This window comes from Malaclemys terrapin, chromosome 1, assembly GCF_027887155.1.
Source record: "Malaclemys terrapin pileata isolate rMalTer1 chromosome 1, rMalTer1.hap1, whole genome shotgun sequence".
Classification (NCBI taxonomy): Eukaryota; Metazoa; Chordata; order Testudines; family Emydidae; genus Malaclemys; species Malaclemys terrapin.
The window spans coordinates 312,305,223-312,449,401 of record NC_071505.1 but is presented as its reverse complement, the minus strand read 5'-3'; the positions used below and the strand labels follow the sequence as shown (position 1 = coordinate 312,449,401).

Sequence of the window (144,179 nt, the reverse complement as noted above, 5' to 3'; positions counted from 1 at the left end):
CACTAGAGAACGCTCCTCTCCAGAGGTTGGTATTGAAGCTATGGATCCTGACTGCAACTGTGTGTGTCATTCCACGCTGGTCTATAGGGGAATAATCACTTACTATTGCTTGAACCCTCAAGCTTTGTGCTGCCGATCCATAGGTCCCAAATCTGGTGATGATCCATCTGGGGGCCAATATGGTTCCACACGATGGAATTTCTAGTTTTCCAGTTTGCTTTTTAAAAAAATTCAGGAAGATCCATATAGAAAAATTAAAAGAACATTTAATCTGCAAAGTCAAGTCCTCAAAAGGCCTATGCAACCTTAATTTGCCCCCCTATGTGCATATGTATTATGATACAGTCTTTAATTACATTATCATATCCTATTTTCTTCCATAAGACCTCTGCCTCATTCAGTGCATAGGTGTGCTGTGCCCTGGGAATGAATATGTTGAGATAGTGAGGCAGTTATCTGTAGTACATCATTTGTTTTGGAAAGGGCAAGGTGTGTAGTAAATGAAACAGGACAGTGTAAGAAGAGACAGGATGGACTCATGGTTAAGGCTGTTGAATGCTGCCCTTGAGAATTGGATTCTATCCCTGGCATAGAATTCCTATGTGATTCTGGGCAAGTCACTTAAACCAAACTTTTCACACATGGTCACTAGATGAGTTTCTGCTTTTTCTGGGCTCCTGACTGGAGGCACCTGGGGTCCAGATTTACATAAGTGCTGAGCACTCACAATGCATGTGAAGGCCGTAGTAGCTGTGCTTTGAATATATAAAGTGCTATAAAATGTGAATGACTTTAGAAATTAGTCCTACAGTGAGCCCTGTAATTTAGTGGACACTTTTGACAGTTTGGGCCTTAATCTCTCTGTGCCTCAGTTCCTCAACTGTAAAATGGAAACAATACCACTGCCCCTCATAGGGGTATTAGCGAAACACTCAGATACTGCAATGAGTGCACCACAGAAAGAGCCTATGAGGAAATTAATAATTTTATATTTAGTGCAATGTTTGCATGGTGTGTGGTAAATAAGGACAGAAGATACATGTTAAATAAGAATATAAAAAAAATATCAAATAGCTGGTCATTCACCAAGCAGTGTCCTCCTGTGCAACACAAGCATAATGCATACACAGAAAGGGTGGGAATTCAGGTTGCCTGGACAATCTTGACACTGGCACTTCTAACATTTGAATGCTTGACTTTGCAAACTTAATATTTATAAAAATATATAATTCTGATATTATGTTCACTGAGGGTACACTCCCTGCCTGATGCATAAGTGTACAGAAGGAACTGCCTGTACACACAGAGCTAGCAGTAGGTTATAGAGAGGCCAGGCTCTCAAAAAGAGAGCTTCCCCAAAGAGTATACCCAAAGCAACGCTCAGGTCTAGTCTACACTCAAAAAGGTTTGCCTATGTGGTTGTACCAGTATTCCCCCCCCCCCCCCCCCCCCCCCCGTGGAGACAGCTTCTACCACCAAAAATGTGCTTTTGCTGCCTATGACACAGAGGCCACTTGGTGCCAGCTGCAAAGGGTTCACTGTTCTTTACAAACAATTTCTGCCTCAGACCTGACAAGCTCACTATACCTAATAAAGCCCTGTCATGGTATTTATCTATAAAGGGTAGCATCTCTACTGAGAGCTTGCAATTTATCAGTACTCACTGTAAGATGTGTGTACAGGTAATATTTAAGGAATGACACAACTATATTAAAATATGTCCTTATGGTTTTGGAGTGAAAGTGAGTTGCCAGGGAATCATATGTCTTGGTGGTGGCCCATTGAAAGCAGGAGGGAGTTGTCACCCCTTACTAGTTAGCCAATTACGTAAGATATTGCTCAATTGTCCACAGCTGCACCAACTCAGAAAAGTCAATGCAAAACCACCAAACACCAACAATAACCACCTGGCAGTGAAAAGGAATAATATGACAGTGAAGGGCTCACCCTGTCTGTGGAGAGCCACAAAAAACTGATTCAGTATATCACAGGGTAGGAAAGACACTTTGGATCCATTCACTGAGGAAGTACCTTGACGAGCAGGAGTTTCATGAAAGACTGGGTCCTAGCTCCTTGGGGCTAGCAACCGCTGCAAAAAATTGAACTTTGGGGGTTGGAATCTACTTTATTAGCTAGGAAATGTAACTATTAATAAGTGTAGGCCCTAGTTTGTGTTTTGTGAATTTGTTTTATCTGTAACCATTTGTTTTAACCATTCCAACTTGTCTGGATTTGAATCTTTGTTCTTTCTTAGATCAATTTTCTTTTGTTCTAGGACAGGGGTTGGCAACCTCTGGCACGCAGCTCGCCAGGGTAAGCACCCTGGTGGGCCGGGCCAGTTTGTTTACCTGCCGCATCTGCAGGTTTGGCCGATCGCGGCTCCCACTGGCCGCAGTTTGCCGCTCCAGGCCAATGGGGGCGGCGGGAAGCGGCAGCCAGCACATCCCCTGGCGAGCCGCGAGCCGCGTGCCAGAGGTTGCTGACCCCCGTTCTAGGATAATTTAAGGTACAGGCTGTATGTAATACAGGAACAGGGGGCTAAGGTAAAATGGGCAAAGTGGGGTACACAGTTCCTTTGGGAATGGAGGACCTGGAATTTCTGTGAGTATCCAGTGGTCAGGCTGGATACCACAGGGGGACAACAGGAAGGGACTTGGGGGCTGAGGTCCATCTATTGTCAACCCGCAGAGCAAAGGCAGGACTGACTTAGCCAAGAGGAGAGTGCTTGGGGGCCTGCCAGACTGGTGATGTTAGGGAGCTAACACCCAGCTGGCACAGAAAAACTCCCTGGTGCTGGCAGCAGGTGGCAACAAGATGATGCACAGCCCTGGGTGGCCTGAGAAGCATCACACCAGGATAGCTTATACCATTTCCCCAAACTACATAAGCAGTACTGGCAAAAGCCCACTTTTTGCTATAACTGCATCTACAGTGGAGCTTTTGCTAGTACAAAAATGTCATAAAAAACCCACACTCCTAATCAATACTCTTATACCAGCAAAAGTTTCTAGCATAGACCTGGCCTCGGTCCCCTAGTCATTGTTCTCCATACAACTCCCTTCCTCCTCCCCAGTTACCTCATACATAGGCTAGGTTGAACTCGGTCACCAGATCATCATTTTTGATGCTACTGCCGCCACCTAGGCCAGAGTTTGCTTCTTTCTTCTTCTTCTGAGGTTCATATTCCCTGCTCTGGGCTCCTCATTTGAAGAGAGAGGAAGACCTGAGAGCAGAGTAGCAATCTGATTGGCTGGTAAGGGTGATCCATTGGCCCAGCCCATTGATAGCGACCTGGGAAAGAGAGGAAGTGAGAACAGAGCAAAAAGCTGGTGGGCTCAGCTTTCATAGCTTTCTCAGGAGCAGCACTTGTCCTTCTAAACTCTGCAGGTGGATTGCTACAGATGAGTGAGTGTGTGCCTGTAGGCCATGCTCCATTTACATATGGGCGTTCCCGTTATAAGACTCTGCAAAACAAGCTCTCAGGACAGGGATTCTAAATATACATTGCTTGAAAATAGTACATGTGGCCCTTCGATGGGCCTGATTCTCTACTACTTTGTGTCTTGTGTGGTCATTTACACCTCTGTAAAGTGAACATAAAGCAATCCTAAATCAGAATGGTAGCATTTGGGCTAACTTTGCACAGGTCTAAATGACAACACAAGGATAAAGGCAGAAGAGAATCCAGTTTATATCATCATTTATATACTTCTGGTGTGTTTATATTTTGAGGAAACCGACGAAAGAATTTTGTTTGTGTCTCAGTGAAGGTTGTATTGAGGAAATATGCATTTCTTTGGACTCGATGAGGGTCATGTGTTTGTTTATTACATGGGGCAGTGCAAGATTTACAATGTCCTTTACTTTTCCGTTAACTTGCTTTTAAGTGTAAATGTTTTGTAAAGGTTGCAAGAGGTAATTACAATGTTGTCATTGCTTCTCCTTCCTACTGAGTTTTTAATTGAAGTTTATTGATTTGGGGATTGGGTTAGGGGCAAACAGCAACTTCTCATCAGCATGCCTTGAAATTGTATGCACTCTATTCTCCCTTCATAGGCCAGTAATCTGCTCCTGCTATCTGATCATTTATGCTTACAGTTCCATTGATATAGAAAAGAAAAACAATGACAAAACTAATTACAATGACTTTGTTAAAAAGAGAGGCATGCATACCAAATATGCTATTAGGACTGTCAATTAATCGCAGTTAACTTTCGTGATTAACTCAAAAAAATTAATTGTGATTAATCGCAGTTTCAATCGCACTGTTAAACAACAGAATACCCATTGAAATTTATTAAATATTTATGGATATTTTCCTACATTTTCAAATACACCTCTACCCTGATATAACGCTGTCCTCGGGAGCCAAAAAATCTTACCGCGTTATAGGTGAAACCATGTTATATCGAACTTGCTTTGATCCGCTAGAGCGCGCAGCCCCTCCGCCCCGAGCGCTGTTTACCGCGTTATATCCAAATTCGTGTTATATCGGGTGGCGTTATATCAGGATAGAAGTGTATATTGATTTCAGTTACAACACAAAATACAAAGTTTACAGTGCTCACTTTATATTATTTTTATTACAAATATATGCACTGTAAAAATGATAAACAAAAGAAATCGTATTTTTCAATTCACCTCATACAAGTACAGTAGTGCAATCTCTTTATTGTGAAAGTGCTACTTTTAAATGTAGATTTTTTTGTTACATAACTGCACTCAAAAACAAAACAATGTAAAACTTTTAGAGCCTACAAGTCCACGCAGTCCTACTTCTTGTTCAGCCAATCGTTAAGACAAAACAAGTTTGTTTACATTTACGGGAGATAATGCTGCCTGCTTCTTATTTACAATGTCACCTGAAAGTGAGAACAGGCGTTCGCATGGCACTTTTGTACTGGCATTGCAAGGTATTTACATGCCCGATATGCTAAATATTCGTATGCCCTTTCATGCTTCGGGCACCATTCCAGAGGACATGCTTCCATGCTGATGACGCTCGTTAAAAAACATAATGTGTTAATTAAATTTTGACTGAACTCCTTGGGAGAGAATTGTATGTTTTCTGCTCTGTTTTACTCGCATTCTGCCATGTATTTCATATTATATCAGTCTCAGATGATGACCCAGCATGTTGTTCGTTTTAAGAACACTTTCACTGCAGATCTGACAAAACACAAAGAAGGAACCAATATGAGATTTCTAAAAATAACTACAGCACTCGACCCAAGGTTTAAGAATCTGAAGAGGGATGAGGTGTTGTGGAACATGCTTGAAGTCTTAAAAGAACAACACTCCAACGTGGAAACTACAGAACCCGAACCACCAAAAAAGAAAATCAACCTTCTGCTGGTGGCATCTGATTCAGATAATGAAAGTGAACATGCGTCGGTCTGCACTGCTTTGGATCGTTATTGAGCAGAACCCGTCATCAGCATGGATGCATGTAGTCTGGAATGGTGGTTGAAGATGAAGGGACATATGAATTTTCAGCACATCTGGCACGTAAATATCTTGTGATGCCGGCTACAATAGTGCCATGCGAACGTTATTTTTTGTACATAATTCTACATGTGTAAGTTCAACTTTCATGATAAAGAGGTTGCACTACAGTACTTGTATGAGGTGAATTGAAAAATACTATTTCTTTTGTTTTTTACAGCACAAATATTTGTAATAAAAAATAAATATAAAGTAAGCACTGTACACTTTGTAGTCTGTGTTGTAATTGAAATCAATATATTTGAAAATGTAGAAAACATCCAAAAATATTTAAATAAATGATATTCTATTATTGTTTAACAGTACGATTAATTGCATGATTAATCACGCTTAATTATTTTCATTGTACGATTAATCGTGATTAATTTTTTTAATCGCTTGACAGCCCTATTTACTATACAATTATGGTTATAATTTTAAAGACCATTGAAACTGGCATGGTGCTCTGTCCTTGGTCTCTCCCTGCCATTGGCACAAATATCAGTTTAAACCAAAGTGTGGTTTTACTAAAAGAATTAAAACTTTATTTTGGATCCAGAACATGTAAAGCATTTTGTTTTTAAAACCAAACTGCTGATATTCCATCATGAATCTACACAAAAGGTTTTCTTTCTAGTCAGTGTCATAATTGTGACTCATAACAATGCCCAACATAAAGTAATAAGGCTTTCACACACACAAGTGCTGGTAAGAAAACAGAACTTTAACTCCTAGCGAGGGCTGTCAAGTGATTAAAAAAATTAATCGCGATTAATCGTGCTGTTAAATAATAATAGAATACCATTTATTTAAATATTTTCAAATGTGGAACTCCTGTGATTGATTAGTTGGTTGCTACATCCATTGCCATCAAGCTTCTCCATTCCTGCTCCCAGATCCCAGTGCACAGACACATTCATCTGTGATTGGGGTACAGAGCTGGGTTTTTGTTTTCCCCACTTCATTCAGAAAGTTAGAGTGAGAGCAGGGTGAAGGTGCTATTGCTGGCACCCTGATGACCCTCCTACCCTTGATTCTCAGGGGGCCTTCCTTTGAGTATATAAGCCAAGTTCTCTTAACATGCCTTTTAAAAAAGTTTGATTGTAAAGTGATCAGTGAATTTATCTCAGTGAGCCTATTATTTTATCATCATTCTATCCCAGTTCTTTCCTTCCTCAGGATGAGACACTGTTTTGTCTTATTCCCATGCAGGCGAAACAGATGTTCTCTGTCTCACAAGCTGCCGTGAGACCAGGGCAGCTTTTATGACTTGCATAACAGATGGAATAAAGAACACTTGTGTCTGATTGGGCTAGCCATCTTAGGCCTTGTCTAATCTACAGAGTTTTGTCAACAAAGTCAGCTTTCATCAACAAAAGAGTGGAGGTGTACACACTATAGTGCTCCTCCCACTGAAAAAGCTCTCCTGCTTTGCTAACAAAGTAAAGCCACCTTGACTAGAAGTGTAGAGGTTTTTGCGGCAAAGTTAGATTGAAGAAGTGTCAGTGTAGACACTGCGCATGGTTATGTCACTGTAAATGGTCTCCAGGAGGTGACCCACAATGCCTATCCTGACCGCTGTAGTCCGGGTGGGCAGCTCACATTGCATCCTCCCAGCTGACATGGCAGCTCCATGCAACGAATACTCTCCGCTTGGAGCACACCACAGTTCCTGGATCTGCTCGGTCTGTGGGGAGAGGAGACTGTGCAGTCCCAGCCCTGCTCCAGCTGTAGGAACTTCGATACCTATGGTCAGATTTCTTGTGTCATGTTGGATAAGGGTTACGAATGGAACACACATCAGTGCTGTGCAAAGATAAGGGAGCTGAGGCTGGTATACCAGAAGGCATGGGTATCAAACTGTCATTCTGGTGTTGCGCCAAAGACCTGCCACTTCTATAAGGAGCTGGACGCCATCCTTGATGGCGACCCCCCGCCTCCACTGCCAAGAGCCCTATGGATACTTAGTGGGGACTGGAGACAGCAGCCAGTGGACTCAACCCCGAGGACAAAGTGGTGGATGAGAAGTGGAGTTGGAGGATGAGGTGGAACAGGCAACAAGGTCATCAGTACTGTGGCAAGCCAGGACCTCTTCTCGGGGAGCGGGTAGGCTCTCTGTCCGAGCGAGTTGGCGCCGAGGGGCACGGCGAGGGGGAGTGCCTTGACATCAGAGCCAGCTTCCCCTTTGACTACACCGGAGGATGGGGCGGGTCCACCAGTGTTAAAGGTTCCTCCCTCCTGGCGGGCAAGAACAGCACCGTAAGATGCAGGAGGTCCCGAGCAGCTTCGGGAGCTGTAGCTGCTGTGTAGGCACAGGCAACCAAGGCGGGGCCGGACTCGACTGCCTCATATGGGCAGGAGTCGACACGGCCCTGGCAGGGGATCCAGAAGTATCCCCCGCCTGGGGTCTCACGTCTCTTGGTTTAGCCAGAGGAGAGCAGTTGTCCGGCTTCTGCTTCTTTTGAGGCACTGGCGAGTGGGATCGGTGCCTACTATCAGTCGGGCCCCGTGAGGAGCCATGTTGGTGCCGAGCGTCTCGGGAGGAGTCCTTTCTCGGCACCGAGCTCGACGACGGTGCCGGGGCGCTCTGTGTCGAGGATGACACATTAGGAATCAGGTCCCTTGAGCCCGGGTTGGAGTGGGGGCGTAGAGCTGCCTCCATGAGAATCACCTTGAGCCGCTGTTCCCTTTCTTAAAGAGTTCTCGGACGGAACTCGTGGCAGATCTTACAGCGATCTTTTTGATGGGTCTCCCCTGGGCACCGTAAACACGACAAGTGAGGATCACTGTCTGGCATGTGCTTTGCGCAGGCCACACAGTTTTTAAAACCCGGGGACCGTGGCATACCACAGTTCTGGGGAGCTGGGATGTGGGGGGAACCTTCAACAATCTCTATACTAAGAACGCTAAGAACACTAACTAACTAAGGTAACTATATACAACTAGAGAAAGAACGAGCTTGCTGAGCAAGAGCTAAGGGAAGTTCCAGCCCCTGAGGGGGTGGTGGGTCGGCAGGGCTCTATATTGGGCGCCATGAAGGCGCGACTCCAGGGGACGCCCAGGCCAACCCCATGAATGCTGCTAGGGGAAAAATCTTCCGGCCAATGTGCACGTGTGCGCGCGCACACACCTGATTGAAATGGACATGAACAAGCACATATATTTCTGCCTCAACAAATAATGCAATTGCAAACAAAAATAACTCTCTTTTATCAAGTATCAGAGGGGTAGCCGTGTTAGTCTGAATCAGTAAAAAGCAACAGAGGGTCCTGTGGCACCTTTAAGACTAATGGAAGTATGGGGAGCATAAGCTTTCGTGCATCTGAAGAAGTGAGATTCTTAGCCACAAAAGCTCATGCTCCCAATACTTCTGTTAGTCTTAAAGGTGCCACAGGACCCTGTGTCTCTTTTATCAATCACAGTTTTGTTGTGTTTTTTAATTTTATTTTTAATTTGTTATTCAAAGGGGAAACCTCAACATTAAGGTAAAGATAATATTAACAAAAAGTCAATTTCTTGTTTGGGCTTTTTATAAACTTGTTTGCACTTTTAAATATAGTTATAAGAATGTGATAGCAAAAATGTTTAAAAATAACAATTTATGCATAAAGCTAACCAAACAATTTCAACATGTTTCCACCTTTGGCTGCCAAACACATCCAAGCATCATGAAAGTTTAATACCCTCAAAGTATTTGCATGGACCTGTATTTAAAATTTATTTTGGTTTAATTTTATAGTTGGTTTAATTTTATATGCTTTTCTTTTGTTATGTTATGTTAATGGGAAGCAGTGGTTGTTAAAGTTTGTGCTTCTAAACAGTTAACAAGAGTGAAATTGGTATCACAAGCAAATTAACTCTAAAAAGCTTGGTAAAAATTCTGTTAACTCTTTTGCTAAAACAGAGTGTTCAGCAAGGGAAAGCAATACACCTTCTCATGGAAGATTGTGGGCATTTATTTTAAATATTAGTAATGCACCTTAAGTGAAAAGAAATATCTATACAACAATTGCAAAAGTATAGCTTGTGTTATAAAAGACTCGGTCCCTATTATATTGTCCCTATTACACTGTAAACAAACTAAGTTAAACTTTGTATTAAGTTTGGGTTACTGAAAACAAAAACAAAAAAACCCCCAAAAATTTTACTATGTTAACTAACAAAAGTTGTTTAAGTTGCATCCCACAGAGCAAAGACGCCAGAAAATATCACACCCTGAAGACACCAGATGGTATCAGTATACAGTGAAGAAACCCCTAAGCATCAAGAAAAGAAAAATGAAGTGCTTTATAAATAAGAGACTGTCAAATACAGCTCTATCTACCATATATGGACAATTAAGTTAACAATCAGCTAAAAAACACTAGCTGGACCAGGATAAACTGTCATTTAATTTCAACTTGGTTTTTCACTATACAGAAATGTTTTTCACTGTGTAAAAACAACTGTATTATTGCTGTACTACTGTATTATCATTGTACTGCTGTATTATTGCTGTATTGTATTATTGCTGTACAACATGTACAATGTGCATAACCTTGCTAAACTGTTTAACCAACACACAGGTAAAAATCAACAAACGAATGGCAGCAAACAATATGAAGGCAAGGAGAAACAAATTGGTAAAGAAATTATGTTACACAGTAACTACAAATTGGGTAAACAAATTCCCTGTTAGTACCAGTCATAATTTGGGTTACTGACACTGCATCCTAACTAAGGCACATGTTATTCAAAACAATTTTGTTCAGTGTCTGGGTACCAATACTACATCCCGATACAGCAATATTTGATAAATTGGTTACTGTCCATTCAGTAGGTTATCTTGAAGACAGCATCCATAAAAAACAACTGGATCTACATCAACTTCTGGTGCATCACAGAGCAGTTCAACCAATGGAACAGAGAAACTAGCCACTTCTGTTTCCTGCCCAGGAAAGTTTACCACAGAGTGACAACCAGCGGTAAGGGTAATCTATAACATGAATGGACAGTTCTGTGTAGTAACTAATTACAATATATTTATATATAAAGGCCTCAGTGGTAGTGTCACTACTCCAAATTTCTGTTTTACTTCTCATATATATAGCACTATGGGACACTATCACAATCCCTATCCCAGTATTTCAAAACACTCAGGCTACTACTTATAATGATACAGATGGTAACTGTAATTGCCCTAATAAAAGTGGGTTGCTATCTGCAGTACCACAAGAGCCAAACTACAACAGATTGGAAAAAAAATTGTTATGCTTGGATATAAATTGCTGTTATATGTACATACTATACATCTATGTCCAAATACACTACAAATATATATGCCATTCATATATATTTATTATTTGGGAGTGTCTCTAAAGCTTAATCATAATATTACATTCCTGAATCACGGTCCCTGGCCTAACATTCCTAGGCCCACCATAAGGGACTAAAAAGTAATTGGATAATAAAATCTGTCTGCCAGTCGTACGAGGGAATGTGCAGACTAGGGACAGACGGGGCATGAGTGTATGGATGGTAAAATGAGGTGACCACATAATGGGGGGGGATAGCTCCATGGTTTGAACATTGGCCTGTTAAACCCAGGGTTGTGAGTTCAATCATTGAGGGTGCCACTTGGGGATCTGGGACAAAATCAGGTACTTGGTCCTGCTAGTGAAGGCAGGGGGCTGGACTCGATGACCTTTCAAGGTCCGTTCTAGGAGATGGGATATCTCTATTAATTATTATTATTAGTGTTTAGCCCACTGGGTTATCTCCTGTCCATACATTATGCTTTTCCGGGATGATGGGTAAACATCCTCCCCGTAAAAAGACAAAAAGTGGGGGAATGTAGTAAGAGGAGGCCCTGAGATATAACCCTTGGTATCAGAGGCCCAGTATGAGGCCTGAGGCCTGAACTAAAGTAATGGTCAAGACTCTGCTAACATAAAGCAAAGTTAAGCTGTGAGCCAGAGGCAGGCCCTGCTCACAGAAGCTGGCAAGGAAAGGGCTGATGCTGCAAAAATACACATTACCTAAAAGGTACTGGACATTAGAGATACCAGAACACTCCGATACTTGCACATTCCACACAGATAACAAGGACGGGGCAAAAGGGTAATATGATGGATAGAGTTTTTTTGTTCGAACCAACATGTACAAGGTGAGAGGTGGCACCTTGCTACATAGAGAGGTTGCACCTCAATACGTCAGGAGCGATGTGTAATCTGTTTGTACCTGTGTATAAGAAAGCATCCCTGAGTGGACGTCTTTGTCTGGCCTAGGGGGCAGTGGAAAGTCCCGCCACTGACTGAGCTGGTCCATTGTCAGGGAGCACATATGTACTAGCTAGCAGCACCTTGGATATCTGATTCGGAGAGCTGGAGACTGTTTCTCTTCAACAATAAACCTGGCCCGGGTGCCTTCGTACCTTACAAGAGTCTGTGGTCATTGGGGGTTCACTCGGGGTCTGCTGTGTCAGCTATCTGCGCAGAGCCGGGACAGCACACAGAGGGAACACGCACGCAGCCAACTGATATCAACATTGAACAGAGCAGAGCACCACACCGGTAGCGTCTGACAACACTATTCATATTTAAACAGTATGACAGGAGAAATATTTAGTTTATATCTATATTATTCTCACAGCAAAATAACTGACCAAGCACTATTATTTTATCAACTAGAATTGGTTTATAACATAGTAAAAGCATCCTGATTGGTTAATAATTAAATCAGTGTTTTAATATCATGTGCTGCAAAGAGCCGCAGTAGACACATCACAAGTCTCAGTTTGAGTATCACTGGTCTGTAGAATGAGAAAGAGAATACCCCCAAATCCATCATCCAATCACAACCTATAAAGCAGTTCAAAAGACAGCCAGTATCAACATATGCCTCTTCAGGCCTTGCAAAAGAAGCTAGGGCCATAGGGCAGAACTTTCTGTGGATTTGTTACTTTGTTGGAAGGAACGTAACCAGAATATAAGGTCTGCTGCTGATTCAACATCACAGAGTAATACCACAAAGTTGCAACTGAAGGTCCACAAGAGGCACCAATATAAATAAAAGAAGTAATATACCTCAGGACTTACAAGCCTTATGCAACTTCAATGACATAAACGGAGGCATCCGGTTGCCCTCAATTTCCTGATGCCAGCAGTATGTGTCTATGACAACATGTTTAGCCTTACTGCCTAGGTATGGAGTTCACTATTGAAACAGAGCCCAAACCTTTGTTGATGCTGACAGAAATGCTTATGACTGCCTTTTCAGAAGAATAAGAGAACTTTGAGAAGTTAGTCCAAGTGTCTGTTGACTCAGACAGAATACCCCAAATCCAGCACCTGATCACAGCAGATAATAGCAGTTCAAGAGACGGACAGCAGCAACTTGTGATTCACGAGGCCTTTCAAAAGAAGCTGGGAATAAATAACAGAATTGTTTGAGGATCTGATATTATTTAGCAAAAATGTTACTATGCTAGGAAGTCTGATGCAACCACAACAGAGCAACAGCACAGTCTTTGCAAGCTAAGTTGTTCTTGAAAGCTTATAAAGGACTCTGGTGCATGACACGGTCATCTCACCCCAAATAATAAAAAGAAGTACACAGGAGAGAGATCAGATATGAGGAAGATGTGCTCAGTATGAGCGGCAGGGAGATGGGGGAGTGTTTAATCTGATCTAAACAAAGTAAGGAAACAAACAATAAAAAATAAACATAAAAAATACAATAAAACTGGTCAGACTTTCCAGTAAACAAAGATACATCAGGAGTAATTAGAAGACTCCAGATCATGAGCAAATACATAAGAAAATTTATACTCAGCCTTGTACAAGTTACACAGCCACTCAGAGAGCAAATGCCTTTCTGGAAATATAGGCTGCCAAGGCCCAGAAGATGATGGTGGCAGATAGCTCAGGGAAAGCTGTTGTGCAGTTTCAACAAGAAAGAGACTGGAAACCTATTTCCTTCATTTCCTAGGGCTTCACAGAAGCAGAGTCATGATATTTGGATATTGGAGAAGAGGGAGCACTCAGGCAAGTCATCATGTTTGCCTTTCCTGGTTGAGTATGGTCTTCACTATCTAATCACCACAGGAGCTGTGCTTGGCCTTTCTTTAAACAAACATCTTGGATGAGTTTCCAACCTATTTTTTTTTTGCTCAGACACCTCCAATTTACCAACAAAAATAGTACATGTGTCAAAAATGATGCTGGCAAAAGGAATGTCTCCTTCTGGAGCACCAGTTGACAAAAGGAGGGACAGGAGGTTGAGGTAAATTTTGAGAGTTACAAGACCAACAGTGAGCAATACCACAAATTGTGAGCATGGGTGGTATTAAAAATTCACATGGAACACTTATGCAGAAACACATGTCATGACAAAACCTTTTAATTAATGTGGGAATTAGAGTCAACCCATAATCAAGAATAATGGAAAATTGTAACATATGCCAATTACTGCAGCTTTAACCAACAGAAATATTGATGTCAACCAATTTTCTTGGGGTCCTGCAGTTTGAAGCAATGGATCTATTCTTCGGAAATGAGAATGGTGTAATAGACTTCTTATCTGCAAATACTGAAACAGCCAAATTAGAGGAAACAACTCAAACTATACTTTGTCAGCGAAAGTCCATCAATGGTTCTCAGTTGTCTACTACAGCCGTTACTGTTTTCATTAGACTGTTCTTATAGAACTAAACAAATGACAAAACTGAGAAAAAAAGTGTAATGAGGATGCAGCAAGTTTAATATACATACCATAACATTGCAAAAGAGATAAGAGGGTTTCCAGGAAATGATGTAATATGTTCTATATTCTGAAACAACGAGAAGAACTTTAAAGCTGTATTGACTCCTTTTTTAATTATGTGGCAGAAGAGAAATAGAAATTTAAACTGAAACTGGACTATTTTTAGCTAATATTTTAAGAATGGGATATTATTATCAGTAGGCTCAATCTAGTAGTAACTAGGTGAAATTTAATAGCCTGTGATATACCAAAGGACAGACTAGGTGATTTAATGGCCCCTTTCTGGCCTTAAATTCTATGAAATATTATTTTATTACAGTGGCCCCTAGAGGCTCTAACCCAGTGAGCTAGGTATGGTACAAACAGGCCCTCCCCAAAAAGCCTAAGGGAAGGGGAAACAGAGGCACAGAAAGGTGACATGACTTCCCCAATGTCACACGGGACATTGGCAGAGCTGGGATTTGTACCTAAATCCTCTAATTCCTACTGCTGAGCCCCATGCTGCGCTGAGAATTCTGCCTGCATGGTATGAGTGCTTCCTAACGGACAATACAAATATAATGGGCATGATGATATGGAATATGTTGTTGTCTCATTTAATTTTTGTTGTTTGATATCCTGGAGTTTTTAAAATTTAAACTGTGCTTGACAAATAGGGAGCAAGGGTATTATGACAAATAAACAACTGTCCTACAAATTCAAGATTATACACAAACTGAGTGTATTGTGGCAATGTGCATCATCCTCCAGTTTGTATAAGATATATGAATCATAGAATCATAGAATATCAGGGTTGGAAGGGACCTCAGGAAGTCATCTAGTCCAACCCCCTGCTCAAAGCAGGACGAATCCCCTACTAAATCATCCCAGCCAGGGCTTCGTTAAGCCTGACCTTAAAAACCGTAAGGAATGAGTTTCCACCACCCTTCCCTAGGTAACCCATTCCAGTGCTTCACCACCCTCCTAGTGAAAAAGTTTTTCCTAATATCCAACCTAAACCTCCCCCACTGCAACTTAAGACCATTACTCCTTGTTCTGTCATCTGGTACCACTGAGAACAGTCTAGATCCATCCTCTTTGGAACCCCCTTTCAGATAGTTGAAAGCAGCTATCAAATCCCCCCTCACTTTTCTCTTCTGCAGACTAAACAATCCCAGTTCCCTCAGCCTCTCCTCATAAATCATGTGCTCCAGTTTCCTAATAATTTTTGTTGCCCTCCACAGGACTCTTTCCAATTTTTCCACATCCTTCTTGTACTGTGGGGCCCAAAACTGGACACAGTACTCCAGATAAGGCCTCACCAATGCCGAAAGAGGGGAACATCACGTCCCCCCTGCTGGCAATGCCCCTACATATACAGCCCAAAATGCCGTTAGCCTTCTTGGCAACAAGGGCACACTGTTGACTCATATGGATATGATTTCATTAAAAGATCCATTGTCTGGAAAAAAGTTCAGTAAAGTTCACTCAAATTTAGACTCCAGCCTACAATAGCTGTTTCTTTTTTATGGCATTTAAGTGCAAGTGTTTCTAGGTTGCAAACACTTCCAGGGAGGGGAATTTGTGAGGGTAGTACAAGGGGACTGAACTTCAAATGAAGGGATGGAATCCAGCAAGAGAAAATGTAGGTCAAAGAACAGAGAAACATTTCTAAAAGTGAGGCCTATTGGAGCAAGGAATAATCCCCCAGGGGAGTCCTAGTGCTGGTCATTAAAACTCAAACTGGACAAAAATAATTAGAAATGCACTGAAGGGATGAATCTAGCCCTGGCCTCGCCCAAGGAATACGTTAGGTGACCTAATAAATCCTTTGTTATTCTACAGCTCTATGAGGAAAAGCTGTTTTCAAGTAAGGTGGGATTTTTCTTTTGGGTTCCTGAATTAAACTGGTGGGGATGAGGAGAGCTAAAAACATCCCCCCCAATATCTCTCCAGCTGAGGCTATTTTGTGGGGAGGTGGGAAGAAGTAATACTCTTACAGGTACACAACATCTTTCACCCAAAGGAGCTCAAAACACTCTACACACTGCACCGGAAGAATCCCTTCACTCATCCCCATTTGGGGTGACAAGGCAGTAGCCAGGAATGTTAACCCCCAGAGCCTGCTGCATCACAGGAGGAGAGAGGATGTTCTGGCCAGTGGCACCAGAGCAAATCCCTGCCCTACAGAGAGCATCATAAGATCCTTAGTGCCTGTCCACCCTGGTGGTGAGTCCCGCCCCTTTACATGTGGTGGAGAATGTTGTCACGTCGTCACCCCAATACAAGGGGAAGCTAGAAGACTGTGGGGACTATTACCTGACTGAGAGACAGTGGAGGTGGAGAAATGGAGTCAGACTACTTGAGAGTCTGTGTGGCCTGGCTAGCCAAGCAGCAGATGTATATGCTTAAGCTGCTGTGAGAGGGGCTATAGAGAGCGAGTAGAGAAGCAAGGTCCCAAGGTCGGCCAGAAGCCCAAGCAGGGCAGTGTTACACCTGTTGGCAAAAGGGCCACTTTAAGAGGGAGTGCCCCTGCTGGAAAGAGGGACAGTGGACTCATTCGCTTCCCTGGCCTTTGTCACTGCCTTCCTTCAGCATTAGCCAGCTCAGGATTATCTGCTGTAGCTCTATCCAGCTTTCTCTCTCCTGCCTGCCCGCTGCCTGAGCCAATATGCCTCTTGCTGCTGCAGGCCTGGGCTCTTCAGTGACCATCCTGCTCTGCTTCTTCAGGTAAGCCTGGTTATTGGGCTGCTCTCCTCTGCCTCATCTTATCCCGCCTTGTTCAGACCGGTGCTTTGGCTGCTGAGAAGTGGTAATTTGATAAATGCCTTTGTTTGTGAAGCTCTGAAATGCACTAGTTACAGTAACAAACAAGTAGATTTTTCTGGAAGAAATGAGCCTGCAATAGGGGAGAAACCATCTAGCTCCAAAAAGAGAAACCCTTACGAGTTTTACAGACTTCTTTTCTACTTCAATTTTTAAAAATATTGTGGTGAGACCAGTATCATTAAAGACAATGACAAGTAAACTATCAACATTAACAATTACATACTTATAACACTCACTGACTATGTGCCACACTAATCCAAACCTGGACCATCTCCTTGTCTACCTACAAAAATACCTCATTATATGGAGCAGCAAATGCTATTTCCATAAGAGATTTTGACTGGAGAGTAATCAGGCAAGTTCTTAGTCTGCTATATAAAGAGTGAAAAACATCTTTAGTACAAGGTCTCAGAGACCTATTATGTCAGAACAAATCAATGACAATAGCTATGCTACTATTAAACAAAACATTACTTTAAAATAATGTGACAGCTAAGTCATAAACTGTCAAAAGCAAGGAGATTCTGAAGTTTTACTGCTGATCTCTTGACTGAGCCCTTGTGTCTAGACATTACAGCAGATGAGCTGGGTTAAAAAAAAATAAGTGCTGCAGTTCTTCTGACAGCATGGGACGCTGAAGTATATGAATTGTAAAGGACTTTGCTTCTCTTGCACAAAAACTGGGTGGCTGCTACGAACAGCACTGAGTAGGCAGGTGGCTTGGGCTGGACTTGGGGGATGCTGCAGCACAGGATATCAAAACCATTTAAGGTCTGGTCTCACATGAGTCTGAAGATTTGAGAAATTACCCAAAGACCTGAGTTGGAATCTTTTATACTTTAACAGAAATTGACAGGCTTAAGCAGAGACTCTCTGGCCTGGAAAATGCACTTGCCCTCCTCACAACTGCCACCTCAGCAGGAAAAGTTGTGTGTGCATGGTCATGCAGAACGCCATGGAAAACTAGAGGTAACATCTGAATGTGAGCTATTTATTTTGGGTGATTTCCACTTGTGTTGATCTCTGTGCAGTGGGGTGTGGTTTTAAGCTTCAAGAGGCCCTGGGATGCCTATTTTGTTTTTAAAGTAGAAAACTAAGGACATTGAAGGCTGCACTTACACTGGAAAACCCTACTGTTTTTGATAGTTGAGTCAAACATCTCTGCCCTTACCTCCCACAGTCAATTCAGGTGCCTGCAGCTCTAGAGAATGCTTGAAATGATCTATTCCATTTGCTTTTGATCCATTTGCCGTGGCTCCCCAGTTCATGCATGCAAGGAGAGCTCATCTGCTGCACAAGGGACTGGCACAGGTGAAGGAGGGATAAAGGAGCTGGTGCTTGGTTGCTGAGCAACCAGATGATAGTGGAGTCAACTCAAGCAAGAAGCATGCAAAAAGAGTGATTGAGAAGAGGAACAGCAGAAAGAGGGATTGAAACACAGGCAGAAAAGATGAAGACAATAGAAAACACAGGGCTAAATCCACAAAGACACATTGGTGTTGCAGAGTCTTGAATTAGGCACCCAGACTCTATACAATACATGGGGAGAGTCAGGCACTTAAGAATAAAGAAGAACAGGAGTACTTGTGGCACCTTAGAGACTAACAAATTTATTAGAGCATAAGCTTTCGTGGACTACAGCCCACTTCTTCGGATGCATATTACTCTGAAACTTGCACTTAAGAATAGAATTCACAGAAGCCAACACACTGAATGGGGAGTTACTAAGCTAGCCAGTAGGAAACACTGAGAAGAGGGGTGGGGCCTATCCCCTAACCCTGAAAAGTATTTAGGTGCCCCATCTCCACTCAGGATTCACAGCTGTGAACCTGCTTTTGGAATTAAGTGCCTAAGACAGAAAAGCTCTTTCTCACATCAAAACAGAGAGACACCCAGTCATTATAGCCAGTACTCCAGATTGGTGTACTCAGCTGGGATACAGGAGAACTGTTTTAAAATCCCTACACTACCTGGTTCAAAACAGGGACTGGAAATTAGGTCTACTATATCCCAAGCGAGGTTCCTACCCACAGTCTACAGGGTATTCTGGGAAGACTGTCTCAATCTCAACTGTAGAAGCTGTTCCACTTTGTATTAAATATTCATGGAGAGTGCATGCATGAGAAAGAGGGAGATTCTATTGCCCAGTGACAGGGGCACTCACCTGGCATGGGGGAGAATTAGGTTCAAGTCCCTGCTCCAATGAATAAACCCTTTCTACACATGTATTTCAGAGTGTTGAATATGGTGCTATATAGATATTGCTCAACGTAGACAGGAATTAACCAAACTTTAGTCTATGGACTCACCATATCTCTACTGTCGTCCTTCCCACAATAAGGTCCAACAAAGCTCCCTCGTGAACTGTTTCCCCCAGTTATAAAAATGCTCCGATGAAGTGGGCTGTAGCCCACGAAAGCTTATGCTCAAATAAATTTGTTAGTCTCTAAGGTGCCACAAGTACTCCTTTTCTTTTTCCCTTGGAATGCAATTCCTGTGATTCTGCAGAATGGCCACTGGATGTTGTCCTAGCTCCTCACAAGTGGTAATATTTCTGTATTGTGACCCAACAGAAAAAAAACACACATAACTGTTAATGATACACTGAAAATATAGGGCAGCCCCTACACTAACTGCAGATGTTGATGGCCCTCATCCCAGGTGGGTGGATTTTTAAAGCTCTGAATAATGACATGCATTTTAACATCAAACAAGGCAAATTATATATACCACAACAAACCCAAGACATACACAAATAACCATGAAAGCTCAGAATATAGCTGTTGGTCCAGAGATTTAAAAAACAAACAGCAGAAGGAACTAACAGGAATGCTGTATTATTTTAAGTATTTGGCAACTGGTTTGGGATGATTCATTACACTGTGACATCTCCCCCCGTTTGTGTTTAAGATCAGGCAAAATTCTTCTTAGACATAACAGATCTTTTACTCCTTTAAGAGGCTTCTATGCAGGACAATGTAAGACATTTTTTCTCAACTAATGCAATTGTGGATATAAGCAGAATACATTGTTTCCCATGCTTTATATTCTAAAACAAGAACAAACAGATTAAAAATCATGTTATTAGAGAAGTAAAACCTGTATGGGACCACCAGATTTTACTCAAGTTCTTGAGATACAGACTTTCAGGCCCTTCCTACAGTGGCACTTAAAGAATGTTAGCATGAATTATTTTCAACAACAATTCATGCTAACAATGGTTGCCAACCTTGACTACAAGTCATATTCTTGAGAACAGTTCAGCTGTATACGGGGGCCTCTGGTTTCTAAGACAGAATAACAATACAAGTATGAATCACAAAACCATTCCATTTCTTGTTTATGGTACTTGTAATATTTACTTACTGACAAAAGCTAGGAAATCTGCAGCAGACCTCTGAAGAAGGAAATTTTGTTAAAATATAACACTGTTTTTTTAAAGTGTCAAATACGTTTTTCATTAGTTTGGTATTAAATTGTTGAGTAGCAGACCCTTTGCAGTTTCCCTTTACCACTCTGAGAACCCCAAAAGATAAGCAGGAACACTATGTGAAAGTCAAATGAGATTTATGCTTGGTTAAGATTTCTGTAATTTAATCTTTTTAGTCATCAGCAGTTTAAGGATTGTATCTGGGCTTTTAATATGGGTAATGCAAAATTCATTCATGCTTAAATTTGGAAAGTCTGGATCACCACTACTGTGGTATTATGAGCATGATCTCTCCTAATATTGTGCCACAAAAATCAGCTTTTATTAGCAAAGACACACAGCCTGCTCTGAATCAGAGGCAAAGAAAAATAATGGTTCCTTACCCTGCAGTAACTGTGGTTCTTTGAGATGTGTTGTCCACACAGATTCCACTCTTGGTGCGCACACAAGCACTCAAAACTGGATTCTTTTTGGCTATCATTGTCTGCTGGGGCTGCACCTGCACCATGGGTGCCCTCATGCCCCACAACCCCAGGGTATTAAGGGAAGAGCAGGCCCAACCACTCCTCAATTCCTTCACCAATACAGAATCCCAGAGGAGTAGGACTGTCGTATCGGGGAAGGAGGGTGGGTTGTGGAATCCACATGGACAACACACCTAGAAGCATAGTTACTGTATGGTAAGTAACCATTCTTTCTTCTTCAAGTAACTGTCTAACACACATTTCACTATTAGTAACTAACAAGCAGTTGCCAATTGCTTGGAGTGTGTATGAAGAGTCCTACTTGACTAAAGACCAAGGACAACTCTAGCAAAATTGTCCTCCAATCAGGAGGCCTGCATTAGGGAACAGTGAATGATAAATGTGTGGATTGAGCTCCATGTAGCTGCTCTACACATCTCAGGTATGGGAATATTATCCAACCTGGCAGCCAGTGGAATGGCTATGGGGACCTTGCCTGGCTAATAAATAACATATTCTTACATAGTCAGATACCCACTTGGATAACCTCTCTGTGGCTATAGGTTGCCCATTGACCTCATCAGTAAAGGTCACAAATAGTCAGGGTGTGTTCCTCAATTATCTTTTTCCGCTAGATAGAATTACAGCGCTCTCACTACATCGAGTGTGTGAGACTTTGCCTCACCTCAGATAAGAATGAGGTCTAGGAAAGAAAACTGGGACTGGTTTACAGGGAACTCAGAGACAAACATGGGCAGAAACTGTAAGGTCTAAGAGTAACCCTGTCCTCATGAAACACCACTGACAGAAGATCTGACATAAGAGACTGAATCTCATCTACTCTCCTAGCTGATGTAATGGCCACCAGGAAAGTAGTTTTCATTGACAGGTGAGCAAGGGAGCAGGATGCTAAGGGTTCAAAGAGGGAATCCATCAATGCTCTGGTGATCCGAGTGAGGAGGGGCTCTACAACTGGAGGGGAGCCCCCGGGTGGGTGGGAGGTGAAGCCCCTTCAGGAATTTTGCAGTTTTAGGGGAGGAAACTACATTGTGGCCCTGGATAGGAGGGTGATTAGTCGATATTTGTTACATGCTGTTTATTATGCTGATGGATAGGGATAGCAAATAGTATAGTATTGATTAAATTGGTGGTTCAATACAAACATTTCTACTTTTGGGAATCCCTATTTGCAAATGATGCTACTGTACAACTGAATCTTTGAGAGACCTCTCATTTCTGAAGAAGTCCCTATTGAGCTGGTCTACCAGCGTGTTGTGAAGACCAGGAAGGTGCAGAACTATTAGTAAAATCTCCTGCAAAATAGACTCCTTTAGACATGTGGCTTCCTGATAGAGTGGGGATGATTTTGCTCCCCTTTGTCTGTTTATACACTGCATTGCTGTGGTGTCCATCAGCACTGGAATTGCTGATCTCTGAAGAAGAGCCAGGAAAGCCTTACTTTCCTGATGGATGGCTGCCCTGAGTTCTAAAATATCTATGTGTGAGAAAGTTTCATGAGAGGACCTGAATTTGAGGGTGACCTATAAGTAAGGCTAAGATTTAGTCATGGACATTTTTAGTAAAAGTCATGGACAGATCACGGGCAATAAACAAAAATTCAGACATGTGACTTGCCCATGATTTTTACTATTTACCCCTGACTAAATTGTTGGTATTCTGGGGGCCTCCAGGGCGCCTGCTGGTGCTAGGATGTGTGTGTCTCCCAGACACTTTAAGCAGCTCTGGTGGGTATCACTGATGGGTATGGGTTTCTTGCACTGCTCACGAAGTTTGAAGCTCAGTGACCAGAACATGTCCCATCCATGGGCTAAGTCCTCTAGGGGACTAACTTATTTCTAACAGCTACACTAGGAAACTACTACCTAAGAACTATATACACTAAAAATGGTTTAGAGAAGAACTGATAGATACATGCTTGCCACGGCAAGAGAAACGTTCCAGCACCATCACTGGTGGTAAGAAGGAACTGAAAGGGGGGCCGGTGGCACCTCTTATACTGTTGCATTCACATGTAACTCCAGAGGGCGCCAGAGCCAATCCCTACAGATACCACTAAGGGAAAAAACTTCTGACACTGGTGCATATGGCGAGCACACAAATCTGACATGGAATGGACATGAACAAGCACTCGAAGAACATTAAGATATTGTATGATATGCCAGATACAGAAGTAAAATAAGGAACTTGGTGGAATATAATATTATAATTTAAATGTATATAAAAAGGAAGTCAAGTATAAGTAATACAGCTGTGGGTCAAATATTGTAAACTTTAATGATAGGGGTTTACCTCATGGGCAATCCTGTTAGGAAAGAAAGGGGTTATGTTCATATTTTTTTTCTTTTAGTTTAAGTGATAAAGTGAAGAACTAAGGCAATCAAGCTAGTGAAATAACTGCTGAAAGAGGAAACTAAATAAAATTAACTAAAACCAAAGAATGTGCTTATAAAGACATTTGATCAGAGTGCACTAATCAGAAACATAACCTATTAATAATGCAGACTCAGTTCTTCCATAGACACCACGGTTCCACCTTTGTTGTTAAAACAAGAACAGAAATGTAAGATTTATAGAGCTGTCCTGGCTTGCTGGAGAACAACAGTTCTTGAAGTGACCTTGCATAATATAATGGACTATTAAAACAAGTTTAAAGAACATCAAAGAATATGGAGTAACTTTCCATAAATTATATTAACTTTTAAACTGGACATTTCAGCAGGTAGCAGTGTTGATGAAGAAACTGCAACTTGAACAATAACTACAAAGTTGGTTAACAGATGTGCTACAAAGGGACCCACAGCAAGTGACTTGAGGTAAGTTGCTGACCAGAGCAAACTAGCTAGTGTTTAAGGAACATTGTGCTGGCAACACTGGAGTTAAACATTTGCACAAGTGAGACATGATTCTGAGGGACTCAGTCAAAAATCGAAATAAAATGACCGTCTCGAGATAATGATTGAGTATAAATAAGTATGTTTTAGTCAAAGGTATTTTTAGTAAAAGTCATGGACAGGTCATGGCCCGTAAACAAAAATTCACGGCCCGGGACCTGTCCATGACTTGTACTATATACCCCTGAGTAAATCTTGGGGGGGGAGGGCCCGCAGGTGCTTGTGGGAGGGCAGCCTGGGGGGCACAGGTGGCAGTGTGTGGCCCGGGACCCCCGCTGGTACTGGGGTCTTGCAGGCTCCCTACCTGGCTCCTTGCAGCTCCCTGGAAGCAGCGACATGTCCCTCCCTCAGCTCCTAGCTCTGCGTACTGTCTCCGCCCCAAGTGCAGGCTCCGCAGCTCCCATTGGCTCAGAACCACAGTCAATAGGAGCTGCAGGGGCGGTACCTGTGGGCAGAGGCAGCTGAGGGAGGGACATGTCGCTGCTTCCAGGGAGCCACACAAGGTCAACGCCACCCAGAGCCCTCATCCACTCCCGTGCCCCAACCCTGAACCCCCCTCTCACACTCAAACTCCTCCTGCTGCTGCTGGGGGCAGTGGCCTGAAACTTCTCCCCCTGAGGGAGTTTTGCAGTGGCTCTCACAGTGGTCTGTATCAAGCTCACCACTCCTTCACCCTGAAGCATCTCTAGACTTCCAAAGAAGCCTGTTCCTCCTGTGCAGCCCTGACTCAGGTTGCAGTTTAATGGGAATTTTGCCTGTCTTTTGCCCCCTGGGCCAGCTGCACCAGCCCCTGCAGAAGTCATGGAGGTCCCAGAAAGTCTCAGAATCTGTGAAACTCACAGCCTTAAGTATAAGTGTTGTTCTCTATTGTGGTTTGATTCTGAAAACCTGAATGATTATTATCACAGTTCACGGCCACTGCATGAATTCCCCCTCTGTGGTGCCTCAAGGGTACCCATTCTAAGCTTCCAGCTTCTCAGCGGTCATCTCTCTTGGGCAGAGACCTGCATCTCTCTCCCTCCTGACCAAGAGTTTTTCCAGGCTTCACAGTTCCCAGCCTATACTAGGATATCCCCGGAATGTCTGCACTTTGCTTTCTCTCTGAAGACTTATGAACAGCTGTAATCGCCAGCTCTTTATAAGCATGTTTATTCTTGAGAAAGCATTAGAGAAAACATAAAAAAACAATAAAGGAACCTACACGCATGCTAAAATCTTATCAGAGGTCACTCATAAGTCTTATGGCACCTCAGTAGGGTCAATGTCCTTCTAACCCTTTCCAGGAAGGATTGCGACCCCCTTTGGACAGAATATCCTGACCATTTGCTGGATCAGAAAAAGGCATTAAGACAGCTTAAACTCAGGCTATTTATCCAAAAGTCTTTGGTCCATTGGTCTCTCGAGAATCCAGTTTGAATTAGTATTGTATAGCCTCTCCAGGTGATGGTACTTCTCTGGAGGTGTTACAACCTGAGTGAATTTGCCTAATTTCCCCCTCCCCCCCTTGTTCTTATTTCCTGGAGGAGCTGTGGTCACTTTCCCCCATGGAATTATACACAGTCCATGGCCCACAATGATACATTAACTTAACACAGTAAGATCTCCCAAATATATTGCATGGAAGTGCTGTATCTGTTAGTTATATCAACCAGTATTCTAGCTTGTTAGCCAAATCATAGTCACTACTCTTGTTATCTTCTTCTACCCTATATTATTAGTTGCTGTTGTTAATATGTAACAAAACTCTACATAACTAAATTCAACTCTTGAGGTCTTTTCTTTTGTTAAGCAATTGAAATTAAAAGAACCCTAAGAAAGGTGGTACATGTAAGAATAGATCCCCATGTACCTCTGTTCTGGTCACAGACTGTCTGAAGTGGTCCTAGTCTTTACACTTTCCTCTGGAGCCACCTTCTGGAGCTGGGAAGTGGTGGTCAGAAAGAGACTCTTTCCTGCCTTTCAGATTCTAAGACTCTTTCCCCCTAGCAGAACAAGGGTTTAATGGCTGATGGTCAAAAGGCTCAATTCCCATTGCACTTAGGGTGACCACCTTTGTTGGATGGAAATAAGGGAAAGCCACATGAAAAATAAGACAGGTTTCAGAGTAGCAGCCGTGTTAGTCTGTATCCGCAAAAAGAAGAGCAGGAGTACTTGTGGCACCTTAGAGACTAACAAATTTATTAGAGCATAAGCTTTCGTGGACTACAGCCCACTTCTTTTTATGAAAAATAAGAGAACACTTTAATTTAAGGGATGTTTTAGGGAAACACAATTTCCCTTAGAATATCATGTATTTTTCTCGCAAATGTACATTTCTATTGCCCTCAAATATACAATGGAATTATCATTAGCTTCAATTTAACATTTAAAATGGTACTTAGGATCAGTTTTAATACATTTCAATGCATCTTAAAATAAGGGCAGTGCATCCTAAAGGACAAATCAATGAAATAAGGCAGGTGTCCCTTAAAATAAGGGATGGGTGGTCACCCTAATTCCACCACTGCCTGAAATCTGAGCCCACTTCCCAGGCAGTCAGAGTGAGGGACCGTAGGCTGAAAGACAGACAAGCAAAATTCCCATTACACTGCAACCTGAGTCAGGGCTGCACAGGAGGAACAGGCTTCTCTGGAAGTCTAGAGATGCTTCAGGGTGAAGGAGTGGTGAGCTTGATACAGACCACTGTGAGAGCCACTGCACAGAAAAGCCCCAGTAAAACTCCCTCAGGGGGAGAAGGCAAAGTGGTTTAGCCCCACTTGTTCATTAATATTAATTGGTGCCTTGTTTAGGAGACATTTGTGTTTGCCTATTTGGGGCCCAGAGTCTCTAGGATTTGCAAGACTTATCCCTTTGTAGAGGAAGGTGAGCTGTGTAGGAGCCTTGCTTCTCTCAAGGAGCTGAGGGTACACTTCAGTATCTAGAGGATGGGGGAAACAGGACTTACCCCATAGCCAGCCAGATGGTATCCTCTATCTTAGACTCTCTCCCCAGGTGCTCAGAAGCTCCTGATTGGGCTTTTCTGGAGTTTGCATAACTCCTCAGGATTTGGGTGGGGGACAGGGACAGGACTTGAGATGCTGATCTGACTCTGAGCCCTATGCTCTGGCACATCACACTCTGTAAATGCTGCCTCACAGAGGGAGCACCACTTAGGCCTGATCTACACTTAAAACTTAGGTTGACATAGGTATGGTGCTCAGGGGTGTAGAAAATCCATGCCCCAGAGCACCATAGCTATGCTGACCTAACCTCCAGAGTAGACACAGCTGGGGTCAGACTCATAGGGTTAGAAGGGACCACAAGGGTCATCTAGTCTAACCCCCTGCTAAGATGCAGGATTTGTTGTATCTAAACCATCCAAGACAGCTGGCTATCCAGCCTCTTCTTGAAAACCTTCAGTGAAGGAGCTTCCACAACCTCCCTAAGCAGGGTATCCCACTGTGCTTAGTTAGGAGGTTTTTCCTGAGATTTAATCTAAATCTGCTATGCTGTTGCTTGAACCCATTGCCTCCTGTCCTGCCCTCTGCAGCAAGAGAACAACTTTCCTCCACCTTTTTTTATGGCAGCCTTTCAAGTATTTGAAGATCGCTATCATCTCCCCCCTTAATCTCCTCTTTTCAAAATTAAACATACCCAGTTCCTCCAGCCTTTGCTCATATGGCTTGTATTCTGTCCCTTTGATCATCTTTGTCACTTACCTCTGGATCCTTTCCAGTTTCTCTACATCCTTTCTATACATTGGTGACCAAAATTGGACACACTACTCCAGCTGAGGTCTAACCAGCACCAAGTAGAACGGTACCATCAACTCCTGTGACTTGCATGCTTCGCCTCCGTTAATGCAACCTAAAACTGTATTTCCTTTTTTTTTGCAACAGCATTGCATTGCTGACTCATGCCGAGGCTGTGATCCACCACAGCTCCCCAATTCTCTTCAGGAGTGCTGCTGCCAAGCCAGGTATCCCCCATTCTGTATTTGTGCATTTGTTTTTTTCCCCCCTAAGTGTAGCACCTTACATTTGTCTTTGTTGAATTTCACTTTGTTGTCTATAGCCCAGGTCTCCAATTTATCAAGATCCCTCTGAATTTTAGCTCTATCCTCCAAAGTATTGGGAACCCGCCTAACATTGTGTCATCTGCAAATTTGATCAGTATGCTCTCTATTCCTACAATTCTAGGTAATTAATAAAGATATTAAACAACACCGGACCTAGAACATATCCCTGTGGAACCCCATTTGAGACCTCCCTCCTGTTTGACATCATTCTATTAATAGTTATTTTTTGTTTGCAATTGTTTAACCAATTATGTATGCACTTAATGGTAGTTCTGCCAAGCCCACATTTCTCTAGCTGTGGACCCATAGCTATGCCGTTGTAGCACCCTAGCATAGACATGGACCAAGACAGCTCTGCCATGCCTGACGGAGAAGAGTGTGGCAGGGGTAGGGGCTGAAGCAGATCCAAGTCGTTAAAGCCCCCACACTGCCAAACACCTAATACAGGGGGAAAGGAAGAAAGACTAAGTACTGCACAGAAAAATAAAAATTAAAGTTATAAAACAAAATGGGTAGGTGGAAACTAAATTTCCAACTGGTTTAACTAGCAGGGGTAGAAAATCTGGTAGCCTGAGCAGAAGAGTAGGGCCTAGCCCTGGAGTTTTCAGTAACATTGGAACGCCTCCAAGTTCCATAGGTGGAGGGCATTAACCCATTAGCAATGAATGAGGAGAGAAGTTGAGTAACAGAATGGGATGTTGTGCTTGAAGAGGTAAAGTGGCATAACTTGCAATCCGAGACTTGCTGTGAATACCACCAGATGTTGCTTAAGATTATAGGTATAGAGGGTAGACCCAAAGGAAGTCTTATGGAAGAACTGTAAGCTCTTATACAGAAATGCTCATGTTGCCTCTCTCTCAGTAAGGAGTTTAATGGTTTGGGAAGAAAATGTATCTAGGTTTCCTTGTGAGCTTCAGCTCCAGATTTTTTCCTCTGCTAGGGGAATAGCCTCTTCTGGAATACTCTTGCTAGTGACAGATTTGCTATGTGGGATTTGATAGTGAGGATCAAGGCCTCTCTGAATTCTCAGATACTAATTTCTCTGATTCCTCAAACATCTTCAACACCTGTAAATTTGGATACACAGCGTGTCTGTTTAGGATGGCCGATTGCTATAGAATCATAGAAATATAGGGCTGGAAAGAACCTCAAGAAGTCATCAAGTGTACCCCCCTGTGTTGACAGAAACAAGTAAACCTAGTCAACCCCTGACAGATGTTTGTCCAACCTGATCATAAAACCCTCTAATGATGGGGATTCCACAACTGCCCTTGGAAACCTGTTCCAGATCTTACTACCCTTACAGTTAGAAAGTTTTCTCCTAATATCTAACTTAAAATGCCCTTGATGCAGATTAAGCCTTCTTGTCCTACCTTCAGTAGACATGGAGAACAATTGATCATCTTCTTTATAACAGCCCTTAACATAATTGAAATCTTGTCAGGTCCCTCTCAGTCTTCTTTTCTCAAGTCTAAGCATGCCGTTTTTTAAACCTTTCTTCAGAGATCAGATTTGCTAAACCTTTTATCATTTTTGTCGCTCTCCTCTAGCCTGTCTTCAGTTTGTCCACATCTTTTCTAAAGTATGTCACCAAGAACTGGGCACATTACTCCAGCTGAGGCCTCACCAGTGCCAAGTAGTGCGGGACAGTTACCTTCCATGTCTAACATAACAACACTCCTATCAAATATCAACTCAGAATATTAGCCTTTTTCACAACAGCATCACATTGTTGACTTTTTCAATTTGTGGTCCACTATAACCCTCAACTCCTTTTAAGCAGCACTACCACCTAGCCAGTTATTCCCCATTTTATAGTTGTGCATTTAATTTTTCTTTCCTAATTTTTAACTTTGCACTTAATCTTTATTGAATTTCATCTTGTTGAATTCAGACCAATTCTCCAATTTGTCAAGGTCATTTTGAAGTCTGATTCTGTTCTCCTATGTGCTTGTAATTCCTCCCATCTTGGTGTAAATCTGAAAATGTTATGAGCAAACGCTACAATCCATTATCAAAGTTATTAATGAAAATATTTAATAGTTCCGGACAGAGGACAGATCCCTGTGAAACCCAACTAGAAGTGCCCTATAAGTCTGACAGCGAACCATTGATAACTACTCTTTAAGTCTGGTCTTTCAACCAATCATGCACCCGCCTTACAATATTAATCTCGATTGCATTTCCTTTGTTTGCTCAGGAGAATGTCATGGGGGACTAAAGACTAAAGCCTTACTAAAATCAAGATATATCATAGCTACTGCTTTCCCTCTATCCACTAGACTAGTAATCCTGTTAAAGAAGAAAATTAGGTTGGTTATTCCTTATAACTATTGTCCTTTAGGTTTTTACAAACCAATTGTTTAATAATTTGTTCCAGTATCTATCCAGATATTGAAGTTAGGCTGACTGGTCTATAATTCCTAGGGTCCACTCTGCTCTGCTTTTTAAAGCTAGGTACTATGTTTACTGTACTTTGTCCAGTCTTCTGGAACATATCTTGTCCTTCAGGATCAAGATCCATAATCTTGTCCTTATCTCAAAGATAACTGCTAACCGTTTTGAGATTGCTTCAGATAGTTCCTTAAATGCCCTAGGATGAATTTCATCAGGCCTGCCAAACTGAATACATCTAAATATTCTTTAACTTGTTCTTTCCCTATTTTGGCTTGCATTCCTTCCTCCTTGTTGTTAATATTAATTGTGGTGAGTATCTGGTGACTATTAACCGTCTAGTCTGAAGCAAAATAGGCATTAACCATCTTGGCTTTCTTGATGTTGTCTGTTATTAGCTCTCCTTCCTTGCTATATAAAGGACCTACAGTTTCTGTTGTCTTTCTCTTGCTCCTAATATATTTAAAGAACCTCATCTTATTGCCTTTTATATCCCTTGCTAGGATAATTCACTTTGTGTCTTAGCTTTTCTGATTTTGTCCCTACATGCTTGTGCTGTTCTTTTGTACTCCTCCTTAGCAATTTGTTCATGTTTCCACTTTTTGTAGCTTTCTTTTTTGATTTTCAGGTCATTAAAGATCTCCTGATGGAGCCAGACTGGCCTCTTACTATTCTTCCTCTTTCTTTCGCAATGGGATAATTTGCAGTTATGCCTTTAATACTGTCTCCTTGAAAAACTCCCAGTTCTCCTGAACTCCTTTATTGTCTTAGATTTCCTTCCCATGGGACCTTCCCTACTAGTTCTTGGAGTTTGTTAAAGTCCATTATCCTTATTCTGCTGCTCTCACTCCTTTCTTTTCTTAGAATCATGAAAGCTATCATTTCACAATCATTTTCATTCAAATTACCTTCAACCTTCAGATTCACTACGAATTCTTCCCTGTTGGTCAGAATCAAATCTAAAATGGCTGTCCCTATGCTTACTTTCTCCACCTTCTGAAACAAAAAAATTGTCTCCAATACATTCCAAAAACTTATTGGAAATTTTGTGTTTTGGCATTTTATTTTTCCAACAAATGTCTGGGCTACCAGGTCTTGTGTTGGATTCCTGTTGTTTGTTCTAGAAATGCCTCTTCCAGACTTGGGGGTCTATAGTAGACCCCTATCATGGTGTCACCCCTATTATTTTTACCCAATGACTTTCAACTGTTCTGCCTTTCACCTCCTTCATCAGAACAAGTGTATATATTCTTATATAATGCAACACCGCCTCCTTTTTTTTTTTTATCATGTCTGTCCTCCCTGAACATTGATGGGTATAACACAACTTCTTTGAAGCCACTCAGTTAGGAGCCATTGCTCTTGCCACAAATCACATCAAGTCCCAGGAAAAATTGCTAAAAACATTTTACACACATCTGCAAGGACCTGATCTGAATGTAAATCCAAGACTTCACACCCAAAGCAAGATTCATATCCCTATGCGATGAGCCATTTGATTGCCAAGTAGTAAGTTTTCCTTACTAAGTACATGAATCATTTCTTGTCTGAATAGCCAGTTGAAGCTTTGAAATTTTGGTGTACTGTCCTCATTTTTATGGTCTTTGGGATCTTTTGGAAGGTTTGACTATATTTTTTTATTCGTGGGACTAGTGCTGTACCAAACTTAGGTTCTTAAATTTAGGAAATTTTAGGTTTCATTTCATTTCAGTTTAACATTTGGTTTTAATCAGAAGCACACTTTTTGGATCTGATGTCCTCAAAGCAAGAGATAAGCAAAATTAGAGTAAGTGGAAGCAATATTATTAATATTAATGAGCTCCTCACCTGCAACTGGCTTTCTGTCTCGTAGGAGTCAGTGTTTTTAGTTTTTTGGGGCTGGGTATTTCTCTCTTTCGGTAATGTGTATGTTACTTACCCTGGCTGTTTGCAGGAGAAAGATAGCACATTATGCATAGCTCAGCCTCTGAAGCCCCATGCACTGGCAGAGCAAGGGTCTGTGGCTCATTGGAAGCAGGGCATAGCTCCCCCTCTGATGCTCCTGAAAAGCAGTGTACAGCACCTCTTGAACTTGGTTCAATGCTTACAGGGCTTCTTTGCTGCTGTAGTGCAGGGCAAAGGGAGTTCAGTCAAGAAGTGCTATTCTGGAGGAACTAGAGGGGTAGAGTGTCAATGCTCCAGTAAGTTCTCAGCTCAGAAGAGGGAGAGAAGAACTAGAAGCTGAAATGAAGTCACTACTGCATAAATAACTAAATAAATAAATAAATTTGTTAAAACAAATTGGTTGGGAGAAACTGAACTACCAACTTGTTCCTCGGCCTGAGGCAGCAATTTTGGTGGCCTAAGCCAAAGGGAAGGGCTTAGTCCCAGAGCTCCCAGCAACAACAGTGGACCGCCTCCAAATTCTAGAGGTAGGAGGAATTACCCATTCGTTATGAATAATGAGAGGAACTATGCAGCAGAAGTCTGTTGCCTATAACATTCAGAGTTGCCTCTTGCTAGCGTTTTCCTTTCAAATCAGTACAAGTAATTTCCTCTGTATCAGACTGCTTTTAAGGGACAGGATTTAAGCAGTTCTTTATTATTGGTTTTCCTGCTTGTAATGCCTCTCAGGCCCCGTTCTGGATAACAAGGCCTCTGAAAATAAGGACTACTTGGGAGGAAAGTGCTGGAATTCAGGTTGATAACTACAAACCACCATCACTTTGCATGGATCAAAAGTGATGTGATTAGGAATGATCTTTTCAAAAATTCATTAAAACAATTCAGCATTTGCAACTATCTTTCACATTATAAGTATCTATCTAAAGTGGGTCAAATATTTAACACCTCCCCGTCTTTTTTTTATAAAATGTTTTTCAATACAGTTCTCTCATTTCCTCTTCATTTTGTTTCTCTCCCCGCCCCAAAGAGAACCAATTTCTTAGTGTATGTGCGTAAACAGTTCCTTATTTAGAAGCTGTTTATGTAACACTGTATTTATTCCTCTTTCTAGTTCTTTAGTCACTGGAGTGGCTTTCAAGGTCCTGGTTACAGACAACAAAACAGATATTTATTTTAATAAAATGTTGACCTTAAATTCAGTGCTCTTAACAAGATATATAATGTAAGTGAAAGATTTAGAGATTTTACTTTCTAAGGCAGCATATTGAAGTTTCAGTTTAGTGTATTATTTGAATCATCCTCTTCTCTCTAGTATACTGCACAAACATGTGTAAGCAGACAGAAATAATCATATGGAATGTGTCACCAGTTCTGAATTAAATGAAGGATTATTCTGCAAAGCTCTTTGAACGACATCATCACTAAGAGAAATGTAGCACAAATATATTTTTGAGAGTGCTTTATTTTAATATGAGATTTAGTACAAATTATTAATTAAAACGATTTTACTCGCCCCAGCTGTGTATAAGAAGTCCTCTTTCTCCTATGCCTCCCACTTCCAAGTTTGCAGCTAGTGCCATGGAGATGTATGTTGTTGAAGAAAGGCAAAGTTATGACAATGTACATCTCTTTTCCATGAGAGTTTTGCATAACTAGTTCCTTGGGTCTTGCTGAAAGTTATTAGAAATTGAGATATAGGTCTTTTTTCACTGGTTTTCTATTTCTTCGAATGCTTTAAGTTCTGTAAGACTCAGAAGATCCATGAATGTGGCTCAAAATCCAGAACCATGCCCAGCTCACTCTCAATCATTTGATTTGATAGATTCAGAATATCCTCTGCAAATATATCCAGAATAGAAGTTTATTTAACATTTCAGTAGTGTCTTCAACAAAGAGAACTAAGTTTGTCAGTTCAAACAGAAAGCCTTTGAAAGAGACATTTCTTTGTAAATCTTGCTTGACAGGGAAAAAGTCCATCTAAATTAAAGCTTTATTCTATTTGATACAGAACTAGAGTGGATCCCAATATCAAACATACTAGCTGATGTAAGCCAGAGTGTTCTCGGTTTCATTCAGGGCTCTCATGAATACTGTGGTATGATGACCTTAACTCTGAAGAAGACTTGTCTTTTCCTCACCAATACTCTAAAATCTGTAGCAATTACAAGTTTAATATCAGAGTAAGCAACAAGCACAATAAAGAACACTAAAGCAGAGGAATATCATCCTGTGTGAGATATCCATAGTAGGTCAAGTTATTTGTCACAAATAAGGTATTCTTTTCCTGATCAATCTGAACAGGATTTTTATTAATTTATCCATTATGCAGAATTGCTCAGATATGTTGTGCAAACTTGTTTCAACCTATAGATTTGTTCTCAAACTATTTGCTGCAAGCATCTGAGTATTCAAAATTTGCTATTTGGGCTGCGTGATTGGTCATTTAAGTCACAGGTGGTTATTTCTGTTCCCTGGTTTTAATGACCTAATCTTGAACAGTAGAACGTCTGAAGAAACCATTTGGGCATTGGTTCTCAGGGAGTGGGCAAAGAGCCCTTGAAGAAAGAAAAGGTAAAAAAGTTACAGAGTTTTATGACATTAATTTTTTTCCTGTCCTCCTTTGTACAAGAATGAGCATTAGATTTGATTAAGTCCTTGGACTGCACATTTAAAGGATACTTGGGTTCCTTCCTGATTAATAAAGGCGTAAGCCGTATTTCTTGACTGTTTACATTCTTCATAGTCAGTTCTCCCAGAGTCATGAAGTAATTGTATTTGCATGTATACACACATGCTATTTGGGAAGGGTACAGTAATCTGTCCTATGTCGTCTTTAATTGCTAGATTGCCACAGTTCTGGCCAGTTAGTATGGGAAACTGCTATGTATTCCCCACCACTGATATAGCACACACTTTTATATATTTGCCTGGTCACAACTCCTTCAGTTTTGATAGTTATACAGCTGAACATGATCATTTTAAATTCTATGAATTTATTCTGGCTATTTATAAAAAAATGAAGTTATTAGTTGTACACAAATATATATTTGTATGAACTACAGACCAAGCAGAAAAGGAACCTTAAGAAAGTCACCATAAATACCAGGCCAAATATTGCACATTTATTAAGACACAACAAAGAAGGGTTGTTTTGGTAGCTGATCTGAGAGCAAATATTAATTTCTAAATGAATATATCTTCTCCAAATATACTCCCCTAAATTATATCAATTCAATTTCTTTAGTACATCTGGGGAATTCACTCTCACCTGTTCTCTTTGTTGCAATAATCTGGGATATTCCTTTCAAATCTTGTAGCAATTCCTGTTTTGGTCTCCATTTTCATTACTGTAGGTGTATCTGTTTTGGGATTATACTTTGATAATATCTAAAATAAAACATTAAAGGGATTAAAGAGGTAATTATCTGAGCAAGAATTCAAACCATGACTATGGTTTATACATTTTCAACTGAAAGCAGCAAAGAATTTCCAGATTCAAATCTGGTAAAATGAAGTAGTCTTTCCACACCACTGATCTGATAACAGAATGCAGATTCCACAGGCACAAACACACACAAGAAGTAAGTAAAAACAACCTGCAGAATGTCTTCTGGTATCTTTGTTATTTCTGGAGGTGGAGGAGTATTAAGGAGATTTTCATAGTCAGATATTTTTGGAAGAGAGGGTCTTCCGAGATGTTCAAGATACTTGTCAGAACTTAAGATAGGAGGAGCACAATCTTCTTTGTGTTGTTCAACTGTCACATCAATCTCTGGCAATGACTCAGCCTTGTTCCCCTTTAATGGCTGTATAAAAGATAATTGTATTCAAATTTATAGTAAAATGTCTTCAACTAGTTTAGTTTTATTAGACAAATTAAGAATGCTATTAATTACTTCAAGTTGATGTTACGGAGATTGGTTCTACAGTGATACACTTGCCCACAAAACCAGTGTGGGAAGGGAAGGCCATTACTGACGCATTTAAAAAATTATATCTAAGTACATTTTCACTTGTCACTGAGTAAATATGATTACTAAAATGATATTTAAGCACTTACTTTACTTTCTGTTTTTAGCCAGCCTGTTTCAAAGTCTGGAAGAGTGGGTGTTGCTGTCTGATTAGAAATATTTGATTCTTTCATATTCGGGGATTTGGGTAAGATGGTATTGTCCTTTCTGGAAGGAATTTTCAGACCAGGAGTGCAGAACACGGGTATCAAAGGAGAAGCCAGGCAATCAACAGCTAAAATAATGGATATGAGTAATAATTTTACATGCTTGAATACATAGGGCATCTACAACAGTTCAATTTTACAATTCTGTATTAGAGACTGCAGTAACAACTTTTGTGTATTTACACATCCCAAAACAGCATGAAAATATATAATACTAGCTGACCATTTTACCACGGTGAAGACATAACTAAATTAGAAGGATCTTTACGGTTAGACGCTTTAGTCCATCTATACAATGCAAATTTTAGATTCAAATCCATAACAATATTCACATTCAAGAACCAGTTCTCTTGCTTACAACAGATCTACATCCTATTTCTGAACAAATCTCTCACATAAACGTAGCTTCAATTTTCCCAAAGTTTAAATATCTGTCAGTGTACAATTTTGCTCTAAGATCTTCATACACCTTCTGAAGTATGTCTCATTTTTCTCTTTTAAGATACTGTACAGCTATCTTGAAAGAGTTACAAGTTATAATATCAGGTCAGCTTATTCCAACGTAATTTCATTCCTGTTCTTTTAATAAATAAGTTTAAAATTACTGAAGCAACGATTAAGTTCTGAAAGTGAAAGACTCACAGAGTAACATATTTGGTCTCTGTGGATGATGGTGTTGGAGATAGGAGAGAAAACAAATATTTATCTTTAAGTCTGGATGCTAGATTTACACACCGCCAAACCCACCTTCTTTTGTACCCTTTAAAATTAATTTTCTGAACCCTTATAATGCAAACGAGTATCAAACCTGAACTGTCAATGCAGAAAGTTTACTCCAGAATTAATTGAAAATTACCACTATTAATTACAAATAGTTTGAATTTACCATTTTCGCTAGGTGTTTTCATTGCTGGTCCAGGAGTAACCATGATTTCCCTGGACTTTGATGATGTTTCTGGTGCCACACACATTTCATTATCATCTTCCTTTGGAAAACTACAAATTGGGATTAAAAAAAAAATCAAAAGTGATATTAAAATACCATGACTATGGTTCCATGATTAAAGGTATATTGTCAACTTACTAAACATTTATATAGCAGTTACACCCAGAGGCCTGATCAGGATTAGGATTGTGCTAGGAATTGTATAAATACATAAGACTACACACATTCTCGTCCTCAAAGAAAGCTATGGTTCAAATCCCATAGTTCATAGCGTACAAGTGCAGCAATCTATCCATGCCCTATCAATTGCCCAAGAGATTTGAAACCTAGTCATTCCGGAAAAAAAAAAAGTTAAAAGTAGTTTCAGGTTGTCTTGTCCCACACTTGATCTGATTTTAGAGTCCATATTTCCATTTTATTTTACATTGTCTCTCCCTCTTGCCTGAAATCTATACAGCAGAGGAGGGAGATTAGCAACGAGAAAGACAGAGGAAGTTGTTTCCCAGCCCTGTTTTCCCTATGACCACGGATTCCATAATTGTCCAACAGGGATTCTTGAACCTTCCCCTTAAACATAAGGTACTTACAGGTCTGATCTGATATGGGAATTCCCATGACTATACCTGAAGTGCTGTTGTATGATTTTAAGTTGATGTCTCTTTAAAGTTGCAACCAGGTTCCATTTTAAGACCCATATATTTATCTCCCTACTGGCTAGGAAAGTTAGTTTGGCTTGAAAATTGCCAAAGTTACTCAAGACTAAGGAGAATTTTCCCCCCTAAAGTTTCAGGAAAATTGGTCAAGCTGTTTGAGTTACAGGTTACGTTACGTTACACAGATTATCTACTTAATAGCAGTTCCATGAAGGTTGCAACCCAAGTTTAATTACAAGACCCATTTTCATATCTCTTATAGTTTTGCACAGGAAAAGTATTTCTAGAGAAAAAAATTGGGGAAATACTTGAAGTATGCTAGAATTATTTTTGAAAGCAATTAGTCAAACCATTTTAAGTTATAGGTGTTTAAAAATGACATTTAATAAGTCTACTTTGTGTCACTCTGGGTACAGACACATATCAAACTTTATACCCATTCTTCCCATTAAATTAATAAACTAATTAAATTTTACAGAGTCTTATTTACAAAAATTAGCCTGCTTAAAAGCATGTAAAAATCTTTCTGCATACTTTATGCACTATATCCCTGACAAGAAAGAGTCCAGGAAAGAGAAAGTGCAAGAACAGGATTGTTATCCTGCAGGGCAAATGAAACAAAAATTAAAAAAACTACAGTAACACCTCACTTAAATCGTGCTGGTTAATGTTGTTTCATTGTTACATCGCTGATCTATTAGAGAACATACTCATTTGAAGTTGCGCAATGTTTGCTTATAACGTTGTTTGGCCGTGGGAGCTTGGAACCAGGGTGGGCCGGCAGCCTCCCATCAGCTCCCCTCCATCCCAAGTGCAGGCTCCGCAGAATGATCCAGACATGAATTGAGACTGATTCCTTTACAAGTCCACAGAGTGGGGAGAGAAATAGCAGCCATAGAATAGCCAATGGGTGGAATATATGTGGGAAATTATCATGTCAATTTTTCATATGTATAGAAAAAGGCAAAATAACTGAATTGCCTGTGCTTGTAGTATTTACAATTCGAGCCACTGGTTCTAACATACATTGGCATCATCGTAAGATCATAATGTCTGTCTGGAGATTTGATTTTTAAAGAATTTGAATTTTAAGATTGATCAAAAAAAAAAATATATATCCATCTACTCAGTAAGTGTGAAGGAAAAACAGCCAACTATGCTGTGATTTCTGTTTAATTCTACTACAAATTTTCCATTTGAGTTTTAAAAAATAATATAGAGTCAATTATAGAAGTCCCATGGAACTAACACTGACTTCATAATTAAAGTTGTGACAGTTTTCATTATCAGCCCTTTTTTGTCACTCCATATGCTAACTCTTTCATTAAGTGAAATAAATCATTAAGAGAAACTGTCTGAGTTGTAGAATTTAAAAGGACATTGTGAAAAAAAACACTTCACCTATTTTAATAGCCTCACTTTAGATTATAACAACCTACATTATTTTAAAAATATAATTTACTTATTACGCTATCAAGTATCAGAGGGGTAGTCGTGTTAGTCTGGATCTATAAAAAGCAACAGAGTCCTGTGGCACCTTTAAGACTAACAGATGTATTGGAGCATAAGCTTTCGTGGGTGAATGCCCACTTCATCAGATGCATGTCACATGCATCCGACGAAAGCTTATGCTCCAATACATCTGTTAGTCTTAAAGGTGCCACAGGACTCTCTGTTGCTTATTATGCTGTGTATTTCTTCTGTTTCATTCAGCTATGGACAATGAGGGCCTGACTTTTAAAACCAGGTGTACCCATTTTAGAAGTCAGACCCTTAAAAATACCAGTTTGACTTTGAAGTTCTCCATGCTGCCGTGTTTGTGTTGCAGCTACTACAAGGGAGTATCTATTTGATAAAAACAATATTTCCATGACTATTAAAAATTGTAAACATTTTATATCAGTCTTTGGTTTTCTGAAAAATTAGTTTCCAAAAAACCAAAAACTGGACTACATTATAGCTGGTTACGCCTTTTGCCCATCCATAACTCAGACAGCATTATCTAGAAATAGCTTTAAATCAGTTTTCAAATGCTTTGAATTCTTGCTCAGATAATTACCTCTTTAATCCCTTTAATGTTTTATTTTAGATATTATCAAAGTATAATCCCAAAACAGATACACCTACAGTAATGAAAATGGAGACCAAAATAGGAATTGCTACAAGATTTGAAAGGAATATCCCAGATTATTGCAACAAAGAGAACAGGTGAGAGTGAATTCAAATGATCACTGCATAGGACAATGTTTATTAATATCTGAACCCAAATCTGAGGTTAATGAAAGCCAAGGTCTTCAGATCTGACTGTCTCTATCATGTGGAACCTACTCAAACTGGAAAATTTAAAATCTTTAGAAGGCACAAAATTTGCAGAAAGACACAATTTATCTAGGGTATCCAACACAGCAGTGTCTGGCGGGGGGGTGAAGGTGGGGAGAGAGAGAGAGAGAGAGAGAGAGAGAGAGAGAGAGAGAGAGAGAGAGAGAGAGAGAGAGAGAGAGAGAGAGAGTGTGTGTTATATATATATATATATATGTGTTTTTTTCAAAATGCAACACTAACAAAGCTGGAAATCAATATGAAAAAAAGGATCACATACCATCAGAAAATTGCAAGAAACTAGTACAATCAGAGGAAACTACTACAGAAAACACAAGATAGTCTGAAGTTAAAAACATCTACTTACTTTTTTCTTGCCTGAACATTTTTATTAATAAGTGCCATTGTATAGTCTTCATTCAAACACATGGTATGTTCACTAATGCCAAAATGTTCAAGCTTTGGAGTTAAACACTCATAATCATCCATCTTTAATGTACATTTTGGTGTTTTGGGCACTATATATGGGGTCTGTTTGAGAGTTGGAATTCTATTTCTTGAATCTTCTTTATGCATATTTGTATGGGATTGTACATCCATCACATCCCAAGTTCTGGAGAATGCGTACTGTGAAAGACCGAAATCTGAAAGCTGTGGGTTACGCAGGGGATCCTTAGGCACAGATGTTTTCCCAATACAAGCAGGAAAGCTAGACATATCTTCCACTTTCTCTTGATCAGAGTTAGCTTGGTCAGATACCTTAGATGCATGGTTAACTTCCTCCTCGTCCTCCACTGTTTTATTAAAAACAAAGGATACTTCAGAAATTTCAGTTACCACTTAAGAACTGTTTATAGACTAAGAAAACAAGACTTATTTTGTAATCCTAGGCTAAATATGATATATAATGGACTTATTTTCATTTTACTTCTTAATCTCTGCAATCAGATATGCTGGCACAGTCCCCTGCTCTTGTGCAGAGGTGCCGTGTAGTCAATGGCTATGGTTGTAAAATTGAAATCCTGTTAAATGTAACAGGAATCCAAAGGAACTTCTGGTGTACTTATTTCAATAAAGAAATGGTTAAAAGAAAAGAATATTTTAACTCTCCTACACAATGATCACTAAAATCTGAAAACTATAAAAAGCAAATTAATATGTACCAAAATGTTGAGGGCTATGGAGGGAGAGAGAATAATGTTTACTTTTAAACAAACAAACAAAAAAAGGCAATTCATTTGAAAAATGAAGTAAATATTTTCTTGATACTAGAAGGTGCCACTGGAAATGACACGAAACCCTACAATGGAAAGGTAGTTAAAAACACACATTTTCTCAAATTCAGGGAATATTATTTGGAGAAGGAGGAAAGATTATAGAAGAAAGTGTAGCAACAGCTGGACTGCTCTTAAGAAAAACAACACTGACAAAGAGTTAATAGAAAACTGAAAATGTGCACAAGCACAATGTAAAAAGATCAAGAGGAACGAAGAAGATCCCACTGCAAAGGTAACTGAGTGCCCAAATCCTACGTTATGTTCAGAAACTAAGACACTCAAGAAAACAACACTTGCAAATTCCTACAAATCATAGCAACTAAAAGAAAGCCATTCAAATGATAGTATAAGTAGCAGGAGTGCCAGCGGTGACACTTCTGAAAATGCTTTAGTATAGCACATATTTACTGATTTTCTTTAAAATTTAATATAATACTGTTAAGGGTTTATATTAGTCCTCAAGTACTACTGGGATTTTTATATCAATAAGGAGTAGACTGGGGAAAGTTGAGGCAACATTAAAGAAGAAGAGACACCACTAGATAATCATTTGGTTTTGCCTAAGGCCTTTGTCTGTGCAAAACTGGTTTAGCACTGTGATTTTAAAACAATTTAATTAAACTGGTGCAAGCTGCTGGATGGACACTTATTTTGGTTTAAACCAGCTTTATTTCAGTTTGATTTAAGCTAAACTGAAAAAAGCCATTCAAATCAACATAAGAGTACAGGGGTATGAACTGATTTAAGTGAAACCAGTGCAATAGCTCATGTAGACAAAGCCTCTGCTAGGATAACAAATTGAGTTAAGAAGACGTGTTACATGTTTTAACATGCTGTTAATTATCAGTTAGTATTCAATATAGAACAAGACAGTTATGTTTAAAAACCACATCAAATTGTCTTAACTCTAGAACCTTTGTCATTTTGTCCATGTGTTTACAGCACCCAGCACAATGGGACCCCAAATCTTTGAGTATTACTGTAAAACAAATACTACTATGGCCCACATTAATGACACCTGAAATGAAAGATAGATTACAAGGTCAGGGAGTGTAATTTTATGCATGTTACTGTAATATTTAACTTGTCCATGCAACAAGGGTAAAAATTTCAAGTTGCATACTATTTCAAGGGTTTACGAATAGACCTACTGTTAGAAATGTTAATGCAAAGAAATCTGGCTAAGCCTGTATTCTGTTTTGTAACTAGTTTATAATATTAGCACATTTGGTCTGTGCTTTAATACAGAGATGCTTACAATTAGGGCAATGTTTTATCAGAAATCACATTTTTAATCTTCCAAAGGTTCTACAGTATTTTCAAGTAGTATTACCTGAGTTATCTTTAACAAGTGGTTGATAACCATATTTCTGGAACAGTTCTCTTATTTTTTCAAGATCTGTTGTATTTCTTTGCATCAGTACTTTAATGGCCTTCATGAAATCATAAGTTTCTTGTCTTTCAGAGCGACTCTGATCAACGGTAGCGTTAACATCACCCTTTGAAGGAAAAAAGTAGAGGCGTGAGTTTTAAAATACTAATTTACAAATAGCTTTGTTCTTCCCTAGTTTTGTTCAAAGATCAGTGGGGAATAAAGTATACAATATATTTATTGTATGCTTCATCAAATGGGTGAGTGTATTGACTCTTTAAACAAAGGCTTCTTTTATTCAAAAGGCTAGTCACTGAAGATACACATGTAAAAAACAAATGCAAAATTTTTAAACAGCTTTTAAACATCTTCTCTTCAGAACACACTTTGCTTTGGTTGAAATTTTCCTGGCTGTGGGGGGTATGTACCGGGACCCCTCAACACCCAGCCCTCCCACCATGTATGTACTTCCCCAGATCACTCCTAGAATGTTTTCTAAACATAAATACAACATTTGCTACTCTCTAGTCCTCTGGCACAGTAGCTGCTGTTAATGAGAGATTGCATATTTTGGCTAGAAGCTCAGCCACTTAATACCTGAGCTCCTTTGAGGGTAATTTTCAGCTGTTGTTCTTGAAAGTTTATACATCAAAGTTGCCAGTAAAAAAAGCGTTAATAAATATGTGCAGCTGTTGGCACCCAAGAGCCGATAGATAAAATCATCATCAGCTGCACTTCTGCTTCTACACAGGCCTCCTCCCTTTACCCAGTTCCCCATCCCTACTTAATCATTTCAAAACTAGGAAATGCACAGATCTTTGCTATGAAGTAGTTTTGTTGCTACACACAACATATTTGACACAAAATCAGTAAATGAAAAGTTAAGCCACCTAACAGTACATATGTTCTATTCCTCCACCCAAAGGAAACTTACCATTATCAAAACTACTGTGCACCAGTCCATGTACCACAACTATAACACTGTCCTAGGGAAGCCAGCCTTCCACCACCCACTTTACCAAACTACCTTCTACTAACCCAATACACTCTTACCTAATATCCACAACTAATAACGTTGGGAGGAGGTACTTTGATTAAAGGGGTATGTGGAGAAGGCTGGGTTGAGTGAGGCAGTTATGGGTGTGGTGTGCTATGTATGGTAGTTGTGGTAATAGTAAATAGGTGCCCATACGTGATGGAGGGAAGTATGTACTATTAGGTGGGTTAACTCCATTTAATTGCTTTTGGGAGTGTGTCAAGTATACGTGTCACAACCATACCAGCTTCACAAAGTTTTCTGTATATTAATAAGGAAACCAAAAAGTGTACAAACTCAATGTTTTTATTTTTTTGCTTTGATAATGGGAAGGAAGTGGAACACAATATTCACCACCTTCAATTTCCACCAGTTATCTTGCTATATGGAACAACATGCTTATGTCTGAAGTATATCCTACAGCAGAAATATAAAAATATGTACGAAGTTATGGTAGCAATAAAACATGTTGGGAATTTGGGGACTGGAAGGCTCAAACTTTCCCCTATAAGCCAGTACTTCAAATAGACTAATCTGGTTCAAATTCAATCCCAGTGTGCAGAAATGAAGAGTTATTAAAACTTGCTGGCTGGATAGAACATTACAGCACAATTGTCACCATATTTTACAATAACCAGTAGATAGTGGAAGCTCTTAAAAAAGAAGATTTAATCTAAGATGCTTAGTAGTTGACTTCAAACAGAATTTGTAATTCTCAGTCCTTGTCTCTACTTTCTCACTGAGGAAAGGTCCTGAGATATTGCTGCTCTGATATTATGGGAGGCAAAAGATCAGAGCATTGCCCACACAGCAGTTAAGTAGAGTTAGAGTTCCAGATTGTGGGAAGAAAGCATTTCTTCTCATCTAAGGCTCCAGGATTGGATACTGCCCTTTTGCATATTTCAACCAAAATACCTGCAGCTAGCTAGAATGTTAGATAGTGGGGAAGGGAGGAAATTTAAGAGTGATGGAACTGTCAAACAAATTAGAACGTTAGAAGATTTTAGTTGCTTAGGGACTGCTCTCAATGAAGTCATGAGTAAAACACCCACTGAATAGTTTGAACAGACCATTAGACATTGATAATAAGTTTCTTCCATATTTTCCATTGTATTTTTATGTAGTTCACCATAAAACTCTTAAAGCAAGATAACATGTTCACTAGGGTATATATTAGTACATCTAATCTGAACTCCATCAGTGCTACAATTTACTCCCTATCTGAACATTTATGTTAGAAATTTTGGGTTACGGAATACTTCAGTACACTGTCAATTCAAATGTCAATTTAGCCATTGGAACACTTTATCAAGGGTCATGGTGGATTCTCCATCATTGACAATTTTAAAATCAAGATTGGATGTTTTTCTAAAAAATCTGCGCTAGGAATCATTTTTGGGAAATTGTGTGGCCTGTCTTATACAGGAGGTCAAACTAGATGCTCACAATGGTCGTTTCTGGCCTTAGAATCTATGAATTCAATATTTAAATACCAGAGTGAGAAGACAGTAGACAAAATATTTGTGTATTTAAAAATCTTTTTACCATTTTTAACCACCATGTGAAAGCCTGAAACTGGGATCTGTTTGCTTACTAAATTCGGTTTCCCTCTCATGAAGTGCACAAATTGGTTTATTATAAATTCAGTGCCAGCATCTCTATAAACAAAGAATTTACTAAAGTAATTAGTTTGGAAAGCAAATAATTAGGACTTGCAAACTGAAAGAAAACAAGTCAAATTCTGAGTTGTTAACCTTCATGAGTTAGAACTGTAGAATATTTAATATATGATCTGTCAAGTTATGGAAAATAAAAAGATACGTTGCTGTATAGTTTGACAAGCAAGTGATGAGTCATTACCTTTAGAGTCCTGACTTCACAATGCAGGTCATGTAAAACTCTCATTGGAGATTCATCTTCATATTCTTCAATATGCATGTTAATGGAAAACGATTTTGGAAGAAAAACAGAGGTTAATATCTTTTCATTAAGTTAGTCGGTAATCTCAATTATTTCTACCATAGACATATACTTCTATTAGATTCAACATGAAAAACAAAACAAAAACAAATAAATAAATATATAAAAACCAAGTGTAATATTATAAACCAAATGCCCCACATATCATGAGACTGCAGCGTGACAACTGACAATTACACAGGATGCAAAGCCACGGGGGGGGAGAAGAGGAGAGAAATTGATGAGGATCAATTTAGGTTCACTCCATTACTGCTCCAGTGAATGATGCTAGAAAGTCCTGTTTATAGAAGCAGTATCACCACAGGTATAATCTGCTCCTATAAGAATGTGCTGTGAAAATGTGATACCTGTGCCAAATTTCACCTCTTATCAGGGTTAACCTTCAACTCAGTTTGGCAGAAACATGGATACAAACATCTATACCTGCAAAAAGCAGAATCTAATACCAATTCTGACTTGTTTGCTTGCATACAAATGCCAGTGTTTCCCACTTATGCATGTAGGTCAAAAGCAGGCAGACTTTGTCCCTTATATTGGAAATTGAGGTTAATGTGAATGGCTGAAGCAAGAGGGAACATCTGCTATGTGACAAGACATGGCAATGTACAGACCAGGAAAAGTATGAGTTGATAAATCAAATTAAAACCTAGAATCAAATGTGCAGATACGCTATAAAACAAGTAAGCAATGCAAATAGATAGACAAATAGCATAGGACAGACTAGATCAATAAGGACAATACAAGCAGCAATAGGTTTACAATGAAACAGAAAATGTAAGTAAAACCTACTGACTTTAAGGATTAGAGGTAATGGAACAAGGCACTGAACTGTCATCAAAGATTAAATAGAAAAAAAATTGTCATTAATGCAGAGTTAAGGTTGCCCAGTGGTATCTCATGCCCCTCCAAAACTCCAAGTTTAGCAAAACTCAAACTTGTGAAAACGAAGAAATACAAAGTTGAGATACCTGCCCATGCAATATTAACTCTGCCCACCTGGAGCTCCCACTGGGAATTATTGGCATGCTCCTGAGCTGCGTTCATTGTGTTAGATGTAGCTGTACTGAATAGTGGAGAAATTAGTTGGAGCAGCTTGGAAGAAGAGCGATTTTGATATGAGGCAACCTAGGAGGCTGCAGTCTCTGGGGATTTGAGAATCCCTCTCCTTGACCCCTGAGTGTGTGATCAAAGAGATGCAAGTGTACTTGAGAAATCTAGTATCCTTCATTTCAGCACTGCACTCTGTAGGTTAAGCTGGCCTGCTGAACTTTAATGTGATTGCTCATCCCAAGCATGAATAAAGTGGGGAGGGTTGAGCACAAGGTTAACCACCTAGCCTCATAAAAAACCCACACTGATTATAGAAACAGAACCAAGGTATCATTCCGGTAAAAATGGCTGCTCAGCAGAGAACACTGCTGAGCCTGCATGCTGCATGAAGGCTCCTGGTGAAACCAAGTCTGTGGAAACCAGGATCCTGAAAAGTTTGATGCTGGCAGCAAGAAAACACTTCAAAGTTTGTTACTGAAACATCAGAATGATGTTTCAAATATCAAAGATCATGAAGGAGATGGACAACGTTAGATTCGAAATTCTGGGCATCAGCGAGAGCAGACTGACAGGTGCGGTCAAACAGCACTTCAAGCAAGAGAAGCCACATCTCATTTATTCAGGTTATAGTGACAACAAACAATTAGAGGGAGTAGTGCTCTTTATGGCTGATTCTACACAAGGTAATCACTCATCAATTGGGAACATATAAACCAGTGCATCATATACTCCAGACTCCAAACCAGATTCCTAAAAATGTCAATCATACAGTGCTATGCTCTGACAGAGGAACATGGCAATGACGATAAAGATGAGTTTTTAAATTGCCTCCAAAGAGGATTGGCAGAATACCAAAACATGACTTACTCCTTGTGATTGGTGACTTTAAGGCTATAGTAGGATGTGACAAACTAGGAATGGAAAGAGAAATGGATAAGTATGGGTTGGGAGTCATCAGTAGAATTGTAATTGGTGTCCAACCTAGTTCTTGCAAGTACCCAGTTCCCTTACAAAGACATGCACAAAGAAACATGGAATTCACCAGATGGCAAAATGACAAACTAGATCAATCACAGCCATAGGTGCGAACTTTCCCCGGCGCCAGTGGGTGCTTGCGCCCCTCCACATCCAGCCCTGCCTCCATCCTTTCCCCGCCCCCATTCCAACCCCATTCACAAAGTCCCCGCCTCAACTCCACCCCCTCCCTGTTCCTATTGGACCCTTTCCCCAAATCCCCGCCCCCGCCTCTTCCCCGAGCGCGCCATGTTCCCCCTCCTCCCCAACCACGCAAAACAGCTGTTTTGTGGTGCAAGCGCAGGGAGCCAGGGGAAAAAAGCGGGAACGCGGCACACTCAGGGAAGGAGGCGGAGGCAAGCTGGGAGGGGGGGGGAAGAGGGGAAGTTGCCGGTGGGTGCTGAGCACCCACACATTTTTCCCCGTGGGTGCTCCAGCCCCGGAGCACCCACGGAATTGGCGCCTATGATCACAACTGCACTAGTTTGAAAGTCAGGTCATCTGTCCAAGCCTCAAGGGTACATTGAGCAGCAGATGTCAACAGCGGCCAAAATCTTTGCATTTCTAAACTGAAATTCAAATTCAAACTAAATTATCAACTTTAAACAGAAAACAAAAGTGTACAGTGAGAAATTCCTGCTTGAACTGAAAAACAGATTTGAGACATTGCCAGAGGCAGAGGAAGGTGAGAGACAACAGACCTGAGCAGTGCTCAGACTTCCAGAGACAATGTGATTTAACCTGCAGCAGCCACAGTTGGGTATCAGTGCAGACAGAGCAAGAACAGGGTAAGCCAAGAAATGTGGCCTCTCATCCATGAAAGCAAAGTACTGACAGGAAAACTCCTGAATTCTAAGATCAATGAAATATTGGAAAAAACAAAAGAGGAGAGCAAGAAAGCAGTGAAAAGCAATGCAAAGAAAGATAAATGGAGATATGTTGAAGACCTAGCAGCTGAAGCTGAAACTGCTGCTATGATAGAAAGTCAGAGTTGTTTACCAAGTGAAAATTTCAAAATAGGAAATAGGCCAATAAAAAGCAAAGATGGGAAAATGCTTACAACTGAGGTAGGCCAGAAAAACAAATGAGCAGAACATTTCAAAGAAGTTCTCAACAGACAAGCCCCATTTCAGCACCAGATTTCGATGAAACATGCAAACTGGATCAACTCAATATTAACATTGGCCCAACAGAGATGTCAAAAGTACAGGTTGCAATCAAGAAACTGAAATATAAAGCGTTGAGAGATGATCAAGTCACAGCAGAAACACTAAAAACTTGATCCCATCACCGTAACAAAACAGACAGTTGGTCAATGAAGGTTTGGGAAAAAAGAGACCCCCCCTAATGACCAGTGAAAAGATAGAATCATTGTCAGAATATCCAAAAAGGGTGATCTTACTGACTGCAAAAATGGGAGAGAAGTTACATTACTCAGTTGTAGGGAAAGCCGTCTGCTGAGTGACACTACGCAGGAAGAAAGGCAGTGGGTACAAAGTTTAGAGAAGAACTCAGGCCCAAGACATCCTGCGTAGAGGAGATATTTATACTAAGGACCATCATAGAAGAATGTCTAACCTGGGAAGCTCCCCTCATCATCAATTTAATTGATTTTTCAAACGACATTTGAACAGCCTGCACAGACATACATTGTGGAATGTGCTTCAGTCCTACAGAATCCCAGCTACAGCTGTCACTATTATCAAGGCCATGTACAAAGATGCTGTAAGGGTAAACAACCAGACAAGGTAGTTCAATTTGGACTCTGTCATAAAACAGGGCTGCATTTTATCACCACTATTTGCATTGCCATAGACTGGATAATGAAGAAGGGTACTGGCAACACAAACACTGATATAGCATGGCAAATGCCTAGAAGACCTAGACTTTGCTGATGATATTGAACTACTGAGTGACACTCCTGAGAAGTTACAAAGATAGACAATCTGGCAAAAACAACAGGCCAAGCAGGGCTCAAGATTAGTATGCTAAAACAAACATCCTTGAAGCCCAGTCATCTAGCAGTAAAATCACACTAGAAGGCAAGAACAAAAAGTAGAACAGTTCACCTACGTAGGCAGCACCATATTGGCCAACAGAGACTTCAAGAAGGAAGTGAGATCAAGGATAGGAAAGGCAACACAGCATTTACTAAACTTAAAAACGCATGGTAATCAAAGAAATACATAGGCTTGGCAGAACTTTTTATTTTATATAACTTCAGCAGAAATATCAATGTTTATTTTAAAACATTTTTAATTTTTGTCTATTTAAATGTTCAGTTGTGAGAAATTATATGGGGTGTCAGACAATTATTTAATGACAGCAGATGTTGAGATTCAAAAATGTAAAGCTCTATAACCATTAAAACACGAATTGTCAATATCATGTCAAAATATACAAAGTAAATACCTTTAAATCAAACTCTAATAAATTCTCAAGCAGAATTTCTTACTTTGCCTATCGGTAAGTTTCAATCATCATCTATGGCAATATTTTTTCATCAGTTTGTGTGTGTATAGTGAAAATGACATTTACTGACATGTAGCAATAAAAATCTAATCCTTCCAAGCTTACATATATAGCATCAGAACAAAACTGAGAATTTTCAATTCAAACATAATCTCTGTGCGAATGTATGGCTTTGAAAGCTGGCTATCTACCAAATCATTAGACAGAAAAATTAGATACATTCAAAAATAAGTGCCCACAAAAGATTTTGGGCATTGGTTGGAAAGACTTCATTATGAACACAAGATCCGAGAAATCACTAACCAGCCGATTGTTGCCATCAGAATCAGAAGGAAGCACGGCACATATTTGGGACAAGAACTCTGGGTGCCAACACACAGATTCCCACATGAGGCTGTCAAGTGGAAAACAACTGGTTTGAGGAAACAAGGTTGCCCAAGAGAAACCTTCAGAAGAACCCTTAGAAGGGCAGGCAAAACAGTTGATCAACTCTGTAGAGCAGATGAAAGCAACAGAAAATGACAAAGAAGAACGGAAGAGACTAGTTTCCGCCCTGTGCACCAACAATGGCACGGGAAGGATGTAATGTAATTTATTTATGTTGTTTGTGTCACAGCTTTGCGAACAGGGGCCGTTAACAGGGAATTTCGAGAGGGAGTTCTCCAGGTGAAGGAGGAGCAAATACAGGACCCTTGAGGTAAGTGGCTGTCTGTACTGTCTTTCTGTTTGGGGGTTACTTGCTGTGTGCTGAGCTTGTGTTTGTCTGTCTGTTTTGTTTGAAGGACCATATGCTGTGAGCTTCTAAACAAGGTTTGAAATCTAGAAGCCTCTGTTCATTGGCTGAGCCTTAGTCAGGGGGCGGAGCTATCAGGAAGGCCAGGGCTTTATAAAGCAGTGAGTCGGCGACCAGGGAGCTTTGCGAATAGGGGCCGCTAACAGGGAGTTTGGAAGGGGAGTGGGAAGGGGGAGAGGTACACTTGCCATTCTTTAAAACCTTTAAACTAAACTATGATCAAAACGTCTTGATTTAAACAAAAACCCTCTCATTAACCTAGGTAGCTGTAGGAGAGAATGCAGGCAGAAGTCCAGCAGCGGAGTGGGGGCTATCCTGTTTATTGCACTCAGTGTAGCATGTATAATTACCTGCCCTGTAAGCGGGTAGCGTATGTGTGCAGTCGGTGCAAGGAGCTCCTGGCCCCCAGAGACCGCGTACGGGCTTTGGAGACCAGGGTGGCGGAACTGGAGGAGCTAAGGGAGGCAGAGAAGTATGTTGATGAGGCTTTCTGGGACACTGTAGATTTGTCCCACCTCCGGTCAGACAGCCCCTGTGCTGTTAAGGAGGATGAAAGGCTCAGGGAAGGAGAGCAGTCAATGGGAGCAGAGGGAAACCTTCCCGTAGTTGGGACCCTCCTTTCACATAATGTTGGGGTATCCTCTCGCACTGAGGTTACCTCTCTGGGGGAGGAAACTCCAGTCATTAGGAAAAGGCAGGTGTTAGTAATGGGAGATTTGATCATTAGAAACATAGATAATGACTGGGAGAACCATATGGTGACTTGCCTGCCTGGTGCGACGGTTGTGAATTGCTCGAGGTATCTGCATAGACTTATGTGTAGTGCTGGGGAGGAGCCGGTGGTCGTGGTACATGTAGGTACCAATGACATAGGGAAGGGTAGGAGAGACGTCCTGGAGGCCAAATTTAGGCTGCTAGGGAAGAGACTGAAATCCAGGACCTCTATGGTGGCATTCTCAGAAATGCTTCCAGTTCCACGGGCAGGGCTAGGTAGGCAGGCAGAGCTTCAGAGTCTCAATGCGTGGATGAGACGATGGTGTAGGGAGGAGGGGTTTAGATTTATTAGGAACTGGGGAAACTTTTGGGATACGGGGAGCCTATACAGGAAGGCTGGGCTCCACCTAAACCAAAGTGGATCCAGACTGCTGGCACTTAACATTAAAAAGGTTGCAGAGCAGTTTTTAAACTAAGAGAGGGGGGAAAGCTGATTGCTGCAGAGGAGCACGTGGATCGGACAGAGACTTCTCTTAGAGGAGAGTCTATTGATAGAGATTCTCTAGGTTTTAGTCAGGAGGAGAGGATAAAGTATGGGCCAGATCAGACGAGAAACATTCACATAAAGAATCTGACACATCAGAAAAGGGCAGACAAATAAACAGTGACAAGTTTTTAAAGTGCTTGTACACAAATGCTAGAGGTCTAAATAATAAGATGGGTGAACTAGAGTGCCTCGTGTTAAAGGAGGATATTGATATAATAGGCATGACAGAAACCAGATGGAGTGAGGACAATCAATGGGACACAAACATTCCTGAGTACAAAATATATCGGAAAAACAGAACAAGTCGTGCGGGGGGCTAGAAGGGAGGGGAGAGGGGGAAAGAGTGGCACTATATGTGAAAGAAAATGTAGAATCAAATGAAGTAAGAATCTTAAATGAATCCACATGTTCCATAGAATCTCTATGGGATAGTAATTCTAGGCTCTAATAAGAACATAACATATTGACCACCTGACCAGGACAGTGATGGTGACTATGAAATGCTGAGGGCGATTAGAGAGGCTATCAAAATAAAGAACTCAATAATAGTGGGGGATTTCAATTATCCCCGTACTGACTGGGTACATGTCACCTCAGGACAAAATGCAGACACAAAATTTCTCAATACTTTAAATGACTGCTTCTTGGAGCAGCTGGTACAGGAACCCACAAGGGGAGAGGTTTCAGTGGTAGCCGTGTTAGTCTGTATTAGCAAAAAAACCAAGGAGTCCTTGTGGCACCTTAGAGACTAACAAACAAATAAATTTGTTAATCTCTAAGGTGCCACAAGGACTCCTCGGTTTTTTTCACAAGGGGAGAGGCAATTCTCGATCTAGTCCAGAGTGGAACGCAGGATCTGGTCCAAGAGGTAACTCTAACAGGACCGCTTGGAAATAGTGACCATAATATAACAACATTTAACATTCCTGTGGTGGGAAGAACCCCTCAGCAGCCCAACACTGTGGCATTTAATTTCAGAAAGGGGAACTATGCAAAAATGAAGAGGTTAATTAAACAGAAATTAAAAGGTACAGTGACTAGAGTGAAATCTCTGTGAGCTGCATGGACACTTTTCAAAGACACCATAATAGAGGCCCAACTTAAATGTGTATCCCAAATTAAAAAACACAGTAAAAGAACTAAAAAAGAGCCACCATGGCTTAACAACCATGTAAAAGAAGCAGTGAGAGATAAAAAGGCATCTTTTAAAAAGTTGAAGTCAAATCCTAGTGAGGAAAATAGGAGCAGAAACACTGCCAAATTAAGTGTAAAAATGTAATAAGAAAAGCCAAAAAGGAGTTTGAAGAACAGCTAGCCAAAAACTCAAAAGGTAATAAACAAGATGTTTTTTAAGTACATCAGAAGCAGGAAGCCTGCTAAACAACCAGTAGGGCCCCTGAACAATCGAGATAAAAAAGGAGCACTTAAAGACAATAGAGTCACTGCGGAGAAACTAAATTAATTCTTTGCTTCAGTCTTCACGGCTGAGGATGTTAGGGAGATTCCCAAACCTGAGCCATCCTTTGTAGGTGACAAATCTGAGGAATTGTGACAGATTGAAGTGTCAGAGAAGGTTTTGGAATTAATTGATAAACTTAACAGTAACAAGTAACCGGGACCAGATGGCATTCACCCAAGAGTTCTGAAAGAACTCAAATGTGAAATTGCGGAACTATTAACTATGGTTTGTAACCTGTTCTTTAAATCAGCTTTCATACCCCGTGACTGGAAGATAGCTAATGTAACGGCAATATTTAAAAAGGGCTCTAGAGGTGATCCCAGCAATTACAGACCGGTAAGTTTAACATCAGTACTGGGCAAATTAGTTGAAACAATCGTAAAGAATAAAATTGTCAGACACATAGAAGAACATAAATTGTTGGGCAAAAATCCCTTCTGTAAAGGGAAATCATATCTTATTAATCTATTAGAGTTCTTTGAAGGGGTCAACAAACATGTGGACAAGAGGGGATCCAGTGGACATAGTGTACTTCGATTTCCAGAAAGTCTTTGACAAGGTCCCTCACCAAAGGCTCTTACATAAATTAAGTTGTCATGGGATAAGAGGGAAGATCCTTTCATGGATTGAGAACTGGTTAAAAGACAGGCAACGAAGGGTAGGAATAAATGGTAAATTTTCAGAATGGAGAGGGGTAACTAGTGGTGTTCCCCAAGGGTCAGTCCTAGGACCAATCCTATTCAACTTATTCATAAATGATCTGGAGAAAGGGGTAAACAGTGAGGTGGCAAAGTTTACAGACGATACTAAACTGCTCAAGATAGTTATGACTATAAGGAAAAGTTATTTACTTATTCCCATAATACAAGAACTAGGGGTCATCAAATGAAATTAATAGGCAGCAGGTTTAAAACAAATAAAAGGAAATTCTTCTTCACACAGCGCACAGTCAACTTGTGGAACGCCTTACCTGAGGAGGTTGTGAAGGCTAGGACTATAACAGAGTTTAAAAGAGAACTGGATAAATTCATGGTGGTTAAGCCCATTAATGGCTATTAGCCAGGACAGGTAAGGAATGGTATCCCTAGCCTCTGTCTGTCAGAGGGTGGAGATGGATGGCAGGAGAGAGATCACTTGATCATTGCCTGTTAGGTTCACTCCCTCTGGGGCACCTGGCATTGGCCACTGTCGGTAGACAGGATACTGGGCTAGATGGACCTTTGGTCTGACCCGGTACGGCCTTTCTTATGTTCTTATGACCAAAGCAGACTGTGAAGAACTTCAAAAAGATCTCACAAAACTAAGTGATTGGGCAACAAAATGGCAAATGAAATTTAAGGTGGATAAATGTAAAGTAATGTACATTGGAAAAAATAACCTCAACTATACATACAATATGATGGGGGCTAATTTAGCTACAACTAATCAGAAAAGAGATCTTGGAGTCATCGTGGATAGTTCTCTGAAGATGTCCATGCAGTGTGCAGCGGCAGTCAAAAAAGCAAACAGGATGTTAGGAATCATTAAAAAAGGGATAGAGAATAAGACGGAGAGTATCTTATTGCCCTTATATAAATCCATGGTACACCCACATCTTGAATACTGCGTACAGATGTAGTCTCATCATCTCAAAAAAGATATACTGGCATTAGAAAAGGTTCAGAGAAGGGCAACTAAAATGATTAGGGGGTTTGGAACAGGTCCCATATGAGGAGAGATTAAAGAGGCTAGAACTTTTCAGCTTGGAAAAGAGGAAACTAAGGGGGGATATGATAGAGGTATATAAAATCATGAGTGGTGTGGAGAAAGTGAATAAGGTAAAGTTATTTACTTGTTCCCATAATATAAGAACTAGGGGCCACCAAATGAAATTAATGGGCAGCAGGTTTAAAACAAATAAACGGAAGTTCTTCTTCACACAGCGCACAGTCAACCTGTGGAACTTCTTGCCTGAGGAGGTTGTGAAGACTAGGACTATAAAAGGGTTTAAAATTCATGGAGGTTAAGTCCATTAATGGCTATTAGCCAGGATGGGTAAGGAATGGTGTCTCTAGCCTCTGTCAGAGGGTGGAGATGGATGGCAGAAGAGAGATCACTTAATCACTATCTGTTAGGTTCACTCCCTCTGGGGCACCTGTTATTGGCCACTGTCAGCAGACAAGATACTGGGCTGGATGGACCTTTGGTCTGACCCAGTATAGCCATTCTTATGTAGTGGGGCCCTGGAGATAGTCTGCAGTTACATGGAAGAGAACTCGTGATCTGAGTTTAATGAAGGGTAAATACAACTATAGCGTTAGTTGGTATCATGTGCATAAGGGTGAAGGGTTTGTAAAAAAAGAGGTTGTATTCTTCTTCCCGGGGGAGGGTTACTGCATGTCCTCCAGGAACTCAGTCTATGTCTACACTATCACTTATGTTGGCAAAACTTGTGTTGCTCAGGGGTGTGAATATTTCACTCCCTTGAGCAACATAAGTGACGCTGGCATAAATGCTAGTATGCACAGGGTTATGCTGCCGACACAGCTTCTGTCCCTCGCGGGGTGGTTTTTTTATGCTGAAGGGAGAGCTTCACCACACAGTGCTGCAGCCCACAACTTAAATATGCGAGAACGAGGTTAACAAAATAAGTTTAAGCAAACTTTTCACGTGTAGGTAGTGCTGCATCACTATTATTTTCTAGAAGAGAGGTATCATATTTTTTAAACAATTTGCTAGTTTCCACAACTCATAATCACAAATTTTCCTTTTTTTTTTTTATATCAAATGTTAAAAAGGCCATTCTAGGAACATACCATTCAAGATTTAACCCACAACATACAGAAATTTCAACAAAGAAAAATAGTCGCAAAACAAAAAAAGTTAAAGTTTTGAACAAGGCATGTGGCCTTCAAAGTCTATAGATCTCAGCATTCAACATTCCATCTTAATCCAAATATCTATATTACATCAGAAACTAGAATCTGCATCTCCATACAAAAGAGCAGGATGGAAATACTTTGACCGCTCTTGTAATGTGTTTTTCTTGCTGAGAGCACAAAACTAACTGCTTTTACTGAAGTACCAGATTTGAGGTGCAGCCTCTCACACACTTACGTGTATCTTCTCTATTTAATGCTTGTTCAAGTTGCTCAGCCTCTTTCTCCAAAGTGACAGCTAAAGCACGCAGTTTGCTGAAGAAATTTCCTGTCACCTCCATGATGAAGAAAATCACTAGAGAAGACGAGGTAAACACCTATCAGCAACTTAATAGTTGACATTTACATAGGCCATCTCTTGCATAAGAGATCTATAGACTACAGCATGAAGCACAGCAGTGGGGTATGAAGGGAAATTTTACTCATGAATACCACAGGAAAACCACACTCTTACAAAGTGCCATAAATCATTTCAAGAGACAAGGTGGGTGAGGCAATATCTTTTATCAGACCAACTTCTGTTGGGGGGCGAGACAAGCTTCAGGTCCTGAAGAAGAGCTCTGTATAGCTTGAAAGCTTGTCTCGCCCCCCAACAAAAGTTGATCCGATAAAAGATATTACCTCACCAACCTTGTCTCTCTAATATCCTGGGACTGACTGACATGGCTACAAACTACACTGTATATAAGTGGCTTAAGGTCATCTCTGAAAGATGCAACTGTATAGCACTCCATATATCCACTAAGACAGGGGGTACCAAACTGTGAGCTTGTTGGAAATGGGGGATGCTAAAAAACTAAAAAGTGTTTCAGTTTCAAATGAACAGTCGCTGCATGCAGTGCAGTGCTCCAGCATACGCCCATGAAACAAAATGCACTCTCCTGGCCATATTCATGATGGTGAATAACATCACCAACCATGCTGGCATAAAGTTCTACTGAGCAGTATATTTGCACACGGAGACTGGGCAGATGGGTGGTGTAATCTCATGTGGCACCAAGCTGGCTGGCTTCCTGCTATGCCTAGCCTGAGCTTGTACCTGTGATGCTGTATAAAAAGGAATATAACTAATTACACTAATACAGTCACCACTGTTACAGATTGCAATAAATCCTGTACAAAGTATGTCATATATCAATGGAAAAGTTATACTATATTTAGTATGATTATTCTGTTTAAATCCAGGTATCATCATTGTACCTGAAGTTATGAATTCAGGCAGTCTTCGACTTTACGACATTCGACTTACGATGAATGGTACTTACAGTGTTTCTGAGTTGACACCCTGATTTGACTTACAATTGGTTTTGACTTTATGATGCTTGGTCCCACAATGGAGTGTACTGCGGTTACAAGTTACAACGCAATTTTCAAGAACCAATTGTGTCCTAAGTCCGAGGACTGCCTGTATTATACAACCCCAGGAGGGGGGCCAGAAGCCTCAGCCCATCCGAGTCCCACTGCCCCAGGAGGCGGGGGGAAGGGGGTTGCCACATGACTCAGTGAGGCATGAAGGACATGTGATCTAAGACTCCATCTTTTTGTCAGTAACTTTCTAGGCACATGGGCTGAGGGTATAAAATAGGAGACTGACATCACTGCTTTGTCTTCTTTCTTGCTCCACTTCTCTAGATTGTGATTTCTAACAAGGAAGCTTTGGAAAAACACTGATGATCCCCAATCTTTTTAGGTGATCCAGGGAGATTTACTGCACGCTAGCAGAATCACCATCACTGCTATTATCCTGACCTACAGACTCTGAAATCAACTGTATATGATTCCTTTAACCATTTAATAACCCTCTTCTTTTCTATTAATAAATCTTTAGTTTTTAGTTAACTAAAGGAATTGGCTGCAGGGTGATATTTGGTAAGATCCTGAAAGCATATACTGAGCTGGGAAGAGAATTAGCAAGAATTTAGTTTAAATGTAAATTAAACGAGTTAAAGTCAAGCCATTAACAGCAGTTCAGCAGCACAGAGGGGGCATGGATCGCACTCCCTGTCAGTACGCAGCCTGGGGAAACCAACCAGTGGACCAAATTCAGTGATGAATCCTAGTCACGTGCCACCTGAGGCAGGTTATGCATAGGCTAAGAAGGAAAAGCGACACAGATGAGGATGTCATTTATGACACATTTCATGTGTTTGTCAAGTTACAAGACACACAGAACTAATGACATCAAGCTTCACGGTGTTTCTTTCTGACAGGCTGTCTAGATTTAAAGAGATTGTCATAATCACACATTTTATACTTCCTGAGGCATTTATTTTACTGAGAGTCCATAAGTACTGAAGCCAATTAAGGCCCCCCCAATAAATGCACCCAGAGAGGAGCAATGTGCATGTGGCATTTCACACATCAGTTGCAGGAGAGGGGCCTGGGAACTCCCACAGCGGGAAAAGCAGACATTTCCTGGGATTTGTATCTCTGCAATGACGGTGAATCCTGAGATTTCAGCCAGGCCCCTTTGCCGCCCGGGGGCCGTTGTTAGATAGGGACACTCCCTGACCGGATGGCACATAGTGTTTGAATGTCGGGGGCGCACCAAGGTATGGTGCAAATTAAAGTAGTTTCAGAGCCCTGCAGAGGGGCTCGGTTACTGCGCTACCCCCTCCCCCGGCCTCACAATAGCCCCCCACTCCGCACGTGTCTGTGTGTGGGGCGGGGGGCTCACCTAATGCAATCACACACACACACACCGGGTGCGGGAGCGAGGGCTCAGCTAACGACCCCGCCGGGCGCCAGACTGTCTCCCTGCTTAGCTCGGCACGGGGCAGAGAGCGGCTCCCCAGCCCCACCCGACAGCGCGCGGCCGAGCCGTTACCCGCAGCCGCTCTAGGTTCGCTCGCCCGGGTCCGTCCCTTGCTGGTGGAATGGAAACAAAATGACCCACCGCCGCCACCGCGCGCCTCGACCTTTGTTTGAATGCCTGAGCAGAGCGAACGCCATTGGGCGCGGCGAGGCCCCGCCCCTCCCGCGGCGGCGCGCCTAGTCTCGCGATAGAATCGAGCGTCCGTGGCGTATGTCTCGCTCGCGCGGCGCTGATCCTGTGTAGCGCCTGGTGTAGGCCGTGGCCGTCTTGTCCCCGGCCCACGCGGAAGTGACCAGGCTGCGGCGAACGAAGCCGGTGACCGGGGGGCTGCGGTCGGTGAGGCCGGACCTCGCCTTCGGGTAAAGGGCTCCAGGCGCGGACAGCCCCTCACCCCCGGGCCTGTCACTCCCTAGCTCGCGTGGCGCGGCCTGTGCCCTCCCGCGGGGCAGCCTGCGCGGGGGGCGGTAACTGCAGTGGGGGCGGGGTGCTAGTCACAGCGCGATGGGGAGCGTAACCTGCGCCCAGGCAAGCGACGCGATTCGGTGCCGCGGGGTGCAAAGCTGCATCTCTGGGAACGTGTATCCAGCCTGCTAGAAGGCGGTGACTCTGGCCAGGATTTAAGGGGGGCAGTGAACAAGTAATTCAAGACGAGAGCCTAGTGTAATGCTGTGGCAAAACGGGCTGCTGCAAGCTTTGAAAATGCCCCTTTCTGTGCATTGGTGAGACAGATACTGGAATCTAGTTCTGGGGCCCCCAGAGTCAACAACTTCTTGGAGAGGATGCAGTGCCAAAAATGATTAAACGGTGGGGAAAAGTGCCTTACAGCTAGAGACTTAATGTTTAGCTAGATTAAAAAAATAAATTAATTAAAAATCAGGCGGTGAGCTGATTGAGGTGTGTAAGTACCTTTACAGGGAAAAAATACCAGGTACTACAAGGTTCTTTTATAAGAACCAAAGAGTGGAAGGTAATGCTGGACAAATATCTATTAGAAATAAGGCATATCACTTACAGGGAGGGTGATTATCCATTGGTTCTACCGCAGAAAGTGGTGGATTATCTGACTGTCATCACATGAAGACTGGATGCCTTTCTAGAAAATATGCTTTAATCAAACAGAAGTTATTGGCCTGGATGCAGGGATACCTGGGTGAAATTCAGTAGCCTGTGTTGTACAGGAGATCAGATTAGAATATCTAATGGTCCATTTTGGCCTTAAAAAAAATCTGTGAAACTCTGATGCATCCATCACTGTAGAAGCTGTCTGAATGGTGGTTATTTCAGGGTGTCAATTTTGTAAACTTTCAGCTTTGTAACACTTTAATGCAGTGTTTCCCAAATCCCAACCAGTGTGTCATCAGGCACGAACAGGTGTGCAGTGGAATTTTTTGAAAAATTAAATGTTAGAACAAGAAGTGGGGGAAAGCTGCCATCTGACTTGCTGTTTGTCTCACTGCCCTGCCTACTTCAGGGGCAGAGCAATCAATTGGAGTTCAATCTCCCTGTCTCCCCTCCTCTGCCCCTTCTCTCCTGCAGCCACTGGCTGGTGGAAGAGCCCCGGACCTCAAGGCGTGCTGCAGCAGAGTAAAGGCTGCTCTAATAGCTTAAAAGTGTTCTGAACAAGTGTTTTAATTGTACAGAAACACTCGCTATTTCTAAGCTGACTTTAATTATTCATAATAAATTTTAAAACTTTATATATAATCTTATTTACTTTAAGGTAATGTTTCTGACCACAGTACTCCTCCAAAAAAGAATTCCTGGGAAACAATGGATTGGAAAATACAGAAGACCAAGAGTGGTTACTCTTTCAATGAAGCGTTCAATGATTCAAAGGCTGGAAGTTGAAGCTGAGAATGAATATTGGCTGAGTCAACCATATATGACACTAGAGCAGGAATATAAACATAATGCAGAGCGGAGGCTTGCAAAATGGGAGGCCGTGAAAAGCCAGGCAATATCTAAGTTTCCTGAACATAGATATGTTGCAGATCATTTGAATCACTTGAATGTGACTAAAAAATGGACAAACTCTTAAATCACATCTGTTCACTTTTGGCATATTTGCAGTGCTCTACTATCTGATCGGTTGTAGGCTGTTCAACACCTCTTTTGGAAAATTTTGTACTTGATATAAAAATGTGGGGATAAGGATGTGAATCAGATGAACATTTGTCTTCTGTTAATGACATTAAAATCAATCATACAGGAAAAATGTGAGTTTTTTTCCCCCCCTTAATCTTAGCTCACTACACAGTGAAAGCTTTCCAAGCATCTCCAGTATATGCCTATCTTCTGTTATAAAGCTGGGGTTTTGTATAGGGCCATGCTGCATTTGGGCCGTGGGAATTGCTGTAAGGCAATTGCTGTTGTGTAGTGGGAGTTTGGCAGGATCGCTGTAAACCAGTTCTTTTCTTCACTAGCTTCCTCCTCAAATGGGGGGGGGGGAAAGCAACCGTAGTAGGTCAACCAGTATTATTGCTGGCCTTTTCCTACCACTGAGTCCCTTTGCTTTATTTGGAGATGAAAATGAATAACTGATGTGGGCATGAGGAGGTCTGATTATGCTATTCTGGGCAGATTGATATCCAAGAATAATAGTATCTAAAAATAATCTGGAGAAACAAAAGGCATTGAGGCCATATTAGGAGTAAGAGTTTCTCATAACTAAATAAGGATTTAGTCATACTTATGGGTATGTTTTATTTGACCCATCTCTTCCCAAAACAGCATCCTATGGTCAAGGAAGCCAATTCCTCTTGTCAACACCATCTATGCAGTGATGCATTTGTATCCAGGATGCATGTGTCCCTGCCCGGGCCTTTACTCTCAAGGGGTTGGGTGGATGGGGGAGCAGCTCCCCGTACAGTGACCCTTGGACTATTCTGAATGTATCTTTGTTTTAATTCTCTATAGTGGCAGCTTTGACTCTGAAATTGCAGAACCAGATTTTCCATTAGACAGATCATTATGATGATTAAAACAGGATAGATTAGAACTAAACAGTTACCATGTTGTCATTTGCTCTTGTTTTGGACTGTAAACCTTGTGGGGCAGAGAGTCTTATCTGTACTGCAAAGCACACCTGCGTATGCCCATCTCTAACAAAATTAGAGAGGAGAATTTTGTCTTCCCTTTACAAATGTTTTAGCTTTCCAACAACAGGTCAAACAAGCTTCCCGCACCGCCACACAAATGCACTACATTTAAACAGTTTATTTTCAGAATATTTCACATTCTTTATTTAGTCACTTTTGCATTCAGTGAGGTCAAGTGTCATACCTTAATACTTTACCACTTAGGAAAAGAGAGCCCCAAAAGGTGCAAGTTTTGCCTAAACCGTGAATTGTAATTTAGATAAAATATGTAGGTCTGAACTCTGATTTACAAAAGTCTGAATGCAAACATTTAACATTAAGTAATAACTAAGAGTACAGTGGTGAAAAAAATATACATATGGAGAAGTTACAAGGTACGATTAAAATATGAAGGAACTCAGGCAAAATTTGTGGTTTTTTTTGTATATTTCATTCATTTATAAAAGCCCATTTAAAAAAAACACTTCAAAGTATTAAACTATAAATGGCAACATGTTTTCTTTGTGCATAGGAATGTTCCTATCGGCAACATACAAAAAATACAATGTGTCATTTATTACATATTTATTCTTGTATAATTAACTTCAGAGACTCAAACAATTAATTGCAAGTGTACGTAACCCACTGAAAATAACTACAAGAAAGTAAGATATGTGCAGACACCCAGGATTTTGCCATTACAGTGCAATGTAGATGACATACCCATTGGCAAATACAGGAGCTGCAGAGATATTTATTTCACAATTTAAATGGGGCAAATTCTTAATAAAGGACTAGCATACATCAGTCTTATCTATCCTCAGTCTGAACCATAATGTAGATTGATCCTAAAAATATTACTGTGAAATCTAATTTTCTCAGAATACCTGACTGGAGCTGATGCAGCAGGAAAAGAGCTCAACAGAGGCATGTTGAGCAATTTAGTATATTGTAACCTAAATAATGTAAACAGTATGAAGTCTGCTGGTCACCATTAAAGTTTTGGTGACAGCAAGCAGGAGATCCTGATACTCATTCCCCAGCACATTTGCATGGGTGCTATGCACTCATCTGAGTTTCTGCTGGTAAATCTCATCTTCTGAAAACCAAGTAATTAAAACAATCTTGTAAACATGGTCAGATTCTGCTACCTATTAGAAACAAGATTCAAGTAACCTCTGCAAAAATCAGTTTTATTAAGTCTAACCTAAAACAAATTTTATCATTACAGTAATGTTCAGATGCACTATAACTACATTCTGCATTTTCATTACATATTATGGCAGCTCTATACTAAAGAAAAATATGCATACAAAAAGCTGTCCCTAATACAAAATAAATGGATAGAAATGAACTTAGTAAACATTTTCAGTATTTTACTAAGCTTTACATACTGCAGCTTCTCTTTGGTATCTATTAGTGATACTGACAAGATGCCCTGTGTGTTGAATATCTAATTACATTTCAGGTATTGTGAACAATGGTTCCCGGGTGATCTGTGTTTACAGATATTTCAGTAATTGAAATATTTGGAGTCTTTTTAAACAGATGTCCGAATCCCTAAAACTTGCCTGGGTTCCACAAACTATATTGTAATGTAAAACTTCATATTCAGAAGATACTTTTGAATTTGGTTGGTTGCTGCTCAAACTGAAGACTGATTGCACTAGCCTTATCCTTCATTAGACAATCTGGCAATAGACCTTAATTGTTACTTACAAATGCTACTTCCATTTCACTGCTGGGGCTCCATTGAGCTGAAATTGCAGTGCTTCAATGATGCAGACAAATGTCCACAAAAATTACTATAAACATACTAAAATCTGTTTCAAGCATGAACTTAGACTGGAATAGTACCTAAAAAACTTAGATACTTAAAACTCATAGAAGTGCAAGTGTTAGTGTGCCTAATTCTGACATATACTGTACGAAGAGTAGCTTGTTATCTATGCATTCCACACAGTTTGGATATGCTTACTAACACAGTAATCAGACAGCTAAAAACATTAGTAATGTCAAAAAATTTCTTCTAGAATTACCTAGTAAAAATCAGTCAGTGGAAGTCTGGGCTCAAAGATTACTTTCTATAAACTGAAGTCAAATTTTGAGATAGTATTCTAAGAATTTAGTTGATAAGAGATAGCATCTCTCTTTTCCTACATTCATCATACAAATTTGCCAAGAATCAGACTACCACTATTTAAAACAAGTCTGATTATGTGGTACAAATTGTAAATGCAGGTACTGTTACATAAGCAAAAGCGGTTCAATTGAATTGAATTCTCTCACAGATTCACTTGTTTCATCTTTCCCCCTTAAGGGACTTCTTTATCATCTTAAGTATTCAGAAATGGGAGAAAACCCTTACATAGGAAGAGAGAAGAGCTTTATATCAGGCTTTTGTCCTCAAACTGGAAGTTTAAAGCACATTACATATATTTAATACAAAATAGCTTTAAGAAACATTAAGCACACAGATTCTAATGGTACCAATATACTCCAGCAATCAAATAACTGGAATACTATTTGTGGCTGCAATGTGGAGGCATCTGAAGGCTTGAGCATTGGAACTGCTAGTCTACACTGGCAATGCTAAAGCACTGCTGTGGCAGCGCTTTAACGTGGCTTGTGTACTCGCAGCAGAGAGCTCTCCCAGCGCTCTAAAAAACCCACCTCCACGAGGGGAATAGCTCCCAGCGCTGGTACACTTTCTACACTGGCGCTGTACAATGCTGAAACTTGCTGCGCTCAGGGGGGTGTTTTTTCACCCCCCGAGCAAGAAAATTGCAGTGCTGTAAATTGCCAGTGTAGACAAGCCCTTAGTTGTCGTCTCAGTATTTCTGTACTTGCACATATGGAACAGCTTTTATAAAACACAATCCAGCACTCACTATAATCATATTATCTCAAGAACACATCCACTGATCCTGAATGGGTGGGGTTCCCTTGATGCAGTGACTGGAAGTCTCTGAGTGATTGAATAGGAAGGCCTGGGCTGAAAGGACTTGCTCAGTAGGTTGCTCTCACAGGTTGTCCTGCCTCTGTAAGGCAAAGCGTGGAAGCAGTGCGCTTACAACTCCACTCAGCAGCAAAACAGCTTCCCCCCCCCCCCTTTCCCCATCTCTTTCTTTCTTGCCAAATTTATTTTTTATTGCTGGCTCTCTCCCCTTCTGCCTTTAATTCACTTTCCTTCACTCAAGTACAGAGTGCTCTTGCCTATGCATGGGAAACTGCCAATAGGGTTGCTCTCCAAATGACAGCCTGGAAGATTTGATCCTGTTTCAGATGCTGTACCTATTGTATACCCAAAGCTCTTATGTCAGTTCTCAAAAAAGACAGCAAAGGTGACTCCCTGTATCAGAGAGATGCACCACTTTGGCCAGTGGATTCTATTTAGTTCTAGGAGTCCATAGTTGGGCACCCTTTAAGATCAGTTTCATGGTATTTCCTTTCCATCAATATGGTCTTTTTTGTGGCAATCACTTCTCCAAGAAGGGTGAGCTGAACCAGGGGGCTCTTTGTTGAACCACCCACTGATGTTTTACATCCTGTAAAAGTGGCCTCAGATACTACCTGCTTTTACATCCAAGCAGAGCTCCTCCTTCACCAGAATCAAGAGTGTGATACTCTCATACTAGTCTTACTCAAAACATCAGAAAATCTGGCAAACTATGGCACTAAAAATCTATCTTTATCTGTATCCAGATCTATATATCAGTAGCACCAATTCTGTATGGAAGTCTCAATTCATTGTTAGTGGCTTATCTGAGATGCAGAGGAAAGAATGCTCCCAAAGAAACTCACTGCTCACTGGAAACCACACACAGACATTTGGCTTAATCTCAGAGGGCTTGTCTATACGCAGCTTTTGTACTGCTTTAAATTGTATTAGTTTAGCAGCCAATATAGTTAAATTGGTGTTAGCCTCTAGTGTGGATGCAATTATACTGGTATACTGAACAGATACAATTAACACAGTGTTTTTAGACTCAAAGGCAGTACTGTTAAGTGAGAGCTTGCCACAGTAGAGACCTAGGTTCTAGTCCCTGATCTGCCAGAAATGACCCTCTGCAGCCTCTTAGATCTTCAATTAGCTCATCTGTAAAATGCAGGGGGAAATACCCATAGTCATGTTTTCTATAATGACAGCTTGGGGTGCTTCACAGCTCTTAATACCCGTCAGTGGAAGAGGGGAGATGAAATCAGGGTCTTGTCGGTCTCACTGGGTTGAGACCGACAAGCCATAGGATATTTTGATGGAGAGATCTCTCTTTCCAAACCTAACATGTTGATTGCTAGAATTTGGTGACTTGTTTTTTTTTTTATTTTCAGTTAAGCAGAAGTTGCCAATATTTGAGACTGGCTGAAAGATTTCAGGGAAAAGGGGTTTGTAGCTCAAAAGAAGGCATATGATGTTTTTTGTGAATTCTGAAGTTGGTAGGTGCTACACTTTTTGTACAAAAGTAGTACAAAATTTTGAGAGACATTTTGCAAGACTTCTGAAAAGTGAAATTTTGGACCATTACATTTCCTTCCATGAGTACACTTGCTAGTGACCAGAGCATGCTTAAAAATTCTCAGATCCCTCCCACTTTAAGCAGTACTTGAAAATATAAAGGAATAGGTACCATTTTAACTCCAGAGAGGACTTAAGGGCCCTGTGAGAGCAAAATCCTGCCCCAACTTTAACCTTCGTGTTTTCATAAAATACACGTTCAGTTTTGGAAGTAATCAGCCCAGGAACAAAAACACATAGGTGGGTCCCTTCATCCCAGATAAACTGCTCTGCTGCGTCCAGTCCCAGTTTCAAGAGGACCCAATTGCACCTATTCAGGATCAGCAGATACCATATAGTGGAATATAGAAATTGACAAGTAAGGGACATTTTTCAAGTTTGCTGGGTGCAATGTCAGTACCACTGAAAAATAAATATCATTAGTAGTCTTTTCTAAATAGGAGTAAGAAATGTGGATATGTTGTTTGCTGTGGGTCTCGAGCTTTGGATGGACTATATTCCCTACATAGGAAACATTTAACTTGCCTTTCATGAACAAGATAAAGAATTATGTAAAGTGCTTATTTCAGCTATTTTTCAGTCACTTCCACTTAAAATGAAAGTAAAAGACAACAGACTAAAGCATAAAATAAACTTCCAATACATTCCCCAAATGCATGATCCAACATTTACATTTCATCACAGATACTTGAACTGTGTCTAAATGGTACTTTAGAGCCAACAATAAAAAAAAAAACCAACCTTCTGTTTTTATTAAAAAGCTAAAGCAAATATAAAACAATGTTTATAAACCATCAAGTGTTAAATATAAAAAGCAGTAATTTCCTCCAGTTTCATTTTCCAATACAGTACAAAACTTACAATAAGTTTTCTGCTGCCACTAGGATCTTGCTGCTCTGTTACTGCCTTGTACATCCCATTTTGCACCCCTAACAGAAAAATGTACTAGTTTGTTAGCTCCTTTCTGTATTGACGATGTTTTGTATGTTGAGAGGCAACTGTAGGAAAAATAAAATTGTTGTTCAGGTTACTATATCTAAATGGTCACTTTAAGGAGTCACATTCCTGATAGGATTAAAGAAATCAAATTACTAGGGGGCCCAATCCTGAAGCAAACAAGTGGAGCCCAAGTGAAAGAGCTTTATCTGCTTGGCATTTTGCTGCAACAAAGCAGGGCTGAAGGAAGGCGTTTTTAACCCCCACAGCACTACAGAGCCAGGGTACAGGGGTAGTAAGTGTGTGACCAGCTACCACTGGGTACTAGGAAGAGATGAAGATACATCGCGCTGCTCTTCTCTTACGTGGTGTTTGGGTCCCATGTAGCTACACAGTGGAGACTCACTGGCCATGCTCTGTGTTTGTGGGCAACACATCCACTTTTCCCCTTTCTTGGTCCCCTGGAGACCTGCTATGGAAGTAACTTCTGCAGTGCACAGGAATACGGGATCTGCCTGCTTGGGTCTTGGCAGATCTATCCCCCCACAGCAGCAATGCATAGTTTCTGCTCTGTTTGGGCCTTGCTCACCCACGTAGGACACTTCAGGATTTGTCTCTTTTGTAGCAGTATATAAGTCAATGTTGCATAAATGCATATTAATAATCTTAAGGCATCTGTCTTACTTCCCTGCTCTGCAGCAGTGCTTATAAGCGTCCATTGTACTGTACAAAAACAATTTCTCATAAATCTTCTTTAACATGTTCACACTGTTCCATTTTACTGAGCAACATCTTCCAAACAAAATTAATATTCAAGCACAAATGTGTCGCAGAAATCTAATTAAAGGAAATAAGTTAATTAGTGGAAGTGTAACATTAACTTTAACAAACATGTAGATCAGTTTCTATTTAAGAATTATATCTACCTACCTTATAATTAATTCTACAAATAACATTTTAAAACATATAATTTCAAGCTCTCTGCCTCTGGTAAGGCCCTGATTCATAAAAGTACTTAAACATGTACTGATCTCTATTCAGGGCAACATTTAAGCACAAGCTTATAGGCTGTCCTAAATAGTGTTGCTTTCCTGAATCAGTTGTATTCTCTTCCTACAGCAGTTGCCCAGCTTCCTGCAAAGGACTTCAGTCTCCCTATTTCTCCTACATGGTGACAGACTTTGGCAACTAGGGAAGTCCAATGGGGAACTTGCAATACAGGACGCCAATAGATGGTCTCTCTAAATTCTCCTTAACAACATAAAATGGTACATCGTAACTAATAACAAACAACAAACAACAGTTGTGTCTGTATACAATCTATTGCTCTTACGAATACTTTCTCATTGCATTTTCCTTACAGAATTCCACCAGCTTTTTTTAAAGTCACTATTACAATCTAAATTAGTCATTGTAAATGTACTCAGGAAATACAGAGTTTTCATGTATGCAGCAGCACACCTCGTATTTCCCAAATATCAAATAAGAAAAGTATATACAGAAACCCTTTCATGCACAGAAAAATAACGTTACTGTCAATTTGAAGTGTGACTAAGCAGAGCCATTTGTTCTGAGTACACAGATCGCTCACTGAAGCAGGATTTACCTCACGCCCACTGCTTTTCTGACCTCATAAGCAAGAGCAAGACAAATCAACACATTGTTTAGCTGCTCCAGAACATCAAGAAAGCATTTAGCTTGGAATTGCGTCTGCAGCAATTTCCTTCCACTGGTGGGTTAAGGCTGGAATTCTTTGGCCTGCTTGCAGACCAAACTGGGGGGAAGGGCTGAGTCTTCTCAGCCCACAAATCCACTGCTACAGGGTTTGCTCCTTCTATCCACTTCTCCAGTTTCATCCCCTCCAGCTGTTATGGCTCTATCCCAGGAACCTCATGCTCAGCTCTATAAATGAGCCTCCAGTTCATTTATCCACCGGACTCTATTCTTAAATCTCAGGGAAGGCTGAACTGAGTTACTATCAGACCTTCATTACTTCTGAAGCAAATAAATCAGAGGATGGTACTATTAAGAGGCAAGGTTCTCTGCTGTTTAATCAGACAGAGGAAGAGACTAGCTATCCCACATATTACTCTGCAGACAGAATGCTACATAGAGCTACACCTCTAGCACTTGTGATGCACTGAAGAGGGAACTTTTTATTAAGAAAATTCAAGACTTTCTCTGAATTCACAGACTGGATATTTTATGGCTTCAGATGGCCAGAAGTAATTTATTTGCTGTTTCTGTGTAAAATAATCAATTACATTGATCTTACCTTTTTCTCATTGAGATAATTGGTCATTAACAGACTGAGATCAGCTTTCCAATGAAACTATAACATGCTTTTTTGCACCTAAAAAGTGAGAGAATCATCATACAAAAGTATGTATTGCACAGACAATGGCTTTAAACCACAAAGTTTACGGTGCTGCATATATTTGTGTTTCTCACCAACAGAAATTGGTCCAATAAAGATATTGGCTCAGCCACCTTCTCTCTCTATTTTACAGAAGTAATTTTTCCCTCCCTTTAAACCAAAGCACAAACCCATCCCAAACCAGAACATCCAGAACAGGAGACTAGAAAGTTGGAACTCTTCAATTTCCTTAATGCACTAATCTGTTTTGGATTAGATTATGAGGCACAAGTTAGCCTCATTCTAGAAATAAAATATTGACTTGATTCCATTTGACAAATTTTCCACCCATTAATATTTTATTTACTAAACTTTAAAAATCCATTAGGAAAACATAGCTCAACTATAAAGTATGATACCAACTGAGATGTGACCCTTTACTTTATAAATTCTACCTGATTTAACATTTTCTTCTTCTGAGCCACCTTCCACCCACTGACTTTCATTGTCCAACAATCGATTTTGTGACTCACTGAGTGGCCTGACAGGAAAGGGCTGATTGGCTCCAGAACTGAAAACAGAGTACACAGAAGTATTGTCCAAAGTTAGATTTTGTAAGAAGCATACAAGTCATAAGTTATTGAAAAATTTAATAAAATTGACTTAAAAGTAAAACAAAAACACCAAACAGTCCAGGCAATGTAACTGGAAATTAAGTATATTTTTGCCCATTTAAAACCTAATTAACGTATAGACTTGCTTCCGTGAAAATAGCCTCTGTCTGGACTGGTTAAGGCCATTTACTGTTCTCAGGGGGAAAATGGAAAATTGAACACTGAGGAATGCCTTGTTCAGAACTCCATGCTGCATTCATCTTGTGATTTCACCTACACAATTGCCATATAAATTACAAAAACAACATAGCCAGTACTTCCTGAAAAAGAAAAAGCAGCATATAACAATGGGACAAGTTAATGTTAGGGGGCTCCATTCAGCATGCACCTAATGCAATAGGCTACTGCATTATTTGAGCCATAATCCTGCTCCATTGTTTAAGTTTAAGCAAGTTCCACAGGTTAGTTATCTTGCATAAAAAAAGTATATTTAATTTAGTTTATAAAAGTTGGCTTTTAAGTTCTCCAAAGCCCATCTACACCAGAACACAGAACTGTTGTCAGAGTCATTTAAGCCATGGATTCCTCCTAAGTGCTAGACTGGCTGGACAATAATAGCACTTCAGAAAGACTTAGTTCCATGTACATGTAGAAATCTTCACCAAGTCTGAATCCAGCTTTCTGAAGAATACTTGTTTATGCATTTACGGGACTATGTGAAATGGTAAAAACACCACCAATGTCATTTGTTACTTTATACACATCTACCTCTTTCTAATCCTTCTCTAAAATTGTATTATTATTTTAGTCTTTTCAAATCCCTTCTCATAGGCCTTCAAATTATATTATTTGCTAATCTCTGGAACTTTTCTATTATGTTCTTCTTGAAAAGTAACCAAATCTGAAAGTGTTCACGGTGAAGATGTATTATTAGGGCCCTACCAAATTCATGGCCATGAAAAACACGTCATGGACCATGAAATCTAGTCTTTTGTGTACTTTTAACCTATACTACACAGATTTCACAGGGGAGACCAGTGTTTCTCAAACTGTGGGTCCTGTCCCAAAAGGGGGTGGGGGTGGGGTCGCAAAGTTATTATAGGAGGGTCGTGGCATTGCCACTCTTACTTCCCAGCTGGGTGGCTGGAGAGCAGCAGCAGCTAGCCAGGTGCCCAGCTCTGAAGGCAGCACCCGGTCAGCAGCAGCAGTGCAGAAGTAAAGGTGACAATACCATACCATGGCATCTTTACTTCTACGCTGCTGATGGAGACAGTGCTGCCTTCAGAGCTGGGCTCCTGGCCAGCTGCTGCCGCTCTCTGGCAGCCCAGCTCCGAAGGCAGCACTGCTGCCAGCAGCAGCACAGAAGGGTATCAATACTGCGACTCACCTACAATCATCTTACAACCCCCTTTTTCCCCACAACTCTCTTTTGGGTCAGGACATCTACAATTACAACAGCATGAAATGCCAGATTTAAATATCCGAAATCATGAAATTTACAATTTTTAAAATCCTATGACCGTGAAATTGATCAAAATGGATCGTGAATTTGGTAGGGCCCTATCATCAATCTATCCATTTATATTTTCGGTATTGGTGTCTATCCCCTTAATACGGTCATGTAAATAACTTATTCCTTTCTTTTTTGATCACTGCTTTGCACTGAGGAGACATATTCATTGTGCTGTCCACCATTGTTTCTCAACCCACCCCATCTACCTATGAAGGATTACAAACTAATTCAGGACCTACTGGTGGGTGCAACTAGTTTAAAGTGGCCTTTCAAACTTACACTTAGTTTATTCGCCAGATGAAAGGAGACATAAATAAAAGCACAGAAATACAAAATAAATAGCTGAAACTAAATACCTTTTGGCGGGTTCATTTTGGCTTGAGACAGTAAGTTGCTCTGGATCCATAATCACCAGGCGAGTTGGAAAATTACAACCATCACCCAAGCTACACGATGAAGGAAACATTAAGTAAATCAATATTGGAAGTGTATTAAAATGAGCTAGGTAAATCCAGTTGAATAGGTACTTGCATGAAAATCAAATGTCACATGTCAGAACTAGTTAGCTGAAGTGCCATGCTGCTCTCCAGACCCCAGTGAAAACAGGAACTGCACATAGATCTCCTGCATGCCAGTGCAAAGTTCTACCGTTTAGCTATGCGGCCAGGCCACTTAATACTGGAGCCAGTTTCTGTGCTTTCAGGCAGGCCTATGAAATAACTTTTGCCCTTCTCTGCCTAAACAGGCTGCTGTCTGTCATGACTGAGTCACAGCACCAGACTATAGATTTTAGTAAGAACTACTGAGATGATTCTTTGGGATGTGACCCAAAAGCAGGGGCGGCTCTGTGTTTTTTGCTGCTCCCAGCACGGCAGTTAGGCGGCTTTCGGCGGCGCGTCTGCAGGAGGTCCGCTGGTAACGCGGATTCAGTGGCATGCCTGTGGGAGGTCCGCCAGTCCTGCACCTTCAGCGTACCTGCCGCCGAATTGCCGCCGAAACCGTGGGACCGGTGGACCTCCTGCAGGCATGCCGCTGAAGCCGCCTGACTGCTGCCCTCACGGCGACTGGCAGGCTGCCCCCGTGGCTTGCCGCCCCAGGCACGTGCTTGGTGCACTGGTGCCTGGAGCCACCCCTGCCCAAAAGTAACTGATTTTTTTTTTGTATAAAATTGTGTGTGAAAGCATGTGAGAGAGATTCACACATCCCATTGTACAAATGCATGCAGGTGATCTGGCATTTAAAACTGGTGAGAGCTGTAGTGTAGGCAAGGCTCCAGTGGCCAGACCTATTTTTACCACACCTTCAATAAACCTGCTTTTGAAGCCAGTCTAAATTAAAATGATAGGAAAAAAACTGGTCTGGCTGACAGAGGCTCATCTACGCTATAGATCCCAGTGGTTTTAAACACCCATTCTAACACAGGTTCATCTGAAATGGTATTAAAACTGCTGGGAAATTATTTGTCAATTTCTCTACCACAGACAGAGCCTTGTATTGCTTAGTCTCGGAATATTTTCTCGTAACATTTTTAATCTAATTATGTGCGGTCCACACTGAAGGCAAAATTGTGTCAGACAGTTATTTTTAAAATTGTTTCTAAAAAATGTCATCTTACATCAGTGTTCTTGTAGCATAGGTGAAGCCTGAGAGTTCACTGGTCTGGTCCTTTGTGTTGCTGGGCTCCTGCTCTATGTAAGGCACCAGCCCACTGTTAGCATCTTTCTAAACACTGTTCAAGAAGTGTTTTCAACATCTCAGTTTGGCAGGGCCCTATGCTTCCTTGTGATCAAGGCTTAACTCTTCAGATTAGGGTCCTCAGTGAAGTTTGTTCAGCTGTTTACTGTACACTTTCACCCACCAACCCCTAAATTCCAGGAGTTATGCATATTCAGTTTGTTTTTTAAAGTAGTGGAATCCATGGTTCCCATAAGGGGTATCAAGTCTTACTTAATACCTTGTAAAAACAGGCAGCAACCAATACTTCTTTTCATCTCCAAAAACCTCTTTCAGATTTTTGCTGCATCCGAGAGAGAAGCCATTTTTGTCAGGGCCATTTCGAAATGTGGGTGCCCGGAATGCTTCTGTTTAAAAAAGAAAATTAACAATTTTAAACTAAGCAACATACTTAGAAAGCATGGAAATGAATAAACAATTTCTCTTCATTACTATGTTTACTGTAGGCAATGGAAACATACATGGCATTCAGACAGTGAGTTTAGTGAAACTAATATCAACAATGCCTTAAAATGCATTACAGTAAAACATTGATGTCAAGTTTTAGCCATTAAAAATATGGCAAAGATCTAACAAGCTAAGTGACATAACAGCAATGAACGGTAAAACTTTAAATTTGATATGGGACGTGCTTTTATAACGTCTATTTTATTTTATTTACATTTGACAGTCGAAAGAATACTAATACAAAACCTGAAACCCCGACTATAATTAGGCTTATAACAACTACCCTGCCGCATTAATACAAATCTACAAATAAATTAACCACTAGGCAGTCAGTGCCGATCTTGGAGCACCAGTGTTGCATACTCCCAGTGAGATACTGTTTGATAAGGGAGTTGCTGCATTCTGTACCAGCTTCAATCTTCAAATAGTTTTAAAGTATAGCCTCATGTACAGCACATTGCAATAATCTAATCTTGATGTGAGAAGGCCTGTCTAACAGAAGCAAAGACCACAATCAGAAGGAAAGGCTGCAACTAGAGCTGAGTAAATGATCTGATTGATGAAAAATCTGAGGGGGGGGGGGGGGGGGGAAATCACACAAAAAAAAAATCAATAGGACTTGGGCTACAGTCACGTAGGCACTTTTGAAAATGTTATCCAAGTGCTTTAACCTGAACACACGGTAGAAAAAATACCCATTGTACTGACCAGCAAGACTCAGTTTACAGCAGGCAAGGGAAGCATCATTATGGACTAATCCTATTCAACTTATTTATAAATGATCTGGAGAAAGGAGTAAACAGTGAGATGGCAAAGTTTGCAGATGATACTAAACTGCTCAAGATAGTTAAGATCAAAGCAGACTGTGATGAACTTCAAAAAGAGCTCACAAAACGAAGGGATTGGGCAACAAAATGGCAAATTAAATTTAATGTGGATAAATGTAAAGTAATGCACATTGGAAAAAATAACCGTAACTATACATACAATATGATGGGGGCTAATTTAGCTACAAGTCAGGAAAAAGATCTTGGAGTCATCGTGGATAGTTCTCTGAAGATGTCCGCACAGTGTGCAGAGGCGGTCAAAAAAGCAAACAGTGTTAGGGATCATTCAAAAGGGGATAGAGAATAAGACTGAGAATATATTATTGCCCTTATATAAATCGATGGTACGCCCACATCTTGAATACTGCGTACAGATGTGGTCTCCTCATCTAAAAAAAGATATACTGGCACTAGAAAAGGTTCAGAAAAGGGCAACTAAAATTATTAGGGGTTTGGAATGGGTCCCATATGAGGAGAGGTTAAAGAGACTAGGACTCTTCAGCTTGGAAAAGAGGAGACTAAGGGGGGATATGATAGAGGTATATAAAATCATGAGTGATGTGGAGAAAGTGGATAAGGAAAAGTTATTTACTTATACCCATAATACAAGAACTAAGGGTCACCAAATGAAATTAATAGGCAGCAGGTTTAAAACAAATACAAGGAAATTCTTCTTCACGCAGCACACAGTCAACTTGTGGAACTCCTTACCTGAGGAGGTTGTGAAGGCTAGGACTATAACAGCGTTTAAAAGAGAACTGGATAAATTCATGGTGGTTAAGTCCATTAATGGCTATTAGCCAGGATGGGTAAGGAATGGTGTCCCTAGCCTCTGTTTGTCAGAGGATGGAGATGGATGGCAGGAGAGAAATCACTTGATCGTTGCCTGTTGGTCCACTCCCTCTGGGGCACCTGGCATTGGCCACTGTCAGTAGACAGGATACTGGGCTAGATGGACCTTTGGTCTGACCCGGTACAGCCTCTCTTATGTTATGTTAGTCAGGAAATATTTGTCAGTATTTCCATTTTTCTGTATTACTTTGAGTGTTTTATAAAAAGTTTTCTAGTAGCAAGTTCCCCTCTTTTATTCCCTCTATACCTCATAACATTTCTGGGGCATGGATTGTGCCTTTCTACATCTACATACAGCACCTAGCACAATGGTGCCATGATCTTGGTTGGAGCCGTGGGGTGCTACTGTAATACAAATGATTTGTACTGTGGTAATGCCTATGGGTTCCAACCCGGGATTAGGGACCTATTATGCTAGGCACCATACAAAAATACAACAAAAAGATAAAACAAATAACTGAAATCCATCGTGCACCCATACCTTTGGTTCCAGACAGATAACTCTTTACACTCAATTATCTCACAACAGAACCTTTCAATTAAATTACTTCCACTGAAAATGTTCCACTCTCTGCAGGATTTTAGAATTTCCCTTAAACATTATGCCACTTCCTGCAGAACTCACGCTCACATCAGTATCAGTTTTCTGGCCAAAAGGCAACTACATATTCCAATTAACTGACCTATTGTTGATCTGTTTTTGCTGACTAGCCAGCAGTGGTAGCTGAAAAGTGACAGTATGCTGATGAAGAACATGGCAGCCACAAAGAAAAGGAAAAGTACATGGAATTTTGCATGCGAGTCTGGCAGATCATTCTGGGGAGAAAAAAAATGAAGATTAACATTAACCCTTTTTAGCAAATAATCCAGCATCCTCAGTAAACGTCCTACTCTACACTTATTCCCCCCTGAAGCTTTTTTCCCTTCACTTTGCATAATATGCTGCATCACTAATATTCCATATTATCTGAAGCGGTTCAGAGCAGTGGATCACAGTGATTAGCCTGATAGTAACCCCATTCGGTCTGAATTTTACCTATTGTTCCTTGTAAACACCAACATAACTGGAAGCAAGCAGTATTTTCTATGTACATTTGACAGCACTTTTGGTATAATCTCTTTCATGTTAGGGTGGGTCTTCCATACAGCAACAGGGGAGAGAAAATTGTTTTTAGAAACAGGAAAATTTGGACTGTGAAACCACAAGCATCAACAGATGGACTCAGGGAAGGTGCTTAAACTACTTTTAATTTAAAAACTGATTTGATTTTAAGTTGATAGAGTCCCTGTTAACATGCCCCTGAACTGGCAGCGAAAGCAGAGAGGAACTGGACTAGTTACACAATGTCTTGTCTAAAATATTTTTTAATGTTGGAAACATTAGGGGCTAAATCCACAAAGGGATTTAGGTGCCTAAATCCAAAGTTTAGATCCTCAAACTCTTTGCTCAGCTGCCGCTTAACCATGAAAGTGCTTAAATTCCCTAGGTGCCTACATTTCTGCCAGTGGGCATGTGCAAAGTTGTGCAAGTCCTGAGTTGCTCAATGCCTAAGACCCAGCGGGATCTTCAAACTGGGCATTCCAACTCCTAGGTTGCCTACAGCGCCCACATCCTGGCTGTTCTCAAAGGTCACCTAAGAGCACACTTACTGGATTGGGCCCTGTACAAAACAGAGGAGGAGGATTTGCTAATGCCCGTGGCTCCCCCCAGTAGGCCAGTGGTCAGGGCATTCACCTGGGAGGTTTAAAGGAATGATTTCTAGTTCAAAATGAATGATTTGGGGGAAGTTCTATGGCCTGTGTTATACAGGTGGTCAGACTAGATGATTACAACAGTCTTTTCTGACCTTGGAATCTATGAGGTTCATGGCCAAGAATGTCAAAATGAGAGAGCTGCCTAAGACCCACCCCTTTCCTCCAATCCCTACTGGCTAGTTTAGGCAGCAGGGCTAAGTCCCCTTGGTTGATCTAGGCCGAGTTGCTTGAGTTAGACCAGCTTAAAACACAGCCAGCACTTACACAGCAAACCACGACAGGCCCGTGCTCATGGCAAAATTATGGAGATCACGTTTTTATGTAGATCAACTTTTCTTGAACTACAACTTCAGTATGTCACGTACAAAACATGATTTAAAAAACAAACAAACAAAAATATTAGGCATTCACTTTCTTCCCTATCTATTTTTAGGCTTTGCTGTATACTTTTGCAATAGGCCAATGAGTTTTTTAAACAATAAATGGTTTAATTACATACGCTCAAAAACTCAATACTTTTAAGAAGTTGACCTTTAACAGCATTCAGAAATTAGAGTATCTATTTTTATTCAGAGGTGTAGTTGGCCTTATTGCCATTTAATTTTCCATTAGACCATTCAACACACACTTATCTGATGTTGATTTCTTTTCTAGGTTATCTGTCATACATTTCAATTAAATCAAACACACAAACACTCTATACCACCTGTCCTATACAGAGAAAGGATTACAGGTTTTTTCCAATTAGGTAACAAGGTAAACAACTATCACAAATGAATGGACTAGAAAAAGCACAGTAGGAACAATTTCTATATTAATCACGTCAACACAGGATTTTACCTTTGGACAATTCTCTGCAGATTTCCTGCGGCAAAGCTTTGCGCAAACAAAGACAATTTATTATATACCAGTATTACTTCAAGACAAATGTTTGAAAACAGCACAGGCTTTGTTCGGAAAGCAATGGTTAGTGTGCACATGTGTTCTAAAACATGCAGCGTTCCAATGCCCATTAGAAGTCTTATCTTTCATTCATAAAGAAAATGGGAGCAAAGTGCACAGGAGCAGATTGCCAACTCTTTTTTGAAAGCCTAAAGTGCTCTGTTGGTGTGTGTAACTGGCAACATTTATACCATGTATGGGGCGCTTTCAACATGTTTCCTCAGCTTTCCCAATACAGTTGCATCAGGTGCTCTCTCCATTAGTAGTTTTCATCTAACTGTCTTTTAATTTTGTAACTGAGGTTTAAAAAACATTGACTATGAACAGAATATTCGGGGGTCAGGAAAATAACTCAAGCTCAGCATACCTTAGAGGTGCAAAACAAATGCTGTACAGTTTAGTGATTACACATCTGTCTGCATTTCCAATATACTCATTACCACAGGTTGGAGTTGTCAGTCAGGGGGTTGTAAATATGAAGAGGAGAAAATTTTCCACTCAGACATGATGTTTGTTTTTCAGTTGTGCTGGGGAAGTAAAACATTTAGGAATGGGCTCTAAATGAGGCAGAATAAAATGGTTTCTCGTTTTCTGTAGTCAGTCATAGCTAAAAAAATAAAAACTGCCCATACAAATACACATGTGATAATGTTCCCTCTCCAGCAGTGTCCTGTTGCGTGAAGGCAAAAGGCTCTTATACACTGATCTGGGATGCCTCCCACCAGTTAACTGAAAAACTCTAGGCTTCCCCTTCTGCAACAATAAAGCCCTCTCTAAACTTAGACTTCAAGTGTGATGTTTGCACACGTTAGCCAACACTTTAAAAGTCTAGCGTGGGCAAAACTGACTGCTTTAAACATATGAAAAGCTGACCAAACAAAAGCCTAAGCTTTAACTTGAACAGTTTAGCACATGCTAAAGGCAGTGTCCCTTGTCCACACAATACTTTTAAAACGTGTTAATTAACATCACATCTTACATCCAACTCTAGACAAGGCCTAAGGCCTTGGCTACACTCGCGGATTCACAGCGCTGCCGCAGCAGCGCTGTGAAGAGCAAGTGTAGTCGCGCCGCCAGAGCTGCGAGAGCTCTCTTGCAGCGCTACAAGTATTCCACCTCTCCGAGGGGAATAGCTTGCAGCGCTGCGAGAGAGCGTGCAGCGCTGCAGGCGCTTATTACACTGGTGCTTTACAGCGCTGCACTCGCTGCGCTCGGGGGTGTGTTTTTTCACACCTCTGAGCGCAGCAAGTGCAGCACTGTGAATTGCCAGTGCAGCCAAGGCCTAAGAAAGCAAGGTACAACTGCTCTCTCCACCAACACATCAAGGCTAGGCTCCTTGACCTCACAACATCCTTACGTAGGGCCATTTAGTTACTGATGATTTCCATTTCTTAAGGCTGCCATTCTCTCTCTCTTTTCTTCAAGAGACCCAGCCATGTTTTGACCTCTTGACATCAGGGTCAGCGGAGGAGATTAATTTCTTCTCTCTGCTGACCTCCACGCTGGGGTAGCCAAACCTCTTTCCAACCCAAGATAGGTGGCCCTCTTTCTGGGGGACACAGCTTGAAGATTAAGAAATACAGATCCACAGAGTAAACAAGAAAGTTACAGAGGTGCTTTTTATTCCAAGGAGGCAGGATAGCCAAGGCTCTGTCAACAGAGTTTGCAGGCTAAGTGATAAGAGAAAAATTCTCAAAACAGTAAAAGTACTAGAACTTCAAGGAATGTCAGTTTTTTTCACTGTAAAAAAAAAACCAAACACATTTTCAAGGGTTGATAGCAATTCTAATACAACTTTCATGAAACATGGCACACATCTTCAGTTTGAAAAAAAAATTTTTTTTTAAAACAATTTAAAAAAATCCACTTGGCTAGTTTGGAATTATATTTCTGTAAAACAGACAAAGTAATTCTTGGAGAACAGTATTTTCTCAAAGCAAAATATTTAGTTTTTGAAATAAAATTTGATCAGGACCTGGTCAATACTGTGGTTAAATTGCTGCTGTTGTTCTGAACTTTAGAAATTGTTTACTTAACATGGGCAGAACTCATTTTGGTAAAGATATTTTTTGATTGTTCGTGTAACAAAATAGCCAAGTGGATTTAAAGAAAAAAAAAAAAAGTTGTTTCAAACTCTTCCTCTCCTGTTACTTCTATTCATCTTCCCCACAGAATATTTTCTTATCTCATTGTTCTCCTCATACTGCCCTCATTCCACACAGGCACTCTCATTTATAGGGATTTTCTAAACATCTAATAGCCTGAGGTCTCAACTAAAATGAAGAGCCCTATTGGCTAGTAGCAATGTCCATGTGAGAATCTAAACTCCTCCCACTCCTCCTCCTCTCCCTGCCTGCAGCTGTTGCAAAAGGAGATTTGGGATTTCTACTACAATGTTGTCCCTAGATCTGCTCGAGGGCTCCATTTTTGTAGTGTCCAGATAATGTATGCTTGGTAAGTATGAAGTTTCCATTCCCCACTGGCTGTTGGAAGAAAAAAATAGCTCTGTTCCCCCACTTCAGCCTCAGAGCCTACTGGCTGTTGCAAGGGTGGTGCTGTTGCACTTATCCTAGCTATGTACCTATATATGGTCTCATCACTTTAAAATCTAAGAACCCCTGTACCAGGCTTTGTTTTTGAATCCATCTTCTGCCTTTGCTCAGAGCTTTCCCAAGCTGCAGCAGAGTAAATTTCATCTGAAACTTGTCCATGTTGGGTCAGTGCTGTTTCAAAGGTCCCCAACAGGAACAGTGAAAACTAACAAGCCTGATCAATTTTCACTTTGCTTTGCGAATAAGTTACGAGCAGCTGCAGAGGAAATGAAGCTAACAGTCTTCAGACAGCAACACATCAGTTATACCTGGTTCATATCTGGAAGGCTTTCTTTACAACTACTGAGACTAGAATATTTTAAAGAAAACAAATCACACATAGCAATAAAGTCTTAGATTCTGCAGAAGTTGATGGCATTCATCTAGAAAAGCTTCCTACACACCACACGCAAGTGAATTTTGTAAGCCATGCTAATGAAGGTGCCACCACTGCTCTACAGAAGTCTTATTAAAATGGTCAACTATTTTAGTCTCATTATAATTTATTTTAGGTACATTAATTGCAGTAGTGTATAAGTGGCTTGAATATAGGTATAAAGTATAGTTTTACTTTGAAAAGTGATTGTAAGAAAGGCATTGAAAGAATTCAGGATTTTGTCTCTCAATGATTTCAATAACAAGTGTGTGAAAGTTTACAATTAAAAGATGTTTTTCCTACGCAAGTCCAGCAACCTCATTTTGAAATTTGTCAAGATGGGTTCTTTCCACTCTTGAATATCATAGTTCTGCATGCCAAATTAGACCCACACTCATAATAAAAAATGTTCTGTTGTTGATGCACTGAATCCTGCTCAATCTTTCTAAGTATGTTGGCTCTGCAGTGCTACCAGACATAAGAAGCATCACATACCTGTTTTAATCACTAAAGCAAACAGATATAATTGAATATACAAATGAAGCAGTACTGCTGAGTAAGATAAGACCACTTTTTTTTTTTTTTTAAACAGTCAGTTATCAGAAACGACACATGCTTGCAGGGAATATTGAAGTCTAATGATTACATAAGAAGCTCTTAAGTTTCCTCTCTCCACTCAGAGAAGTCCTCTCCACTATTGTGTCTGATGGGCTTTGGAAGAGATTTTCTGTAAATAGGTGGTATTTAAATAATGCTCATTATGGCCAAATGTTCAGACACAAGACTTCCACTGTAATAAGACTTATGAAGTGAGGTGACAAAGCAAATCAGTCCTCTTTCCTGCATGTCTGCTCCCCCACTGATCTGTAAAATACAGAGGGCCACATCCACATTGAGCCATGTTCACAAACAAATTAAAGATTCAATAGTGTATATTCAATAAGATTGAACATTAGAGTTAGACCATTTCGTTTTGAGAAATTTGCCAAGGGCAATGTTTTAATGAGGAAATTAGTAACATATCCGATTGAATACAATCATAGAGCCTGATCCTGCAAAGCACTGACACTCAATTCCCACTGAGTTCTTTGGCTCTACACTGATGGGCCACAATGTAAAATTGATATATTATACTGAAAGGTAGCACTTCGTAGAATTGGGCGTACAGCCTGGATGACTGCTAACACCATTTATACCATTTGTCTTTCTTAGACATTAAAAGAACAACTGTTTCAAGTGTAGCTACTCCGAACGTATCGTGTAGTCTTATACAAAGAAAGAGATCCCTGATATAGCTACATCTTTAGGCTCCAAAAACTGTCATCCTTACAGCTCTGAGGATAATTACTGTTTTGCACAGCAGCACAGATGGCAACTTGTGTCTAAGAGGCAGTCACAAGTTTTAAAAGTTGTGAAGAAGAGCCTTTCACTGATGACAATTCTTCCAATCAATTATTTTTCAGTAGCATTAGCTGAATTCTGAAAGTAACTACATCTAGTCCTATGTATCAGGAAGGACAGTAGGCACAATGCAAGGCTTTAATATTAGGAGAGGGAATGAAATAGAAGATACTCTATTGAGTCTGGAATGTGCACTTCTCTCTGGAAGAGAATTGGTATAAAATATAATGTATAAGGATACTTCCACTGACAAGGCTCTATTCAAATGAATTTGTGTAATAGAGTATGTGCATATTCTCCATTTGAACACTGAAAACAGTTGCAGTGAAAGTAAACAGTATTAACATTGCACATACTTTGCATAACTTCTTATGATGCCCATGTGTGGTCAGTAAACGCTACTAACCTCAAATTGAAATTTGCCATTATAAGCACTCAGTATTAAAACCAAACAAATTCATAATGAATAGGCACATTTAGCTGTCTCTTCTGCTCACAGAATATCCACAAGTAGATTTCTATTTCCTTGAATTTGTTATTCAAATCTGACAATATTTTCCATCATTTGTTTTACTCTGTTGCTTGGGTTATAAGCAGCTCTCTGTAAGTATCCAACACACATATTTGAAAAATTGAGCTGTGCTATTCAATTTTGGGCATCAGAGAAGTTGCATTTTATTGTTTTTGAATTTCCACCCTCTCTACTCTCCCACAGTATTTGTCCAGCTCTACTCAATGTAGAACTTAATTTAATTTCGGAAGGTTCTCTTGCTTCAGTCACCTCAAGTGATGCCGCCGTTGATGGTACTGATCCACAAAACAGACAAAAATGGATGACATGATGCGCTGATGTAGATTTCAGTAATGCATGCTAATTTAACAAAAAGCAAAACTTACTGTCCAAAACTTTATGAAGTACTGCAAGACTGTAGCGGCAACAAACAGACAGTACAATAAGGAGTATAATAAAAACAGGAGGAAGAATTTGTAGTTAGAAAATCCCACACAGTTATTCACCCTAAAAGAGAAAGAGAGAGAGAGAGAGATCACTATGGTATAAAGATTAATCAAACTGTTTTTGTGGGGCACCATTGTATGTGCATGATTTCATCAGTCTGTCAATTGGGACAACGTTCCATCAATGAAGAAGTTAAGATTTAACATTTTAAAATCCCCTTTTTCAAGAACATACCCTTAAGTCAGGTGATCTGGGCTCCTCCCATCACTCCTGCCACTGAAATAATTTTGCTGAACAAAGAGCAGCCTGATGACCAGCACCATTTCTGGCCAGATTTCTTATATAAAAATATGAAGTCTTGCCAGACATCAGAGACCTTGAGCCACTGGGGGCCTTTCCATTGACTTCAATGGGTGTCACGTTAGGCCCGAGAACATCTATTAATGTTTACCACAACTAGCAATATCTGCTGGGATGGCACGTCATGTGTAGGGGAATAAAAACTGCATGATATTCAATAGGGTCTACATGTCCAGGTTGCAATTCTACACCCTGAAATGAATCCTGCATGGAAAAAAAAAATATATATGTAGCAATACAGTAACTCCTTGCTTAACGTTGTAGTTATGTTCCTGAAAAAATGTGAGTTTAAGCGAAACGATGTTAAACAAATCCAATTTCCCCATAAGAATTAATGTAAATAGGGGGGGTTAGATTCCAGGGAATTTTTTTTCGCCAGACAAAACACACACACACACACACACACACACACACAATACATTTTAAACAATTTAATACTGTACACAGCAATGATGATTGTGAAGCTTGGTTGAGGTGATGGAGTCAGAGGCTGGGATATTTCCCAGGGAATGCCTTGCTGCTAAATGATGAACTAGCACTCAGCTGACCTCTCAAGTGTTAACACATTGTTGTTAATGTAGCCTCACACTCTACAATGCAGCACAAATAGAGGGAGGAGACACAATAGTCACATGGCAGTGGCTGCAAACATTCCCTGCAGAAACTGAACATGATGATGAACCCACTCTGTACACTAGAGCGCACCACTCCCTCCACTTTCCAAAGTGCCAGAGGGTGCATGCGTGCGAGAGAGACAGACACACACATCGCCCCTTTAAGTACACTGACCCCACTCTAAGTACACTGCCTTTTTAAGTAGATCAGCAAACTCCCTTCCTCCTGAGCCATCGTGTCCCCCCTCTGCTCTGTGGAGTTGGGGGTACAGGAGCAGGGATCAGGAGAAGGGGACACCCTGACATCAGCACCCCACTTCCCCTCCACAGCAAGCAGGAGGCTCCCGGGAGCAGCTCCAAGGCAGAGGGCAGGAGCAGCACACGGCAGTTGGGGGAGGGACACTTGAACTACCTGATACAGTAACTCCTCACTTAAAGTCGTCCCAGTTAACGTTGTTTCGTTGTTATGTTGCTGATCAATTAGGGAACATGCTCATTTAAAGTTGTGTAATGCTCCCTTCTAACGTCATTTGGCAGCCGCCTGCTTTGTCTACTGCTTGCAGGAAGAGCAGCCCCTTGCAGCTAGCTGGTGGGGGCTTGGAACCAGGGTGGACCGGCAGCCCCCCATCAGCTCCCCGCTCCCCTAAGTTCCCTGTGCAGCAGCTGCCTGCAGTTCAGCTGTGTCCCTCCCCCCACTGCCATGTGCTGTTCATGCCCTCTGCCTTGGAGCTGCTCCCCGAGACTCCTGCTTGCTTTGCCGGGGGGGAGGGAAGGAAGAGGGAGGCTAATGTCAAGGTGTCCCCCTCCCCCCTGCTCCCCGCTTACCCCATCTTCCATAGAGCACGGCTCAGGATGGAGGGAGCTTGCAGCTGTGGTCTCAGCAAGCTGATCTAATTAACAAGGCAGTGTACTTAAGGGAAATGTGCATATCTCCCTCCATTCCTGCTGCCTTGCAGAGTGAGAGAGTTAACCCTTGAGGGATCAGCTAATTGCTAGTTCATCATTTAGCAGTAAGGGAAATATCCCACCCTCTGACTCCTCCACCTCAACCAAGCTTCACAATCATCATCACTGTGTACAGTATTAAATCGCGCGCGTGTGTGTGTGTGTGTGTGTGTGTGTGTGTGTGTGTGTGTGTGTGTGTGTGTGTCTTTTGTCTGGTGAAAAAAATTTCCCTGGAACCTAACCCCCTCATTTACATTAATTCTTATGGGGAAATTGGATTCGTTTAACATCGTTTCGCTTAAAGTTGCATTTTTCAGGAACATAACTACAACATTAAGTGAGGAGTTACTGTAGTTGATAATCTGCTGGGCGGCTGCAGCACAGGGTACTTAGGGGAGCTGATAGGGGGGCTGCCGGCCCACTCTGGTTCCAAGCCCCCACCAGCTAGCTGCAACAGGCTACTTTTCCTGCAAGCAGTGGACAAAGCAGGCGGCTGCCAAACAATGTTATAAGAGAGCATTGCACAACTTTAAACGAGCATGTTCTCTAATAGATTAGTGACGTAACAATGAAATAACATTAACTGGGACAATGTTAAGTGAGGAGTTACTGTACCTGTTAGTGAGCTGATCAACTTGATATCTGGGAGTGAATTCATTTAAAAAGTGGGTATTCACCCACGAAAGCTCATGCTCCTATATGTCTATTAGTCTATAAGGTGCCACAGGACTCTTTGCTGCTTTTACAGATCCAGACTAACACGGCTACCCCTCTGATACTTGACATTCATTTAAGAAGTTGATTTTCACAATTTAGTAAAATAGATTCTTATCTCTTGGCACATACAGTATTGAATTAAACACAATAAAGCAGCATTTCAGCCTCTCTCATTTCTTTTAACCTGACCAGTTCTGCTGTGAATCTATATATAAGTGCATATTTAGGTTTCTTAGACCTACAATTCTGGCTTGCAATATACATTGCAATAAGCATTAGGAAATATGCTGCTCTCATTTATACATGTCTGAATTTGGAGAAATTCCATTAAAAATCAATGGAGTAATTACATGTTTACTTTGGTATACGAGAGTGAAGAGTTTGATCAATTGTTTCAATATTATTTATATTCATTTAAAAAAAAAAAAAAAAACATACCAAGGACAATGATGGTCCATTTTTAGTACACATCTGAAAAAGAAAAAGTCCATTTCCAATTAATTAAAATAAAAATTAAAAGTACAAAATACATTTACTTTCTAATTCAAATATTTGGTCTCAAACTTCCTAAAGCTGTGAAACAACTTTTTAAATACCCATTACTTCTACTTTTCAACCCCACCCCTTCAGGCAAAGGGCCCATATTATAGCTGTCAGACCTTCTGCCCAGGAGAAGTAGAAGATAGTACTCAAAAAAGCCCATTAATCAGAAAGAGGGGATATTATTGAACTGCATAAGGCACTCTCTGTCTCCATAGACCATAAGGTGCTGTTTTCACTGTACACCAACTCCATCTAATGAAGAGAGGGAAGAGCATCTTCGCAAGCTAACCTAGTGAGGAGGCTGGCTAACCTAGTGAGGAGGGCTTTAAACTAGGTTCGCTGGGGGAAGGAGACCAAAGCCTTGAGGTAAGTGGGAAATGGGATATGGGGAGGAAGCACGAGCAGGACAGCATAAGAGGGGAGGACTCCTGTCTCAGACTGAGAAAGCGGGACAATCAGCGAGTTATCTTAAGTGCTTATACACAAATTCAAGAAGCCTGGGAAACAAGCAGGGAGAACTGGAAGTCCTGGCACAGTCAAGGAACTTTGATGTGACTGGAATAACAGAGACTTGGTGGAATAAATCACATGACTGGAGTACTGTCATGGAGGGATATAAACTGTTCAGGAAGGACTGCCAGGGCAGAAAAGGTGGGGGAGTTGCATTGTATGTAAAAGAGCAGCATGACTGCTTGGAGCTCCAGTATGAAACTGCAGAAAAACCTGAGAGTCTCTGGATTAAGTTTAGAAGTGTGGCAACAAGGGTGATGTTGTGGTGGGAGTCTGCTATAGACCACCAGACCAGGGGGATGAGGTGGACGAGGCTTTCTTCAGGCAACTAACAGAAGTTACTAGATCGCAGGCCCTGGTTCTCATGGGAGACTTTAATCACTCTGATATCTGCGGGGAGACCAATACAGCAGTGCACAGACAATCCAGGAAGTTTTTGGAAAGTGTAGGGGACAATTTCCTGGTGCAAGTGCTGAAGCAACCAATTAGGGGCAGAGCGCTTCTTGACCTGCTGTTCACAACCAGAAAGAATGAGTAGGGGAAGCAAAAGTGGATGGGAACCAGGGAGGTAGTGACCATGAGATGGTCGAGTTCAGGATCCTGACACAAGGAAGAAAGGAGAGCAGCAAAATACGGACCCTGGACTTCAGAAAAGCAGACTGACTCCCTCAGGGAACTGATGGGCAGGATCCTCTGGGAGAATAACATTAGGGGCAAAGGAGTCCAGGAGAGCTGGCTGTATTTTAAAGAATCCTTGTTGAGGTTGCAGGAACAAACCATCCCGATGTGTAGAAAGAATAGTAAATATGGCAGGCGACCAGCTTGGCTTAACAGTGAAATCCTTGCTGATCTTAAACACAAAAAAGAAGTTTACAAGAAGTGGAAGATTAGACAAATGACCAGGGAGGAGTATAAAAATATTGCTCAGGCATGCAGGAGTGAAATCAGGAAGGCCAAATCACATTTGGAGTTGCAGCTAGAAAGAGATGTTAAGAGTAACAAGAAGAGTTTCTTCAGGTATGTTAGCAACAAGAAGAAAGTCAAGGAAAGTGTGGGCCCCTTACTGACTGAAGGAGGCAACCTAATGACAGAGGATGTGGAAAAAGCTAATGTACTCAATGCTTTTTTTGTCTCTGTCTTCACGAACAAGGTCAGCTCCCAGACTGCTGCACTGGGCAGCACAGCATGGGGAGGAGGTGACCAGCCTTCTGTGGAGAAAGAAGTGGTTCAGGACTATTTAGAAAAGCTGGATGAGCACAAGTCCATGGGGCCAGATGCTCTGCATCCAAGGGTGCTAAAGGAGTTAGCGGATGTGATTGCAGAGCCACTGGCCAATATCTTTGAAAACTCATGGCGATCGGGGGAGGTCCCGGATGACTGGAAAAAGGCTAATGAAGTGCCCATCTTTAAAAAAGGGAAGGAGGAGGATCTGAGGAACTCCAGGACAGTCAGCCTCACCTCAATCCCTGGAAAAATCATGGAGCAGGTCCTCAAGGAATCAATTCTGAAGCACTTAGAGGAGAGGAAAGTGATCAGGAACAGTCAGCATGGATTCACCAAGGGCAAGTCATGCCTGACTAACCTAATTGCCTTCTATGAGGAGATAACTGGGTCTGTGGATGAGGGGAAGGCAGTGGATGTGTTATTCCCTGACTTTAGCAAAGCTTTTGATATGGTCTCCCACAGTATTCTTGCCGGCAAGTTAAAGACATATGGACTACAAGATGGATAGAGAGCTGGCTATATCGTCGGGCTCAGTGAGTAGTGCTCAATGGCTCCATGTCTAGTTGGCAGCCGGTATCAAGCGGAGTGCCCCAAGGGTCAGTTTTGTTCAATATCTTCATTAATGATCTGGAGGATGGTGTTGACTGCATTCTCAGCAAGTCTGCAGACTACATTAACTGGGAGGAGTGGTAGATACGCTGGAGGGTAGGGATAGGATACAGAGGGACCTAGACAAATTAGAGGATTGGGCCAAAAGAAACCTGATGAGGTTCAACAAGGACAAGTGCAGAGTCCTGCACTTAGGACGGAAGAATCCTATGCACTGCTACAGACTAGGGACCAAATGGCTAGGCAGCAGTTCTGCAGAAAAGGACCCAGGGGTCACAGTGGACGAGAAGCTGGATACGAGTCAACAGTGTGCCCTTGTTGCCAAGAAGGCTAATGGCATTTTGGGCTGTATAAGTAGGGGCATTGCCAGCAGATTGAGGGACGTGATCGTTCCCCTCTATTCGACATTGGTGAGGCCTCATCTGGAGTACTGTGCCCAGTTTTGGGCCCCACGCTACAAGGAGGATGTGGAAAAATTGGAAAGAGTCTAGCAGAGGGCAACAAAAATGAATAGGGGGCTGGAACACATGACTTATGAGGAGAGGCTGAGGGAACTGGGAATGTTTAGTCTGCAGAAGAGAAGAATGAGGTGGGATTTGATAGCTGCTTTTAACTACCTGAAAGGGGGTTCCAAAGAGGATGGATCTAGACTGTTCTCAGTGGTACCAGATGACAGAACAAGGAGTAATGGTCTCAAGTTGCAGCGGGGGAGATTTAGGTTGGATATTAGGAAAAACTATTTCACTAGGAGGGTGGTGAAGCACTGGAATGGATTACGTAGGGAGGTGGTGGAATCTCCTTCCTTAGAGAGGTTTTTAAGGTCAGGCTTGACACAGCCCTGGCTGGTATGATTTAGCTGGGAACTGGTCCTGCTTTGAGCAATGGGTTGGACTAGATGACCTCCTGAGGTCCCTTCCAACCCTGATATTCTATGATTCAGCATTATCATTTGAGGAGGAAAAAATTCAACATTCAGAATTGATTTTAATAACCAGCATGCCTTACAGCTACTGTGGATAGTATGGGAAATATGGTAACCTGGCATTCAACTTAATCAATCTGATCAAAATGCTTGATCAGAAAAATAACTTTGGGATAGAGAGGAGGAAGATGGAAAAATATATAATCGATAGTTCCAATGGTCTATTTTCTCCCAACTTTAGAATAGCATGGCCAAAGGGTAGTAGTTCCAGACAGACACATGCATTCATCACATTTCTTAATTAAATAGATCTACCCAATCTCAGTCACTGAAATCTAATAATTTATTTCCCAGTCTTAAGTGGCTTGTAAGAACAGATTTTGCAGGTGGAGCAGAATGTGCTTGGTGGATAACACTAATACCTCTGAAGTTATGAAGACCTGTAATGCTACTGTAGCTCTCCCGAAACAAAGTTGTTACTACCACAGCATGCTTGTGCCTGACAGCTAGGGAAGCAAGGTAGGTTCCATGCACAGAAGTTTCTGTTGGCATATGTATCACAGTCCAGACCCACTTCACTCTCCAGTACTGATCCTTCAGACTGAACACATTTTACAAAGCTAGAAGCACATTTAGGACAAATCCTGCCCCATTCTTCATGGTGCAGAGGGTCCCATATGCAGAAGAACAGATGCAGTTCCAGCAGAGGGAAAGGCAGAGATTTGCACGTCTTACATGAAGCCCAGGCTCTGTGGGCTGGGAGAGGGACAGAGATAGTAGATCTACCATTATGCAGTTCCACTGGCAAGCAATAAAAATAAGGCACAAGTATTCAAGATGAGAATTTAAACAATAGATCACAGCTACTTACAGGTCACATGCAGAACAGTGGTGACAGCGGTCAGGCTTGATTAGTTGGCATCTATCACAATATCTGATTGCTATGTTCAAATTTTAAAAGTCAATCTGTTAAACAGGTCTTTGTAAAATTAAATTGCATACACACAGAAGTTTCCTATGTTCAAGAGACTGTTTCAAGGACATCTCCCCTCCCACTTCCATTCTGAATCGCATAAGATTGCTGTGGCAACTACAACAATTGCTTACAGAAAAATGTAACATGAAAGTATTTAGTGTAGCAGTATCTGTTTCTACTGTAAGAAATGCTTTTTCAACTCTTCCTCTTCATTTAATCTGTTCCTCAGTCTCCCCTCCCCTGATCCTCCAGCACATGCTTCCCTGCCACTTGGTTTCCTTCTCCTCTGGATATGCTACAGACACCAGGTCCTCTTCTCCCCATGTGCCTCTTTACATACTCCCCAAGCCTTAGTCCTCTCCTAGTCCTTGAGGGGGGCTCATATTTCTGTCCTATTCTGCTGATGTGATATCTAGCAGATGCAGTTAGACTGGCTACTACTCCTTCTCAGCAGTTGCTTTTAACAGGCCTCCAGACTCTTCTGGATAAAAAGATGGCACACCTGTAGAGGCAGCTATAAAGAAGGAGAAAAGCCACCACCACCAGGCAGCTCTGTGCTGACAGCCAGCAAGTGCCCCACAGAACACCAATGGCCCAGAAACCATAGTTTGGGAATCACTTAAATGCAAAATGAATTTACTCAAGATAACCATTAACAAATCTCATGACTTACTATTAAGTGATAAGAGAGACAAGGTGAGTGAGGTATATTTTTTATTGGACCAACTTATATTGGTAAGAGACACAACAGAAGTTGATCCAATAAAAGATATTACCTCACCCACCTTCGTCTCTCTAATATCCTGGGACTGATATGGCTACAACCACACTGCATATTAAATGGTATAACATTTGTAACTTCTATTAAAAAGAACCATAGGTCTTGGGAGTAATCAATAACACCACTAGTTTTAGAGTAGTAATGCAGTTATAGAAATCTAGCTATATTGTATTTAGGCATCAGAGAAAGTCATTTAACAGTCTCTCGTGATATTTTCAGAGAAATTACAATAGTATTACTTAAAAATAGTGAAGGTAAAGACAGAAATAGCTGAATGATCATAAACATAATGATTAAACAGCTCTGTCCTGAGAGTTATAGCTGATATTGGAAGAAGAATTTACTGGCATTTTAGCTTCCATAGCCTCAATTCTGACACTGTAGTGAAAGTAAATTCAAGCCTTAAATGTTCATACTTAGAGGACCAAAGCAATAACTGGGATTAAATAGAAATGAATATAAAAAACTCAGCCTTCCAACTCTGTTCCTTTAGTCTATGTAAGATTATTATAAGCAGAGCGCAAGATAAATATTTTCACGCTGAATTTATTTTGCAAAACAGGATCTTTTTTGAGAAAACTGTTCTATTTATTGGCTGCTTGTAGAGATCCACAGACAAAAAAGAACTCTGGCATCTCATGGGGAAATATGAAGTCATGGCCTTTTGCAGAAATTATTTAGCAGATGGTTCACACAGCAACATCAAAATAAATCTCATGAATTGGACTAGGAGCTTTTGGACTACTGGACTTGTCTGCATGCCTCACCCCTTGATGCTGTTGTGGTATAGATAGGCAAGTCTTTAGCAGCTCTTCTCAAAATGTCCTGCTGGGACTCTGGTCTCTCTTCTCTTTCATATTGTTCTTTATCAGATTTTGATAAGCAGAACTGCAAGAGGGGGACAGAAGAATAGTTTTTAACTGCATGACCAATCAAGGTTTATGTTAAGAGAGAACGGTTTGAATACTTTACCCCTAAAGAAGCAGCAATATCTGCCTATCATCTTACCAAACAGAGGAGAAAAAGTAGTAAATGATAGGAGGTACAGCAAGAATTTGTCCCCCACACATTCTGAAATTACATGATTGATCCTTTGTAATAAAACTTTAAAATGCTAAATTTAAAGGAACGGTCTTTGTCCTAGTTCCCACCACTCTATTTCCCTTTGCGATACAAGATTACAAGATGAAGACTTGTACTCAGTGGCGTTTTCTGAAGGTGCAAACTTCCCTTGAAACCATGAGTCTAAACCCTGTCCCAGAGGTGCTTGGGGATCCCAGGAGTTCAGAGGGCTCTGCAATAACAGAGGGGGGAGGGATAGCTCAGTGGTTTGAGCATTGGCCTGCTAAACCCAGGGTTGTGAGTTCAATCCTTGAGGGGGCCATTTAGGGAACTGGGGCAAAAATCTGCCTGAGCTCCCAACAGGAATCCCTGAAGGTGCCCTTTCCTTTCTATATGCACTACTCAGTGTCTCCACACCTACTCCAGTGAGGAAAAGATGCAAACTGGATTAAGGGTGTATCATTTTAACCATCTTGTACTTCTTGATTAGTTCATGTGGGTTTTTCTTGGGCCCTGTAATGTCCCCTTCTTTTGGAATTCACCAGAGTCTAAGTGGTTGGGGAGGGAGTAATAATAGGGACAAGTGAAGAAATGGTACCTCTCCTACTACAGGAAGAGTAGGAGAGATTGCTGTTGCCTCCCCATGTTACTTCTTAAATCCAGAAGGCTGAAGATTCAACCCACATCCCTCAGTAGTCAGGCAAGATTCCACTGCTGTATGCAGTATTGCCAGCTCCAATTTTTTAAAAGTCATAAAATGTCAGTTTCCAAAAATTATGAAATTGGCTTCAAATCATGAATTTAAAAAAGAATAAATATATCTGTATTCTTTTTATTTGCCTTTGGGGGCATCAGGGTGCACTTGGGTCATGTTTTAAAGCTTTTCTCCACAGCCACAAGGGCTAGAAACTTATTTTTAAAAAAATAAAGGCAGATTCTCACATAATTATTTGCCTACAGGAGACAGGGCTTTAAGTAAAATATCAAATATTGTGAGAGTTGGCAACACTGTATGAGTACGAGGAGTGCCGTTGTACACTTTTGCTGCTGCCTCTCAGGAGGCCTTGTCAAGCTAGGAGAAGTCGCTTGGTGTCTTCAACCCCGGGCCAGAGAAGTGGGCAATTAACTAGGAGAGTAAAACTAGCCTTAAAATACTACTTAACAGACACAGCTAAACAAGGCACAGAAAAAACCCTAAACCTCTAAAATCGGGTGGTTTTAATTTTTTTTAAAGTTGTCCTGTAACGATAAATTGTCTAACAAATGTTCAATTTCCCCAAAAAGTTATGTTTACATTATTATGTCTATTGAATATTAATGGGGTCACAAGTCTACCCTCTCCTTGGGCAACAGATGCAAATGTTCAAAGGGATGAAAGTTATCGATCAACAAAATAATTGTGACAAAGTTTTAGCAGCTCTTAATGTAAACAGTAACAAAGAGCCCCTTTGTTTCCTTCCTCTCTTTCTGGGATCTCACATAATGTTGATTGTTCTTCCTTATTATAAAATGTGCAGGGATTACACTTGCACAACAACAGGTGTGAAATCTTTTTTTAGTATATTAGTAAAATCACAGGATGCCACTCATTTTACAAGAATGGGTACTTAAAATAATAAGATTACGTGAAAATGTATACATTTATGTTTTAAAACAATTGGAAAAAATTAAGTGTGAACAGTTTAGAGACAATACTATATTCTTCCCTGGTGCCTGAACGGAGATGACAGACAGAGATTGTGGGAGAAGAGTGCTCAAAGGAGGAACATGGCTTTTGGATAAGCTCATATGTAGAAATTTTCCAATTCAGACCTGATTTTATCAACACTTAAAATGGCCACACTCTTTTTAACTCTCTGTTACTCACTGAAAGTTGAAGCCTTGCTGCAGCTTTTATTACAGTTAGTTATAAATAGATGTTGGCAGACAGAAGTATCCAAGCAAGCACCAAAATAATTATAAAATACACTGATGCTTAAGCTAAGTTCATGTGGCTCTACAAATCTTGGAGCAGCTGACTGGTTGAGATAACTGTTGGATCTGCCAAGTGTTTTGTCATCATCATACAGAACAGGCGCCAATTAAACCAGTCATATGATTTGAAGGCCAGCCTCCGCAGTGAATTTACAACTTAAAAATATTCAGTACTACTTCCTTTGCTCAGCTAACCAGCAGAACTCTCTTCAGCTTCCTCTCCGACTCTACTATAGATTTCTGTGACACTTTATAGATACATACTATAGAACTACAGTGTCTGCTTTTCCATTGCACGTATGTTTTCACCTGTACAAATTTGCTTTGGGCTAAATGCTGGCATTGAGAGAGTCATCCCTGCCAAAAACAGAATAAAAAAATTTCTGTTTAGCCAGCTTTAAAGTTACAGGAAATAGAGGGACAACTTCAATTGTAGTTTTGATATTAAGCCTATAGATCAATTGACTTACAGGAAAAAAATAAAAGCCATCAGATTATAGGTTAATTCACCTAATAGATTCCTTAGAGAGATGATTATATTACAATTATCTCTGTCAATAAAGCTAGCACTTTTTATGTCCGTCTTTAGAGATTTCTTTCTATATTGATTTAACAGTGCTTGCCACGCCTTGAGCTTCTAAACAGACTTATCACTGAGCATTACAGTCCTCTTAATGTTACGAATATTTATTGTAACCTATCCTTATCCAAAGAAACGTCACTGAGAGAGTTCAAATAAAGGTGTATAATGAAAATATATACAGATTGAGTCACTGAGCTTGTTATGTCTTAACTTATATTTAGTTTTGGCAGAATTGATTTTAATTTTCTTATAATTTTGACAGATAATATTGATGTTTATTTTTAAGCATTTTTAAATTTTTACTGATGTAAATTTTCACAGTTGCACAAAATTATTGGTTTTAAGCATTTTTTAAAAATCAATTTACATTTTCACAGTTGTGGGAAACTAGGGGCAGCATCAGACAGTGATTAATGATACACTGATAGAGAGGTTGGGAGCTTGGTGGGTGGCCTACTGGTTAGTGCATCTGACACAATCCCTTGTCTCTTTGCTGGGAGAGTGGAGTACTGGTGCCTGATTCCTGACCCCAGGTCAAAAGAGTTGGGGCCTTCCCCCTCTGTCTGGGACTTTTCTTTTAAGTGGGCCATAGTTAGGGTTACCATCCGTCCGGGTTTCCCCGGACATGTCCGGCTTTTTCAGTGTTAAATGGCCGTCCGGGGGGGGGATTTCTAATCAAGTAGAAATGTCCGGGATTTCCCCCTTCCCCTTGTGCGGCGCGGCTGATTGGACGCCTGGCCTGATTGAAAGCCGCTCGCAGCCACTAGGGCCTCTAGCAACCAGAGTCCCTCCCCCTCCCCCGCTCCCACCTCCCCCACAGAGCAGCGGGGCTGTGTTTAATTCCACGTGGAGCCTGCAGTTCTCCCTCTGCCAGGTGAGCAGGGCAGGCGGCGGGGGGTGTGTGTGTGTGTAGAGGCTGCAGGGGCGGGGGGTGCAGAGGCTGCAGGGCGAGTGGGGAGCAGGGGGCACAGAGGCTGCAGGGGCGGGGGGGTGCAGAGGCTGCAGGGTGAGTGGGGAGCAGGGGTCAGAGGCTGCAGGGGCGGGGGGGGTGCAGAGGCTGCAGGGCGAGCAGGGGGCACAGAGGCTGCAGGGGTAGGGGGGTGTAGAGGCTGCAGGGTGAGGAGGAGCAAGGAAGGCAAGGGCATAGGGGCTGCAGGGCGAGTGGGGAGCAGGGGTCACAGAGGCTGCAGGGGTGGGGGGGTGCAGAGGCTACAGGGGTAGGGGGGTGCAGAGGCTGCAGGGTGAGGAGGAGCAGGGCAGGCAAGGGCATAGGGGCTGCGGGGCGAATGGGGAGCAGGGAAGCACTTAGCAACCCCCAACCAAGATCAGAGCGGGAGGGAGGAGGGGGAATGCAGGGTGCTCAGAGGAGGGGGCAGAGACTTTGGGGAAGGGGTTGGAATGGGGGCGGAGAAGGGGTGGGGTTGGAGCGGGGCCGGGGGTGGGGAAGGCGCGGAGTTGGGGCGGGGGCGGGACCGGGGCCCCGTGGAGTGTCCTCTTTTTTAAATGTTTGAATATGGTAACCCTAGCCATAGTAGGGGGACCTGGCCCCTTCCTCTCCACCGGGTCCCAGCCCAGAGCCCTTTTGGGAAGCTCAGAGCTGGTAAGACAACTCCCACCTGTTCATGCTCTCTGTACGTATGTATATATATCTCCTCAATATATGTTTCACTCTATATGCATCCGAAGAAGTGGGTTGTAGCTTATGCTCTAATAAATTTGTTAGTCTCCAAGGTGCCACAAGTACTCCTGTTCTTTTTGAGGATACAGACTAACACTGCTGCTACCCTGAATCCTCCACATTGCACATGCTCAACAGGCCTATAGGGACGGGGTTGCCTGGGCCTAGTATAGCCTTTTAACCCCTTCGGGCCCAGTGTAGGGTTTGTATATACCGCATTGTACAGGCATTGGGATTCAAAAAGTTAAAGCTTTATAAACAAATTGTCAATGTCACATGTCAAAATACACAAAGTAAATATCATTCAATTTCAACCTCACGTTCTCAAGTAGCATTTTACTTCCTTTCCTATCTGTACATTTTGATTAATTGATGGAAATATTTTTAGTCAGATTGTGTGTGTATGGTGAAATCAATGTTTACCAACATTTACCCATAAAAACGAATCCTTCCAAGTCTACTTATATTTTATTTATTCTAAACACCAAACTGAAATTATTGCTTAGCAAAACATTGCAGTGTCATATATACTCGCATAACTTATTACTTGAACATATACACCTGAATGTCAAACTTGTGACTACTTAGAAACAAGCATTCAATCTGAAAAAATTTCATTAAGTTACGATGATTTTCAAAGTAATTTAATTATTTACATTCACGATATGGCAGTATGCTATTTATTTCAGTTAATGGGAACAGAGAAAATGAATTACATTGTACTTTAAACAAGTATCACTGCTGAAAACAGTTCAATGGTATAATAAGTGTTGGCATTTTTCCATCATTAAATTTACCTCATCGGAGGGGGAAGCAGGAGATGTAAAAATCGTCTTCCAATAGGACCATACAAACATGACAAATGACAGATGAAAAACCACAAGGTAGACAACTGCAATAAAAATAAATACAATAAGATTTCAGTGAGTATAGCTGAACTAGAACTAGAACATAAAAATGCAATGGTTTGGGGTATAGATAAGTTATTTCTCTTCTGCAAGCCAGTAAGATAAATTGCACTGAAACACACTGGATAATTAGGAATACTAGCACATCTGAGTGGGCTTAGCCCTATAAAGAAGTTATCTAAATCCACTTGATAGCCCACCAGATATGATGAGTACTACTTCATCCTCAGAATGAATCATTTAATAGGCTACTAAAATAATGATTATCAAAATCTTGGTCATGAAGCAATTTCCCCACTTATACTCCCACTTTTTTTACAACTGAATGAGCCTCATTATGACAGCAGCAACCCACAACTTTAGAAACAGACCTTCATTCCCACGTACCCACCCTCAGGAAAATTAAAATAAAGTGTCTGATGTCTGGAATAGCAAAATAAAAAAGCTGGAAGTATACATTTAAATTATCTTGACAGACAGGCCACATATATTTCAGTTGGTTCAATTACTAAATTCAGTCCACGTACAGTATAATATATTGTCAGCAAATGAAGTAAATGATACCAGCACACTGAAAACACTCAAGTTAATGTAAAATTTGGGTTATGCAATAGATATACACCTCTATCTCGATATAACGCTGTCCTCAGGAGCCAAAAAAAAATCTTACTGTGTTATATCGAACTTGCTTTGATCCACCAGAGTGCGCAGTCCCGCACCCCCGGAGCACTGCTTTACCGCATTATATCCGAATTTGTGTTATATCGGGTTGCGTTATATCAAGGTAGAGGTGTATCTTATAAAGTCTAAGCATTGCACTAAAAAAATTTTACATGCCAGTATTATAACTATATTTTATTACTACTAGGTGTTGGAAAGGGGTTGTAAATAATATTAAAATGTAAATGTACCTGTACTGTAATTCAAACAAGGTAAACATTAATCACATTTGGATTTTGCTGTAATATTTAATATACTAGGCTCCCACTTTGATTCCATCTTGGAAAAGCTATTCTTTATACTTATAATAAAGGGTTGGGGACTAGATAATGGCAATTCTTGATGTAACATCTTATTTCTGTATGAACATTTGTGATAGAACTTCTGCCTTTCTGATTATTTTTTGTCTGTATAACTCTTGGTGCCTTCTCTGCCTCCACCTGCCAAATAAAAAGGAATATTTGTAACTAAACTGTAGACTCAGCACTGTCACAGCCATAGTGGAAAGTAGGATCTGCTGGCCTTTAACACAAAATGGACTCCATTTCTTTTAGTGGTGATGACCTAAGGAAAAGGTGTAGCTAATTTCAAGATATGTTATGATATGTTTATGATTAGTTAACTATGTCAGGGAGACTCATGAGAACTGGATGACCCAACTTCTCCTTAGGGTTGCAAAATAAAGTATTTCTAGGCTCTCTTCTGGATTAAAGGGAAGCATCAGCACTGCAGACAACTCATGGTCAGGTTCCTGATAGAATTGGATATAATTTCATGTGCAAAAGCAGAAGCAGAACCCTTGTGTCAGAAGATGAGAGATTTGTTCTCTGGTGTTAATATACCACAGGGCAATATCAAAATCATTTAATGGGAGCTATCACCTCTAGCATTTTGGGAGGAGGGGAAGGAAACCAAGAAGCAGCTGGCCACTGATCTGTAGCATGAAGCAGACACACATATAGACCACAGCCATTCTTGGTAGGAATTAAATCAAAGATTTATAAATGGATTCGTGGTACTGGAAAAAGAGAATCCATTGGGTGATTTGAAGCCATCACAGGAGATTGAGCAAGTGCTTAAAATGGCATGATGAATATAGCACCACAGTTTATGGTGCTTGGGTTAATGATGATGGCCAGGGCTGAACAAAGTCATGATATCCAAGACTAGTTTGACCAGTTTCTACTTCTCTGTAACATCTTGTGAAGAACATTTATCTAGATCAGTGGTCATCAACTGGTCGACTGCGATCGACTGGTCGATCCTAGAGGATCTCTCAGTTGATCGCAATCTCCGGCGGCGCAGCAGGGCTGCCACTAAGATAGGCTCCCTGCCTACCCCGGCCCCACGCTGCTCCTGGAAGCGGCCAGCATGCCCCACGGCCAGGGGTCTCCCTCTGTACGCTGCTCCTGCCTGCAAGCACCACTCCCGCAGCTCCCATTGGCCAGGAACAGGGAGCTATGGCCAATGGGAGCTGCAGGGGCGGTGCTTGCAGAGAGGGGCAGCGTCCAAAACCATGTGCTGCCCCCCGCCCCCAGCGGCATGTTGGCCCCTTCCGGGAGCAGCATGGGGCCAGGGTAGGCAGGGAGCCTGCCTTAGCAGCAGCCACGCTACACCACCGACTGGAAGCTGCTGGAGGTTAAGTGCTGCTCGGCGGGAGGCCGCACCCCAACCCCTAGCCCTGAGCCAGCACCCTGAATCCCCTCCTACACCCCGAACCCCATGCCCCAGCCCTTCCCCCCCTCCCAGAGCCAGTACCTTGTACCCCTTTCTGCACCCCAACCCCCTGCCCCAGCCCTGATCCCCCTCCCAGAGCCAGCACCCTATACCCCAACACTCTGCCCCAGCCCAGAGCCCCCTCCTGCACCAAATTCCCTCCCAGGGCTTGCACCTCTCACCCCCTCCTACACCCCATCCCCCTTCCCTAGACTCAGCCCAGAGCCCCCTCCCACACAGCGAACTCCTCATCCCCAGCCCAAACCCCTACCCCAGCCCATTGAAAGTGAGTGAGGGTCAGGGAGAGTGAGTGACGGAGAGAGGGGGAATGGAGTGAGTGGGGCAGGGCTTTGCGGAAGGGGCGGGGCAGAGCCTGGGTTGTCCTTAAATACAAAGTGATCTTGGGCATAAAAAGGTTGGCCATCACTGTTCTAGATAGATGAAGACAGAACTCATTGTATGCTGATGTGTGGCATCTTGTGGAAATTGAAAATAATTGGCCACTGATTAGATGTCAAAATTTAGTACTGTGCTATTTTAGATGCAATACCAATGAATAACACTAAATTAACACAGCTAACAGCAGTAAGAGAACAGCATCTGATTAGAACAATGGTCCCAAAACTGTGGGGCGGAGGAATATTTGGGAGGAGTGCGCAGCACAGCCAGCCCCCCCGGGGGGCAGGGATGAAGCACCACCCAGCCCCACTCTGCCCCCAGCTCTGGCCCCAGCCCCCAGTGCGGCACAGATAGAGTCCATTATGGGTAAGGGGGGGCATGACATAAAAACTTTGGAGACCACTGGATTAGAGTGAGGCGATTCCAGGATCTGACCTGAGGTGGGAGCTGAGAATACAAGGAAACAGGAAAAGAGGGGTCTCCCTTTAAACTGCTGACATGTTTATACCATAAGGAGAATACACTGATACATTCAGCTTCTTGCTAGGCTAACTTTAACAGTTCTTAGGTCTGCATGTCATATGTTTTAAGAATGGAGATCTACACAGGCAACGTCACTGAGGATGTAAGAATACCTGAAGATGAATGTAGAGCTTATACAATGCAAACTGATCAGTCAGGCACCCTTACTGGATAATGGAAGAAAAATGACTGGACCTTCCTTCCTGACAAAAACTGTCCCTAGAAATTGAAGAAGCCATTAGAAATCAGGCGAGCAACAAACTTGACGTGTGGACCTGGGGACAGTTAGCAATGCTTCTCCAGTGCAGCACATGACCTACGCCTCATACCAGAAGTAAACAGGAACCACTGACTGTTGGTATGATGCAGAAAGACTCCAAAAGGCTTTTACAAACAGGGAGAAAGACCAACCTTAAGGACCTATAGGCAAGCAAGTAAGCTAACTCAAGACTGTAGCCTAAGTTGTTCCAGCATATCTATCTAGTCAAAGAAATCAAAGTAATGAATCATCAAGCTGCGGTGACTCAAGCAGCATCAAGGCAAGATATCCTCTAACTGATTTTGAGCACCACGTACACTCCTTTCTAAGAAGATACACAAACTACTTTAACCCAAATTAAGCTAAGAGACAGAGAAACCAAGGAGTGGTCCAGCTTGTCAGTCTCCCATTGAATTCCCTTCCCCAGCAGATGAAATTAGGCTGAAGTAATGTTAACAGCAGCAAAACTGCAGCCATGAGGAAAGAGACAGTTATTTGGCTTCATTGCTCTTCACCAGCCTAAATCCTATTCCATTTCCCAAGAGGCACATTTCCAATCTAAACAGCGTTGGAAGATACTGGAACACAATTAGCAGGTGTGTCAATGCCACCTAAATCCCAAAATTGTCACCCCCACAGGCATTCCATTTACTATATTCATACCTTACTATGCAAGAGTCTTAAAACTAGCCACTATGAACAGCTGCTCCCACCTACTTTTGAGATTAAACAGCTGTATGGCGTCAGGCAGCAAACTTCTTAAAATGAGGAAGTAACATCAAACATTTATGTCATCTTCCCTTCCAAGAAGAGGGAAGCTTGACCTACTTGCTATGCGGATATAGAAATAAACATTTAAAGAAGCTATATTTAATGTTTCAAGGATGGCATGAAGTAGACCGTAAGCTTGCGGCACTTCCACCTGCTCCAAACAATGCACACACACACACACACACACTGGATAGGGCCACACTTAACTCCCAAAGGGGGAGAGAGGGTATGTTGTTGTGCACAACATGAACCTTAACCTAAGCTTCCTCATGCACTTAGCTGTTCCTAGGGTTTTTCCTAATAGGGAACTTCTGCCACTGCCCCATCTCCCTTGCCTTAGGCTTTGTCTATGTTGGCAAATGAACGACAAAACGTTTGTCGTTCAGAGGTGTTCAAAAAAAACCACACATCCCGAAAGACAAAAGTTTTGTCGAGGAAAAGGGCCGGTGTGAACAGTGCCGCTCCCGCTGACAAAGCTACTGCTGATCGTTGGGGGTGGAAGTTTTTTGTCAGCAGGAGAGCTCTCTCCTGCCAACAAACAGCGGCTACACTAAGCGCCTTTTAATGGCACAGCTGTAGCGGCACAGCCGTGTCGCTAAAAGCTGTGTAGTGTAGACATAGCTTTAGAGAGAGATTAGAATGATTTTAACACTCATGGAATAGAGCTAGCGGGACTCAAGTGACATAGCAGTCAGCAAAAATAACTTTATATTCGTATGCAGAGTCCTAAAAACTGCCTCCATGTGACATGAATGCTTATTTCTTTATGAAATGTCCCAGGGTACTAGCACTATACAGAACAAATAAGATGGGGTCTTCTCTAAAAAGCTTCATGTCTAAGTTTAGACATAATAGGAGGCATGATAAAAACAGTAAGGTGGGTTGGGGAAGGAGGACAAAAGTAAATTTAAGATTACAATGGAGGTGGCTGGGTAAATCAGTGCAACGGGGTGAGAAGAATGGAATAGTTAGAACCAGAAAGAGGAAGTGATGGATGCACGAGGGCAAGGCACAACTAAACTGTCTTAGCAGTAGGGAGTTAACTAAAACATAGAAGATTATACTTAAAATGCAAATTCTTTGAGGGTCGGAGGCCTCTCTAGCGCACACACACACAGGCCCTAAGCCCTTACTGGGGCTAGGTGCTACTGCAATGCAAATAAGCAACCACAGATGGTAGTACAGACAGTAGGTAGTGGCAATAAAGGCATAAATTTGTGGCTGTACTAGCAATACTTAGCAGAAAGAGAAAGCGGTCTAGACTTCTTGCAAAAGTGATGAAATCAGGAAGACGACACCAAGCTGGGAGGGGTTATAAGCATTTTGGAGGACAGGATTAGAATTCAAAACGGTCTTTATAAATCAGAGAACATCTAAAATCAACAAGATGAAATTCAATAAAGACAAGTGCAAAGTAGTACACCTAAAAAGGAAAAATCAAATTTACAAATACAAAATGGAGAATAACTGACTAGGCAGCAACGAAGGATCGGAGTGAGAGGGTATAGTGACTCACAAACTGAATATGAGTCATCAGTGCAGTGCTGTTATATAAAAAGGCAAACATCATTCTGGGCTGTAGTAACAGGCGTGTCTTGGGTAAGACATGGGAGGTAACTGTTCCACTCTATTCGGCACTGGTGAGGTCTGTGGAGTACTGTGTCCAGTTTTTGGCACCACACTTTAAGGAAGATACAGACAAATTGCAGAGTCTCCAGAGGACAGCAACAAAAAATGATGATAGGTTTAGAAAACCTGATTTATGAGAAGAGGTTGAAAGAACTGGACTAGTTTATTCCAGAGAAGAAGATGGGGAGAGGGAGGAGGGGGAGAGGTTTGGGGAGAGGAAACAGGACCCGATAAGAGTCTTCAAATATGTTAAGGGCTGTTATAAAGAGGACGGTGGTCAGTTGCTCTCCATGTCCACTGAAGGTATGACAAGAAGTAATGGCCTTAATCTGCAGCAAGGGAAATTTAGGTTAGATATTAGGAAAAATGTTTTAACTATAAGGATAGGTAAGCACTGATACAGGTTACCTAGGGAGGTTGTGGAATCCCCATCACGGGGAGGTTTTTAAGAACAGGCTAGACAAGCAGCTGTCAAGGATGGTCTAGGTTTACTTAATCCTTTCTCAGTGCAGGGGGCTGAGCTAGATTACCTCTTGAGGTCCTTGCCAGCCCTACAAGTCTATGATTTCTATGTCATACAGCATTGGAAGCTGAAGGTCAGCCCTCTACAGCTTTACTCTGCATGGGGAACAGGGGTCTTGAGTGTCCTGCCCAGACAGGTCCAGCTGCTACCCTACGCCATGCAGGAGGAAGTCCCTGGGATCAGGGTCCTGTCCTTTGGAGGTTGGCCCAATGCTGAACAGGCCCCTGCCTCTCTATCCTGCCTCACTCACGTGCTGTCGTTACTGCTGCTGTTGGGAAAGGGATTCTGCATGCAGGCGCCTCTTGGGGTAAAGATGGGGTGGGGTGGAAGACACCAGATTCAGCAGCTTCCCTTCTAGACTCCACCCAACCTGCAAAGGCAGTAGCAGCAGGACTCATTGAGAGCAACCCTTCAAAGATCCTTGTGCTGGCTCCAAGTATAAATGTGCATTAGCTGGTTTCCTATTAAGATCTGCTTATTTTCTTATAAGTACAAACCAGATGAAGGAAAGGAAAGAACAAAAAAATAAAATAACCCCAGCACCAACTAGCAAGGAAAGTCATTTCACAGTTCTAACATAATCGGAGATCATAACATAAAGTCTAACTTTGTTTGAAGTGTAAGAAAAATCTGTAAATTTAACAGCATTTTAACTGCAGTCAACTAAAGGGATTGGCAGAGTTACTTCTGCTGTCTTCACTGAACAAATGTAAGTTGGCAGACTAAGTGGTCTAGTGACACTGAACTGACAAGTGGAAGAGGAATGTATTCAGGGCCCCTGCTCAGACTTTGTTCATTAATTAAACAGGTGCTGGCAGTACTGCACAGGAAGTAGCTGAGTGCTTAGAAGAAGAGAAGGTCTTGCATCACTCAGTAGTGCTGGGCTTTTGAGGGATCTATATGAAATCTTCTTCAGCTGAAGGAAGGGTTACACTGATGAGAGGTTCAAGACTGACAGAATGAAGTCTACAGAAAACCCTACAGAATTCCCACTGCACCAAACAAAACAAAAATGCACTTACCACTTACATTTAGTATGTTTTCTAACAACCTGTCTTATAGAATCAAAACATGTGGGAGAAAAGAGGCCCAATTTGTATCTGATTAATAAAAAAAACATTTTCTTAAACTCTTGTGATAATCTTCAGATAGAGAAAGCAACTTTGGGAAACCGGATTAGACATACACACCCAGAGACACTCATGACACCACACCACTCTAGATTTCCTCGTGTGGTTATCATTAGAGTCTTGCATGTGTATAGGCTTAGGGTCTACTGGTTTTTATGTGGTTGTATACCAGATTCAAAACAATTCACATGTTTAAAAATAAGCCAAATTAGGGGAGAAAATACACATATCAAACAAGAGATAGATCAGTCACGTAGTTCTATGTACATATTGTTAAATTAAATAGAAAATTATAATTAAGCACTGCTGTAATAGGATTTAAACATAATACACTTGAAATGTGAGGCAGAAATTTATCTGCAAGGATATGGGCTCTTGGTTTAAAAATCACAGGAATCTATTGATACCACCTTGGCTTCTAGAGGGTTTATTTTTCTACTGATGCAATAACCACCACCACCACCTGACTACAAGAGCTATAAAATTCAAGTAAAGGAGATTTCCTATTTCATATCAACACCTAAATGTGAATGTTTTCCTGCAAGTCAGACTCGTTCTGTATTTCTTAAAAAAAAAAAAAAAAAAAAAAAGTAGGGATATTAAAAACAACTAAGGTTTCCCCTCTACTGGTGCTTTTTTTTTTTTTTTTTTGGTATAACCTGTAAAAATATGTTCAACTATAGGAAAAGGAGGGGCTGCTCAGTGATCTGAGGATCAGGTCTTAAATATCTAGATTTCCTGGGCCTATAGGTACAAACTACACTAGATTCTATTCAGCTCTTCATTCTTCAGAATTATTAGTTTCCTCCTGGGCTTTTCTATTATGCTAATCACTACAGTATCAGAGTGCTTCACAAAGGTATTTGCACAATGGCCCTGTGAGGTGAGGAGGTATTTTTATCCCTATTTTACAGATGGTAAACCAAGGCACAGAAGGACTAGAGGTAAAAAGGATTCATTAATTTTGTATGTCCAATTGAAATGCCTAGAACCTGGTATTTTACAGTGCTTGGCATTATACAGCATTTTATATGTTCAAAGCACAGCCCCTATTGACCTCAGTAGCAGCTGAGTGCGCTCAGCTCCTCTGCATATCAGATTGCAGGGTCTCAAGTTAGGCTCCCAGAAAATGAGGACCACACGATTAGTGACCACCTATGAAAAGTTTGGTTGAAGTGTCTTGTCCAACATCTCATAGGAACTCCGTGGCAGAAGCAGGGATAAAATCTAATTACCCAAGGCAGTATTCAGCTGCTTTAACCGTGAGACCATACTCCCCTACCTCATTCACTACCCACTTTTTAATTTCTGCAACAAATGAGGCAGGAGTCCTACAAACAAGTCTGCTTCCCTACCCAACCCTGATTGAGCCCCAGAGTAGCTCCATCCTGTGAAATGAATGAGACAGGGGTCTCATAGAAAAAATAGCATGTAATCATGTAACTAAAGACTGTATTGTAATGTATGCAAATAAGGGGGCTGAATTAAGGCTGCATTGGCAAGTTTAATTCTGGCATCTCCTAACTTTGCAACCTTAATAATGTTTTCTCAACATAGTTATTTCAGTGTAATACAAAACATATACACAACAAATGTGGTCAGAACCATCACTATGATAACTCCAGAATTTCAATAACCATATGACTGATTTTATTCTGCAATGGACATAGCCATAGCAGCTATCAATAGTATGGTTACCACAACAATTAATGCACTTTAAAAACAAGGGGGAAAACCAGAGAGATAAAAGAGACCCACATAACACACATTAAGTGTTATACAGAAAACATGATGTGGGTCTGATTCCCCCCCCCCCCCCAAACCAACCACTTGTTTTGAAAGATCTGCATAATTAAGTCATTACCTGTGAGCAATGGAAGCATATGATCATCCTAAGCTTGTGGCACTAAAAGCTTGATAGATCCAGCCTCCCTATGTTTTCCCTCTATGTACCCATCTGCTCACTCTCTCTAGAGAGTTACATAAAATCATACAAAATTGCATTGGTAAGTAGGTGTAAATTATACATCAGAAACACACTGTACATTTATATTAAGGAGACAAGAAGTAGGCAACTTTCCTATTTATAAAACTTTCAATTTATTTATGGAGGATGAGTAATACACGTTTCCTACCTTTTTCTCCAGTTGAGGTAATCGTAACTAGGAAAAAAGAAAGACAGAAAAGGTTAAATATATCTATATTGTGTTTTAAAGATCAAAGCATGTTACAAATGTTAACGGAGCCTCCATAACTCTGTGAGGTAAATACTCATTAAACTTCTCCTCTAGATTCCCACAGTCTCAAAAGTCAGTGACAGGGCTACAAACAGCCAGGAGCCCCAGCTCCCTGCTCTAGCCAAATAAGCATGCCGCTCTTCACAAGCATTAATCCATATATTTAATTAGATCATAATTTAATAATTAAACATGTTGCCATGAGCACCTACTATACTTTCCGAACTTTCTTAGGTTGTACACACACCCAAACAGCTTATTTACTGCCTACAGAGATTTCAGAAAAGCTTAAATGAATAAAACCCTTCAATTGGCAGATACAGAGGGAAGTTTAAATAATTGCAGAGCCCTTTACAAAAGTCCCTATACAATTTTTTGCATTAGTCACATCCAATCTACTTTCTAGAGCTCCACACTTCTCTATCACTTTCAACACTACCATCATCCTCCCCATCACGCAGGCATGTGATTTACAAGCTATTTTTGACTTCCTCTCCCCTGCCTGACACATTCAGCTCATATCTAAAAGTCTCATCACTTCTTCCTCCTCAATATCTCTAAGATCTCTCCATTTATTTCTATCCCTACAGCTAAATCTCTTGTTCAGGCCCTCATTATATCTTGTCTTAACTAATGTAACATCCTCTTCTCTGGCTTCCCTAAACCAACTCTTTCAGTCCAGACAAAATACTGAACTGGAAATTTTCCTTGCTTCTGATTTTGATCATGTCACGCCCCTCTCTGAATCCCTTCCTTGGCTTTCCACTTGCTACTACCTCAAATTCAAGTTTGTCATCACCATCTCCAAAGCTCTGCATAACTCTGCCCCTACCTACCTACCTGAGCAGGTCTCATTTTGCATGGTCTCCTCCCTCCCTACTCTGCCAACTTTCCTAATTTCCACCGTCTGTCAGCTTTGCACAGACACAGCCATGCGTTTTCCTCTTGCACAGGCAGGGCATTCCTGTGCTCGTTTGCAAGGTCTTCATCCTCTCCACATTAAATCCCCCTTTAAGACCCACTTCAATCATGCAGTCTACAGTGAACTTTATTGCCATGTGTAAGTAAAATGTATGTTTCCCCACTCCTCCTAATCTCTGTCTACTTGTCTATCTGCCCTTCCATTGTCCTTAAGACTGGCACCACCCTCTTTTTTGATTGTCTAGATGCCTCCAAATAGTTAAAAGAACAGGAGTACTTGTGGCACCTTAGAGACTAACAAATTTATTAGAGCATTTATTTTATTAGAGCCCACTTCTTCTTGGGCTGTAGTCCACGAAAGCTTATGCTCTAATAAATTTGTTAGTCTCTAAGGTGCCACAAGTACTCCTGTTCTTTTTGCGGATACAGACTAACACGGCTGCTACTCTGGATCCAAATAGTTAGTAATTCTTAGCAGTAATAAGACCTAACCAAAGAAAGAAAAAGCAAAATAACTAAAATAAAATGTTCTAGCTTCTCTCACAAGGCTCAGATGCTTCCTTTCCGCTTATGCTGGTGGTTCTTTCCTTTAATTCACCTGCTCAGCACCCTCTCCATTCCCCTATGCAGTTTTATTGGCAACTTTTTAATTCCTTCTCTCTAAGGGAAGAATCTTTATCTACCATCCAAAATACAGCAAGTTTGGTTTTAAACTGAATTAGGAAGAACTATTGGGTGTGATTTAAAAATCAAGTTTCTGTTTTAAGTGCCTTTTTTTTTTTTTAGGGCATTTTCCCTCCCCCAAAGAACATGAACCAATAACATTGTAAAATAGTCCCGAAGCAAGTCAATATGTACAAAGACAAGTTACAACTGCTAAGAACAGGCTCACATGCTATAGGACAGTACAGTCAGTATTAACCTCTTGTGAGTTAGAATTTGTCTACGCTTACAGTGGTGAAAGCTGCACCACTGTAGTGCTGTGTATGACGACAGGAGAGTTTCTCCCACTGGAATAAGTACTCCACCTCCCCGAGAGGGGTAGCTATGTTGATAGAGAAGCACTATCTACACCGGGAGTTCAGTCTGTATAGCTGCATTGCTCGTGGTTATACCGACATAAGACAGTAGCATAGACAGGCGCTTCAGGGTTTCAAGTAGGGCTGTCGATTAATCGCAGTTAACTCACATGATTAACTCAAAAAAATTAATCGCAATTAATTGCAGTTTTAATCGCACTTTTAAACAATAGAATACCAACTGAAATTTATTAAATATTTTGGATGTTTTTCTATATTTTCATATATATTGTATTCTGTGTTGTAATTGAAATCAAAGTGTATATTATTTTTGATTACAAATATTTGCACTGTAAAAATGATAAACAAAAGAAATACGTATATACTCGTTCATAAGCCGAATTTTTTTTAGTAAAAGAGGGAAGCACCAGAGAAGGGGGTAGGCTTATGATCAGGTATAGAGAGCGAGAGGTGGAACACAGCCCTTTACCCCAACAGAGGGAGCAAGGAGAGGCAGCACAACCAGCAGAGACAGAAGTGAAGAGGCGGGGCCAGAGTCTCTCTGCTTCTGGCCACGCTGGTCTCCCCCCAGCCTCCGAAGCAGCTGCAGCTCCGGCCCCACCCCCCAGAGCAGGCTGTGGCCATGCCGCCTAGCCCAGCTCTCTGGAACGCGCTGCAGCCACGCTGCCCAATCTGGCCTGCCAGAGCAGGCTGCAGCCGCGCTGCCCAGCCTGCCAGAGCAGCTCCAGCCAGGCCAGAGACATCCTCCCCTGGCCCTCCCCAGATAAAGTGGGAAGGGATGAGATGGGGAGAAAATTTCCCCACCAGATGCTGTCCCGGCCCATCAGGGTAAGCAGCTGGCGGGCCGGGACACTTTGTTCACTTAGGTTTACCTCCGGGCCTGCAGACGCTCGAGGTAAACAAACCATCTCGGCCTGCCAGCGGCTTATCTTGATGGCCCGGGAGCCAAAGTTTGCTGACCCCTGAATTATAGGGTCGGCTTATGAACAGGTTATAAAAATTTACCATTTTTACTTATCCATCTTGGGGGGGGTCGGCTTATAAACGAATCACCTCATGCAAGTATCCTAGTGCCATCTCTTTGTCATGAAAGTGCAATTTACAAATGTAGATTTTTGTGTGTTACATAACTGCACTCAAAAACAAAACAATGTAAAACTTCAGAGCCTACAAGCCCACTCAATCCTGCTTCTTGTTCGGCCAATCGCTAAGACAAACAAGTTTGTTTACATTGACAGGAGATAATGCTGCCCTCTTTTTATTTACAATGTCACCAGAAAGTGAGAACAGGCATTTGCATGGCACTTTTGTAGCTGGCACTGCAAGGAATTTACATGCCAGATATGCTAAAAACATTCATATGCCCCTTCATGCTTTGGCCACCATTCCAGAGGAGATGCTTCCATGCTGATGACACTAGTAAAAAAAAATAATGCATTAATTAAATTTGTGACTGAACATCTTGGGGGAGATTTGTATGTTCCCTGCTCTGTTTTACCCACATTCTGCCATATATTTCATGTTATAGCAGTCTCAGATGATGACCCAGCACATGTTTGTTTTAAGAACACTTTCACTGCAGATTTGACAAAACGCAAAGAAGGTACCAATATGAGATTTTTAAAGATAGGTATAGCACTCGACCCAAGGTTTAAGAATCTGAAGTGCCTTCCAAAATCTGAAAAGGATGAGGTGTGGAGCATGCCTTCAGAAGCCTTATAAGAGCAGCACTCAGACAAGGAAAATACAGAATCCGAACCACCAAAAAAGAAAATCAACCTTCTGCTCTGGCATCTGACTCAGATGATGAAAATGAACATGCGTTGGTCCACACTGCTTTGGATTGTTATCGAGCAGAACCCATCATCAGCATGGGCATGCGTCCCCTGGAATGGTGGTTGAAGCATGAAGGGACATATGAATCTTTGCCACATCTGGCACGCAAATATCTTGCGACGCTGGCTACAACAGTGCCATGCAAACACCTGTTCTCACTTTCAGGTGACAAGAAGTGGGCAGCATTATCTCCTGCAAAGACTTGTTTGTCTGAGCAACTGGCTGAACAAGAAGTAGGACTGAGCGGACTTCCAGTCTCTAAAGTTTTACATTGTTCTATTTTTGAATGCAGTTATTTTCTCTACATAATTCTACATTTGTAGGTTCAACTTTCATGATAAAGAGATTGCACTACAGTACTTATATTAGGTGAATTGAAAAATACTACTTTTGTTTTTTTACAGTGCAAATATTTGTAATCAAAAATAAATATAAAGTGAACACTGTACACTTTGTATTCTGTGTTGTAATTGAAATGAATATATTTGAAAATGTAGAAAACATCCAAAACTATTTAAATAAATGGTATTCTATTATTGTTTAAAAGTGCGATTAATTTTACGATTAATCACGATTAATTTTTTTAATCACTTGACAGCCTTAGTTTCAAGTTATTTTCTATTTTTTTGTTTTTTTTAAACTCTGGATATATTTGTAGTTTATTAAAACAAAATAGTTCTAATTTACTGTATTATATTTCTCTTTTCTTGTTCATATTAAATTGCTTATTTAATAATTTCACATTTTTTCCCCCCAACATAAAAAGGTGAACATTACAGACAGTGGAAGGTAAACATTAAAAGTGGTTTTTCTTGCAAGACTGAGTTCCTAAACAATTAACTTCAAAATGACAACATGCATTTTCAGACTGAATTTTGCCTCTAGCTACAGCTCTATCCTGGGTGAACACCTTTACATGGAGTTGGAAAAACATGCATTCTCTGGGACACGATAAATTCAAAATTCCACTAGTCTTCTGAAAGGAAAGAAACTAAGCATCCAACTTGGAAAAATATATATATATATATAAAGGTTCACATCATAGTTCCAGTCAAAAAGCGCTGTAATATGTGGCCTATACAGGTACTATATCAAGCAAATTCAACTCGATTATATTTTATGAGAATATTCAGAATGATGCTTCAAAAATCATATATTTTCCCTCTTGAACATAATCAGCTTAAGCCTAGAGAACATCATATTACTTTGCACTTATAGAGATTTCATCCAAGGATCTGGATGCCAGGCCCGCTGACCGGAGGATGAGGGGGGACGCAAAGGAGGCAATTTACCAGGGGCCCAGGCAATTTAAAAGGGCCCGGTAGCCCCCAGCCGCTGCTGCTGCCATGGTAGTGGTGGCTGCCGGGAGCCACAGGCCCTTTTAAATTGCCTGGGCGGGCTGCAGGGCCCCGCACTTTGGGGTGGGCCCTGTGGACCGGGGCCTGGAATTTCTGTCGGCGAGCCTGCTGGATGCACTTTGCAAACACTAAATACACCTCATACCCCTGGAAGTAAGCTAATTTTCTCTCCCTTTCCTAGCCAGCTCCCTCAGGTCAACATGCATACCCTAAAATTGCTCTGCATGGTCTGATGGCTAACAAAATATTGTAGTCTGAAGTATGTCCTAATAGTGAAATCCTTCTGGTTTCTCATACTGTTTTCATTTCAAGATTATGTCTGGTCACCACCAAATTAAAAGCAGAGAAGTGCACATAAGATATGAGGATAATTTGTTGGGGTCTAGCCAATTTAGGGGAAGGGTAAAAAAATCTGGTCTTAAAATGTAAAGCTGGTTACCATTTTAGCTAAAGAGAGATTACTCTCACTCCACGGGTATTCTCATTTTATGGATGGATAAACTGAAGCACAGTTCTGAGGCACCAAAGTTTATGACTTGACCAAAGTCACACAGCAAGCAAGAGGCGAGTCAACCGTTTTCCAGGATGGATCTATATTACATCATGAAGTCCTATTTCAAATTAATTGTAATATTTACTATTTTAAGTAACAGAGAGTCCTGTGGCACCTTTAAGACTAACAGATGTATTGGAACATAAATTTTCGTGGGTGAATACCCACTTCGTCAGACACATGCCACACATGTCCTTAAAGGTGCCACAGGACTCTGTTGCTTTTTACAGATCCAGACTAACACGGCTACCCCTCTGATATTTACTATTTTGTTTCCACTAGGAACTTTAAACATGCACTAATTACCTAGCCAGTCAATCAATCATCTTTAAATTCTGCTTCAGAACTGCAAACTAAAATCCTTCCCTGTGCTGCCTTTGACCAATTTGCTTTGTTGCAGTGGCTCTCCAGTGAAAAGAAATGTATTTCCACTTCAGGCACTTCAAAATCTTTTCTATATGTGGGAAAGATATCAAACAGCGCTGCTTTTTTGCCCTATTGATTTTTTTACAAAACAAGTCAAAATGCTTCCAAAACCTTTGCATGGAACCACATACATCTCAGGAGTACACGATGAAATGTATCAACCAGAGTCTGTGCCCTGAGAGCTGCAATGAAGAGCAAAGTCAATATTTCACAAGTTTAAGTACTGCAAATCTGCTTTCAGTCTGTCCTTGCTGGGAGCTGAGGAGTTCAAAATATATTCCTTGCTCTATTGTTCAATTACAGAGGTAAAGAAAAAAAAAGGAAATTAAGCAAGCCAAGATCTTGAAAATGTATTAAATATTAAACTCTCAACTTGCTACTGTAAGTCAATGTTTTAATAAGTTATTGCTAGCAAATACTAAAAAGATGGACTACAGCTGTAGCTATAATTCATGCTGCAGCTCATAAAGTGCCTGAGCACTACAGAAACCTTGAAGTTTCAACAGACTGATAAACCCAAAGGTCTCTAATGTTTTAGTTGAACACATTGTATAAATTTGTCTCTAACTTTTACCTTCTCTCAACATGAAGCACAAAGAACAAAATAAAACAAAGGAGTAAAAAGAAAACCCTCATTCTTCCAACATGACTTAATCCTACTTACGCACCAAAAGCAACACACACTAAAGTACAAAGTGAACCTATTTTCTATTCAAGTCAGATCTATTATACTGTCAAAGTCCTGTTCATGTTGCACTCAATTCTCTGAAAATAGTGTATTTTGCAATGTGAAACTAGGTGCTCTATTAGGCTGGCTTCTTATTTAAATTTCTGCTTAGCTGAGTTAGAAAACAAAAACACATTCCAACTTTGGCTTCTAACAGGGGAAAAAGCTTGAATGTTTTGTCTCAGATGTCCCAATGCCACTCATTTTCCTCCTAATTCCTTCCTATTGCTTATACCTCTCCTAAGCACCTCTCGCTCCCCATTTTTGTCTTTGCACCTTGACCATGTCACTCTTTAAGCTTGCACCTTCGAGACCTGGACCACAGGCATGGGCGGTGGGTATAATAGGCACTGCCACAGCCGGCGGACCCCTGGTTACAGGGTTTTGTGGCGAAGTTTTTGATTTATTATGCCTATAGTGTGAAAAACTGCTATCTGTAGGAATCTGCTACCTGTAGCAGTTATGCATATGTAAGGGATTGTAAAAAATTGCTACTCTAAAAAACTACTATCTGATGTAGCAAATTCCTACAGATAGCAATTTCTTGCACTACACGCTCCTCCGGCCGTGGGAGGGGAGGGGATGGGATGTCGGTGGGAGGAAGGGGCAGAGCCGGGACTAGCCTCCCCAAATGGGGGCTCCACCCACCACCCATGACCACAGGAAACAATGCTGCAGTGGTAGGGAGATTGGTGGATGATCTAATGAATCAGACGTAAAAGAGGTCGAATTTTTCAGCAGTGACCAGTGATTTTGGATACTTCTACATTTGGATGTCCAAACTGAGACACCTTAGAGGAGCCCTATTTTCAGGAAGTGTCAAGCATTCGCCCTCTGAAAATACATGCACCACTTCAAGGGACTTCAGAATGTATATCACTTATTTGTAGTGTAAATGCCGGATTCTCTGTAACACAAATTCTTTAAATCATGATTTGAAGACTTCAGTAACTCAACCAGAAGTTAGGGTCTGTTACAGGAGTGAGTTGGTGAGGTTCTGTGACCTGCAATGTGCAGGAGGTCAGACTAGATGATCATGATGATTCCTTCTGGCCTTAAAGTCCATGAGTCTATTTATAGGCTTTTCTATGGTTACTACAGTAGTATCGGAGCACCTCCAACATCCCTGCAAAGTAGGGAAGTATCTCCATAGTGAGGCACAGAGAGATTGAGTGATTTGCCCGAGGTATCAAAGGAAATCTACTAAAAAGCCAGAAATAGAACCTGTATCTCAGTGCAATAACTTCAACCACAAAACCATCCTTCAGGTATTGGGTGTGTATTCTTTCAACTGTAGAGTACTGATTGCAGATAAAACTCAAATAAAAATAAAGACATGGAAATAACTGGATCTGTTTCTTATGGAACACTTATTTGCAGCCCCATCATGAATTCTGACTGAAGTCATATACTTTGAATATTACAGTCTTTCCAGGCATCCAAAGAGTGAACTTTTACATTCTTCTTGGTGCTCCATGTAGGTGGGGAAATACTAACGTGCAGATGCAAGTACATTCCTTCACCATATCTGAAGCCCTAACTCTCCCCAGCTTCCACTCCATTAAATTGTTCACAAATGAAGATCAAAACAATTTAAAAAAAAAACCCTACCCACCACCCATCAGCTCTGGCACTCAGTTGAAACACATCTCAACAGTGGCCCTGACTGACTACAAGAGCAAGTTCTCCACCCTAACCCTCTCCAAAAAGTAAATTAGCTCAACTCAACTGAGACCCCCAATCCCTTTAAGATCCATGTAGACAGGACCACTAGCAAGGTAACACAACGCAGAGCTTGCGTGTTCCCGATCCCATCCACATACAAAAACTCAATCACTCACGTGTGGTGGTGATATAACAAAAGCTGGCGGACGTAACTGGGGGTGTAGGACAGATTTCCAGTGAGATTCCCTCAACAGTTGCTAGTGTATCTTATCTGTAGCCTGGATACAGGGTAATGCCACCACACAAGCAAAAACCGCTAGTCATCCAATGCCTTCCAACAATCCCCCAACACCTCCCACCCCATGCCCTTTTCTTGCCATCTACCTCTCTCTGTTTTCTGATCAGAAACCACCTACCATTGCACATAGGCCTTCTCAGCCTTCTTTCCCCCACCTGCACAGTTTCCAGTATCAGCAACTTTACTCATCTATATGCAGCACAGAGCTCTGTTTGTTAAGAATGACCCCAAGAGGACCGCCTCAGTATGCTGCTAGCTGGCCAAAGGCTGACATGAAGGTACCGGTGGATCTTTGGTGTGACGCTAGCAGGGCCCACAAGTTGGATACATGCTCTGCCACCCATAGGAATGTTTCTCCAGAGAGAAATCTGGAGCAAGCCCAGATGGAACTGGTTTACTTCGCTGAGTTACTAGGTTCATACCACTTCCAACCAGAATCCCCAGAAGGAGCAGACATGTTTTCCCTCATTACACTGCAAAAGCATTCAGGGAGCAGTGCAGTTTAATGTAGCACTACAATGAGATGGGTCCCCAAAAGCCTTGGCATCACACAGAAGTAAACAGAAGGCTCGCGTGGATGCAGGAGCTAACTCCCATAGCTAACACAAGGGAAGAATCTCAAGGGTGGATTGCTTGAGTTAATATGGTTATATGGAATCACTCCTGGTTGTGCGGTAGCGTCAAACTATCTCAAAAGATGTTAAACTGTCTGCACAGGAGTTAAGGGAGGGGAGCAGGTTCCAATTGAGTTGAGCGATCTTGATTGGAAAAATTAAAAAGCAAGGCATATTTTTTACCTGCATAGACAGGGCCATGCCACATACTGCTATATTTATTAGTTTATTGAGAGAATTAACACTCACAGGAATTGACATTATAAATTGTATTATATTTCAAATATGGTAAAAGTGAGGTTATAGTTGCATAATATGGGTCCTAATGACTTGTTTTTTAGTTGTTACTAACCATGGTCACAGTTTGTGTTCTATGGTTAAAGCAACATTAACAGAGTTATTTGACCGCAACAGATAATTTAGAGTGCCTGAGAGGCACACTGCCCAGAAAATACTCTCTTATAACAAAAGCAAGGTAGATATTTATTTATGGCGAGGCCACTCTAGCTTTAACACAGTATGTGTACCAACACGGTAAAAAGGGAGGTCTGTAAGTATATGTTTGTTTGTTTTTAAAAACAGCATAAGCTGCAGAAACAAAAACATTCTAATTACCATGTACAAGCGTTCAATGCATCTAAGGGTTTTCTATAGTACGTATACTGCAACAGAGTCACTGAACAGGTAAAGGAGATCTCCATGACAATAACCACAGTGGATGCCAAGAGGATTCTGCTCCTCACCCCTCAGATCAAAATAAAGAGATCTAGTCAGAGCTGGCTTTTGGGCCTCCCCAAAGCTGCAGATGACCCTCCATCACTGGTTTTGAACGGCAATTTCAACTTTCATATTTAGAAAGTAAGTTTCTAGTCCTCTTCCTTGCAAAGATAGTCTTGAAAGTGTAAAGGTACCCTGGGGCTGAAAGGCTGTCACTGATTTTTCTTAGGGTTGTCTACAAAAAACTGAACTGTTAGATCAGTTAAGAAACCACACATTTATCAAAATAAGCTATTCTGATATAAGCACCTTTACGTTGCGTCCACACTAGGGGGTTGCTTGCACTGATTTAATTATATCTGTTTCAAAAATAGATATAATTAAATTGTTACCAAAACTGTGTAAGATTTAGAAAATCTCTAAAAAATCATGAATTATTCTGTCTCATTCTTATAGCTAGTCAGATCTGACCTGTGGGACTGTGAAAGCCACTAGCACAGGGGTGGGCAAACTACGGCCCATGGGCTGCATCTGGCCCGCCAGCTGTTTTAATCCGGCCCTCGAGCTCCCACTGGGGAGCGAGGTCTGGGACTTGCTCTGCTCCGGCGCTCGGCTTCTGGAAACAGCGGTATGTCCTCCCTCTGGCTCCTACGCGTAGAAGCAGCCAGGGGGCTCCACTACACACACTGTCCCCGCCCCAACTGCCATCCCTGAAGCTCCCATTGGCTGGGAACCACGGCCAATGGGAGCTGCAGGGGCGGCACCTGCAGACGGAGCAGCGCACAGCACAGCCGCCTGGCCGCGCCTCTGCGTAGGAGCTAGAGGAGGGACATGCCACTGATTCCGGGAGCCACTTGAGGTAAACGCCGCCCCAAGCCTGCACCCCTGAGCTATCCCCTGCACCCCAACCCCCTGTCCCAGCGCTGATCCCCTTCCCGCCCTCAGACCCCCTTGGTCTCGGCCCAGGGGCACCCTCCTACAGCCCAAACCTCTCATCCCCAGCACCACCCCAGAGCCTGCACCCCCAGCCGGAGCCCCCTCCCGCACCCTGAACTACTCATTTCTGGTCCCACCATTGAGTCCGCTCCCCCAGCCAGAGCCCTCAGCCCCCTCCTGCACCCCAACCCCAATTTCATGAGCATTCATGGCCCACCATACAATTTCTATACCCAGATCTGGTCCTCAGGCCACAAAGTTTGTCCACCCCTGCACTAGCACATATGGGTCCTTTGATTTTTTGAGGAAAGCTCAATCAAATTTGCAGTTTTGGGGGATGGGAACAGTGTTATGACTGCTTCAGGTTTTTACTTCTCAGCTTGGCTGCTCAGCTGCAAGTAGCAATGTGACCAATGACCACAAGGAAGGTCACTTTAATACCACGAGACGTGGCCTAGTTTGTGGACACAGGACAGAGTAGAGGATTCATTACATTCCCTGCTCTTATTACACCAACTCAAAGTCAAACTTTTCTGCCTACATTTTTCTATTAACTACTTCACAGGTGAAGGTTATGATGATTCATTAATGTTCATATATTATTGTTGTATAATGTACCAGAATGCACACAAAAGTTTCTAGAGGTTCTAGCAGCATACTGACCACTGAGTTATCTGCACAATTGTGCCTTGAAACATTTTTAGATGTTGGTAATTTACATGGACCCTTTCCACTTTCCCTGATGCAAGAAAGCAGACAAAGAATTAAGGGGAGATTTTCAAAGGCACAAATGGCAGTTTGGTACCCAACTCCCATTGACTTTGAACCAGAATTAGGCATCAAACTGCCACCTGTGCTTTTAAAAATCTCCCCCCTTCAGGAAGCTAAATACAAGGTTGCTCTGAAAAGAAGTCACCTAGCTAATCAAACCTGAAGCTAGTCATATGCATAGCCGGGTAAAATGGTGAGGTATTGGCTATATTTGGAAAGAGAGGTTGGCTTAAAAAGTGTTTTGTACATTCATCCAAAAATGCTAAGGCTGGCTCTGTAATCAGCACATTCAGCTACTCAAACTACTGCACTGCAGCAGAAACTCTTCACCAAATGTGTTATCCTTGAAAAGCTCCATTCCCTGTAATGAAGCACAACTGCACAGAATCAAGACATCTAAATTAGCTCATTTTTCAGTCTTCCTTCCTTTTTCTTAATCACCAGTGCACTGAAGGAACACAATCTGTTCATTTGACTAGCAATTTGGCCTGTTCCTAGTTCTAGTGTCACTTGATTATACCTTCCTCATCTGGCTGGTAAAGCCACTATACACTCCTCATTCAATCCCTCCTGAATACTCGGCTCTGTCACAACACCTTCAAGTAACTTCAATGGCTTGACTGCAGGGTCGTTTGTTAATGTTACATATAAGTGATTTGTTTCCAATACTGCCCACAATGTGCTAAGTGCTATACAAACACAAAAGGCGGCACACTCTCTTTTAAAATCAAAACAGAGAGTATGTCTACACTACAGAGTCAGCTCAACTTATGTACACTTGAGTTACTCCTCTCTGAGGGTACATCTACGCTGCAATAAAAGACCCATGGTCCAGGTCAGCTAACTCAGGTTCGCAGGGCTTTGGGGTGTGGGGCTAAGAACTGCAGTGTAGACATTTGGGTTCAGGCTGGAGTCTGGGCTCTGAAACCTGGCAGGGGGCGGGGGAAACATGTCTCAGAGCTTGGGCTCCCGAGCTCCAAGACCCTCTGTCTCTTGTGGAGTTTTGGAGCCCGGGCTCCACCCCAAGTGTCTATGTGCAATTTTTAGCCCCACAGTCCAAGCCAAGTTCTCTAACTTCGTGCCACAGGTTTTTTATTGCAGTATAGATATACCCCGAATTAACCTAGCTTGAGTGAAAGCGGCCACGCTGAGGCTATGTCTACACTGCACTTTAAAAGTTTTGTCACTCAGGGTTGTGAAAAAAAACCTCAGAACGACAAAAGTTTTAACAACGAAAAACACTGGTGTGGACGGTGCTTCGTAGGCGGGAGACACTCTCCTAGTGACGAAACCACCCTCCCATGTTGGGGGTGATTTTATTTTGTCATCAGGAGAGCTTTCTCACAGCGACAAAGAGCAGCTACACTGCATACCTTACAACGGCACAGCTGTAGTGGCACAGCTGTGCCATTGTAAGGTGCGCAGTGTAGATATAGCCTGAGAAACAATATGAGCATCTGTGTCCATACTGGTGCTGCACTCACTTGGGTGTGGCATTAAAACCTCTGGGAGCACATGCCATGTTTCTTAGTACTGTAGTAAGCGGAGCTGCTCTAGTAATTCTTTCCCAGTGAGTTGTGAGAGAACTTCTCTGTCCTTCCTGGACACACGGGGAGAATTATAGGAAGACACTGGAAGAAGAGCAGTACTTGAGTGGCACTAGCCTTCGTCCACACTACAGAGTGATCGTGTTAGCAATTGATGAGCTGTGTTTCGCTGAGCTTTAGCCTATACTCCTCTCAGGCCTACCAACTTGAGATAAAAGCATCACTGCATTTGAGTTAAAGGTTTGTGTGTGGGGATGGGACTACAGTTAGGGGCAACACTTGAGTTATAAACTTGAGTTAACTGTGCAGTGAAAACAAGCATTGAAGGAATTAGAAAGGGGAGTCAGAAACAAGCAAAGTGACCAGGGGATAGTAAAATTTTAGCAATACATGGGTTTTATATAGAGAACACCTAACACATTGTGGGCAACACTGGAAACAATAAACCTAAAAAAATAAAAAAAGCTATAGAGCCATGCTTCTCATCTTCAAATTTCTCTGATCAGAATTACTGTTTTCTGAAAAGAATAAAATGTACTCTTCACCAGCTAAAGTGTATATTTTTAAGTCAATAGCTGTGTTGATAATCAAGCACCTATCCCTAAAGAGCACTTGGGTCACTGGGCATAAAATACAGTACCTTAATTATATGTGCCCAATGGCCTAACTTCAGATCCTACTAACAAACCCATTCACCCTTCAAATCCAGGTAGATAAAGACAAGGAAATATGAACAGTCTTGATTTAATTAAGCCAAAACAGAGAGTATTTCTGAGTGCTGAAATATTGGTAAAGTTATGCAGTTAAATAGAGGGGAATAAAAATGCTGGAAATTACTACCCGTATATACGCAATCATAAGCCGGTTTGTTTATAAGCCGACCCCCTCAGAATGGATAAGTAAAAATGGAATTGTTTTTATGACCCATTCAGAAGCCGACCCTATAATTCAGGGGTCATCAAACTTTGGCTCCCGGGCCATCAGGCTAAGCCACTGGCGGGCCGAGGTGGTTTCTTTACCTCGAGCGTCTGCAGGCACGGAGGTAAACCTAAGTAAACAAAATGTCCTGGCCGCCAGCAGGGACGGGCTGGGACAGCAACTGGTGGGGAAATTTGGGGGGGAAGGGGGAGAAAGCTGGGGGTCAGGGGAGTAACTCGTGACCACCCCCCACATGACCACTAGCCTGGGACCCCCACACTCTCCCCATCCCATCCCTTCCCACCTTAGCTGGGGCAGGCCAAGGGAGGATGTCTCTGGCCTGGCTGGAGCTGCTCTGGCAGGCCGAGTGGCGCAGCTGCAACCTGCCAGTCCCGCAGCTGCTTCGGAGACTGGGGGGAGAGCAGCGTGGCCAGAAACGGAGAGACTCTGGCCCCTCTTCCCTTCTGTCTCTGCTGGCTGTGCTGCCTCTCCTTGCCCCCTCTGTTGGGGGGGGAGGCGCTGTGTCCCACCTCTCCCTCTCTATACCCATTCATAAGCCGACCCCCTTCTCTGATGTTTCCCTTTTTTACTAAAAAAAATCAGCTTATGAAAGAGTATATACGGTACTTGATGAGTTACTTTTCACAATTTTAACTACATCTGCCTCGTAGAGTCATCATTACACTACAGTTGTTTTATAAAGATGTTTCACTTTCCAGTTGTTTGCACAGATTTCAGGGATTAGAAAATTTAGGGTGGTTTGATTTTCTTAAATTAACTTTACCATTTTGAAGATAGTAGTTTTTAAGTTACCTTACTATTACTGTGATTGCATTGTTTGTATTACATTTTACTTAAAGCAGTGTTACCTACCTCCCGCGGGAGATTTGACATGCTAAAATAGCTTTTATTTTGTGAGTTGGATGCATATACATTTTAAATAACTGTCAAAGGAAGGCCTGCGAACACACATTCCACAGTTAAGTAATGGCCTGTCTTTGAGAATACATATTTTCCTTTAGTCTCTTAAAAATCCATTTTTTCCCCACGCCCTTAGACTCGATATGAAGCATATGGAGGAGTGGATGAGATTCCATTCTAATCCAATCGCAGAACACAAGTCACTCTCTCTTCCTCGGGGCCAAGCGTTTGCTGCTGTGGAACTCCTCTGACGACCTGAGAAATGAGGCCCATCCCAGCTAGCAAAATGGGGGTCTCCCATCAACCACTAGATTTTTGGGCAGGATGATCTCTGATTTTAAAAAAATTAAATGCAGTGAGGGATGAGTTTCTTCGGACTAAGCAAACTGCATGCAACAAGCATAAATTATTTTTGGTAAGTTCATTGACTACATAGAGCCAGCACTACACTGATGTCAAAGCACACAATACAGTTATTTACATTAACTGCTAAAAGGTATTACTTAGTTGCGCAAAGCTTATGAACAGAGCCATTTAAGGAAGTTTTATTTCAAAAGCACACCGTAGTCTGTCTATTAGCTGTGGACAAGCTGAAAGAATGAGTTCCAGCCTATTAGGCACACTACACTTAAGTATCCATGTGCTGTCAATCACCAGAGTATCTAGGCGAACAGCATGGAATTATTGCCTTTGGTATATTATCTGTATAATTAGGAATTGGTAAACAATTTCTTTCTGCAAATTGCATATGACATGAAGAAGAGGGAAATCTGGACAATCTCTGAATAATTAACTGTAAGGCATTCTAGTTCTCTATTACACTTCACACAAACAAAAACTATTTAATTCTATCCTAATGTGGAACAACCTTTAAACTCCCTCTCTAACCACATTCCCTATCCAAAAACAAACAGACAAAAAACCAAAACCAGTAGTTAAATATGTTTAAGCTCTGAAGCATTAAGAAAAGTCATAGTTTTAAAACCCACCTGCTGGCGTTATTCCAGTACATGGACCCCTGCAACACTGCTAGTGTGCCAAGAATTATAATGATGTGTATACTTACTAGACTGACCTCTCCAAGTTTCTACAAAGACTTCAAATTTCCATAGTTCAAGCTAATCTTTAATACAAAAGGAAGAAATTTTAGTTCCTTCCCATAACACTTTATTTTATTTGTCACAAACACCTCTCCTTTTTCAGCTTCCATTCTCCAGCAGATTTCTGCGTTAGATACATGGAACAATTTTCCAAGGAAAAAAACCAAAGACCGCTTTATTTTCATTCTAGACATTTGTGATGGGTTAGATCACAGAAACCCCCTTGCGAACTACAAAGTGATGTGCCAAGACTACTTCTGCCCCTGCTTTCCCTGCCAGCTTGGGACCCCAGCACCCAGTTTTGCTGAGCCAGACATGCCTGTCTGCTCCAACAGAGACCCAGGGTCTGAATTACGTGCCCCAAAGCTGCAGACTTAACTGAAAGCAGCTTACAGAAGTCTTCTGGTCTTTAACACTCAGATGCCCAACTCCCAATGGGGTTTAAACCCAAATAAATCTGTTTGACCCTGTATAAAGCTTTTACAGGGTAAACTCATAAATTGTTCACCCTCTGTAACGCTGATAGAGAGATATGCACAGCTCTTTCCCCTCCCCCCCCCAGGTATTAACACATACTCTGAGTTATAATTAATAAGTAAAAAGTGATATTAAATACAGAAAGTAGGAGTTAAGTGGTTTCAAGTAGTAGCAAACAGAACAAAGTGGATTATCAAGCAAAATAAAATAAAACACGCAAATCTAAGCCTAATACAATAATACAACTGAGAACAGATAAAATCTCACCCAGAAAGATGTTTCAATAAGTCTCTTTCACAGACTGGATGCCTTCCTAGTCTGGGCACAATCCTTTCCCCTGGTACAGCCCTTGTTCCAGCTCAGGTAGTAGCAAGGGGATTCCTCATGATGGCTCTCATTTGTGGGTTTTTGGGGAAGTGGAGCCAGCAGCTGAAGGGTTTTGTCTCTTCAACTCCATAACAGCCAGTTCATGCTTTTGGGGCTCAATCTGGGCCTCCATAGCTCTCTCATGGGCAGCCTCTTCTGCCTCCACTGCTCTTTTGTGGGCAGCCACCTCCCTGGCTTCCTCTGCCTCTTTGAGTTTCAATTGAAACTCCCGATCCTTTTCCTTCTCTTCTGCTTCCAATCTAGCTAGCTCTAGTATAGAAGCTGCTTCACTGGTAGTCATTTTCCTGCTTTCTTGTGCTGGGCCACACCATTCTTATAGCACAAAGGCACAGTTCTGAAAAGCCTTTGGTTATATTTATCCTGACTAATAAAGTATAGTCTATTCTCATATTTATAAAATATTGGTGGACAAAACACAAGTCTCAAGCTTCAAAATCTTCTTAGTTATCTAAAAATTATGGATAATTTAGCCAAACCCTTCAAAAAATAAGTCACTGTTAGAGGTTTTGTCTCAAGAATTACATAATACTACACATTTTCCATAACTGAGACAAGTATCCAGTGAATCATTAATGTCAAGTTCTAATCTAGAATAGAAAACTGCAAGTTGTGCTTCAAACGTCTTATAAAAAAACCTTCTCCTTTTATAAATTAAAAAACAAAACAAGTCTGTTGTTCCCAAGAGTACATGTGGTTAGCTTGAACTTGGGCTTCTGGAATGAGACAAACAACCAATGTGGGGACAGAATATTTTAAGTGTTATATATTTCTAAATCTAACAGAATTTAGGATTAAGTATTGTTAATTGTATACATACCAGTGCTAGATGCTTCACAGAGACGCCCAAGACAAGTTACTGCTCTCAAGAGCCCCAAAACTAAGGGGGTAGACATGACAAACAAGAGAAGGCAGAACATACACCAAGAAGCACTGGTAGAGACATGGATTACAGCGATAGTGAGTTTATATCTACATGTAACATACATCATAGCAGTTCAGAAGGTATTGGTATTTATTGTAGGTTTTTTTTTTTTTAAGTGAGTGATCTGAATGAGATCAAGGACTCGAAGAAAAGGACAAGTCTAAATTTGATGCACAATGTAACACAGGGGCAGCAAAATGACTCAAAAAGGGAGTGGGAGGTGACATGGTAAAAGTTCTTGGCGAGAATGACGACTTTGGTAGAGCAGCATTTTGGATAGAGTGGGGGCTGTCTATTACCACAGTCATAGGCGCCGACTCCGTGGGTGCTCCGGGGCTGGAGCACCCATGGAAAAAAATTAGTAGGTGCTTAGCACCCACCAGCAGCCAGCTCTCCCCTTCCCCTCCCACCCACCCACGCCACTTAATTCCTCCCCCTCCCTCCCAGTGCCTCCTGCCTGCCACGACCAGCTGTTCCGCGGTGTACAGGAGGTGTTGGGATGAAAGGGGGAGGAGTTGGGATGGGGCGTGCTCAGGGGAGCTGGCAGCGGAACGGGGCAGGAGGGGGCGGCGGGGGCAGGGCCTGGGGCAGCGCAGGGGCGGGAAGAGGCAGGCAAGGGTGGGGACTTGGGAGAAGGGGTGAGATGGAGGCAGGGCCTGGGGCAGAGTAGGGGCAGGGGCTTGGGGGAAGGGGTCAAGGCCTGGGGCAGAGTACCCCCAGAGCCTGAAAGAAGCCAGCGCCTGTGGCCACAGTGATCAAATGATTAACCAAGACTGTTACACACCTCAGAGGAGAAGATTCTAGTACTCATGATGGAATATGAGTAGGGTGTGGACGAGCAATTTGGCTGAAATGTTGTGGAGGAAGAAGTGACAGGACTTAATTTTGGCTTAAAGTTGAGAGAAGAAGACAAGAGTCAAATATTATGCTCTCACAGACAGCAAGGAATCATTCCTGCTGGAGTGTTTTCTTAAGACATTTCTCACTCTTATTGTTCTGGGGTGCAGGGAACGGTTAAGATGTATCCCTCAAAATTCAAAGGCAGCAGAAATGGGGAAGTGTGGGGGAGGTGGCTACAGAATTTAGTGTGTCTGCTGATGCCTCTCCTACCCTCTCACACCATGTTAGGGAGTCTGCCCAGGGAGCAAGAAGGTCTGATAACTGATTAGCACTTCTGTTAAACACCACTAAGGGAAAATTGGATGTTTTTGCCTCCAAAGTTGGAAAAAAAAAAAATGACTCTGTTGGCACTTTTGAAGAGAAATTATGAGCAGTTTCTAAGAATTAAATCAATATGACTTTGATGCTAGCAGACCAGGTGGCAGCTCATGCCAAAGCTCCAGGCCCCACTGAACATTGACAAATGCACAGCTGGAAACCAGTCTGGCTTACCTGTGTGTTAGTATCGTTAAGATAAATATTAGAGTTGTAAGAATGTGTTTGGTGCCTAGACCTTACGAACAATGTAGGAAGCTGCATGTACTGATCTCACTTGTAACTTCTGTAGCTCATGGTATAAAGTTATATTGAGTGTCTGTATTGTAAACCTCTGTAATTGTGTAACTCACCAAACAGGACAAGCAGCATTAATTCAGGTAGAGTGGTCCTGCACACCAGATGGCCCATTGAAGGCAAATGAGGCAATGCATAGCATCAAAGGATAGAGACCTTGTTGACTGCATCCCTCACTCCCTCCAAGACCTGAGCAGGATCTCATCCCATCAGTTTGGATTCCCGTGTGATACGGGATAAAAATCCCAGACAAAGAGAAACTGGGATCTTTATGTTGTCTGGATTCTGAGGGGCAAAGATTCCTAAACATAAGAAAGAGATCCCCATGCTGTATGGCATGGGTGAGCCCTAAAAGACATATAAAGCTGCTTATTATAGATGCTTATATTACCTTTTAAATCAAAAATTGTAACTCATTTGTGTGTGTGTGTGTCCTGTTTTAACCTTGCAAATAAGATTTATTAACTGAGATAGGAGTTTAGTTAGTTTATTACAGGATTGGCTACAGGCTGTGTCTTCGGCTTGAGATCGGAGTATAACTGACCTGTGGTAAGTGACTGGTTCTTCGGAACTGGGAGTAACCTGAATATTGTTGGGATCTTTGTTGTAAAGTGACCATCTATAGTCCAGCTTGCCTGGGTGGCAAGATAGACTGGAATGTCCAAGGGGATTGTCTGTAACTCTGTGGTAAGATTGTTATAGTGCTTTAGGACTTCACACCTGTTACTGGGTTGGTGAAATCTAATTATAGAACATACAACGAGTTTTGGGTTTCTGTCCTGCTTTTTGACAGTCTGCCCTGAGGCTGGCACTCACGGTCATTAGCCACTCCAGACTGTGTGACACTGACAACTGAACTGGAGAGTCTGAAAAACTGTAGGAAGCTGTAATTAATTAATTCATAGATTCATAGATTCTAGGACTGGAAGGGACCTCGAGAGGTCATCGAGTCCAGTCCCCTGCCCGCATGGCAGGACCAAATACTGTCTAGACCATCCCTGACAGACATTTATCTAACCTACTCTTAAATATCTCCAGAGATGGAGATTCCACAACCTCCCTAGGCAATTTATTCCAGTGTTTAACCACCCTGACAGTTAGAAACTTTTTCCTAATGTCCAACCTAAACCTCCCTTGCTGCAGTTTAAGCCCATTGCTTCTTGTTCTATCCTTAGAGGCTAATAGTTTATTGCAGTGGTCTCCCAAATTTTTTGATCGCACACCCCTATCAGTAAAAAAAATTTTGAGCACGCACCTCCTGCCGCGCCAGCTCTACCATTTTTGCCATTTCGCTTGGACTCCCGCCTGATGAAGGGGGAGGGGGAAAAAAAAAAAAGCGCTCCTCCTGCTGCGCAGCCCCAATGATCCTCTTGTGCACCCCACTTTGAGACCACTGGTTTATTGCATGGAAGGGTGAAACATAAGAAAATGTCACAAATTCATACTGGTTGTATTTGAGGAAATGGTGGGTTTGGTTAAAGGGATCTCAGGATTATTAGAAAAAAGTTGCATAAGCATTGATATACCAAGTGGGATAAACACAGCATTCCAAAACCCAAGTTTATACAAGATACAACTGGGATTTGTCTTAAAAAAAAAAAAAAAAAAAAAAAAAAAGGGTGTTAAAAATAACCATATACAGATTACTCTTTTGTACTAAGCCAGATATATAGAGAAGTTTCACAAATTATAGAAGCGAAGAAAGAGATAGATACAAGACAGTCTAAATATACTATGTTGCAAGGACAACTCAATTCAGAAGATGCATTTCTGAACTACCCGAGTAAGAGTCTTTGAATATGGACAAGGTGTGACGAACTGGGCCTGTTCTTACTGTGGTGTGTGAATGCTGACAGGGGAGTGTGGCTAGGATAGTCTGCATTGGGGGATGGGAGTCTGCCCGAAGGCGAATACCTGAGCGTGTAACATGAGAACCCAGGAAGGGGTTGGAGGCCAGGTGACACCTTGGCCCGGGAAACTGAACAAAGGCTGTGGGAGGGGTCACTGAGGGCAGAGTGCTGGAAGCGGGCTGGAGAGATGGCTGGGAGGCAGAGATGGCTCTGACCCCCCAAAGGGGGGTGGGCTGGGATGCCCTGGGACCCCAAGCTGGACCTAACTGAGGGGGGCCCTGTTGTCTGTGCCTGCAAGACCTGTCTTGGACTGTATTCCTGTCATCCAAATAAACCTTCTGCTTTACTGGCTGGCTGAGAGTCATGGTGAATCGCAGGAAGCCGGGGGTGCAGGGCCCTGAGTCCCCCAATACTCCGTGACACAAGGCTATCTATATATTTTAACCATAAAATTAAGGGCAGATAGTGAACTTTTTTGCTCTATATGGTTTTGTTTGTTTAAACTTGGATGAAGTTCAATTTTGAAGAGGGTAAAAGGTGATCTACAAAAGAAAACATAAGTTTATGCCTTTGTTTCTTTATACGTATAATGAAGACCTGAAATATTATTTTGTTTTCAAAAAAACTAAAATAACTTTTTTCTTTTTTAAGCAGAGTAGAACTTCAGGTCTTGTCTATCTTTATTTCCCTACAAGACTCTATGGATGACTGAAGAATTGGTATGATTTGGATAAAAAAAATGAAGTGATTATTATTCAGACTATTTCAAACTTTTTTTTTAATCTGCACATTTAAATTCAATGTCTGAGAAATATTTAGAAGACATTAGTCCAAGCCTTTCAATTAAGGGATGAGAAAGTTAATAATCTATATCTAAACACAGCCAACGAGACCTAGAGCACAATCAAGGAAGACAAAACTTGATATACCTGTTAACTCCAGAGTAACAAACCAAGCAGAATTTTTAAAAAGAACATGCACGCCATTTCAAACAGGGCTTTGGAACTGTGCTCCAGCTCCAGGCAAAAACCTGCAGCTCCACTGCTCCAGAGTTGCTCCACGCTCCAGCTCGAGGCTCCGCTCCAAAGCCCTGATTTCAAACCTTATATACCATAAAAGGGCGCTAACCCCATTCTTCCCCTTTCTTTTTGTGAGTCATATCAGTTAATTTAGCATACCTTATACAAGGTTTGATCATCTTTCTTTAAGTGTTCTCAAACGGGATCAGATCTGTCAATCCCACTGCATCAGGCTGAAGCTCTTGATAGGAAGTATATATAAAATGGTAGCCTCCAAAGAGACAGACACCATTCCCAACTCCCATCACTGAATTGAGATAGTGAAACAGTAACAGATATAAAAAAGAACAAAAAGGTTTTGGATATAATATATATTTAAAATAGCTACAATATTTAGCTTACTGCAACTAATCACTCCAGCTTTCCATTCTCCTTGAAATGTGGGCCTCTTCATCCCATTAGCAAGATATGTTGAGCTCATATAAAAGCACCATATGCAAGTCTTGTAATATATTGCTGATACTCATGCAAATACAGAAACAGAAGACCTTTCCAAAAAGTTACTGAAACACTATACAACTGTTGTTAAGTGCAACCTTGTCATTGTTTGTTAGCTATTGTGTTAACATTTTGATACAGAGTAAAGACTTGTTGAGGGAAAACAGATGAAACTACAGTCCCTTTGTTTATCAGAACACAGCACTAAAACAGATCAACCCAAGCCTCTTAGTACTGACTGTGCGTCAGAGAAATTATAAAGGACTGTTTGTATTTATGTTTACAGTAACCCTTGTGGGCTTGGTGGTACAGATAGAGGGAACTGAAGTTACATATTTATTTATTTATTTGTATTATTGTCGCACCTAGGAGCCTGAGCCATGGATCAGGACTCCACTGTGCTAGGGGCTATACAAACACAGAACAATAAAACAGTCCATGGTACAGACTAACTGTATAAGTGAGTTCAGGATACTAAACAAACCAAAGACAGAGACTATCACATTTTCCTAGGACAAGGCAGTAATGATTCTTCACAACATAGAGGTGCATCCACACTAAGGGTATGTCTTCACTACTCGCCGTATCGGCGGGTAGCAATCGATCCCCGAACACGCTCACCGTCGACTCCGGAACTTCACCAGAGCGAGCGGCGGTAGCGCAGTCGATGGGGGAGCCGCGGATGTCGATCTCGCGCCATCTGGACCCCAGGTAATTCGATCCAAGATACTTCGACTTCAGCTAAGCTATTCGCATAGCTGAAGTTGCGTATCTTGGATCGATTCCCGCCCCCCCCCCAGTGTAGACCAGCCCTAAGAAAAAAGCTAACAAGAAAAAACACCTAACGTATGTTAAACTCCTAGTGAAGATAACACTGTTTGTAATCTAACACATATGGAAACTACAAACTGCCTTACATTCACATGTGTTGGCTAGCACCATTTTTTCCCTAGTGACAAGGCCATAAGGAAGAGTGGGTGTGAGGGGAAAAAATGTCTTAGCTATTAAAGTATACAAACGCTGTCTCTAGTCTGAAGATTAAAGGAGCTCAACAGACTGCTCCTCCATAGCAGCAAAGGAAGCTAAATTCTACCTTTGAAAGCATATGCTGTTCCATCGGTGAGGGGGGCTGGGCTATGGAGAAATAAAGTGAGAGACCATCATTCCCAGTCCGTTGTTATAAAAACCAGACAAACTTGCCTCTACTGTAATGGTTCATTGCTGATTCCAGAGACAGTAGAAGTTTTCCATGTTAGTTGTGAAAACAATGGTCTGGAGATCAGTTCCTTTAGCTAGCTCCTTTTGGTCCCATTCCCCACTCCACCACCAATTTTGTGATTTAATTTAAGGCTTATCTATCCTAGGGAAGTTTTGCATAAGTTTTCCACGGATGATGTTGGTAGAGCTGAACCAGTGTTAATAACACTGGGAGCAATAGCCTAGATGACCACTGGCATTTTTCACCAAAATCATACTGCTTCAATGTTCAGGGGCAGGCGAGGGAGAAAAGAGCCAAGTCAATCACAAGGGGAAGTCATTTTCTTCCACAGAGGAAACACATTTTTAAGTGTGGGGCGCTGCAGAAGGGATTTGCAACTAGAGAAAGTGAGATGGAGGATGGTGAAACTGGAGGATCTAAGAGCTGTGTGAATGGTGGAAGGAGCAAACACAAGGTTTGGTGGCTGGAAAATGACATCCCCTCTCTAACAATTCTTATCTACTTAGCAATAAACTCTGGCCAGCTACATGTGTTGGCTGGGCCCTGGCATAAGCAACTAATTGCATTTTACCCAAAATGAGATTGGGGCTTTTCAAATTCTTCTCTCAAAGAAGCTGACACACCCCAGGTTTCATTATCTGTGAGAGCATGCAGAACTCAGTGGAGGCACAACTAAGGCCAGCAGAAACAGACCAGGGCTTCAAGTTCCTTTAAGGTTTAGCGGTTAGTAGCTAGACAACTACATTGAAACAAGTCCCAGTTTTAACATATTTAGGCAGGGTGTCCCACAAGACAAGAGTTTTCCTGCATAATGGATCCTGGTTCAGCCCAGGGCCAGATCCACAGTTAATCCATCCGAAGAAGTGGGCTGTAGTCCACGAAAGCTTATGCTCTAATAAATTTGTTAGTCTCTAAGGTGCCACAAGTACTCCTGTTCTTTTTACAGAACAAAAAGATTCCCTGACCCAAAGAGCTCTTACAATTTAAGCATAAGACAAGAAACAACAATCTTGGTCAGCTGTTTGTCCTGAATCAGCCCTGGGCTGGATCCACAGTTAATCCATCATTGGTGGGATGAGCACAAACTACTCTGGTTGCCTATATTCACAATTATATAACTCACTTATTTCTAAGGGCTTTGGAATATCTTCACAGGGAAGATGTGTATAGGCTTATATAAACAAAAGGTGCAATATACAGCAAGATTTTTTCCTTAAAAATGTAACTCAAGTAAAAGGTGCTTTTGAAAACTGACCCACTCTCAATAGGGAAAGCAAAGTACTGACAGCACTACCAGTTTCCAGCTACATCTCTACCTCGATATAATGCTGTCCTCGGGAGCCAAAAAAATCTTACCGCGTTATAGGTGAAACTGTGTTATATCGAACTTGCTTTGATCCACCGGAGTGCGCAGCCCCGCCCCCCCGGAGCACTGCTTTACCGCGTTATATCCGAATTCGTGTTATATCGGGTGGTGTTATATAGGGGTGGCGGTGTATAACTTCCAACCAATGCACCTTAGCTATGTTCTACAAGCAGCACACCCAAAGGTAAGTTAGTTCAGTCACAATACTGAGATTGCATCAATGGTACCAAGTAGTGCGAACCGCAATATCTAAATATTTAGTGTGTTCATAACCATGATACATAATGGATTCTCGTCTAGTATGGAACAGACCAAGATCACTCCTCAGCTCATTTTATATAGGTCACAACAATGTCTTTTGGTCACTACCAAGCCAGCACAGATTCAAGATAGTGGCGTAGATATGGAAGGCTTTGCATCTTATCAACCACCCCAGGAGTCATCCAGACTATATGCACAAACAATTTCTACACTGAATAATTTCTGCCAGGGATAAATGTTCATTTTGAAGATCCACATGGCTCAGCTGATTGAGCATCTATTTTTATGCATAATCCAAAATTTAAAATAACCCAAAAGTGACCATCATACTTAATTGTTGGTTTCTGATTTCTACTTAAATCTTCTCCCTCCCCAAAATATTAACATAGCAGAACCAGACATTCTTTGTCTCACACGACCACCTCCATCATTCTTCCTGATCGCCATCCAAGGCAATGAACTACTAAGAAATCAGTGCCACCAGCAGCACCAAATTCAGTGGCTTTGCACTGGAGCCAGATGCAGAATGAAATTCATTTGGAACACAACACAAACCCAGTCAATCATTTTCACTCTGCAATTCAATGTGTGTGTAAAGCATTTCTCAGATGTCAAGGATTCCCACACCTAGAGCACACCGGGCTACAGTGCCCTGTGTTTCAACTGTTATTACCCAGCAGGTCCGACTGAGGTCAAGTACCTGTTTTTCTTTCCTTTGGGAGTCTGTGAGCAGTGTGTATAGTGATCAGACAGCCTTCTTAAAACCAAAGTATTGCTTAGTTCAGCAGTAGAAACAGAGCATTTAGAGAAAATGGATTTTAAAACAATCTGCATACATGTCTACCTTGCCTAAAAGCTTCCCACCCCAAATAATAACCTAAGCAAGCTTAACCTCTTCAGACACCTGCAGTCCATTTGTCTCTGGTTTCCTCAAACAACTACACCGCCTCTTCAGAGACCATTCCTTTCTAAACCTTCCAGTTCTTTTATCTCCTACATTCACAGGCCTTTTCCTGTCCTCGTAGCCTCTTAACAACTACTCAAGTGTTTACTTAGAAATGACTTATTTTGAGCCATTCTTTCCTGATTGCTATTCCTGACAGCTCCCTATTAAGCTAAATATAGCCATATAGTAAACATCCAAATAACCAGGTCAACATACAGTTTTTAACAGAAATGTAGGGCTAGAGGGGGCCTCGAGAGGTCATCAAGTCCAGTCCCCTGCACTCAGGCAGGCCCAAGTTTATGAATTTATAAATTATTACAAAGCTGCCCCAGTTCCATCACAGGGGTAAGAGAAAAATGCAGAAACATGAAACTCAAATACATAATTAAACAGAGAAAGAACAGCGGGAATAAAACAAGTATGGAAAGAGGAAGATAAACAGAATGGGGACAGAGACAACTAATTTTGTTTTCAAGAACCTTTTGCAAAGTTTACAAACAAGATACTAAAAGTGCATCCTGGTAGCCCACTAAATTACTCAGTGAATACATTTGTTCACCTTTATTAACTTAGTAAGGAAGGGCTACAAGAAAGGAACTATCTTTTTGTTCTGTGTTTGTACAGTGCCTAGCACAACCGAGCCCCAGTCATGGGCCAGGACCCCAAGGAACTGTGATAATACAATAAAAAGTTATGGTTGAGGGAATAGACAAAGAATGCTCCCAAACTCTCCGGATGTCTCCTCATGCAGTTAGGATGTATGTAAAGGATTGTCTGAGTACTTTCTTAACATCCTGGGGAAGACACTAACATTTATGGCCCTGCCTGCCTTCCATTTCTCTCTCATTCATGCTCGCTTCCTTTCAGTTTCCTGTCTGTATTTTCTTTTCTAGCCTTTCCTTCCATCTGCCTCTTCATGATCTTTCTGTGTCTTTTTCCACAAGAGCAATCATATCATCTGCACTATGTGTATTTCACTGAGGAATGAGAGAAGTGAAACTGACAGCTCCATTTCTGCCCTTGCAGAGATCACATCACTTTCACATATTTATGGTATATTAAAAGGGTTGTCATTGCTCTTCACAATAATATATAGTGCAGTAGTTTCCAATCAAAAAGAAAACACATGTCATAAAAAACAAATAAATAATGTTACCCCTTTAAGTAGGGATATCTACTTGCCAAAAGAAGGTGAGCATCCAGTAATTTTGCATTCTGAGCCATGACTAAGGTCTGTGTGTTTTTTAAATGAACTGATGTATAAAAGAAAAGCATCACAAATCTACATTCTCCACCCGTTGGTTTGTCTACTACCGGTAAGTATTCACATCAACCAACCTTTTCCTAAGACTTCTACATAACACAAAATAAAAAAAAATTAAAGTATCAACTATTTTTTCAGTCACAGAAAATACAACACGGGACATACCACACACAGTGATTTTTGACTGGTAACATGTCAAGAATCCACTTAAAACAGTAATACAATAATGATCTAGATTTCCTATTATTAAAGATTGAATTTGCAAGCACAGCCTGCACAGTTGCACCTGCAAACATTAAGAATGAAAAAATTGCACTGAGAGTGCAAAATGGCTAGATGATTTATGCATACAACTGAGGGTTTTAATACAAACAAAAGCCCCAGTTCTGCAAGGATCTCCACATGGATGGACCCCGGTTTCTCTGCAGAGCTCCACTGAATTCAATGGGGCACTGTGCAGATTTAGGGATCCATCCCTAGAGCTCCTTTCATGATCAGGGCCAACATTTTCAAGGTACAGGTACAATTATTAGTCAGCCTCTAACAGTGGATGGCCTTGAGGTCAAGACACTGAATTGAGGCTTGGAAGAACTAGTTCAATTCCTGACTCAACCAAAGACTTCCTGTATAACCTTGGGCAAATCATTTAGTCTCCAGATGTTTCAATTACTTGCTTGTAAACAAGGAACACTCTGAGGGCTTGTCTATATATAAAACGACACCAATGGGAGGGGTTCTCCTGTCAGCATAGGTAATCCACTTCCCCGAGAGGCAGTAGCTAGGTTAACGGAAGAATTGTTCGGTCAACCTAGCGTTGTCCACACAGGGACCTAGGTCATCTTAACAACGATGCTCAGGGGTGTGGATTTTTTCACACCCCTGACTGACGTAAATAAGCTGACCTAATTTTTTAGTGTAGACTAGGTCTTAGATCGTCTTGTCCAATTGGACCGTAAACTCTTCAGGGCAGGGACAGTCTCTCACTGTGCATATATACAAAATGTGGCTACAATTTCATTTGAGGCTTCTAGGAGCTACTGTAATATAAATAATTGTGCCCGGAAACCACAGGTCATCCAATGTTCGAGGCTGGCTAAAAATTTGGTTGCAAGTGCTTGGACAGTTTTAAAATAGACCTTCACAAAATAAGAAAGGTCCAATCTTACAAACATTTATGCATAGGAGTAACTTTATTAATGTGAATAGTCCCATCAGTGTGTCCACAAATCAGAACCTTTGACACAAATTTTGGTATAGTATCAAACCTGTCTACATAAACCTCTTACATGAAACTTAAAGATCACTCATAGTGTAATAGGTTTCATTTTAACCCTAACTAAGGGTAAAAATGTATAACCAAGCTAAATAATTTGATGCCTAAAGTCTATAGTATTCACACTTCTTCCTCCAGACTACTCTTATTTAAAAAAAAAAATGAAATATGATTAACAGCTGCAAAAATACAAATGATCCAAATACTTCTCCCTATACCTAAATACAGTGGAAAATCTTATCTGTACAGGACTTATACAGATTTTCACAAGCTTGTCCAAATATCAAATATGCCCTGTAACTAGAAATAGAAGGCTTGCACAATAGAACAGAAAAAACAAAAGCATTTCATACATTCTATATAAATAATTAAAGTATTTCCATATTCCAGGGCCCCACAAACAGAAATATATATATTAGGGCTGTCAAGCGATTAAAAAAATTAATTGTGATTAATCGCGCCGTTAAACAATAATAGAATACCATTTATTTAAATATTTTTGATGTTTTCTACATTTTCAAATATATTGATTTCAATTACAGCACAGAATACAAAGTGTACAGTGCTCACTTTATTTTTTATTACAAATATTTGCACTGTAAAAAACAAAAGAAATAGTATTTTTCAATTCACCTAATAGAAGTACTGTAATGCAATCTCTTTATCATGGAAGTTGAATTTACAAATGTAGAATTACGTACAAAAAAACTGCATTCAAAAATAAAACAATGTAAAACTTTAGAGCCTACAAGTCCAATCAGTCCTACTTCTTGTTCAGATCAGACAAACAAGTTTGTTTACATTTGCAGAAAATAATGCTGCTCGCTTCTTGTTTACAATGTCACCTGAAAGTGAGAACAGGCACTGTTGTAGCCGGCGTCACAAGATATTTACATGCCAGATGTGCTAAAGATTCACATGCCCCTTGATGCTTCAACCACCATAACAGAGGACATGCATCCATGCGGACGACGGGTTCTGCTCGATAACGATCCAAAGCAGTGCGGACTGATGAATGTTCATTTTCATTGTCTGAGTCAGATGTCACCAACAGAAGGTTGATATTCTTTTTTGGTGGTTTGGGTTCTGTGTTTCCACGTCAGAGTGTTGCTCTTTTAAGACTTCTGAAAGCATACTTCACACCTCTCAGATTTTGGAAGGCACTTCAGATTCTTAAATCTTGGGTCGAGTGCTGTAGCTATCTTTAGAAATTTCACATTGGTATCTTCTTTGCATTTTGTCTTAAATTTGCAATGAAAGTGTTCTTAAAACGAACAACATGTGCTGAGTCATCATCCGAGACTGCTATAACATGAAATATATGTCAGAATGTGGGTAAAACAGAGCAGTAGACATACGATTCTCCCCCAAGGAGTTCAGTCACTAATTTAATTAACACATTATTTTTTTAACCAGCGTCATCAGCATGGAAGCATGTCCTCTGGAACGATGGCCAAAGCATGAAGAGGCATAGGAATCTTTAGCGCATCTGGCACGTAAATATCTTGCAACACCAGGTACAACAGTGCCATGTGAACGCCTGTTCTCGCTTTCAGGTGACACTGTAATTAAGAAGTGGGCAGCATTATCTCCTGTAAACGTAAACAAACTCGCAATTCACTGAACGAGAAGTAGGACTGAGTGGACTTGTACATTTTTTTGTTTTTGAGTGGAGTTATGTAACAAAACAAACTCATTTGAAGTTACACTTTCATGATAAAGAGATTGTACAACAGTACTTGTATGAGGTGTATTGAAAAATACTACTTTTTATCATTTTTAAGTGCAAATATTTGTAAGCAAAAATAATATAAAGTGAGCACTGTACACTTCGTATTCTGTGTTATAATTGAAATCAATTTATTTGAAAATGTAGAAAAACATCAAAAATATTTAATAAATTTCAGTTGGTATTCTATTGTTTAACAGTGCAATTAATCATGATTAATTTTTTTGAGTTAATCACGTGATTAATTGGCAGTCCTTATATTATAGTAGTTGTGCACTCTTCTGTCTTCCCATCTATTATTTTTATGCATTTCAACTCTTTTACATAGACTACCTAGAGATTTGAAACACTACATGTCTTTATTATGTTTTTACATGCTTTGAAGTTCTGGTGAATTATGTAAGTGCAATGTATTATTATTATTAAATGAACAAATGATCTGAACCGAACAATGCCATAAGACTTCAATCTAAATTGAGATCTAGATATAAGAAAAGGATAAATATCATCCTGAATGACACGGTCTACAAATAAGATTTACATAACACTGAACTACACTACCAGTAGCCTGACAGTATGAAACATCTAAGCTCTAAATCCCTTTTCCCTACTGTCTAAGTCAAAAGATTTCACTCTAATCACATTTCAGTGACACTAGGTTTTAGGATTCATTATCAGAAGAGGGACAGAACACTAAAGAACTCAAAAAGTTTTACTTTCTAAAACATGAACTTCTAGCCCAGTTTATTTTTAAAAGAAGACAAACAACAGTGGTTCAGTTAAAAAATTCCCCACATCATGGGGGCGGGGGGAAGGGGAGGGGATGAAAGAACAGTGTCAAAACAAAATAAAAGCTAACAAAAAAGTGGTAACACACAAATAATGTTACCCCTTTAAGTAGGGAAGAAACCATGGATGGTGAAGGAATTAACCAAAGGCTGGCGCAAGTTACAATGATCCTAAAGGCAGATCTCTGAGAGGCCCTGAGCCACTTTTATTGACTTCAAGTGGCAGGAAGTTCAGTCCTTCTCCAGACCATCCCAGGCCTTTTACATCCCTCTCACACATCTCTTCCCCACAGCCCATTCCTTCCTCACTTTTAACTCTTCTAGGTTCTTTGGCACCCTGGTCTTTCCCCCAAGAAGCCTTCGTTTATGAATTATCACCACCACTTCGGCACTCTGCTGGATGCTCTCCTACAGACAGTCAGCAAGGACGGGTGCAGCACCCCTCAAGCTAGTAGAAACCAAGGAACTGCCGCTGCCTCCCTCTCAAATGCTACCAAATTAAAGGGCCATTTTTTAAAAAGCAGATCTGTGGGACACCCTTGGGCACAAGGGCCAGTTGACACCATTTAAACAGGAGCTACACCACCACCCCTGCGGCTCTCAGCCTGCTACTTCCCAAGTGTGAGGGACACAAACAAGCCACCCAGCAGCCTCACACAGGGCAACATCCAAGTGCTGTAACATCCCCCAAGCAGCTCGGTACCCGGCTAGCTGAAGTGACAGGCGGCAGCCACGGCCACCCCGGGGACGGACACCAGAGGGAGGACAGGCGACAGGCACCCCCAAGCGAGCGGGGAACCCCCTGGGAGGGCCCCGTATGACACACGGGTCTCAGCCCCGCGACCAGCAGGCGGAGAAGAGACGGGAGTTGGGGGCCGAGATCGGGGAGCCGGGGCACCGCGGAGGTAACCGGGGGGGACTCCCCGCTCTCACAGCCGCTGCCCCCCCCGGGAGGCGGATCCAACCCCCGGGCTGCTGGGGGAAGTGGGAGCGCCACCTCCGGCCGCCCTTCCCTGGCCGGGGCAGCCGCCCGCTCGCGGACACTCACACGCGCACAGCTCCACCACGTAGGCGTAGTAGGACCAGGCCACCACCAGGGCGATGAAGACCACGGGCACCCAGGCCAGCACCCTCTGGCAGCACTTGAGGACGTGGGACGGCGCCATCTTCCCTGGCGAGCCGCTGCAGGGGAGGCATCGGGGTTCGGCGGCGCCGGCGCTGCTGCTGGGGCTGCAGCCGCTGCGGAGCCTCCCGCCGCCGTCCCGTCCCCGCCCCGCACGCCGACGGGGCTGGGCTTGTGCAGCGGCCGCCCCCCCGGAACTCGCTGCGGGGCGGGGCTCGCTGCACCCTAGGCCCCAGGTACTGTGTGGCCTGCCCAGAAACCTTCCCCCTCCCAATCTCTTTCCGCAAAGCCCCTCAGGGTCCCCTAGGGTGACCAGGTGTCCTGATTTTATAGGGACAGTCCCGATATTTGGGGCTTTTTCTTATATAGAGGCCTATTACCCCCCACCACCTGTCCCGATTTTTCACACTTGCTATCTGGTCACCCTAGGGTCCCCCCATACTTAGCCCCTCGCTCTGGCGCCGCCTCCCCCCAGCTCTCTCAGCCGCCTGCAGCTTCTCCCCAAACCACCCCCAGCTTCTCCCCAGTGCCCTCAGCCTCTGCTCACAGCCCCCAAATGCTTTCAGCCTCCTGCAGTGCTGCCCGTTTATCTGCATAAGCAAATAGCCTATGCCCCAATACCACCCCCCTTCACGTCCTAACCCCACTCCCCTCACGCTAGCTCCCCCGAACTATGTGTCTACTAGCGTAACATCCAACAGCCCCCCTCCAATTGTCCCCAACCTGTCTCATGGGCAAACTAGGGAGACGTGGTTTAGGTGCGATTACTATAAAGAGGCTGCAAAATTGGATGAAAAACCTGACTCAAAGAGTGGTTATCAAGGGTTCACTGTCAAACTGCGGGGGATATATCTAGTGGGGGTCTGCAGGGGCCAGTCATGGGTATGGGGCTATTCAATATTTTCATTAATGAGCTGGATAAAGGAATGGCGAGTATGTGTCTGAAGTCTGTGGCAAACACCAAGCTAGGAAGGGTTACAAGCATTCAAAACAACCTTGTTAAATCAGAGAATTGGTTTGAAATCAATAACATTGAATTCAGTAAAGACAAGTGCAAATTACTGCACGGAGGAAGGACAAATCAGCTGCAAGTGGTTAGGCAGTATTATTGCTGAAAAGGAGCTGGGTATTAGAGTGGATCATAAGCTGAACATGAATGAACAATGTGATGCAGTTGCAAAAAAAGGCTAACATTCTGGGGTGTATGTAAAACACAGGAGACAATTGTTCAGCACTACTCAGCACTGGTGAGGCCTTAGCTGGAGTATTGTGTCCAGTTCTGGATGCCTCACTTTAAGAAAGATGTGGACAAATTGGAGAGAGCCCAGAGGGGAGTAACAAAAATTTTTAAAGGTTTAGAAAACCTGACCTATTTTGAATGGTTAAAAAAAAACTGGTCATATTTAGTCTTGAGAAAAAAAGACTGAGTGGGGACCTGATAGCAGCCTTCAAATATGTTAAGAGCTGTTATAAAGACAACAGTGATCAATTGTTCTCCATGTCCCACTAAAGGTTAGACAAGAAGTAATGGGCTTAATCTACAGCAAGGGAGATGTATAGTTAAGCATTGGAATGTACTTCCAAAGGAGCTTGTGAAATCTCATCACTGGAGATTTTAAAACCAGACTGGACAACACCTATCAGGGATGGTCTAGGTATACTCAATCCTGCCTCAGCTCAGGATGCTGGAGTAGATAACCTCTTGAGGTCCCTTCTAGCCCTACAATTCTATGAACTCACTACAAATCCCTTAACCTTTTGTAATCCACCCCTAAGCATGTATCCTCCTAATGATACACATCTCCCAAACCTGTCTTCCAATACTCCCCTTCTAATCACCTGTTAGTTGGTATCTAATATATATAGAAATTGCACCTAGAATTAGCTTTTGGAACTGATTCAGAATAGTCACCAGTTTTTTTCCCATTACATCTTTAACCGATTCTTAACCATCCTGAACAGCACAGTCAGAGCAGCCTTATTTCATGTTTCCTCAATGCTGGCTACTTCAAGGCAATGTGATCTAGTTCTAGGTTTAAATGGAAACTAGTTAAATGGATGTTTGTTTGATTTGCTTTCAAAGAATCAGTTTTAGATTCATTTGGAATTTAACTCTACATACAGTGTGGCAAAAAAAGCAAACATCATTCTGGGATGTATTAGTAGGAGTGTTGTAAGCAAGACACGAGAAGTAATTCTTCTGCTCTACTCCGCGCTGATTAGGCCTCAAGTGCAGTATTGTGTCCAGTTCTGGGTGCCGCATTTCAGGAAAG

At 41.5% G+C, this 144,179-nt stretch overlaps 3 protein-coding genes across 7 annotated transcripts; 1 reads left to right on the top strand and 2 right to left on the bottom strand.

The window, feature by feature from the left end:
- Positions 1 to 33,619: 33,619 nt before the first annotated feature.
- On the bottom strand, positions 33,620 to 60,075 carry SKA3 (spindle and kinetochore associated complex subunit 3). Of its 4 annotated transcripts, none has more exons than XM_054015456.1 (10): positions 59,730 to 60,075; positions 57,081 to 57,197; positions 45,816 to 45,880; positions 42,881 to 43,046; positions 40,638 to 41,064; positions 37,239 to 37,348; positions 36,236 to 36,420; positions 35,772 to 35,981; positions 35,444 to 35,562; positions 33,620 to 34,011 (listed from the first exon to the last, which is right to left on the bottom strand). In XM_054015456.1, the coding sequence occupies exons 2-10, from the start codon at positions 57,181 to 57,183 to the stop codon at positions 33,978 to 33,980; spliced, it is 1,419 nt and encodes a 472-aa protein (XP_053871431.1). In that variant the 5' UTR covers positions 57,184 to 57,197; positions 59,730 to 60,075; the 3' UTR covers positions 33,620 to 33,977. The 4 variants fall into 4 exon arrangements, with proteins under 4 accessions (XP_053871431.1, XP_053871429.1, XP_053871432.1 ...); XM_054015454.1 differs by lacking the exon at positions 59,730 to 60,075 and adding an exon at positions 59,580 to 59,719; XM_054015455.1 differs by lacking the exon at positions 33,620 to 34,011 and adding an exon at positions 34,021 to 34,327 and having other exon boundaries at positions 59,730 to 59,794.
- MRPL57 (mitochondrial ribosomal protein L57) lies at positions 59,994 to 64,776 on the top strand. The gene is made up of 2 exons (XM_054015460.1): positions 59,994 to 60,076; positions 61,438 to 64,776. The coding sequence occupies exon 2, from the start codon at positions 61,441 to 61,443 to the stop codon at positions 61,753 to 61,755; it is 315 nt and encodes a 104-aa protein (XP_053871435.1). The 5' UTR covers positions 59,994 to 60,076; positions 61,438 to 61,440; the 3' UTR covers positions 61,756 to 64,776.
- Positions 64,777 to 64,781: 5 nt separating this feature from the next.
- Positions 64,782 to 142,035, bottom strand: ZDHHC20 (zinc finger DHHC-type palmitoyltransferase 20). Of its 2 annotated transcripts, XM_054015458.1 has the most exons (14): positions 141,832 to 142,035; positions 108,823 to 108,849; positions 98,908 to 99,002; positions 93,581 to 93,701; positions 91,928 to 91,997; positions 87,687 to 87,719; positions 84,552 to 84,672; positions 79,185 to 79,220; positions 77,273 to 77,405; positions 74,684 to 74,810; positions 73,086 to 73,175; positions 71,058 to 71,173; positions 70,522 to 70,599; positions 64,782 to 69,083 (listed from the first exon to the last, which is right to left on the bottom strand). In XM_054015458.1, the coding sequence occupies exons 1-13, from the start codon at positions 141,947 to 141,949 to the stop codon at positions 70,562 to 70,564; spliced, it is 1,125 nt and encodes a 374-aa protein (XP_053871433.1). In that variant the 5' UTR covers positions 141,950 to 142,035; the 3' UTR covers positions 64,782 to 69,083; positions 70,522 to 70,561. The 2 variants fall into 2 exon arrangements, with proteins under 2 accessions (XP_053871433.1, XP_053871434.1); XM_054015459.1 differs by lacking the exon at positions 79,185 to 79,220.
- Between the last annotated feature and the right edge of the window lie 2,144 nt (positions 142,036 to 144,179).

Excerpts from the sequence above, each read along its gene's own strand:
- SKA3 (XM_054015456.1), bottom strand. The coding sequence starts at position 57,183 with ATGGAGGTGACAGGAAATTTCTTCAGCAAACTGCGTGCTTTAGCTGTC. Across the intron at positions 37,349-40,637 it reads AATGTTCAGGCAAGAAAAAA|TTTTCCAAAGGAAGATGATA; the intron begins GTAAGTAGATGT and ends CCCAATTTGTAG. Across the intron at positions 36,421-37,238 it reads GAAAACACCTAGCGAAAATG|CTGTTGATTGCCTGGCTTCT; the intron begins GTAAATTCAAAC and ends CCATTATTTTAG.
- MRPL57 (XM_054015460.1), top strand. The coding sequence starts at position 61,441 with ATGTTTCTGACCACAGTACTCCTCCAAAAAAGAATTCCTGGGAAACAA.
- ZDHHC20 (XM_054015458.1), bottom strand. The coding sequence starts at position 141,949 with ATGGCGCCGTCCCACGTCCTCAAGTGCTGCCAGAGGGTGCTGGCCTGG. Across the intron at positions 108,850-141,831 it reads CGTGGTGGAGCTGTGCGCGT|TTACGATTACCTCAACTGGA; the intron begins GTGAGTGTCCGC and ends CTTTTTTCCTAG. Across the intron at positions 70,600-71,057 it reads AGAAGAAAATGTTAAATCAG|GTGCAAAAAAGCATGTTATA; the intron begins GTAGAATTTATA and ends CTCACTTTTTAG.